Source organism: Mobula birostris, chromosome 10, assembly GCF_030028105.1.
Source record: "Mobula birostris isolate sMobBir1 chromosome 10, sMobBir1.hap1, whole genome shotgun sequence".
Classification (NCBI taxonomy): Eukaryota; Metazoa; Chordata; class Chondrichthyes; order Myliobatiformes; family Myliobatidae; genus Mobula; species Mobula birostris.
This window is the reverse complement of record NC_092379.1, coordinates 64,737,888-64,882,066: the sequence shown is the minus strand read 5'-3', so window position 1 is coordinate 64,882,066 and position 144,179 is coordinate 64,737,888. Positions and strand designations below refer to the sequence as shown.

The following is a 144,179-nucleotide window of genomic DNA, read 5'->3' as shown; positions in this document are numbered from 1 at the left end:
TGCAGGTGAACTGACTGTAAAAGTTGACAAAACCTAGAAACTACTGGAGTTGTTTCATGGAAGTGAGTTGCAGTCAATTCTGCATGGCCTGGGTCTTATCAGAGTCCATTTGTAAGTTGCCATGAGATATAATAAACCCAAGAAAAGAGACTGTGCATTCATGGAATTCACACTTTGAGCTTGACGAATAGTTGATTCTCAAGCAGCTGTGGTAGAGCCTACCAGGCATGCTGGACGTGCTCTTGGGTGCAGCAGGAGAAAATGAGTATACTGTGTAGGCAGACAAAGATGGAGTGGTGCAGCACTTCCTGGTGCATGTCATTCATAAAGGCTTGAAACACCACTGGAGCCTTTGCCAACCCAAAAGGCATGACCCAGTATTCGTACTGGCCCTTAGGTGTGTTGAATGGCATTTTCCATTTCTGTCCCTCACTAATGCGGATTAGGTTGTAGGCTCCATGGAGGTCCAATTTGGTAAATAGTATAGCTCCCTGGCGAACCTCAAAGGCTGTGTTCATGACAGGCAGAGGGAACCATTTTTTAACAGTGATCTTACTTAACCCACTGTAGCCTATGCAGGGCCTTAGTTCACCATCCTTGGTAACGCGGAAAACCTGGCCACAGTGGTAGGCATGGGCAGTTGAATAAACTCCAGACACCAGAGCTTCTTCAGTGTAGTGCTCCATTGCTTTTCTGTCTGGGGCTGACAGAGAGTAGAGTCGTCCCTGCAGAGGACAAGTATCAGTAGCAGATCGGTGGCACAGTCGTAGTCCCGGTGAGGTGGTAGAGTGGTGGCCTTTATCGTGCTGAAGATCTCCAGCAGGTCTCAGTAATCTGGAGATACTCTAGTCAAATCAGATGCACTAAGGTTAGAGGTGAAAGGTTCAAAAATTAATTCGGGATGTATGTCACAAGATGTCTCAGAAGTAAATTCAGGAGGTATTTCGGGAAGTAACTCTGAAGTTGTCTTGGGCCCCTTTTAGAGGCTTTTTGTTTGCACTGGCTTGGCCAGAAAAATGCCAGTTGACTGCTTGGGTGTGGGGTGACAGCCAAGAATGATTCAGAATGAGTGGTATTTCTGGGAAGTGAATGAGATGGAACTGGATTGATTCCATATGCTGGCCAAAGGGAGCACCACTCTGGAGAGAACTGAACCAGTAGTGGTCACAGCCCTCTCTATTCTGGACAGTCCCAGGAGTTCCGCAGCAGACTGGGGCTGGAACTCCAATAATTTGGCAAGAACTGTATGAATTAAGAATTTTGTATTTAGTATTCAGAAATAAAGTATTTCCATGAAAAAAATTTGTTTGTAAGCAAGAAATACATATATATAATTATCAATTAATTAATACGTATTCATCTTAAATTTAACTGACTCCTCAACATCTGAGAATTATCTTTACATACACTTAACAAAACCAAAATTTCAAAAATATGAATTTCCATATAACACACAAACTGTAGCAGGGACTACTGGTTCAGAAAAGTCAGACTCAGTCACTGTTTGCTGTATTGAAACATAGAAACATAGAAAACCTATAGCACAGTACAGGCCCTTTGGCCCACAAAATTGTGCCGAAAATATCCTTACCTTAGAACTACCTAAGCTTACCCATAGCCCTCTACACTCCATGTAGCCATCCAGAGTCTCTTAAAAGACCCTATCGTTTCCGCTTCCACCGCCACCGCCAGCAGCCCATTTCACGCACTCTGCATAAAAAACTTACCCCTGGCATCTCCTCTGTATCTACTTCCAAGCACCTTAAAACTGTGCCCTCTCGTGCTAGCCATTTCAGCCCTGGGATAAAGCTTCTGACATGATCAATGCCTTTCATTATCTTGTACACCTCTATCAGGTCACCTCTCATCCTCCGTCGTTCCAAGGAGAAAAGGCCGAGTTCACTCAACCTATTCTCATAAGGCATGCTCCCCAATCCAGACAACATCCTTGTAAATCTCCTCTGCACCCTTGCTATAGTTTCCACGTCCTTCCTGTAGTGAGACAACCAGAATTGAGTACAGTACTCCAAGTTGGGTCTAACTAGGGTCCTATATAGCTGCAACATTACCTATTGGCTCTTAAGCTCAAACCCATGAGTGAGAAACATTGGCATATCTAGGGATATGCCAATCAATATTTGGCAAATTAAAATCTCCCACCTCAACAACCCTGTTATTATTACTCCTTTCCAGAACCTGTCGGTGGTCTATAAAAAACACCCAGTAGAATTATTGACCCCTTCCTATTCCTAACTTCCACCCACAGAGACTCCGTAGACAACCCCTCCATGACTTCCTCCTTTTCTGCAGCTGTGACACTATCTCTGATCAACAGTGCCACGCCCCTACCTCTATTGCCTCCCTCCCTGTCCTTTCTGAAACACCTAAAGCCTAGCACTTGAAGTAGCCATTCCTGCCCCTGAGCCACCAAAGTCTCTGTAATGGCCACAACATCATAGCTCCAAGTGCTAATCCACGCTCTAAGCTCATCTGCTTTATTCATAATACTCCTTGCATTAAAATAGACACATCTCAAATCATCGGCCTGAGTGCATCCCTTCTCTATCACCAGCCTATCCTCCCTTTCGCTCTGTCTCCAAGTTTTCTCTATTTGTGAGCCAACCTCCGTCACTTCAGTTCGGTTCCCACCCCACAGCAATTCTAGGTTAAACTCTCCCCAATAGCCTTTGCAAATCTCCCCACCAGGATATTGGTCCCCCTCAGATTCAAGTGCAACCTGTCCTTTTTGTACAGGTCACACCTTCCCTAGAAGAAGTCCCAATGATCCACAAATCTGAATCCCTGCCCCCTGTTCCAATCCCTCAGCCACGCTTTTATCCTCCACCTCATTCTTTTCCTGTACTCATTGTCACGTGGCACAGACAGTAATCATGAGATTACTCCCTTTGAGGTCCTGCTTCTCAACTTCCATCCTAAATCCCTGTAGTCTGCTTTCAGGACCTCCTCCCTTTTCCTACCTATGTTGGTGGTACCAATATGTACCACGACCTCTTGGATGTTCTCCTTCCCACTTCAAGATATCGTGGACATGACTAGAAACATCCTAGACCCTGGCACGTGGGAGGCAAACTACCGTCCGCGTTTCTTTCCTGCATCCACAGAATCACCTGTCTGATCTCCTAACTATAGAGTCCCCTATCACTGCTGCCATCCTCTTCCTTTCCCTACCCTTCTGAGCCACAGGGCCAGACTCAGTGCCAGAGGCACAGCCGCTGTTGCTTCCCCCAGGTAAGCTGTCTCCCCCCCCCACCCCCAACAGTACTCAAGCAGGAATACTTATTGTTAAGGGGGACAGCCACTGGGGTACTCTCTAGTACCTGCTTCTTGCCTTTCCCTCTCTTGACTGTTACCCATTTCTCTGTCTCTCAAGGTCCCGGTGTGACCACCTGTTATAGCTCCACTCTATCATCTGCTCACTCTCCCTGACCAGATGAAGGTCATCGAGTTGCATCTCCAGTTCCCTAACGTGGTCTCTAAGGAGCTGCAGCTCGACGCACCTGGCGCAGATGTGGCCATCCAGGAGGCTGGGAGTCTCCTGAACCTCCCACGTCTGACACCAAGCACAGAAAACCGGCCTCACACACATACTTCCTGTCTGTATTCTAAACAGATAACCTAGCTTGCCTCGACCCATTATCACCGAAGTCCAGTTGAGCCCCACGCAACGCCCGCTCTGTAATCTGTCTTCTTTTAAACTCTTCCCACTGTTCTCACTGGCCGACCTCCACGCGCTTGCGCAGTCGTGCCCCGTTCAAGCCGCTGAAGAAAGCTCTTATGTTTGATTTATCATGCATGAGGTGTTGTTAATTTTCTTAGCTGAAATGACAACAACTTCCTGGGATTGCTGGTTATGCAGGGACTCTGTGATTCGCAATGTCTGCTAATATTATGTTTTATATCAGAAAGTAGAGAGTGAATAAGATCTCTTGATTATCTGATGTAAGTCACTCCTGTCATGTACCGTACACATACACTCACATGCACGCATGGCTTCCTTGCTGATAAGGTTGTTTATCACATGAATTATTACTGCAAATTAATTTTTAGAAATATAGAAGTTGTACATTTCACCATGTCTGCTATGGAATCAGATTGATTCTATTATTATGTGACTATTAGTTCCTCTACGAATTATTGACCTAGCTCTGTACTTTCTCTAAGAACTAGTGCTGAGGTTTCCCTGGTGGATAGCAGATCTGTGAAGAGGGAATACCGAGGTCAATTGGAGGTAAAAAGTAAATTGTAATGAAAAGGAAAATATATGTGTCACTTCTCACAGATATATAAACCAAATTTTCAGCTGAGACCATTGTTTGGGTAATGGATCCTGAGCCAGCAGATTGTTGACACCGTAAATCAAACACAAATAAACCACAGTGAAGGAAATCTGAAAGAGAAACAGAAATTTCTGGAAACCCTCAGCAGGTCACGCAGCATCTGCAGAAAGACAAACAGAATTAACATCAACTCTATCTCTCTTTCCAGGTGCAACGTGCCCTGCTGAGTATTTCCAGCATTTTCTGGTTTTTTTTACTGATGATGCTCCAAGTAACACAGGAAAGACGGCAAAACAACATACTGAAGACCAAGGTACAATACACGTGATTAGGTGGTGGCTACTCTGTAGTATTTCAAAATGCATGTCTCACTCAACCCTGATCAAAACTCCACCATAATAAGCTGTTCACTGAGCAAATGTTCCTGGAAATGATGCTCTTACTCCATCATCCTCTCTGTAGTGACTGCATCCTAACTTTTGAATGGAGTGCAGCTTTCTCATCCTCACCACACCAAGCCTGTCCCTTCTATGTGATTAAACAAATACTCAAATCTTATTGTGACTGGGACCTAGCTTGTTCCTTGAGTAGAGCTGTTCCCTAGTCAAGTATTATTAGTCTTTCTTGAGCCGACATCTTACCAAGTTGCCCCATCATCCACTTCTCCATATTTTTGATCTTCTCCCAATGTCCCTACTAACTTCCTCAACCTGCCTTTCACCATAGTTTTCCAGCCCCTTCATCTGTCTCTCTACTTCCACAACCCCCTCCAATTATCTGTCGCTGCCCTTATTTATGTCACCTTCTGCACCCTCTTATGGGTCAAATTCTGTTACTTCTACATTGCTTAACACTGCTTGCCTGAAACTATAGTGGATTTTCACTTTCAAGATAACAGGAGCTGCACTATTTAAAGATTTAGATTGTGTTTGGCTTGGAACAGTAGATTTCAATATTTTAATGTTAAGTTCTACCAAAAATAAGATAATTTTATAAAAACCAAGATATTTCTCTTCCCCTCCATGCATGCTGCCTGACTTGCTGAATTTCCCCAGCACTTTGTGTGATACCTAACTTCAGTAGCTGCAAAACTTATCAATATTAAAAAAAGGAATTCCAGAAGTAATTAGCCAGATACTAATATTATTGGTTGTTGTTGTTGTTTCATTCCTGGCTGTGTTCTGTGTTGTTTAGGCTGAGCATTACTGGCAACAAGAATGTGTGGCAATGCTTGCTGGCTGCCACAGCACATTATTTGATAGTGTTGATTGTTAATGCGAATGATGCAATTCACTGTAGGTTTTGATGTACTGTACATGTGATAAACAAATGCATCTGAATATTTCTAAATAGTCATTTTGGGCCCCATAGTGTTGTACGATATGGTCACAAGGAGGCAGCATTGACCAGCTTGTATTCAGACTCATGGGTAACGGAAAGCAGACAAACTGGAAAGTAAAAGAGGATGTCAGCAAACTTGGAAATAAATTAACCTTTCAAAAATATTCAAAGCTTATCATTTTTCACTTCTAATCCATTTTGTCAGCTTATGGTGGCACAGCACCAACCTTCTGGCAAATAACATACTTTCAGAATCAAAATCAGGTTTAATATCACCGGCATATGTCATGAAATGTGTTGACTTTGTGGAAGCATTACAATGCAATACATGATAACTATAGAAAAACTGTATCACAGTAAGTATAGATGTAGAAATATAGAAACATAGAAAACTTACAGCACAGTACAGGCCCTTCAGCCCACAAAGTTGTGCCGAACATGTCCCTACCTTAGAAATTACTAGGCTTACCCATAGCCCTCTATTTTTCTAAGCTCCATGTACCTATCCAAAAGTCTGTTAAAAGACTCTATCGTATCCACCTCCACCACTGTTGCCGGCAGCCCATTCCATGCACTCACCGCTCTCTGCGTAAAAAACTTACCCCTGACATCTTCTCTGTAACTACTCCCAAGCACCTTAAACCTGTGCCCTCTTGCAGCAGCCATTTCAGCCCTGGGGAAAAGCCTCTGACTATCCACACGATCAATGCCTCTCATCATCTTATACACTTCTATCAGGTCACCACTCATCCTCTGTCGCTCCAAGGAGAAAAGGCCAAGTTCACTCAACCTGTTTTCATAAGGCATGCTCCCCAATCCTTGTAAATCTTCTCTACACCCTTTTTATGATTTCCACATCCTTCCTGTAGTGAGGCGTCTAGAAATGAGCACAGCACTCCAGGTGGGGTCTGACCAGGGTCCTATATAGCTGCAACATTACCTCTCGGCTCGTAAATTCAATTCCATGATTGATGAAGGCCCATACACCGTATGCCTTCTTAACCACAGGGTCAACCTGCTCAGCTGCTTTGAGCATCCTATGGACTGGACCCCAAGAACCCTCTGATTCTCCACATTGCCAAGAGTCTTACCATTAATACTATATTCTGCCATCATATTTGACCTACCAAAATGAACCACTTCACACTTATCTGGGTTGAACTCCATCTGCCACTTCTCAGCCCAGTTTTGCATCCTATCAATGTCCTGCTGTAACCTCTGACAGCCCTCCACACTATCCACAACACCCCCAACCTTTGTGTCATCAGCAAACTTATTAACCCATCCCTCCACTTCCTCATCCAGGTCATTTATAAAAATCACAAAGAGTAAGGGTCCCAGAACAGATCCCTGAGGCACACATCTGGTCACCGATCTCCATGCAGAATGTGACCCGTCTGCAACTACTCTTTGTCTTCTGTGGACAAGCCAATTCTGGATCCACAAAGCAATGTCCCCTTGGATCCCATGCCTTCTTACTCTCTCAATCAGCCTTGCATGGGGTATCTTGTCAAATGCCTTGTTGAAATCCATATAAACTACATTTACTACTCTACCTTCATCAATGTCTTCAGTCACATCCTCAAAAAATTTAATCAGGCTTGTAAGGCACAACCTGCCCTTGACAAAGCCATGCTGACTATTCCTAATCATATTATACCTCTCCAAATGCTCATAAATCCTGCCTCTCAGGATCTTCTCCATCAACTTACCAACCACTGAAGTAAGACTCACTGGTCTGTAATTTCCTGGGCAATCTCTATTCCCTTTCCTGAATAAGGGAACAATATCCGCAACCCTCCAATCCTCCGGTACCTCTCCTGTCCCCACTGATGATGCAAAGATCATCACCAGAGGCTCAGCAATCTCCTCCCTCACCTTCCACAGTAGCCTGGGGTACATCTCATCCGGTCCTAGTGACTTATCCAACTTGATGATTTCCAAAAGCTCCAGCACATCCTCTTTCTTAATATCTACATGCTCAAGCTTTTCAATCAGCTGCAAGTCATCACTACAATCACCAAGATCTTTTTCTATTGTGAATACTGAAGTAAGGTATTCATTAAGTACCTCTGCTATCTCCTCTGGTTCCATACACACTTTCCCACTGTCACACTTGATAGGTCCTATTCTTTCACATCTTATCCTCTTGCTCTTCACATACTTGTAGAATGCCTTGGGGCTTTCCTAATCCTGCCCGCCAAGGCCTTCTCATGGCCCCTTCTGGCTCTCCTAATTTCCTTCTTAAACTCCTTCCTGTTAGCCTTATAATCTTCTAGATCTCTAACATTACCTAGCTCTCTGAATCTTTTCTAAGCTTTTCTTTTCTTCTTGATGAGATTTACTACAGCCTTTGTACACCACGGTTCCTGTACCCTACCATAATTTCCCTATCTCATTGGAACGTACCTATGCAGAACTCCACACAAATATCCCCTGAACATTTGCCACATTTCTTCCGTACCTTTCCCTGAGAATATCTGTTCCCAATTTAAGCTTCCAAGTTCCTGCCTGATAGCTTCATAATTCTCCTTACTCCAATTAAACACTTTTCTAATGTCTTTTCCTATCTCTCTCCATTGCTATTGTAAGGGAGATAGAATTATGATCACTATCTCCAAAATGCTCTCCCACTGAGAGATCTGACACCTGAGCGGGTTGATTTCCCAATACCAAATCAAGTACAGTCTCTCCTCTTGTAGGCTTATCTACATATTGTGTCAAGAAACCTCCTTGAACACACCTAACATACTCCACCCCATCTAAACCCCTTTCTCTAGGGAGATGCCAATCGATATTTGGGAAATTAAAATCTCCCATCACAACAACTCTGTTATTATTACACCTTTCCAGCATCTGTTTCCCTATCTGCTCCTCGATATCCCTGTTACTATTGGATGGCCTATAAGAAACACCCATTAAAGTTATTGACCCCTTCCTGTTCCTAACCTCCACCCACAGAGACTCCATAGACAATCCCTCCATGATGTCCACCTTTTCTGCAGCTGTGACACTACCTCTGATCAACAGTGCCACGCCCCCACCTCTTTTGCCTCCCTCCCTGTCCTTTCTGAAACATCTAAAACCCGGCACTCTCAGTAACCATTCCTGTCCCTGACCATCCAAGCCTCTGTGATGGCCACATTTAGTATATGTATACTAAATACATAAATTAAAATAAGTAGTGAGAAAACAGCAATAAAAACGTAGTGAGGTATCGTTCACGGGTTCAATGTTCATTTAGAAATCGGATGGCAGAGGGGAAGAAGCTCTTCATGAATCGCTGAGTGTGTTCCTTCAGGCTTCTGTACCTCCTACCCAATGGTAACAATAAGACGGCATAGGTGGTGGGGGTCTGTAATGACAGACGTCGCCTTTCTGAGGCACCACTCCTTGAAGGTGTCTTGGATACTACAGATGCTAGTACTCATGATGGAGCTGACTAATTTTACCACACTGCAGCTTACTTTGATCCTCTGCAGTACACACACCCCCCCACCCCATATCAGACGGTGATGCAGCCAGTCAGAAAGTAATTCACTGTACATATGTAGAAGTTTTCAAGTATTTTAGGTGATAAACCAAATCTCCTCAAACTCCTAATGAAATATAGCTGCTGTCTAGCCTTCTTTGTAGCTGCATCAATATGTTGAGACCAGGTTAGATCTTCAGAGGGGTTGACACCCAGGAACTTCAAATTGCTCATTCTCTCCACTTCTGATCCCTCTATGAGGGTTGTTTTGTGTTCCTGCGCCTTACCCTTTCTGAAGTCCACAATCAGCTCTTTGGTCTTATTGATGTTGAGTGCCAGGTTGTTGCTGCATCATCATTCAACTAGCTGGTATATCTCACTCCTGTACACCCTTTCATCTCCATCTGATATTCTGCCAACAATGGTTGTATTGCAAGCAAATTTATAGATGCCATTTGAGCTATGCCTAGACACACAGTCATGGGTGTAGAGAGAGTAGAGCAGTGGGCTAAGTACACATCCCTGTGCATCACCAGTGTTGATTGTCAGTGAGGTGGAGATGTCATTTCCAACCTGCACAGACTGCGCTCTTCCAGTTAGGAAGTCGAGGATCCAATTGCAGACAGAGAGGTACAGAGGCATAAATTCTGTAGCTTTTCAATCAGGACTGTAGAAATGTTGGTGTTAAATGCTGAGCTATAGTCAATGAACAGCATCCTGACATAGGTATTTATATTGTCCAGGTAATCCAAAACCGTGTGGAGAGCCATTGAGATCGTATCCACTGTAGACCTACTGTGGTGATAGGCCAATTGCAGTGGGTCCAGGTCTTTGCAGAGGCAGGAGTTGATTCTAGCCATGACCAACCTCTCAAACGTGAATACTACTGGACGATAGTCATTAAGGCAGATCACCCGGCTCTTCTTAGGCACTGGTATAATTATTGCCTTTTGAAGCAGGTCAGAACTTCTGACTGTAGCAGTGAGAGATGGAAAATGTCTTTATAATCTCCTACCAGTTGGCTGGCACAAGTTTTCAGAGCCTGACCAGGTACTCCATTGGGACCTGTCATCTTGCAAGGGTTCACCATTCTGAAAGGCAGCCCGACATCAACCTCTGAGACAGAGATCACAGGGTCACTGGGTGCAGCAGGGATCCTGACAGCTGTAGTTTTATTCTCTCTTTCAAAGCAAGCATAGAAGCTCGTCTGGTAGTGAAGCATTGCTGCCATTCATGGCATCGGGTTTCATTTTGTAGGAAGTAATGTCCTGCAAACCCTATCAGAGTTGCAGTACATCCAATGTTGCCTCTGATCTCACTCGGTATTGTTTCTTAGCTCTTGAAAGAGCCTACCACAAGTCATACCAGGCTCCCTTGTACAGATTGTACATAGATAATTGCTTTTATTGCTCAATGGCCTTAATTAACCACAACTTCCCTGCAGGTGGGCATCCAAAAGTGCTCTACAACTAAGGGAGCACCTACAAAGTGCAATTACTTCTAGAACACAGAAAACAGAACAGCCAGATGTAGCAAAATAATTTCATGTAAACACCAATGAGACAAATAGCCATTAGACAAAGGATCAAAATTAGGCTATTCAGCCCATTCAACCCTATTCTCTTGCCTTCAATCCATAATCATTGACACTCTTACGAAACACTAACCTATCAACCTCCACTTTAAAAAGATTCAATGATTTGGCCTCCACTGCCAACTGCGGCAACAAATCCACCACTCTCTGGCCAAAGAAATTCCTCCTCATCTTTTCTCTAAAGGGACATCCTTATATTCTGAGGTTGTGCATTCTGGTCCTGGATTCTCTTAAAATTTGAAAAATCCTCTCCATATCTGCTCTAGCTACGTCTTTCAACTTTTGGTAGGTACATCCTCAATCTTGAAAAATCAGCATGTGTAGGCCCAGAGGCATCAAATTCTCCTCATATTTTAACTCTTTCATTCCCAGGATCATTCCCTTAAACCTCCTCTAGACTGTCTCGAATATCAGCACATCCTTCCTTATATAAGGAACCCAAAACTGCTCACAATACTCCGTGCCATCTGAACAATGCCTTGTTTAGCAGCCTCATGGACAGCTTTTTGTCAAAGGCTTTCTGAAAATCCAAATAAGCAACATCTGCTTACTTTCCTTTGTTATTTCCTGAAAGAATCCCAACAGATTTGTTAGGTGAGATTTCCTCTTAAGGAGACTATGCTGACTTCAACCTATTTTATTGTGTGCCTCTAAGTACTGAAACCTCATCCTTAATCTAACATCTTGCCAAGTACTGAAGTCAACGCTTGTTCATTCATTATATGCCATGTTGTATGATGTGGGTGATCATGCTCTTTCCATGACTATAATTGCTCTTTGCATACTTTTCTACAGAAGTGGGTCTCCATTACTTTCTTCTGGGCAGTGTCTTTACAAAATGGCTGATCCCAGACATTTCCAGCATTTACAGTGTTTTTTTAACTTTTCTTTTTTTTTATTTTTTTTTTACTTTTCAAGTGAAGTGACCAGATTAAATGTCAGTTGATAAATGGTACTATCCAATACAATCATTTTTGTCCACTTGCTGACAGAGCCTCAATCCATTACTATTGCACCTTACCCTAGCCAAGGCTTTGGTACAGAGCTCAAACCTTCTGATTCAAAAGTAACAGTTCACAAGTGTACTGGACTGTCAACTACAGGTTTAAGGTCCCAACATTAGGTGGGTCTACTCACTTACCTATACATCTGGCTAATTGAAGATGGGTTGAAAATTCCCATGTGGACATTGGAAAGTTCTCTGATTGTATGGTACATAATTTTTGGACATAAGACATGGTACATGTGTTGGTACATGTGTTGGCACGTGGCCAAGTGGTTAAGGTGTTTGTCTAGTGATTTGAAGGTCACTAGTTCGAGCCTTGGCTGAGGCAACGTGTGTGTCCTTGAGCAAGACACTTTACCACACAATGCTCTGCGACGACACTGGTGCCAGGCTGTATGGGTCTTAATGCCCTTTCCTTGGACAACATCGGTGGTGTGGAGAGGGGAGGGAGACGCAGCATGGTCATCTGCCAGTCTTCCATACAACCTTGCCCAGGCCTGCGCCCTGGAAACCTTCCAAGGCACAAATCCATGGTCTCACGAGTCTAACAGATGCTTATAAATGTAAATTTTTGGAACATGAATTTCCAAGTTGCACAGCCAAAAGAAAGGAAGTCTAGTATGTAGAAGTCTGGAAGTGTGGATTGGATATTAATTCTATATGAGGTGGGAGTTCCATAAAGGTCTGAGAAAATCACTCGGTCTTACTCAGATAATATAGAGATTCAACTCTCTGAAGAGTGAAAGCTAGACTCTTATGATTCAGGGTGCATCATCTGAGGTATTGTGAGGATGAAAGAGATCTAATGGAACTTCAGAACATTGAAATTGCTACAAGTTCTGAGAGTAGAAAATCACTAGGGCGTGTAGTTAGAGATGTTACAATTTTACATGAATGTATCTTTGAATTGTTATTATTACCAGTATTCTTGACACTAGTACTGTTAAAGTGCTATCTCAGTTACGTTAAACACCATCCCTCACTGTACACAGGTAAGTCATTCTGATGTGCCAAATGCTGATATGAAGACAGAACCTTCCATGATTTCCCGAGGAAGGTTGAGAAATTGGTGTTATGTGAAATGCTTGGGTGAAGGTTGGGGATGTTGTGGATAGTGTGGAGGGCTGTCAGAGGTTACAACAGGACATTGATAGGATGCAAAACTGGGTTGAGAAGTGGCAGATGGAGTTCAACCCAGATAAATGTGAGGTAGTTCATTTTGGTAGGTCAATTATGATGGCAGAATATAGCATTAATGGTAAGACTCTTAGCAGTGTGGAGGATCAGAGTGATTTTTGGATCCGAGTCCATAGGACACTCAAAGCTGCTACACAGGTTGACTCTGTAGCTAAGAAGGCATACGGTGCATTGGCCTTCATCAATCGTGGGATTGAGTTTAAGAGCCAATAGGTAATGTTGCAGCTATATAGGACCCCGGTCAGACCCCACTTGGAGTACTGTGCTCAATTCTGGTCACCTCACTACAGGAAGGACGTGGAAACCATAGAAAGGGTGCAGAGGAGATTTACAGAGATGTTGTCTGGATTGGGGAGCATGTCTTATGACAATAGGTTGAGTGAACTTGGTCTTTTCTCCTTGGAGCGACGGAGGATGAGAGGTGACCTGATAGAGATGTATAAGGTGAGGAGAGGCATTGATCATGTGGATAGTCAGAGGCTTTTTCCCAGGGCTGAGATGGTTGCCACAAGAGGGCATTGATTTAAGGTGCTTGGAAGCAGGTACAGGGGAGATGTCCGGGGTAAGTTTTTTACGCGGAGAGTGGTGAGTGTGTGGAATGGACTGCCAGCAGCAGTGGTGGAGGCGGAAACGATAGGGTCTTTTATGAGGCTTCTGGATGGCTACATGGAGCTTAGAAAGATAGAGGGCTATGGGTAAAACCTAGGTAGTTCTAAGATAGGGACATGTTCAGCACAGCTTTGTGGGCCGAAGGGCCTGTATTGTGCTGTAGGTTTTCTATGTTTCTATGTCCTATGAAACTTTCAACTAAGGCAGTAAATGATCAATTTTCCTTCACTTCCAGATGAGCTTAATGCCTTCTATGCTTGCTTTGACCATCAAAACATGGAAGAACCATCATGAACTCCCGATGATCCTATATGATTTCAGTCTCTGAGGCCGACTGTGAGCAGCCTTCAGGAGGGTGACCCCACGAGAAGCATCTGGCATAGATGGGGTACCTGGCCAAGAACTAAAGACCTGTGTTGGTAAACTGGTTGCAGTGATCTCTAACCTCTCACTTCAGCGTCTGAGGTACCGACCTGTTTCTGGCAGGCTTAAATTATTGATGACCAAGAAGGGCATGGTGACCTGCCTCAATGACTATCATCTGGTAGCAGTAACATCAACAATACTGAAGTGTTTTCAGCAGTTGGTGATGAAACATATCAACTCCAGTCTGAGAAGCAACTTAGATCCATTCCAATTTGCCTATCAGGGTAACAGGTCCACAGCAGATACCATCTTATTGGCTCTTTACTCAACCCTGGGACCTCTGAAAAGCAAGGGTGCATACATCAGGATGCTCTTTATCGACTACAGCTCAGCATTCAATACCATTGTCCCCCCAAAACTAATCAATTAGCTGCAAAATCTTAAGCTCAATAACACCTTGTGCAATTGCATCCTCAATTTCGTCACTTGCAGACCCCTGTCAGTTCAAAATAGCAATAAAATCCCCTCCTCAATCTCCATCAGCATAGGGAACCACAATACTGTGTGCTTAGCTCCCTGCTCTATTCGCTTTACACTTATGGTTGTGTGGCTAAGCACAGCTCCTGTGCCATTTTCAGGTTTGCTGGTGTCAACATTGTCGTAGGTCAAACCAAAGGTGGTGATGAATCAGCATATAGGAGGGAGATTGCAAATCTGGCTGAGTGGTGCCACAACAACAACCTCTTACTCGATGTCTTTAAGACCAAGGAGCTGATTATTGACTTCAGGAGAAGGAAACTCGAGGTCCATGAGCCAGTCCTCATTGAGGACCAGAGGTGGAGAGGGTCAGCAACTTTAAATTCCTCAGTGTCATTATTTCAAAGGACCTGCCCTGGGCCCTGCATGTAAATGCAATTATGAAGAAAGCACAGCAGTGCCTCTACCTAGGACTTTACAGAGATTCGACATGACATCTAAAACTTTGTCAAACTTCAAAAGATGTAGTGGAGAGTATATTATCTGGCTGCATCACAGCCTGTTGTGGAAACACCTACAAAAGTAGTGGATACGGCCCAGTGCATCATGGGTAAAGCCCGCCCCACTTTTGAGTGCATCTACATGAAACCCTGTTGCAGGAAAGCAGCATCCATCATCAGGGACCCCCACCACCCAGGATATGCTCTCTTCTCACTGCTGCCATCAGGAAGAAGGACTCACACCACCAGGTTCAGGAACAGTTATTACCCCTCAACCATCAGGCTCTTGAACCAAAGGGGATAACTTCACTCAACTTCACTTGCCCCATCACTGAAATGTTCCCACAATGAATTGACTCACTCTCAAAGACCCTTCATTTCATATTCTCAATAATTATTGTTTATTTATATAGCTAATATTTCTTTCTTTTCGTATTTGCAGTTTGTTGTCTTCCATACGCTGGTTGAATACCTAAGTATGTGTGGGGGTCTTTCATTGATTCTGTTATGGTTATTATTCTATAGATTTATTGAGTGTGTCTGCAAGAAAATGAATCTCAGGGTTGTATATGGTGGCATATATGTACTTTAACAGTAAACTTAATTTGAAGAAAATACAGCCCCAAACAGATGATTATGAAGTTTTAAACACATACCAAAACAGCCACTTTGTTCTGGTATTCACCCATGCAAGTGGATTACAAACACAACTTCTGCCACTGTTTGTTCTGAAGTTAAAATAATTATCATGATCATCACTGACAGGGGTCATTCACTAAGGTGCATAGATACTTGAGGGAGGTTCTATGCTGAGTTAAAAAAAATCAACCTTTCAGTACATCTCCCTGATCATTAAGTGCCAATCTGATCAAATGTCAATCAAAAGTTGCTATGGTCACAATGCTCTCCAGCTACTATTGGACAGTGACAAGGAGCTATGTATCAAACAACCATTCATTGAAATGGCATGTTCACTGCAGGTGGACTAAACGGGTTTTCGACATTACTTGGGCCCTAATGACTGATTGTCAGTTCTTTATAGGTGCTAAGAACTGAGATGCGCTGGAAGTGAATTGGCTTGTCTTCCCAAGGCAGGTTCCCAATTTACATCGCCTCTGTCGCGGCATCCTGTGTATCTGGTCCTGTAAGAGATGAGGCTGTGAAAAATGAATGTGGCCATCCCACTGGCCATCTTCACTACCCCCACTGCTGTTCTTGTTTCTGTTGTTCTCTCCTTCCATGAAACCTCAAACTCCAACCTGATTTGCTCTCCCTTTTGGTGGGAAGAGTGAGAAGAGGGAAAATGAACTATAGGGCACAATTTGAAAAGGGCTATGTGTGCATGGTGCATCATAGTTCATCATATTCTATCATAGTGCATCATTCAAAGTGTCGCGATAAGGTGAAAAAGTGATTTAAAAAGGTGAAACCCTTGGTTTTTATAAAGAGCAAAACAATCATGATGAACCGTTAGAGAACATTGGTTTTACCAGTGTTGGGGTGCTGTATTTAGTTCTGTGCATCACATTTCAGGAAATATTTCTAGGTAAACTCGCAAATGGTAAGGCCAGGCCACGGCCTGGTAAAGGAACTTTGTGGCCTGTTTCCAAAATCAATAGCTCTGTAAATCAGCGGTCCCCAACCTCCAGGCCGCGGACTGATATATTGCCGTGAAGCATGCAGGGGTGCAGCAGTGGCCAGAATGCACCCAGCACCTCTTTAAGAAAAAAGCCAAAATAAACAAGCTAGTTAATTAGGTATCACCCGGCACGTAAATGTCGGCCCAGATCAGAGGCGATTGCAGATTACGTCACCTCTGATCTGGGCTGACATTTACGTGCCGGGCGGCACCTAATTAATTAGTTTGTTTATTTCGGCTTTTTTTCTTAAAGATGTGCTGGGTGCGTTCTGGCCATCGCTGCACCGCTGCATTCTTCGCGGCAATGTATCGGTCCGTGGCCTGGAGGTTGAGGACCACTGCTGTAAATGAACTAAAGTAAGGAACAGAGAGAGTGAGTGAGAGATTGATTCAGCTTAACCTTGAATTTTTTTGTCCATTATGGCTTGGAACTGTTTACAAGCCTGGACACCGTACCGCACCACCCTGGTGGAGCACACTGGCTCCCAGGCCTCTCCCCTGGCAGCTGTAAACAGGTGATACTGCAGCTTGTAAAGTTTAAAAATTGTATTGAACAGCGGAAACAAGAACCAGGCAGAAGTGGGGGCGGGAAGGAGGTAAACTTAAGGCTAATTTACTTAGACTATCCTTTGAGCAAATCATGTCCTACAAAATTGATGTGAGTTTTTCGAGGAGGTGACCAGGGTGATCAATGAGGGCAGAGCAATAGATGCTACCTACATGGATGTTATAAGAGCCTTCGACAAAGTCTTTTATAGAAGATTATGATGCATAATATCTATAGTGACTTCAAGCAACACACACAAAATGTTGAAGGAACTTAGCAGACCTGGCAGCATCAATGAAAAAGAGCACAGGTGACAATTTGGGCCGGAACCCTTCGGCAGGACGGAATATAAGGGGTTGTTCCTTCAACCTAAGTGTGGCCTCATCACAACAGTGGAGGAGGCCATGGAGAGACAAATCGGAAAGGGAATGGGAAGTGAATTAAAAAAGGGTGGCCACTAGGACGTCTCCCTTTTTCTGGGGGACAGAGCGTAGGTAACCGGTGAAGTGGTCTCCCATTCTGTCAGGTCTCACCAGTATACAGTAAGCCATACAGGGAGACCAGAAACAATATATGACCCCAACAGACTCACAGGAGATGTGTTGCCTCACCGGGAAGGACTGTTTGGGGCCCTGAATGGTCATGAGGGTGGAGGTGTAGGGGCAGGCGCAGCTTTTGCTCCATTTGCAAGATGGCAGGAGGAGAAGATGGTGGCACGACGCAGTGCGCACGGCATCTCCGGTGAAATGATATCGTATTTGTTAAATAGGGGCTGTGCACAATTCTGATTTGATGGAGACAGGCGTTAGAAGCACAGAGGAACATCTGGAGATACTTCTGAAATGTCCGGTTCGCTGCCACTGCTACTGTGCGATCAAGAATCTCCAGAGGGAAGGCCCCAAGTCCTCGGCTTTGCCTGCTGCTGGCGGCTGAGGTTGGGGTCGAAGCGCTCGGCAGAGATGGTGCTCGGTGCTCGGTCTTAGAGGGCTGGTTGGAGGCTCGAAGTTTTCGGACGACTCAGAGTCGGACTGTGGTCGGGTGCTTCCAGGATGCTGCATCAGCAAGTTTGCGGTGCTGGAAGCTCATGGCAGGAAGAGTTTTCTTCCTTCTCCCATCTGCGTGAGATGATGGGACTTTCGAGAGACTTTGAACTTTGTTTACCGTGCTTATGGTCTGTTCTTCATCAAGTTACGGTATTGCTTGCACTGTTGTAACTATATGTTATAATTATCTGTTTTTTGTCAGATTTTCAGTCTTGGTCTGCCTTGTGTTTCTGTGATATCACACCGGAGGAACATTTTATCATTTCTTAATGCATGCATTACTAAATGACAATAAAAGAGGACTGTGTGTCCTCATAATCTAAAATAAAGTGCCAGGAGGGGGATCAGTGGGGAGGGACGAAGGGACAAGGGAGTCGCGAAGGGAACGATCCCTGTGGAAAGCAGAAAGTGGGAGGGGGAAGTTGTTCTTGCTGGTGGGATCCTGTTGAAGGTGGCAGAGGTTGCGGAGGCGACACTTCACCTGTGAGCCTGCTGGGGTCTCATACTGCGTCTGGTGCTCTCGGTGTAGCCTCCTGTCTGTCAGTGAGACCCAACGTACATGGGGAGCCCGTTTCGCTGAGCACCTACACTCTGTCAGCCAGAGAAAGTAGGATGTCCCAGTGGCAACACATTTTAATTCCACCTCACATTCCCATTCTGATATGTCTATCCATGGCCTCTTCCACTGTCATGATTTGGCCACTCTGAGGTCGGAGGAACAACGCCTTATGCTCTGGGTAGCCTCCAACCTGATGGCATGAACATTGATTTCTCAAACTTCTAGTAATACCCCACCTCCTCCTTCATCGTTCCCCTTCCACTTTTCCCTCTCACCTTATATCCTTGTCTGCCCATCACTTCCCTTTGGTGCTCCTTCCACCTTTTCTTTCTTCCACGGCTTCCTGTCCTCTTCTATCAGACTCTCCCTTCACCAGTCCTGTATCTCTTTCACCAATCAACTTCCCAGGTCTTTACTTCACCCCCAACCCTCGCGGTTTCACCTATCACCTTGGTGATAGGTATCTCTCTCCCCTCCTACTCCTCAGCTTTTCTTCTCCAGCCTTGCCGAAGGGTCTCAGCCCAGAATGTCGAATGCACTCTTTTCCATAGATGTTGCCTGGCCTGCTGAGTTTCTCCAGCATTTTGTGTGTGTTGCTTGGATTTCCAGCATCTGCAGATTTTCTCTTGTCTGTGATTTATATTGACTTGGCTGTTTGGATTCAGAATTCAGGATAGTGGCTGAATGGTCTTATTGAGGCTGGAGATCTGTGACTAATGTGGTTCTGCAGAGAACCATGCTGGGACTTCAGCTATTTGTGATATCTATAAATGACTTGGATGAAAACACGGATGGATGAGTTGGTAAATCTGCAAAGGACTCAAGATTTGCTGATGGTGTGGATAATGTAGAAGATTGTCAATGATACAGTGGGATGTAGATCTGAGCAGGGAAATGGTGGATGGAATTTAATCCACCCTTATATGAGAAGTAGGGCAGGATGTTTTGAATAGTGTTTAAGCATATGTGCAGCCACATCCAAAGATGCCGGAAGAGTGTGCCTTTAAACAGAGAGATAACATGCTCATTTGCTTTGCTCCAAGTTCTATTAAAAGTATTTAACAACAAAAATAGCATTGAACTTTCTGTTACAGTTTAAGGTGGGGCATCTAGTGACATCGTTTGGTGTGTTCCCTGATTCAAGGAAAGGTCAGACAGACTGAAATCCATTGTTACCAATCCTGTTTTGTAACTGGCACAATTTTACTTCAAAATAATTTCAGTGCTTAGCACACTGTGTAAAATACAAACTAGATCACATGGGCCTAAAAATGTAATTGAATTTGTAATTTGCCATATCCTGATATTTTTGCCTCAGTACATAATGTTGCCAGTACTTTCTATATACTTATGACTTGCGACTTCAAATATGTTAGTCTTTAATAATACATAAAAAGTAGATTTGGCAAGCACACATGAATTCATTGTTTTCCACTGAATTAAACAAATGCTTGGGCTGCAATCTGCAAAGAAAGGAGATAGAAAAGAAATATTTTGAATGGAAATTGTTGTGAAAGTCTTTTAAGTGGGAGATAAAATTTCACAGGGTATGATGTAAGATTGTGAAATCAATGTTCTATTATGAAAACGATCACCTATTCTCTTCTTCTGTTTATATAATTAATAAAATTAATAGTAGATTATTTGTTTTACAGTCCTCATGCTTTGGTGTAGATCACAAGGAAAATCAGATATACAAGAGTTGTCTTTTTCCGAGGCAGGTTGAAGATGACTTGCTTCCAATATCTTACAAGGCTTTTAAAAAAACAGAAGCTTTGATAAAATAACAAAATTAAAGATAAAGCTGGAGCTATCAGCTCCTTGTGATTGTGCGACAACTCATAAAAATTCATAGGCATTTGTGTGAGTTTATAACTGTCTTTAAAAACTGTAGAACATAGAGCAGTACAGTATAGGAACAGGCCATTCGGCCCACTATGTTGTACTGAACGAGCAAAAGAGCAAATCAGAAACACCCAAACATATCCCTCCATTTTCCTCATATCCCCTTTGAGACTACCCTCTCTCACCTTCAATGCATGCCTTCTGGTATTAGACATTTCAACCCTGCGAAACAGATACTCCCTGTCTACTCTATCTATGCCTCTCATAATTTTATAAAATTCTTTCAGCTCTCCTCTAATGTCAGAAAATAAATACTTCTGTCAAACAAAATAAAATAAACAAAAAGTATTTTGTGGCAACCTATGTAAGGTTAAGAGGTTATATTGTTTCAATGCATCCTAAATCTGAACAACATAACTATTGGCAGTATTATTTAAGTTCATTGTGAAAGAGGAGTTAATTGGAAACAATGTGGAGGTCAAGTTTTTGTAAACAGGTTTGGAGAAAGTTGTACCTCACAATGAGAATTTGGGTAAAAAGAATGTCTTTCTTGAATGGTTTGTTTGCTCTCGATTTTTCTTTCCTTAAGTCTAAAATCAAGTCCTTGGTCTTGCAGACATTGAGTGGATATTGTTTTTTATGACACCACTCAACTGCAGATCGATCTCACTCCTTTTCGCCTCGTTTCATGTGAGATATTACCAACTGTTGTGATGTCATCTGCAAATTTATCAATGGCACTTCATCTGTGCTTAGTCACACAATCCTGGATGTAGCACAAGTAGAGCAGTGGGCTAAACATGCATTCTTCAGCTGTGCCTGTGTTGATTTTCAGTGAGGAGGGAATGCTATCACCAATCTGTGGTCTCATGATGAAAAAGTCAAGGATCCAGTTGCACAGGGGGGTACAGAGGCCCAGGTTTAGAAGCTTTGTGATTAATACTGAGGGGATGAAGGTATTGAATGCCAAGCTATTACCAATAAACAGCAAACTGATTATGTTTTGCTGCTATCTAAGTCCAGCAAAGCAGAGGGGAGAGCCAGTGAGATTGTGTCTGCTGTAGATCAGTTGTGGTGATAGGCAAATCCCAGAACCTTTCTCAGCAAGAGTTAATTCTAGCTGATAGAACTAACTGATAAAAAAGTATGAAATGTATGATAGGGGGTTGGCATCATTAAAAGCTAACTTTTCTCCTATAATACGTAAATGATATGCACACTAATTTGCTGAAGGAATCTGGATTGGAGGTGGGGAGGGTGAGTGGAGGAGAAGGTCACGCAAGCCTCTTGGAAAATAAGAGTGGTACCAAAAGATTGGAGTGTTAGAAATGTTCAAATGGTCATTAGAGGAAAACCTACTACCTAGGAACAGATCAATGTACATCATTGATGGGGAGACTGATGGGGTTCCAGTATTTATATGCAAGATGGCGGCAAAAAGCCCCTTCATTGTTAGGTGATCTCTGTACATCCACTCATTATTTCTATCGTCATTGTTAATTGTCAGAAATTACTGTCAAAGTCAAAATGATTTCTCACTTGGATGATCATTTATTAATGATAGACACAGCATTAAGTTGTTAAACAGGAATGTATTAATTTGAGCTCACTATTGGAGATGGTAAAGAAGACGCTACATCAAACGACCTTAAAATGTTAACAGTAATTTTGAGTTGAAAATCTAGTCTGGCACGCTGAGACCTGACTGATGCCATAAGACAGAAAATTTGGACCCCAGGAAAGTTCACTTTGTTCATTCTCTTTATAAAGGAAAAAGAAGTACGTTTATATAGTGTTTTACACAAATTTAAGATGTTACAATGGATATTCATTCAATGAGATGTCTTTGAAGTGCAGTTGTTGTTGCAAAGTAGGAAACCTAGTCCTGTGCCAAAAACGAAGCTATAAAAATGGATAAACTGAATTTTAATGGAACTGGGACAATCCCCTCATGGAGAGGTTAACAAATATTGCAGGGAAGGAGTCAAGCTAAATAGAAACGTATTAGAGAATCAAAATAAAACACGAAAGAGCAGGTGAAAGGTGCACAGAGAACTGGATGAGACAATAAAGCACAAGAGATTCTGCAGGTTCAGGAAATCTTGAGCAACTCACAAAATGCTGAAGGAACTCAGCAAGTTAGGCAGCACCTCTGGAGGGGAATAAACAACGCATGTAGCCAGAATGGAAAAAAAAATCCATATGCTGGTTGAAGATATAAGTGGTAGTGAATAAATCAAAGTTAACCGTAAAGAGAAATCAGAACCAAATTTATTATCACAGTCTTCTATGTATGTCATGAAGTTTGTTGTTTTGTGGCAGCTGTAGAGCACAAATATATAACATTGCTAAAAATTATACAATAAATAAATACAGCAAAGAAAAGGAATAATGAGGTAGTGTTCATGGGTTAATGAATCATTCAGGAACCTGATGACAAAGGGGAAGAGACATTTTTTGAGTTGATGACTATGAGGCTTCGGGCTCTTGTACTGCCTCAATGATGGTGCAAACAAAAAGGAACAATGAGGTAGTGTTCATGGGTCAATGAATCATTCAGAAACCTGATGATGGAGGGGAAGAAGTTTTTCCTGAATTGTTAAATATGATTCTTCAGGCTCCTGTACCTCCTAAATGAGGGTAGCAATGAGAAGAAAGGATGTCCTGGATGGTGAAGATCCTTAACAAAGGATGTTGCCTTCTCGAGGTTCTGCCCCTTGAAGATGTCATTGGTGGTAGGGAGGGCTGTGCTTGTGGTGGAGCTGGCAGCTCCTATAATGCACTACAGCCTCTTGTGATCCTGTCCTTTGGAGCCGCCTTACCAACCTGTGATGCCACCTGTCAGAATCTCCTCCATCATACATGTCTGGAAATTTGTATCAGTCTTTGGTGACATACCAATCTCCTCAAATTCCTAACAAAGTAGACCCACTGGTGGTCTTCATGGCTTTGTCTATGCCTTGGGCCCAGCCCAGATCCTCTAAGATACTGGCACCCATTAAGTTAAGGCAGCTCATATTTTCCACTGAGTTCCTGCAGTGAGTTCTGAGGCATGTTCCCCTGATTTCCCCTTTAAGTCTAAAATCAGGTCCTTATTCTTCCAGACATTGAGTGAGATGTTGTTGTTGTGACACCACTCAACAGCAGATCTATCTCACTCATATACACCTCCTCATTTCATTTGCAATATTACCAACAGCAGCGATGTCATCTGAAAAATCTACCAATGACATTTCAGCTGTGCTTAGTCACACAACCATGAGTGAAGAGACCGTAGAGCAGTGGGCTAAACAAGCATTCTTGAAGTGCACCTGCAATGATTTTCAGTGAGAAGATGTTATCTATTGTCTGTGGTCTCATAATGAGGAAGTCCAAGGATCCAGTTGCACAGGGAGGTACAGAGGCCCAAGTTTACAAGCTTTGTGATTAATACTGAGGGGATGATGGTATTGACCGCCAATCTATAATTAATAAACAGCAATCTGATTATATTTTGCTGATGTCTCCAAAGCAGAGTGGAGAGCCAGTGAGATTGTGTCTGCTGTAGTGGTAGGCAAGTTGCAGTGTGTCCAGAATCTTCCTTAGTAAGAGTTAATTCTAGCAAATCGGCTAATTGATAAAAGAGTATAAAGTGTAAGACAAGTTGGCATCATTAAAAGTTAACTTCTCCCCTATTCTAAATGATATGTACACTAATTTGCTGAAGGAATCTAGAATGGAGGTGGAGAGGGTGAGTGGGGGAGGAGGTCTGAAGACAATCATACAAACCTCTTGGAAAATGAGTAGTACCAAAAGATTGGAGTGTTGGAAGTGCTCAAATGGACAAAAGATTCGAGTGTCATCTATAACCCAAGATTTCTGGCAGTCAGATCCGCTGTTGACAGAGATTGAGAAAGCTGCATTGGTAGATTAAATATCTACAAATTGGTATAGACGTAGCCAATTTCAGATCTTAGTTAGAATGAGTTACTTCGTATACATATGTAAAACAGGCTCATATCATGGAAGTTGCCAGACCAGATTTTCAATCCGTTACTCGAAAATAAAAACTGGAATATTGAATAATTAGCTAAATAGTGGAGAAATATTACCTGTAAATCTAAGAAATTTATATCAAGATGGAAACATGCTCACTGTCTCTATTCTGTCATTGTTTTAAAGACCTCTACAGCATGGTCCTGAGCAACAAGCAGGTCCTATAAGTCGATTTTATCATGTGAGGAAATCCACAAAAATCACTTGAATTGGTAACCACACAGCCACAATATTGTAATGAATGGCATTACAACATGCAAGGATGAAAGGAATGAACAGTTATTAAGAGTGGGAAAAAGAGAAGAAGCTGCCATTCAGAGGAATACATATGTCTGTAAGTCAAACTTCGGTGTTTAATAATGTTATGAGATCATATTTGTGTGTAAGGGTGCCTGTAACTTGGATGTGGCTTGTATTGGATCAGTCCTTAGTCTTCTACCATTTAGCACAAAGGACTGATGAAGGATCTCAGTCCAAACTGTCGACTGTACTCTTCTCCATAGATGCAGCCTAGCCTGCCGAGTTCCTCTAGCCTTGTGTGTTTGTTACTCATTGGCTAAAGAAGGGTTCTACCCGCTTCCTTCCCCATACACTGTCATGGGAGGATGCACAGAGAAATAAGTGGCCTCAAGCTTGGTAAACATGTAGCCCTTTTCTACGTGCAGGCAAATTGAAGTACTGTTAAACAAAGTACTGGGATCTGGTTTTCTTAACAGAAGAAAGCATTATACAATCAAGGAAATTATTCAAAACCTACATAAAGTGCAGTTCGAGCCTTAACCTGGAGGACTATGCTCAATTCTGAGTATTCTGGAAAATGTGCAGAGGAGATATACTGGAACTGCAACATCATTGGAGGACCTTAGTTATTGCAGAACTTGGATAGGATGTTGTTGCTCCCCAATGAGTTTAGAGATTTGATAATTGTAAATCTTGAATAATTTTGTTTGAAACTACTTCTGACAGCAGAATTCAAAGAGCATGGATTTAAACTGACTGACAGAGGAAAGAGAGACAATTTGTTATGAGTTAGAATACACCACCCTGAAGGGCCGGTACGTCAGATTGAGCACTAATATTGAAAGGTGTTAAGTTAAATACAGGAAAAAGAAATATTGACAGTGCAGTACATTATGATTGATTAGGTCACTAAATTAAAGATCTGGCACTACCACTGGGGTCAGAAAGTCTATCAAACAAATCAGGCATTTAGGAGGGGATTAAATTTCCATGAATCTTCACATCCTCAAAAATAATCTGTACAGCAAGTGAAAAACTCAAGAATGATGGTTCAAATTCAGTTCCTTTTCTATCATTCAATTTCATTCACAGCTGAACCTTCTGGTTGATAACATGATCTTCTCCAGTATTTGTGCAGTTGTCGATATTTGATTTTTTTTCCGCTGCCCTCCCATTCATAAACAATACTGATTGCTTTCTCAGGATTGCCCCAACTTTTGCTCATTGTTCACTTGGCATCACCCTCATCTTTGCTCTCCAAGCCCAAATATCGCCAATTTGCCTAAATCTATTGTGTAATCATCGTCCCAAGCTGATTGATGTCAAATGTCAAGTCTCACTCTTTGTCAGAATTGAAGAACACGTTGTGATTATTCAGGGGACAACGTATTACCTTTGTTTCCTTTCACGATCACCTGGTGGAACAGTTAGGTACTCTTTTGGATCACAATCATAAAGCAAATGTGGAGGTGCATTCGCAATGGTCATAATTCCTCAACAAATGGTACGAGGGTTTGTCTTATACGTTTTTCATATGATTGCAAGACTCTGTTGGAAATTAACAACAGAAAATACTGTAAGTCCAGTTCATTAGTGAGACCAACAGCCCTTGAAAAGCACTGTAAAAAGCTGTTGAAAGTAAATTATATTGATGATCTCTCTGCACAAATGGCTGAGAGAAAAGGCTAAAGTGGTGACATGATGGAATCAAGTCCTCTGCACCAAAGAATGGGATATCAAAAATATACACAGATCAAATATAGAGGGAAGCTGGTACAAAGCAGCGATGAACTGAACATACAATGACCAATTAGAAGAAGCTTCGCCCATCAGTCTCTCTTCAAGCATTAACATATCGGGAGGTAGAAGGCAGGGAGCTGCCCTTAGGGAGAAGGTACAGGTGCCTCAGGACTCACACCAGCAGGTTCAAGAACAGTTACTACCCCCCAACCATCAGGCTCTTGAACAAAAGGGGATAGCTACACTCATTTAAGGACTCGGTTATATTGTCATTTCATGTTCATTATTTATTGCAATTTACTTATCTGCATTTGCACAGTTTGTTTATAGTTAACAGTTCCTGATGTTTAAAGTTTACAGTTACTGTTCTACAGATTTGCTAAGTACACCTGCAGAAAAAGAAAGGGTCTCAGGGTTGATTGTGGTGACATGTATGTACTCTGGTAATAAAGGTTACTTTGAACTTTGAGGAGTAAATAGTACAATGGAAGTGTGAGGCCAGGATTTCTGTAGGAAGGAGATGTGGATGGAATCACCAGGTTGATTGATCAGTGAGGACTATTGGAGAGTGCATGAACAGAGTGTCATAAAAACTATGAAATGATAGCGGTCAGAAAGAGAGAATACAAGCAAAGTAACATCAAAGCAACCAAATGCAGAGGTGGACAAAATGGCCAGCAGGTCTGCTGGCGGTAATGGAGAGAGAAAACTGAGCTAATGCTGCAAATGGATGTCCTCTCGCACAACATGTCTATCTGGATACAGAGATACCTGAAGTTGTAGAATTCAGTATTGAACACAGCAGCCTGTGAGATGCCCATATAGAAGATTAGATGCTATTCCTCATGTTGACTGTGGCCTCACAATAATGTTGCAGGAGGCTACAGGTATATATTGGGGTGGGATAGAGCATCAAAGTGGAAGAGCAGGGTTGCTGACTGAACAAAAATGGTTTTCAATCTAACATACACTTGAATTTTCCAGCGTAATGAAGACCACACTGTGAACACTAGATACATTACATTAGATTGGGAGAAATGCAAGTGAATTGACTTCATTTATGTACAAACTAGTCAGCTCTACTGTAAGCCATCTATGCCTTCATTTTTCTCTGTCCTATACCACTGTCTGACCCGCTAGACATTTCCAATAGCTCTCCTTCCCACTACTTGTGGCCTCCTTTGCTTGTATTCTCTTTTCTAATTAGCTTAGATTTCTAGTTTATATATTGGTTTCTTTCTCTGACAGCCTTAACCTATCAATTGGATGACTACAGTTGATCTCCATTGAAATCCTGGCCTCATCTAGCAAGTAATATTCCCTTTGTTCTATCCATCCTTATACACTGTCTCTGAAAAATAAAATTAACATTTTCTTTCTATCCCAGTTCTGATAAATGCTTTTTACTGTGAAATCTCAAACAGATTTCTCTTTCCACATCTACAGCCTGACTTGTTGAATGTTTCCCAGCAGTTTCTGATTTTATTTCATATCTGACATCTGATTTTATGACACCTGCAGTTCTTTGACTTTGAAAAAGTAGAGCAAGTTCTTTTTTTGAGTTGAGAACCCAGAGAACATTGCAGATCATTGTCATCATATCATTAGAAATCTTTCATCTCTCTTCATCAGAGGAAGGATATGTATGGATAGGAGGAAAAGCAGCAAAGATAGAAAGACTGCTGGAATGTAGAGGATTGTCTATGAAGAAATGTTAAGCAGGATGCATGTTTATTCTTTAGGGTTACCAAGAATGAAAATATGATGTTTCCCCAGCTAGAGAGTCCAGTAACTATCTCAGAGTTAGCAACTCAGTGCTAAGCTTAGAAGAAATTACTTCATCCAGATAGTAGAGGCTCCTTGAAATTATCTACTCAAGGAAGGCTGTGGAGGCTCAGTTACAGAGTATATTCAAGACAAAGATTAACAGATTTTCTGGTCTATTAAAGCACCTAAACATCAGTTAAAAAACACACATCAGGCTGTTTTTTTTTTATCAATTTTAGCTCAGTATTCAATATCATCATCCTCTCAGTATAAATTACCAAGTTTCTAAACCTGGACATCTGTACTTCCCTTTGCAACTGGATCATTGACTTTCTCATCAGGAGACCACAATAAATACAGATCGGTGATAACGTCTCCTACTCATTAACAGTAAACACAGGCAACCTCAAGAATGCAAGCTTAACTTATTGCTCCATATCCTTGTATGCTCATGACTGTTTGACTAAGCACACTTCAAACACCATCTGTAATTTTACAGATGACACAACCGTTTTGGTAATCTCACATGGCGGAAAGTGTACAGGCATGAGACATATCAACTGATAGAGTGGCGTTGCAGCAATTCAATTCCAGCAAGACCAAGGAATTGATTGTGGACTTCAGGAAGGGGAAGTCAGCAGAACATGCACCTGTTCTCATTGAGGGGTTGAGGGGTTACTGGTGTAAAAGTGAGCAGCCTTAAACTCCCAGGTGCCAATATCTTTCTTGAAGGATCTATCCTGGGCCCAAGCCACTGATGTAATCATGAAGAAGGCATACCAGTGACTCTATTTCAATAGGACCTTGAGAAGATTTAGAATGTTAACAAAGTCTCTTGCATGCTTTTATAGATGTATGGTGGGAAGCATTCTTACTGGTCACATCACCATCTGGTATGGAGTCCCCAATGTACAGGACCGCAAGAGACTGCAGAGGATGTAGACTAAGCCCTCCCCAATCATGACACAACCCTCCTCACCATCAAGGATATCTTTAAAAGTTGGGGCATCAAGAAGACAGCATCCATCATTATAATCCTCACCATCTGGGATATGCCCTGGTCTTGTTATTACCATCAAGGAGGAGATACAGGAGCCTGAAATCTCCCACTCAGTGATTCAGAAACAGCTTCTTCCTCTCTGCCATCAGATTTCGGAACATCCATCATTCCATGAACACTACCTCATTATTTCTTTATTTGTTTTGCAATTCTAGTGTGTTTATGTCTTTGCACTGCACTGCTGCCGCAGAACAACATATTTCATATTCACAAGTCTATAGATGTTGGGAACCCTAAGCAACACACACAAAATACTGGAGGAACTCAGCAGCACACATAAAAGTTGCTGGTGAACGCAGCGGGCCAGGCAGCATCTCTAGGAAGAGGGGCAGTCGACGTTTCAGGCCGAGACCCTTCGTCAAGACTAACTGAAGGAAGAGTGAGTAAGGGATTTGAAAGTTGGAAGGGGAGGGGGAGATCCAAAATGACAAGAGAAGACAGGCCGCACATTTTAATTCCACATCCCATTCCCATTCTGACATGTCTATCCACGGCCTCCTCTACTGTAAAGATGAAGCCACACTCAGGTTGGAGGAACAACACCTTACATTCCGTCTGGGTAGCCTCCAACCTGATGGCATGAACATCGACTTCTCTAACTTCCGCTAATGCCCCACCTCCCCCTCGTACCCCATCTGTTACTTATTTTTATACACACATTCTTTCTCTCACTCTCCTTTTTCTCCGTCTGTCCCTCTGAATATACCTCTTGTCCATCCTCTGGGTTCCCCCCCCCCACCCTTGTCTTTCTTCCCGGACCTCCTGTCCCATGATCCTCTCGTATCCCCTTTTGCCTATCACCTGTCCAGCTCTTGGCTCCATCCCTCCCCCTCCTGTCTTCTCCTATCATTTTGGATCTCCCCCTGCCCCTCCCACTTTCAAATCTCTTACTAACTCTTCCTTCAGTTAGTCCTGACGAAGGGTCTCGGCCTGAAACGTCGACTGTACCTCTTCCTAGAGATGCTGCCTGGCCTGCTGCATTCACCAGCAACTTTTATGTGTGTTGCTTGAATTTCCAGCATCTGCAGAATTCCTGTTGTTTAGGAACTCAGCAGGTCAGGTAGCATCTATGGAAAAGAATAAACAGTTCTCATTTCGGGTGGAAACCCTTCTTCAGAACATTTCATGTTCTGTAAGGTAGTGCCAATGAGCCTGTTACTGTTTGTACAGGGAAGTGGCACGGAGACAAAGCGTACCCATTATTATGTTGAATGGCAGGGCCGCAGCAGAGAACAAATGATCTACTCTTCTACTTAGTTCTTAAATCATCTCTCTGAAAATTCCCTGGTGATCAATTCTACCTGGGGTATCTATTCCACTTGCATGACCATCATGCAATTCCATCTCCTGCACAGTAGAACTACAACAGAAGCCTACAGTATGTTCGGTGATTCAACAGTTCCATTTAATATCACAGAACATATACAGTGTACAACCTGAAATTCTTGCTCTCCACAGTCATCCTTGAAACAGAAAACCCCCCCAAAGAATGAATTACAGAAAAAAGGTAAGAACCCCAAAGTCCCCTGCACCCCTCCCACACACAAGCAGCATCAACCCTCCCTCTTCCCCACTTATTCTAGCAGAAAGCATCAGCATTCCCACCACCCACCATGCCAGCAACAGCAAAGCCCCCAAAGAGAGACCATGGTCCATAGTCCATTGTTTACCTCAACAGTTCAATATCCCTCAGGCTGTCCTCTCACCAACAAGGGAGAGAGAGCTATCACTCCTTCCACTGCGAGAGAGGAGACAAGCAGTCGCTGTTTCGATGTTGCAGTCTCCTGTAGTGCTGCTTTTTATTTTGAGTTCCCCCCACTTGAGAATCGGCAGCAAACTCTCACTCACCATCGAGAGAGAGAGTAAGATAGTGATCCCCAAGTGCAGAAGCCTTCGACAGTTGTATTCACTGTCCGGATGTTCCAGCGCCTGCAGCACTTCAGTTGGCGCCACCGGAAAGAAATAGGGTCCACAGCGCTGGACTAGGCCGCACCCCAAAGGTGCCTGTCTTCCAGGACTCTCCTGGAGATATCAGAAACATGGTTGATTGAAGAGCCCCTAGAACGGGAACACGCTGACATGCAGGACTGCAGGCTGAGAGCAGCTGTAGATCACAGACTCCAACAGGATCCCAGCCACCTTGAGAAGGAAAACAGAGACATTAGAAAAATGAGAATTTAAACTGTTCCGCTGATGGTCTGGAAGAAGTACACCCTCTGTGGCCATCTTTAACAACCCCTCATCTTTAGCCATGTATAGAATGTGTTAAGGAATTGTAAATGTAGAATTGGTAATACATTTTAAAAAGTAACTGAGAGACACAGACAGATGAATCAGTGTTCAATACCCAACATGCGCAGTATAGAGTACAAAATGTAAATTACGTAGGTGGCTCTTTAAATGGCACAGTTGCAGTGAGTGAATCACTATGAATAATAAGACTCTTTGTTTGTCTTAAGGAGCACCTGCATTTTTGTAACTTATGCCAAAAGCAAACCTTCCAACATGTTCAACTGTAGAGGATAGAGAGGCATAGTCCAATCACTAGGCTAACAGAATTTTATTGATCATCCAATTTATAAAAAAATGACATGGTGAATAATTCTGTTCTGAAACTGATCAGGGAAATTCCTGTTTTGCTGACTGATAGACTTTACAGATTTTTCAAGACATACACTTGAACAATTAAAAGATGGTATACTTGTACGGATATTTACATAGAACTAATAATCTGATAAAGATCCAATATATAAGACATGATTAAACTAGAATAACTGAATTTTTCAGAGTTGGGGTAACTTTAAAACAAATCATCAAAAAAGTCAAAAATAGCCAAAAGAACAGTTTTCCTTTAGAATTGTTACCCTGTTAAATCTTCTTATTACGCACATAAACATGTACACTATCTGATTACAATTACTATGTATTAAAATAGTTTCTAACATTTACACCTTTCAAATTGTGGTAAACCATATATATGTTGTGACTGGGTTAACTGTCTGGACACGCCCCTCTGCTGACTGCCCCTGTAGCTCCTCCCACAGAGTCCTGTATAAAGGTGTTTCGCCTTGCCCTTCCCCCCTCAGTCCGGGGGCAGACACTCTCCGTGGAGGTCGTATCGTACAGTGAATAAAAGCCTTTCAGTATTTTACCAAACCTCAGTCTTTTGGAGTTATTGAAGGTGCTTCAATTTTATTCGCTGTATATTTTAAAGCATGGAGCACGCACTGAGACCAGACAAATTGGACCTCGATCCACAAACACCAGAAGCTGGAAACGCTTTTGAACTCTGGCTGGCCTGCTTCGAAGCGTACCTAGAGGAGATTAAAGCAACCGACCCCGTAGCGAAGCACAGAATTCTACTCTCCAGGGTCAGTCCACAGGACTATTCGCTGATCGGAGACCAGCCGAGCTACGACGGCGCGATGAGTGCACTCAAAAGACAATACCTGCGGCTGATAAACAGCATCTATGCTCGGACTGCTTAGCGACAAGGCAACAGCGGCCCGGGGAATTGAGTGCTGTGTTTGTCTGGGCACTACAGACGCTCGTGCGAGCCTGCAATTGCCAGGAGCTGATGGCAGCGCAGCATGCAGAACTCCTAATGAGAGACGCCTTCGTCACGGGCACCAGGTCAGTGTATGTGCGCCAGCGGCTGCTGGAAAAAGCCGATCTTACCCTAAGTTCGGCGATCGAGCTGGCTGATACATTGGAGGCTGCTCTGCATAACTCTGAGGCTGTCCAGGCACGTGATCCCCCAATGGCCTCGTGGGCGCCGCAGACCCCGCAACCCGCTGGCGAATCGACCTCAGCTGCCGCCAGTCGTCAGTCCGCGAAGTGCTACTTCTGTGGACTGGAGAAGCACCCCCGGAAACGCTGCCCGGCCCGACAAGCTACCTGCCAGCTGCGGAAAGAAGGGTTACTTCGCCAAGGTCTGTAAGTCAAAACTGTGAGCAGGATCGAGCAGCGCCGCGTGCGAGACATGGGGGCCGCCATCTTCCCTGCATGCCACCACCACATGCGAGACGTGGGGGCCACCATCTTGCCTGCCGCCATCTTCCTTGCACGCCGCCACCACATGCGAGACATGGGGGCGGCCATCTTGGTCGGCGCCATCTCCCACTGCCTACGACCAATGGGTGCTCACGGGGCACCCCACCGCACCGGACCAAGACAGCAACCCCACCCTGGCTTCCGCGACCCTCGACCAAGGCGCTCCCCACCAGCTCGCAAGGTCAATGATGGACATCCTGGTGGAGGGGCACAGGACAAGCTGCCTGTTTGACCCAGGCAGCACGAAGAGTTTTATCCACCCGGACATGGTGCAGCATTGCGGACTCGTGATATGGCCGGTAAGTCAGAGGGTCACCATGGCTTCCAGGTCGCATACAACAGACATCTGGGGGGGTTGTGTAGCGACACTAGTGGTGCAGGGCACAGAATATTGAGACTTTACGTTACTGGTCTTATCTCAACTGTGTGCCCTTGTGCTTTTGGGGCTCGACTTCCAGAGCCACCTGAAAAGCATGACAATGAAGTATGATGGGCCCCTCCCACCAATTACTGTCGTAAATCCCCAGTTTTGTAGGGATACGTCACATCCCCCGCTACTGACCACACACACACACCGACCCGCACATCCTACCCAACACCATGCCAACTAACGCACTACTGACACCACTTGCGTCCTCTCCACCCTCAGGATCCCTTCCCCACCGCTGTTCACCAACCTGACCCCTGACTGTAAACCCGTGGCAACTAAAAGCAGGAGGTACAGCGCGGGGGACAGAGCCTTCATTAAGTCGGAGGTGCAGCGGCTGCTCAGGGAGGGGGTTATTGAGGCAAGCACAAGTCCTTGGAGGGCGCAGGTGGTGGTTGTTCGGCACGGGGAGAAGAATAGGATGGTCGTGGACTATAGCCAGACCATCAATAGGTTCACGCAGCTCGACGCGTACCCTCTACCCCGCATCGCAGATATGGTCAATCAGATAGCACGGTACAAGGTGCACTCAACCATAGACCTAAAATCCGCTTACCATCAGCTCCCCATCCGCCGGGAGGACCGCCCTTACACTGCCTTCGAGGCGGGCGGCAGGCTTTATCAATTCCTGCGCGTCCCCTTCGGTGTCACGAATGGTGTATTTGTCTTCCAGAGGGCAATGGACCAGGTGGTGGACCAGTGCCAACTGAAGGCCACGTTCCCATATCTGGATAACATCACCATCTGCGGTCACGACCAGCAGGATTGCGACAACAACCTCCAAAAATTTCTCCAAGCGGCCGAAGCTCTCAATCTCACCTATAACAAGGACAAGTGTGTGATTGGGACCACCCGACTTGCTATCCTTGGGTGTGTCGTGGAGAATGGAGTCATTGGCCCTGACCCCGACCGTATGCGCCCCCTGTTGGAACTCCCTCTTCCCAACACCCTCAGAGCCCTCAAAAGGTGCCTGGGCTTCTTTTCATATTACGCCCAATGGGTCTCTAACTATGCAGACAGGGCCTGCCCCCGGTCGAGTCCACCACATTCCCCCTCTCTGCCGAGGCCCACGCGGCCTTCAGCCGCATTAAAGGGGACATTGCCAAAGCAGCAATGCATGCGATGGATGAGGCCATTCCCTTCCAAGTAGAGAGTGACGCCTCCGACTTTGTGTTGGCTGCTACCCTCAACCAGGCAGGAAGACCAGTGGCGTTCTTCTCCCATACCCTTCAAGGCCCTGAAATTCGGCACTCTGCGGTAGGGAAAGAGGTCCAGGCCATAGTGGAAGTTATAAGGCACTGGAGGCACTATCTCGCCGGCAAAAGGTTCACCCTGCTAACTGACCAGTGCTCAGTCCCATTCATGTTTAATAATCAGCAGCGGAGCAAAATCAAAAATGATAAAATTCTGAGGTGGAGAATCGAACTCTCCACCTACAACTATGACATCATGTACAGGCCTGGGAAGCTCAATGAACCCTCCGATGCCCTATCCCAGGGAACATGTGCCATTGCGCAGATCGACCGGCTATACGCCCTACATGTAGACCTTTGCCACCCGGGGGTCACCTGGCTTTTCCACTTCGTGAAAGCCCGGAACTTTCCCTACTCCCTTGAAGAGATCAGGATGATGACCAGGGACTGCCAAGTCTGCGCAGAGTGCAAACCGCACTTCTACCGACCCAAAAACGCACCACTAATCAAGGCCACCCACCCCTTTGAGCGACTGAGTGTTGACTTTAAGGGCCCCCTTCCCTCCACCGACAGCAATGTGTACTTTCTTAACGTTATCAACGAGTACTCGCGGTTCCCCTTCGCCATCCCCTGCCCCGACACCACTACCACTTCAGTTATAAAAGCCCTGCGCAAGCTCTTCACTCTGTTCGGATACCCATGCTATATCCACAGTGACAGAAGGTCCTTGTTTATGAGTGACGAGCTGCGCCAATATCTACTGGCTAGGGGAATTGCAACTAGTCGGTCCACGAGCTATAATCCCTGGGGGAATGGACAGGTGGAGAAGGAGAATGCCACGGTGTGGAAGGCCACACTCTTAGCCCTCAGGTCAAAGGGACTGCCGGTCTCCCGCTGGCAGGAGGTCCTTCCCAAGGCACTCCACTCCATCCGCTCCCTGTTATGCACGGCCACCAAAGCCACCCCTCATGAGTGGCTCTTTTCTTTTCCCAGAAAGTCGACCACTGGTACCACCCTACCAACCTGGCTGATGTCCCTGGGGCCAGTGCTGCTCTGAAAAATGCGAGGAGCAATAAATACTCCCCGATACCTGATGGGCGGGAGGACACCATCTCCATCCGTGACCTGGCGCCCTGAACACTCCGTGGTGACTATTAACCCCGTATCCACCGATGTATGTACCCACGAGACAACGCGCACCCCAAACCCTATACAGACACCACACCACACTCCCATATCGGGCGCGACGCACACGCACGAGGGATTACTGACACTTAACGTTCTGGCACCTCAAGTCAGGCCGGAGCCAGCACAACCGCCATCGTTGACGCAATCACCACTGGTGCTACGTAGATCACAGCGACGGACTCGACCGCCTGATAGGCTTAACCTGTAAATATACTTGTTGTAAATATTGTCAGTCACTTCACCCCGCGGGACTCTTTTTAAAAAAAGGAGGGGTGAATGTGGTAAACTATATATGTGTTGTGACTGGGTTAACTGTCTGGACACGGCCCTCTGCTGACTGCCGCTGTGGCTCCTCCCACAGTGTCCTGTATAAAGGTGTTTCGCCTTGCCCCTCCTCCTCAGATTTGGGGCAGACACTCACTGTGGAGGTCATATTGTACAGCGAATAAAAGGCTTTCAGTATTTTACCAAACCTCAGTCTTTTGGAGTTATTGAAGGTGCTTCACAAATGCCAGTCCTCTTCCCCCAAGTTAACAATTTTACAGTCTGGACAACATAAGAAATCCATTATTAATAGGCCAGTCATCTGTCTGTTAATATAGCAGACAGCAACATTAGCCACAAGTTTAAGAAAAATTAACTTCAAAATCTCCACTAGTAATTTGCACATCCTATGTGCCTTTGACACAGCATAAATACAGCCAATTCATGAAAGTAAACCAAAATCAGTTAATGTTGCATGTGATACCACTTGAAGGTAAAGGAAGTAATCTCAGAATACTTTGAAGAAACCAAATGCTCAAACTGTAATTTAAAAGTATAACTTTCATCATGTAAGTTACAGAGAAAGGTTGAACAATTTGGATCTTTATTCTTTGGAACGTAGAAGGTTAAGGGGGGACTTGATAGAGGTATTTAAAATTATGAGGGGGATAGATAGAGTTGACATGGATAGGCTTTTTCCATTGAGAGTGGGGGAGATTCAAACAAGAGGACAGGAGTTGAGAGTTAAAGGGCAAAAGTTTAGGGATAACCTGAGGGGGAACTTCTTTACTCAGAGAGTGGTAGCTGTGTGGAACGAGCTTCCAGCAGAAGTGGTTGAGGCAGGTTCGATGTTGTCGTTTAAAGTTAAACTGGACAGATATATGGACAGGAAACGAATGGAGGGTTATGGGCTGAATGCAGGTCGGTGGGACTAGGTGAGAGTAAGAGTTCGGCATGGACTAGAAGGGCCAAGATGGCCTGTTTCCGTGCTGTAATTGTTATATGGTTATATAGTTATAAAATGAACTCTGGCACTTTTAAATTCCTGCCATGTTATATAAAAAAATCTGACTTCTAATCAAGTGCAATGAGAGTTCTGCTTTGTCTGGGTTCTAAACTTATGCAGAAGTATTTGATAGTCTGTACTTCTAAATTCCAGATATTATCATATACATTTGTCCAATGAGCTGATGCAGATTAATTCACATTGCCACAAAGTGTTCTAAAACAAATAAAACAACCAGCAATCAAAAAATGTTGTTCTGACAGATCAAGCTATTAATGGTAGAAATAGTCTGAGAGTCTGAATGTCATGACCTGAGTAAACAGAGCTACACCCCTTTTCAGATTGCATAAAAGGCACTGGATTCCGAATGCCATTGAGTCTTTCATCAGGTGGAGCTCATTAATCCGTGAACAGAGTCCTGAAGCAGGAAAGAAAACAAAGGATTTTTTGATTAAGGTGCTGTCCAGAGGGTTTTCATCCACTATCTGCAAGTGGAACAATTATTGTTCAATAATGAACAAGGAGGAACTGACATTACCTGGCTTCTCACAGAGTGTTATCCAAACTCATATTCCAGAGAACATAGTGAGTATTTTTTATCAAAATGCGGCAGAAGGGTACTATTGATTTGGTATTTGTGAGTTGCAGAGGCTCTCTGTTGATTTTACGGTCAAAGCTAAGTAGACAGCAGCAGAATGTATTTGCAGTTTCTTAACATTCTACTTCTTGCGAGTGATATAGTTTGTTGAAGCCTGACATCAGATTCAGGTATTTCCTTTGCCTCCCCCAGGCTGTCACTGATGACAATGCGTCTCAAGGCGATGAGAATGTGGAGCGAGGAAACTGGTCTTCGAAGACTGACTACCTGCTCTCAATGATCGGCTATGCTGTGGGTCTGGGTAATGTTTGGCGATTCCCTTATCTGGCGTACAGGAATGGAGGAGGTAACGTAGAGAATCCAAAGAGCTGTGGTGGGAAAATAAGAAAACAAAAGAGAACTTGTCTGTGTTATACAGAATATTAAACTGACTGGACTGGAGATGCTATAACAGTAAAGGCTCTGTAGCTGAGCAGTCTAGGGATAAGGAAGAATTAAATGAATCCCTCAATTCTAAACTGTTGGATTAATTTAAATTTCACTTGTGGGACTACGAAATATTTTCATCTATAGATAGTAAAAATAAAATTAATATTAAAATTCTTCAATCAGTTCATTCCAGAAGAAAACTGACAATATCTGGGAATACTTAGAATGAGAATTTAAGTTTCTGAAAGACCGACTTTAATCACATCTCCACTTAAAGAGATTTGACTCCAGTTGGGACTAAGATACAGTATATCAAACAGATGGTATCTAAAACCAGAATGAATAGATCTTAGTAGGTGTGTAGAACATTTTATTTTTTACTTCTGAATATATTTTAAAGTATTGTTGCTAAAATGCGAAAACATATGTATCAGGCATGTTTATTATACAGCATCTGTATTTTTTTATCTGTCAGTTTCCTGAATCAGTCCCTGGGGCCCCTTGTATAGGTTGATGGGAAACACTCATAGCAACTTCACCAAATTAGAAACTAAGACACAAAACTACAAAAGTGTCACAACACAGTTGCTTGTTGTTTTGGGTCAGAGGAAGAGAATATTTACTTCCATCAGAGCATGTACTTTGCAAGGCAGGAATATGTATCGCTGGTTCTTTAAATGATTAGAATTGGAGTTGAGATGCAGTAATGTCCATTCATAGTATAATTTCTTTACCACTCAGCAGCAAACCAGCAAAGACTAAAGGCAAATTATTTAATGGAGAGATATATTAAATAAACTATATTTGTATATATCAACATAGAGGTACAAAAGATTATGAACTGCATGCAGTGATGGTTGCATAGCTCCTCAAATGATAAAATTGGGTATAAGCCCCACCTTTTGGAATCAGGTTACAGCACGTCCGTATGATTAATAAACAACCACTCAACTGAAAGCTTACAGGTTCACGTTCCTAAAGATCAAGTGTCCACATCCAAGTTGCTTTTGGATTAAATTTTTTGAAGAAATGGGAACAATTGGTAGATTCTCTAAATCAAGTTGAAAAAAAAATCACTTAAACCTTTCTTCTTACACAAACGTTCCTTGGATCACTAAGAAACTTTTCAAATGAATAAATCTTTGCATGTGATGTGTGATGTTCAACTTCAAATCAGGGTTTATGATGTGAAAACTTACAAGGTACAGGGATAGAATTGCTTCTGTTTGCTTCCCACAGTGAACGAAGCATGCATACAAGGGAGGGAACGTCGACTCAGATCATGGGAGGTCTGCGTCGGGCATTTTCATGCCTTACAAGGCGCAAACTGGAAGTCTGTGTGGGGCGCCACTCCTTGCACAGACTAGAGCAATGTGTGATTAAGTGCCTTGCTCAAGGGCACAAACACGGTGCCACAGCTGAGGCTCAAACTAGCAACCTTGAGGTAACTAGACGAATGCCTTAACCACTTGGCCACATACCCAACGTGCATACAAAGTACATTATATGTATGTCTAATCTGTCAAAGTCACAGTCTCTTGGTTTTCAAAAGATTTTGAGGCCCTGGTTAAGGTGCATAGCAGGTAGGAACAAATGAGTATAAGAAATGCAAGGGAACACCTTAAGGAAGAAATCAGGAGAACTCAAAGAAAGCATGAGGTTTCCCTAGCAAATGAGTTGAAGGAGAATCCGAGATTCTACAGATACGTTAAGAGCAAAAGGATTACAAGGGACAAAATTGATCCTCTGGAAGATCGGACTGGTAATCCATGCATGGAGCCAAAGGTGATGGGGAAATCTTAAGTGTACTTTTTACATTTATTTACTCGGGAGATGGACGCAGAGTCTTTAGAAGTGATGCATAGCAGAAGTGAGGTCATGGACTCTATACAGATTACAGAGGAGGAGATGTTTGCTGTCTTGAGACAAATTAAGGTGAATAAATCCTCAGGTAAGGATAGCTGAAGTTGTTACACTGTTTAAGAAAGGCTCTGAGAATTAACCAGGAAATTGTAGGCCAGAAGTGGGAAAGTTATTGGAAGGTATTCTAAGTGACCAGATTCATGAGTATTTGGATAGTCAGGGGCAGATTAGGGACAGTCAAAATGGGTTTCAGCATGGTAGGTCATGTCTAACCAATCTTATAGAGTTTTTTGAAGAAGTTACCAGGAAAGTTGATGAAGGCAAGGCAATTGATAAGGCCCCGTCTAGGAAGTTGGTCAGGAAGGTTCAGTTGCTTGGCATTTAAAATGAGGTAGTAAATTGGCTTAGACATTGGCTTTGTGGGAGAAGCCAGAGATAGTATTAGATGGCTGCCTTTCTGACTGGAGGCCTGTGACTAGTGGAGTGCTGCACGGATCAATTCTTGGTCCATTGTTGTTTGTCATCTATATCAATTATCTAGATGATAATGTGGTGAATGGGATCAGTAAATTTGTGGATGACAACAAGATTGGGGTTGTAGGGGGACAGCAAGGAGGAGCTTGCAGCAGGATTTAGACCAACTGAGAAAATGGGATGAACAAAGGGAGATGGAATTTAATGCAGACAAGTGCAAGGTGTTGTGCTTTGGGAGGACCCACCTAAACAGCAGTGAACAACAGGGCACTAAGGAGTGCGGTAGAACAAAGGGATCCGGAAATTCAGGTCTGTTATTTATTGAAAGTGGTGGCACAGATAGTTAGGGTCATAAAGAAAGCTTTTGACACATTGACCTTCATAAGTCAAGAATTGAGCGGGGGATGGGATGTTATGTTGAAATTGTATAAGACGTTGGTGAGGGCTAATTTGGAGTAGTGTGTACCGTTTTGGTCACCTACCTACAGGAAAGATGGAAATAAGGTTGAAAGAGAACAGAAAGAATTTACAAGGATGTTGCTGGGACTGGAGGAGCTGAATTATAAGGGAAGACTGTCATGGTCCGGATCGGGGTCTCTTTAAATTTACTTTGTTTATGTTAAGATCCGGACTGTTGACTCCCTGTTTCCCTTTGGTTCCCTGTTTTCCCGTGTCCCTCGGCCTTGGTGATTAGAGGCAATTTACTCTCGCTGAACCGGTAGTTTATAGTCTGTGGCTATCAGCTGTTCGGCGCGAGAGCATCTGCAAAGTCACCAAAGGTACGGTGTGCCCACATCATCTGGCCGGAGCAAGCCTAGTCTCCGCCCAAAGTGAGTGCCGGTAATTTGCCTTTCCTCACCGGAGTAACCCTGTCAAGTTACCTTGCCAAAGCGAGCCTGCAAAGTCTCCTCACCGAGGTGGGTCCATCAGTTAACCCGCCGGAGGGAATCAGGAACCGCTGTCTACTGTTCCCGGGCCAAGTCGAGAGCTCGCCACTACCCAGAGGCTCCAAGAAAAGTCCTGGTTCCGGGGGCATTCAAGTACCAAGTCAAGTCCTGGCCCTGGCGGCATCCAAGTTCCGAGTCGAGTCCCGTCCCTGGCGGCATCCAAGTTCCGAGTCGAGTCCTGTCCCTGGCGGCATCCGAGTTCCGAGTCGAGTCCTGGCCCTGGCGGCATCCACGTACCGTACCGAGTCGAGTCCCGTCCCTGGCGGCATCCAAGTTCCGAGTCAAGTCCTGGCCCTGGCGGTCTGTGATTCCTGTCCTACCCCCCTGTCTGAATCCCTTCTCTGCCCCACTCGCCTCTAGCCCTCATCTGCAGCCCTCGCCTGCACTTCGGTCTAGTTCTATTGCCGGGGCTAGATAGGTACTGTCTGGTGTGCTTTCGTGTTGGTCTTGTCTTGTCCTCGCCTCCCTGGGGTAAGTCAGGCCATCTTGCCGTTGCCCCACAGGAGGTCATGTCTTGTCTTGTCTGGTCCTTGCCTCCATGGGGTAAGTCAGGCCATCTTGCATTGCCCCGCGGGTGGTCATGTCTTGTCTTGTCTTGTTCTTGCCTCTGTGAGGTAAGTCAGGCCATCTTGCCGTTGCCTCACGGGGGGTCATGAGTCTCGGCCCTATGTCCTGTACCCAAGGAGAGGTCCCGGCTCTCTGTTCTGTGTGTGAGTCCCGGCCCTATGTCCTGTACTCAAGGAGGGATCCCGGCTCTGTGTTCTGTGTATGTGTCCATGGTTCCATGTACCTGCTCTCCTGAGACTGAGGGTCTGTTTTTCCATGTTTCTCCTCTCCCTAGCCCACGTCATGTCCATGCCTGGGGGTCCGAGCCCGAGGCAAGACCCAGGTACTGGGTCCTTGCCCAGTCCCTGGCTCGGAGTCCATACCGTAGCCTCTTCATGTCACCTCTAGTTCTGGGATCCTATTCCGAGTCCTAGCCCAGACCCTTGTCCCAGCCTAGTCGTAGTCCTGAGTCCTTGTCCTGTTCACTATTCCTGCTTCTGTCTTGCTCTCCTGGTATCAAACAATAAACTCCATTTAATTAACTCAGAAGATGTGTCTTGCATTTGGGTCCACCCTTGCTCCCAATGCCCCCCCATTGTGACAAAGACTGAATAGGTTAGGACTAATTCCTTAGAATGTAAAAGATTGGGGCAAAATTTGATAGAGATACAGTGTACAGAATTATGAGAGGTATAAATAAGGTAAATTCAAGCAGGCTTTTTCCACTGATGTTGGGTGGGTCATGGGCTAAGGGTGAAAGGTGAAATATCTAAGGAGAACATGAGAGGAATCCTCTTCACTCAGAGGGTCATGACAGTGTGGAACAAGCTGCAGCGCAAATGGTGTGACCTCAATTTCAACATATAAGAGAAGTTTGGACAGGTACATTGATGGGAGGGCATAGAGGACTAGGGTCTGGGTGCAGATTAAATGGTTGACCATGGACTAGATGGGCTGAGGAGTCTGTTTCTGTGCTGTACTTTTCTGTCCCTATGACTCTAATAAACAAACCTGCCTCTTAGGAAGTGTTGTAGAACAGAGGGACCTTGGAGTTCAAATCCATAGTTCCCTGAAAGTGAAGTTACAGGTAGACTGGGTAGTATAGAAGGCTTTAAAAAAAGAAGCTCTTGGCCCACTGGCCTTCAACAGCCATTGAGTATAAAAAGTGGGAAGTCGTGAGGTAGCTACACAATATATTGTTGAGACCACATCAGAGTAGTCACTCAATTTTAGCCACCTCTCTGTGGTTAGGCTATCAAGATTTATTGGACATAGGTTCAAGGTGAAAGGGGAAAGATTTAATAACAAATTGAGAAACAACATTTTCATACAAATGGATTGTACGTATGAGGAAATGGTTCAGCCAGGTACTACAACAAATTATAAAAGACAGTTGGACAGATACATAGACAGGAGACATTTAGAATGCTATGTGCCAAATGCTGGTAAATGGGATGGTTATAGATAAAAACAGGTTCGGAAAGAATTTAGGCAGAAGGAGCCAGGTGTTGGGAGGGGAGTGGAATGTAAAGTCAAGTGCTAGAAGGTGATACGTTGAATTATTTAAGGGAGGGATGGTTGGCAGATGGAAACAGCTAAGAGGGGGAATGGAAAAAGACACCCAGGTAGATAGATATAACAATGATGGGCAGATGAATCCAGGTGGGTGAGTGTAATGTACCTTGATAATGTGGAGAGGGAAAACGGGCACAGGGAATGGAAAAGGTGAACAAAATGAGAGAAAAAAACCTTGGTGGACCAGTAGGAGTGGGAAGCCAATGGGATGAACATGGATTCGCAAAACTTGGAATTTCAACCTAATTTTGTTAGGTCGCAGGATTTGCAATTGGGATGTGAAGTATTGTACTTGTAGTTTGCATTTGGCTGTGCTGTGGCTGTAGAGAAAGCCAAGAACAGACATGTCAGCATGGAAGTGGGAAGAAAAGTTGTGAAAACATGAAACTGGAAGCTCAAGATGGCAAGTCCTCCTCTAAACAGTAGCCTGGCCTAATCCTAGCCGGTGCGGGAGAGGCCTAATTTCTATCACAGTGAGTCACTGGATCAGATAATCAGAATTTCCATGAACACTGGCCAGTATGGCTTCTGTGCTCACTGACATAACTGCCAACATTCAGAGGATAAAGAATATGATTCCATTATAATTTCAATTTTCTACTGAATGTTTCTAAATCCTAGTTTTTTTCTGTGTTTACCATGTTATTTGCTCTGCCTTGTGATCTGAAATCACTGAACATACCAGAAGTAATCATTCATTTTAATGTTTAAATTCCTGCTCCTTTGACTTCAGTGATTTCAGCGAAATGTTCTGCACCTTGTGGTGAAAAATCTTCTATTGAGAGCAGAGTTTGAAGTCCCAGCTGCAGCCCTGACTCTGTAATAATATCCGTCAATATGAGTGTGTTGAAAGGGAAGCATTTTGTGCCAGATGTCATCTGAGGCTCTCAAGTAAACGCAAATGGGTTGTTGAGAGAAATGCAATGGCACAAAAGCACAACTGTACGCTGTGTCAGTTTTTTTGCTGTTCACTGCCCAAGTAAATTTGGAAGTGTCATTGGAAGTTAGTTCCTGAGGTAATAGGTGGTTTAAAATCTAATCTTCACTCCAAAACGTATGAATTAACATAGCTATACTAATATTCATTCAATCTTTTTCAACTTCTAGGAGCATTTCTTATTCCCTATTTTATCATGCTAATGCTCACTGGGATGCCACTGTTTTTCTTGGAGTGCTCCTTCGGACAATTTGCCAGCCTCGGACCAGTTGCAGTGTGGAAAGCAGTTCCAGTCTTGCAAGGTCAATGTTCACTTCACTGTATTGAATTTAACAGACGTTAAGATAATGCCTTCCTTTTTCACGTTTTCCTTACTAGCCCTTTGTTTTGGTGAATTTTGAAGCTCACCAACTGTGTGTGTTTTAGTGAGAGAGATGCAGACAGTGAAAAGACAAGCGAAATATTTTTCTCATTCTAATATCAAGATCCAACAATAGTGTTGTTTTTGCCACAGTTTATTATCGGTTAATTTAAATTACGTTAGCTTCAATTATTTAGATGGTGAATTTGGGATTCATTAGATCGCTGTATTGCATTTAAGATGTGCTAAATGTATTCCATTGAATGAGTAGTTCAATCATGTCCCAGCACATTTGTGTTTGTTGGGAATGAGAAGAACAGGGAAAGAAGAATATAAGTTCATCTACTTCTCAGGACCCTTTCTCTTTACCCTCAGCTGTATTCCCATCAAACTACTGACATCCCAGTTTGTCTTCCCGGCTCCCATATGTTCTTCTTCACAAGTGCATTTTACTACTTTTAAGCCTATTGTTACCAACCAGTTAAAATATACTTGTATCATTAACAAAACACAATTAGCTTCTACATTGTGGTGACATTCACTCTAACACACACCAGTATCTCCACTGACCCCCTGTCGTTCTATAAACTTCTCATCCAATGAAAACCATTGTCTTTGAACCTGGTGTAAACACCATTTCTTACTCACTAACCCCATCCCTCTCTATTCACAGCTTAAATCTGAACTTGGTATCACAGGTCGTCTGAGATCTCACATCTGCAACAGAACCAAGGCTGATTGCTTTTACCTTCATGATAGTTTGCCTTTGTTTGAACTCATCCATCTTTGTATGTAAATCCTCTATTTCAGTTCTTATCAGATTCTTATTTTCCATCTGCCATAAGGCTGAGCTCATCCAAAATACTGATTACATCCCAACTGTATCAAATCCCATCATCCGTGACCAACCTGCATTCCAATGTCCTTTACTCCATCATTTATCCCACTGTCTGCAACCACTAAACTACTTCCTCCCAACAACTCCCACTCTTTCTATCAATATTTTCTTTATTTTTGGTAATTACTTCTGCAAAGTACCATTTAAAAAATTGACGTGGCATTACAGAATGTGAGATAATTCTGAAAACTAATGTTAACATTAAAAAAAAGGCAACATACCCTACAATTCCATTCAACTCCCCACCATAACGTAGATAACTGCCTCCAACCATCTCAGTTCCCTGATTGCCAATTCAATCTCTCACACCTCACCTGCTCCCTCACTTCAGGGAGATACATGAAAGATGGCATGAATGCCCAGCAGCATACATGGTATGTCTACTTCTAATGAATAGTTTCTAATTAAAATTTTCTTTTTACAATTAATTTTAAGGTGTGGGCATTACTATGGTCCTGATATCAGCACTTGTGGCCATTTATTACAACTGCATCGTTGCCTACAGTTTGTTCTACCTGTTTGCCTCCTTCCAATCCCCTCTGCCGTGGGCAGACTGCTTCAGCTGGTGGGGAGCAGATGAAACCTGCAGCAGGACACCAAAAGGTACCCTGCTTACTTCTTTTTGCTGATGTGCGCAAACACAGATCAATCATTTTTTCAGTTTGTATGAGTGAATGAGTAAAAGCTGAATATAATCACCAGTTTAATTTTCATTTTGCTGGCAGTCAGATATGCAGGATATAAAACTGATAGCAGATGAGATCACATCAGTTAACAACCATGCACGTAGGTGAAAATCTGGTTCTTTAGACAGGCACAGACTCACTCCGAATGTACAGTGAAATGTGCAGCAGTCTACAAAGAGGTTATCATCATTTCCATCTATTTCTGAAACGGAAAAGAAGCAAAAAGAGAAACTCACACCCATTTCTTTGGAAACATCAACTACAAAAGCGATTACTAAAGCGATCTTTACCTGGTATAAAAACCTTCAACAGCCTCCAGGCCACTATCCAACCCCACCTGTTGGATAGTGGGGTGAAGATCTGCTACATTGGTCAACATTTGGAGAAACCCTTGAACAGAATATTCCATGCATATTAAAAAGCAAGAAACTAAAGATGCTGGAAAATACTGAAGTGATTTTGCAGATCAGGCATCATCTTCAATCTGTTTCCCTCATTAGGGATGTATTGTCTGCTGAGTATTTCCAGGAATTTCTGAGTTAGTTTTTTAATCCCATTGATATATGTCACACAATTGGAACCAGATGATCCACACAGTCATTCACTGTGTACTCCTCAGCATAAGTGTGGGAGTCAGAAGCAACAAAATTTCCACTGGATGAACTCAATGGGTCAATCAGCATCTGTGGGAGGAAAGGAATCGTTGATGGTTTGAGTCAAAACCCTGCAGCAGGACTCCAGTTACTGAAGGGAATCAAAAGCCCCCTATATATCTCCCTGCCCATATCAACCATTTTTGCCACATCCTTCAGGAATGAAATCATTACCTCAGGAATGAAATAGATCCTTCAGGAATGAAATCAAACATTCTTGCCACATCCTTCAGGAATGAAAGGGCAGTGACTAACTCAGATAGAGATGAAGTAAATTCTTCCTATCGAAAGTTGATACCACTATTTTGTTACTCTGATGAGTAGATGGCTCACAGGCTGTAAACATTTTCTGTTAGCTTCAAGAGTTACAGTGAACCAAAGAAAGAGTGCACTCATATTCTTTGGAAGGTGACAGGTCAATTCTTTGTTCCCTTCACTGTCAGATTTTACTGCCTGAAGATATCAGGAAGCTAGTTTGGGAGGCTGGCAGGATCCTAACTCTGCAGGAAAAGCTAACATGAATGACTCAACAAGTCAAAGAAACTCATTAGGTAGCTGGTATACTTCTCACCATATTCAGCAGAAACCTCATGACAAAACCACAGTCCTACTCTTAGGTTGAGTCTGTTAACCTTTGTCAATGTTTTTACAATCATTTGAGGAATCTTCCATTTTGTTTTTTTGCGTCAAAGTGGATCACAGGGCACAATGCATGTTACATACAAACATTAATAAATATTCCTAATAAGGGGGTTTCATAGCAAGTTACAGGATATGGTCTCATACCCAAGTGTGCAGAGCCATGTAGCAGGTCCATTGTGATACATCTGGTGCAAAATAAAATATGTGAATAGAATACACTGTAACTTATGAGCCTTCTGTAAAACTTGGGGTTGACAGCAAAGTGTCTCATACTTCTAAGGGATTTGGATTTAAATATAGATTTAAGAAGTTTACTAATGAAATCAAATCTGGCAGAGGTTAATAATGAGGAAGTTCTAGGCTATAGAAAGACATCAATAGGTTGTTCAGGTGGCACAAAAGTAACAAATGGAATTCAATCCAAAGAATCTGAGGCAGTGCATTTGGGGAGGGCAATACACATTAAATGGTTATTAAATGTACTGAGAACTGTAACGGATTTGAGTACGGGTCCACAACTCCCTGAAGACAAGCAGTGAAGTAGGTGAGGTACTTAAGGGGGTGTAGTATGCAGGGGTAATACAGATCTCTCCGCATCCAGAAAGATAGCGTTTCAGGTCTATGAGGAATTTGCCCTGGCTTAGTTTTCCCTGAAGCAAAGGAGATACGTGGGTTTGGGGAGGGGTCAGAAATATTTGGTTAGAAAAGCTGGCAGAGCCAGACATATCACCATATTTAATAAAAGCATCTGTATGATTATCTGAAGAACCATAGCCAGCAATATAAGTGCATATTGATGGGGTTTAATGCAATATGACCAGTACTCTGGAATGTGTGTAGTCTGGCACATTATTAAACATAATATACAGGGTGATTTGGGAGACGTACTGTCAACATAGAATACATGAAACACATAGGGGACTGTAATCCGTAGGTACACCTTGAAGTCTGTTTCTCTACAATATGTGTTTTGTAATGAATGTGATGTACTGTTATAATGGAGCCACTTATATTCTCTTTAGATTGCCATCTGAAATCAAATAACAGCCCATCAGAGATTTGCCGTAGTTGGACCCTGCATACTGTTCTGATTGCCACACTACAAAAAAGATGTGGAGGCTCAAAAGAGGGTTAGAAGAGGTTTATCAGGTTATTGCCTGGAATGGAGAGTATGGGTTACAGAAACTTTTAGAAAAACTTGGATTGTTTTCTCTGGAGGCTGGGGGGGGGGGGGGGTGAGGGGGAGAGGGGTTGACCTGATAGAAATATATAACATTAGGAAAGGCAGTGATAGGACAGGTAATCACAGTTTTCATCCCTACCTGGAAATGTCAAATACTAGAGGGCATTGGTTTCAGGTGAGAGGGGAAACGTTTACAGGAAATTTATGAGACAATTTTTGTTAATACAGACTAGTATTTCCCAGGAATGCGCTGCAGGGTAAGTGGTGAAAGCAGATATCATAACAATGATTCAGATACATTGAGTCAGACACATGAACAGGCAGCAAGTAGTGAGATGTACTCAGATGGGATTAGTACCGTGGCATTATGGTTCATGCAGATATGATGAGCAGAAGGGCTTGCTCCTCCGCTGTACAGCTCTGTATTCTATTTTTATGCTCTTACTCAGTGTCGTGTATGAGATCATACTGTTTAATCATCTTCTGTGTTTCCAACTTATGAGAGTGAAAAAAATGCCTGACTTCAGAGCACTTTGAGACATTCACACATTAGATGACAATGCGTTTAAATATCTTTATTTCACATTCCACATCTTCTAGGTCCACTCTGCAATATCACATTGGACAATGAATATTTTGAAATTGTTAATTCAACATGGCTGGAAGAAAACAATGTAACTTGCATAAACGGATCAAAAATTGATGTTTCTCACCAGGCTCCAAGTGAGCAATACTGGGAGTAAGTAATTCGCCGCAGAGTGCAGCACCGTTAGTTTACTCTGGGAAGCACGAATATCTTGTTTAATGAGTAGATACCTGATAGATTTAAATACAAATATGACTAACATTGGAAGATGCTTTATCCAACCCACTTTATTGTAACAGTGATTTGTAAGATAAGTCAATTATGTCAAGTCAGCTCTGTGGGGTCTCTGAACTCACTGCTTACACACACTTTGCACTGCCAGGTTTTCAGATATGTGACTTAATAATTTCATTCAATCATTGTGACAAAAACAATTCAGCATAAATATGAATAAGTCAAGACAGTACATGCCACAAATGCATTAAAATATTCTGTAACTTCAAGTTAATGGAAATGAATCTTGCTGGTAGGAGATCTTTTCTAGCCATGCTTTCTTGATTACCTCCACACTTTAAATATCTCTACTCCCCTCTAATGTTTTTACCATTTAACTGTTAACATTTCAGTTAGATTTAGAACTCCCCAGATTATCTGGCAATGATCGAAATCCAAGATTTACTGAGTGTGAAGTAACAGCATACCTGCTAATGTGCTTTACCAGGGACTTCACAGGGAGTCCAACAGTGAGGTCTAGTCCAGATGGGTTAACTTGTCTGATCTTGAGCTGGGTCAAACTTGGAAAAGAACTGGAGATCCTATCTAATTTCGCAGAGGTTTAGATCTGCAGATTAGTAAGCAAAGATGAAGCTTAACTTTTTCTCATCATTTGGAATAATATGTTAGTAGAACATAGAACATAGAACATAGAATAGTACAGCACAGTACAGGCCCTTCGGCCCACAATGTTGTGCCGACCCTCAAACCCTGCCTCCCATATAAGCCTCCCCCGAAACTTAAATTCCTCCATATACCTGTCTAGTAGTCTATTAAATTTCACTAGTGTATCTGCCTCCACCACTGATTCAGGCAGTGCATTCCGCGCACCAACCACTCTCTGAGTTAAAAACCTTCCTCTAATATCTCCCTTGAACTTCCCACCCCTTACCTTAAAGCCATGTCCTCTTGTATTGAACAGTGGTGCCCTGGGGAAGAGGCACTGGTTGTCCACTCTATCTATTCCTCTTAACATCTTGTATACCTCTATCATGTTTCCTCTCATCTTCCTTCTCTCCAAAGAGTAAAGCCCTAGCTCCCTTAATCTCTGATCATAATCCATACTCTCTAAACCAGACAGCATCCTGTTCAATCTCCTTTGTACCCTTTCCAATACTTCCACATCCTTCCAATAGTGAGGCGACCAGAACTGGACACAGTACTCCAAGTGTGGACTAACCAGAGTTTTATAGAGTGCATCATTACCTCACGACTCTTAAACTCTATCCCTCAACTTACGAAGGCTAACACCCCATAATCTTTCTTAACTACCCTATCTACCTGTGAGGCAACTTTCAGGGATCTGTGGACATGTACACCAGATCCCTCTGCTCCTCCACACTACCAAGTATCCTGCCATTTACTTTGTTCCCTGTCTTGGAGTTTGTCCTTCCAAAGTGTACCATCTCACACTTCTCCGGGTTGAACTCCATCTGCCACTTCTCAGCCCACTTCTGCATCCTATCAATGTCTCTCTGCAATCTTCGACAATCCTCTACACTATCCACAACACCACCAACCTTTGTGTCATCTGCAAACTTGCCAACTCACCCTTCTACCCCGACATCCAGGTCGTTCATAAAAATCATGAAAAGTAGAGGTCCCAGAACAGATCCTTGTTGGACATCACTTGTCACAACCCTCCAGTCCGAATGTACTCCCTCCACCACAACCCTCCGCCGTCTGCAGGCAAGCCAGTTCTGAATCCACCTGGCCAAACCTCCCTGGATCCCATGCCTTCTGACTTTCTGAATAAGCCTACTGTGTGGAACCTTGTCAAATGCCTTACTAAAATCCATGTAGATCACATCCACTGCACTACCCTCATCTATATGCCTGGTCACCTCCTCAAAGAACTCTATCAGGCTTGTTAGACACGATCTGCCCTGTACAAAGCCATGCTGACTGTTTCTCTAAATGCCCATAGATCCTATCTCTAAGAATCTTTTCCAACAGCTTTCCCACCACAGATGTAAGGCTCACTGGTCTATAAGTACCTGGACTACCCCTACTACCTTTTTGAAAAGGAGACAACATTCACCTCTCTCCAGTCCTCCAGTACCATTCCCGTGGACAACGAGGATATAAAGATCCTAGCCAGAGGCTCAGCAATCTCTTCCCTCGCCCCGTGGAGCAGCCTGGGGAATATTCCATCAGGCTGCAGGGACTTAAATGTCTTAATGTATTTTAATAACTCCAACACCTCCTCTCTCTTAATATCAACATGCTCCAGAACATCAACCTCACTCATATTGTCCTCACCGTCATCAAGTTCCCTCTCATCGGTGATTACCGAAGAGAAGTATTCATTGAGGGCCTCGCTCACTTCCACAGCCTCCAGGCGCATCTTCCCACCTTTATCCCTAATTAGTCCTACCTTCACTCCTGTCATCCTTTTGTTCTTCACATAATTGAAGAATGCCTTGGGGTTTTCCTTTACCCTACTCACCAAGGCCTTCTCATGCCCCCTTCTTGCTCTCCTCAGCCCCTTAAGCTCCGTTCTTGCTTCCCTATATTCCTCAATAGACCCATCTGATCCTTGCTTCCTAAACCTCATGTATGCTGCTTCTTCCACCTGACTAGATTTTCTACCTCACTTGTCACCCATGGTTCCTTCACCCTACCATTCTTTATCTTCCCCACCAGGACAAATTTATCCCTAACATCCTGCAAGAGATCTCTAAACATCGACCACATGTCCAGAGGACATTTCCCTGCAAAAACAACATCCCAATTCACACCCGCAGGTTCTAGCCTTATAGCCTCACAATTTGCCCTTCCCCAATTAAAAATTTTCCTGTTCTGTCTGATTCTATCCTTTTCCATGATAATGCTAAAGGCCAGGGAGCGGTGGTCACTGTCCCCCAGATGCTCACCCACTGAGAGATCTGTGACCTGACCCGGTTCGTTAACTAATACTAGATCTATTATGGCATTCCCCCTAGTTGGCCTGTCAACATACTGTGACAGGAATCCATCCTGGATACACTTAACAAACTCTGCCCCATCTAAATCCTTGGAACTAATCAGATGCCAATCAATATTAGGGAAGTTAAAGTCACCCATGATAACAACCCTGTTATTTTTGCACCTTTCCAAAATCTGACTCCTAGTCTGCTCCTCTGTTGCTACCAGGGGGCCTATAGAATACTCCCAATAGAGTGACTGCGCCCTTCCTTTTCCTGACTTCCAGCCATACTGACTCAAAAGAGGATCCTGATACATTACCCACCCTTTCTGTAGCTGTAATAGTATCCCTGACCAGTAATGACACCCCTCCTCCCCTTTTCCCCCCTCTCTATCCCTTTTCAAGCACTGAAATCCAGGAATATTGAGAATCTATTCCTGCCCTGGTGCCAGCCAAGTCTCTGTAATGGCCACTACACCTCAATTCCATGTATGTATCCAATCTCTCAGTTCATCACCTTTGTTCCTGATGCTTCTTGCATTGAGGTACACACACTTTAGCCCTTCTACCTTACCACCTTTATACCCTTTATTCTGCTTCTCTTTCCTCAATGCCTCTCTATACATTAGATCTGGCTTTACTCCATGCACTTCCTCCACTGCTCTATCGCTCCGGGTCCCATTCCCCTTGCAAATTAGTTTAAAACCTCCTGTACCATGCTAGCAAACCTACCTGCAAGGATACTGCTCCCCCTCGAGTTCAGGTGCAACCCATCCAATCTGTACAGGTCCCACCTTCCCCAGAAGAGATCCCAATGATCTAAAAATCTAAAACCCTGCCCCCTGCACCAACTCCTCAGCCACGCATTCAACTGCCATTTCCTCCAATTCTTACCATCACTATCATGTAGCACTGGCTGTGTGATAATTAAACAATTAATCATTTAATTGTTTTAATTATGTGAATATTTTAATTATTTCAATTTTTCTGAGCGCTAGCATGTTGATGTTTACAATAATCATAATCTTTTAAGGATTTGTTTCAATTTGACTGGAATTTAAATGACGGTAACATTTAAATAGAACATAAGCATGCTCTAAAATTCCCTTCAGTGGAGTTATGGGGACAAAGCCTCTGCATAATGTAACCTTATCACCCAACTCAAGTGAATAGAGGTCAATAAAAGTAATTCCTCCACCTCTTGAACAAGATGTTCCAGCTCTGCAGGGTCTGTGGACAAATTCTGGGTGGCAGGTTGAGTCAAACAAGACCCAGTTCATATTGAGAAAAGAGAGTGCAAATGCTGAAAAATAAACAGGATTGATGCAGGGTCTTGCCCGAAAACACTGAGTGGCCATTTCCCTTCACAGATGCTGCTTGACCTGCTGAATTCCTCCAGTAGTTTGGTTTTTTGATTCAGTTCATGTTTTCTGTAAAATTCCATCATTTGATATTCACATTAATATCGCATCATTAATAGAGATAAATTTCCATGATTAGTTTAACCACAAGTCATGCAAATCTAAGGACAATGACAGGAAAGCTGGAATGCTATTGATTTTATTTCACCTAATATTTCAGATCATCCTATGGACTTCCTTCTTCAATAGTAGTAGTAGAGAAATTGAAAATAGAAAGGAAACAATATTATTTCAAATTTAATATCCATCCTGTTAATAATTTATTTTGGAAATATTAATCTCCTCAATGGAAAATTATTTTGGCCTGTAAAACATATGCTAAAGTGACAATTCTGTGAGGATCGGTATCTGTCTGCACCATTGCTATCAATGCCTGCCTTGCACACCACACCTTGTGCAAAATCATGCATACAATTTGATATCAAACTCAGTAGTCTTCCCATTAGCATGCACTTGTATCTATATTTTTCTGTTGAGATCAGGGACCCTGCACATAAATCAAACTCAGTGTATCGGTATGGCTAAGCACAATCACTGATCATCAAGTCTTAGAAAAATAGAGAGCTATGGGTAACCCTAGGTAAATTCTAAGGTCAGGATATGTGCAGCACAGCTTTGTGGGCCAAAAGGGCTGTATTGTGCTGTAGGTTTTCTGTGTTTCTATGCTTCTAAATCAGGATGAATATTTGGTAGTGTACAAAATGCTGGAAGAACTCAGCAAGCCGGGCAGCATCTATGGACAAGAGTAAACAGTCGACATTTCGGACCGAGACCCTTCATCAGGACTTGTAAAAATGATGAGGTCAGAGTAAGAGGGTAGGGGAGGGGAGAAAGATGTACAAGATGGTAGGTGACAGGTAAAACCGGGAGAGGGGAGAGGGGAGGGGCGAAGCAACAAGCTGGGAAGTTGATTGATAAAAGAGATAAAGGGCTACAGAAGGGGGATCTGATAGGAGAGGATAGAAGACCATGAATGAAAAAGAAGGGAGAGGGGAGATTATAGGCAGGTAAGGAGATAAGGTGTGAGAGGGAAACAGGAATGAGGAATGGTAAAGGTGGGGGGCAATTATCGGAAGTTCAATAATTCAATGATCATGCCCTCAGGTTTGAAGTTACACAGACAGAGTATAAGGTGTTGCTCCTCCAATCTGAGTGTGGCCTCCTCTGTTGCCATAATATGGGACCAAGTACACAATGGAAAAAAATAATGTTTTTATTTGAGGATGCTGTGAGATTTAAATTCCAAGTTCAAGTAAGCTGTGTATCGTTTGGACACACTCGGAGCGACTTGATGGGCCAAATAGATTACTTCTGCTCCTATATCTTATGGTCTTATGGCAGCTAGCACCATATTAAAGATGGAATTATGGAATCTCCCATTTTTGATTATGAGCAAGAAGTTTACAAAGATTCCTAGAGTTTAAATGTACACTGGCACTCAGTCCAACCATATGGACTGCAGTCAATTATGGATTGAAGTTGTAGATCAGAATGGTGAGGCTACCACCACAGCAGCCATTGGGAATGAGATAGCTCTGCTGATATTTTTGGAAATGCTGCCCTTGAGATAAGCAGCTAACTTTAATCCCTGTTGTGGATAGTCCCAATCTTTAGAAATTGATCTGCTATATACAAATAGGGGAAGTAGGCAACTTCATTTCTTGTTACCAGCCCTTTCCTCGGTGCCCTTGGAATCATGTATCTTGAACTTCAACTTCAGTAATAGAACATTACCTATGCAAAGTAAGAAGGTCAGCCCATTACTCAGCCATCTTTAACATGCAGTCGCAGCTTCAGTCAAGCAACCCCTAGTGTGAATTCCTATAAAGCTAAGTAAATTACAAAAAGGACTGCAGATTCTGAAAACTGGAACTAAAAACAGAATATTGGAAGTCAGCAGGTGAAACAACAGGCAGTCAGCCTGAGCTACTAACATACGCATGTTCCCCCACAGATGCTGCTTGATTTCTTCTACCATTCTGTTTATTTTCTAAGTGACCTCCAGGAATCTGTCAAATACAGAATGGGCAAGGGTAGTTTTGACTGATTCTTAAGGAGAACTGAAGTGACTCTAATTTAACACATATAATTACTGTCACTAACATGCCCTCATAAACTACCATATGAAATTCCAAAACAATGAGGCAATAAGTACTGTCAATGTTGGGTAAGAATTGCCTCACTGCATTTGGAAAACAGTTCTCAAGAAAATCTCTGGGTTACTCATTACTCCTTGACAGACAGACAGACAGATAGAGTTTTGGACTTCAGTTAAATCAAGGATAGTCGGTGAAGCAGGGAAGTGACCTGGACCGAATGCAGTACTCCAGATGCAGCCTAACTAGAGTTTTACAAAGCTGCAACAAACTTCACGATTCTTATCCTCCCTCTCACCTTATCTCCTTACCTGCCCATCACTTCCCTCTGGTGCTCCTCCCCCCTCGCTTTCTTTCATGGTCTTCTACCCTCTCCCAACTCCTTCTCCAGCCCTTTATCTCTTTCACCAATCAGCTTCCCAGCTCTTTACTTCACCCCCTTTCCCTCTCCCGTTTCACCTACTGCCTACCACCTTGTACTTCTTCCTCCCCTCCCCCCCACCTTCTTGCTCTAGCTTGTCTTTTTTTTCCAGTCCTGAGGAAGGGTCTCGACCCGAAACGTCAACTGTTTACTCTTTGCCATAGACACTGCATGGCCTGCTGAATTCCTCCGGCATTTTGTGTGTGTTGCCTGGCAGTTAATGGTTATGCTATTAATAATATATTAATAGTTGTATTGTCCTTTTATGTTTGATCTCCCAAAGTGCAACACTTCACATTAGGCTGGTTTAAACTGCATCTGCCATATCTGCAACTAATCTATATTCTTCTGTAAAATTTGGTAATTGTACTCACCAGCTGTAACAACAGCAACCTTTGTATCATATGCAAACTTAATAACCCACCCATCTATATTTTCACCCAAGTCATCTATATATAACACAAGCATCCGAAATTCCTCAACGGATCTCTGCACAACAGCATTAGACTTGAACTAATGGTGTTTTGCAGGGAACAAGAGCCAGCTGGAATAAGTTCACTATCCTCTGTCTTCCGCGGGCAAGCCAATTCTGAATCCAAATGGCCAGTTCACCATGGATCCCATGCATTTAATCTTTTCGATGAGTCGCTTGTGAGGGACGTTGTCAAGTTCCTAGTAAACTGCACGGGAAGCCATACAGACTGTCCCTAATTTTGCCAAATGCTCATAAATGCTATGCTTAAGAATCCTCACCAGTAGCATCCCTACCACTGATGTGAGACTCACCAGTTTATGTTTCCAGAGATAACTCTATTTTCCTTCTTGAATAACAAATGACATTAGCTACTCATCAGTCTTTCAAGGCTTCACCCGTGGCAAGATAGGATATAAAGCTCTTCATCAAGGCCCCAGAAATTTCATGTCTTGTCTCTCTCAACAATCTGGGGTATTTTCCATCCAGAATGTAGAAAATCCATCTTTAAGAGACCCAATGCTGTTTCCTTCTTTATTTCAAAGCGCCATCGCATATTAACATACTTCACATTGATTTCCCTATTCTCCATATTCTTCCCCTTGGTAAGTACTGATGCAAAGTTCTCAGTTAGAACCTTTCCCACAGAAATGGGAAGAGAAGTAAACCGCTTACCCCCCTTGATTCTACTCTGTCAGTCATAATGTCATGACTGGATCAACATTCCTCAAGTCCACATTCCTACCCTTTACCCCATCGCTCTCAATAAGCAGACAGTATCCATACTATCTGTGTTGTCAACTGGGGAAAAAAATCATATAGATCAACAACTGAATCTGAAATTATCCTTCTTTCGACATGATCCTGAAAATAAATGGAACTACAGTCTTCTGACTCTTCAACTGAAGTCTAAGAATATGTAATTGACTCTTCCTAAGCTTAAAACTTATTGATCATCCCTTTAAGTAGCAAGGGGTCAGGGCCCCATGAAGGATGGATTTCCCCAGCCCACAATACAAGTTAAATATGTTTCTATGATACAACCTGTGACTATAGCAGTGGCCTTGAAATTACCCCAACACATTTTCTTGTGTTCCTTGCATTGACACATGTCCAAAACATTTAAGATAAACAATAACATTCATAATTCAAGAACAAGTTTGCAATACAAATCAGCCACATTGTGCAATAAAATGTGTACACTACACAGCAGTTTGTAGACTATTATCTTACTTATCCATAAATGTGCTAACAGTATCCTTATTTGAGATATTTTTGCATTCATTTTATTCAGTAAAGTGGCTTTACATCGTTCAAGTTCAATCGGTGAGACGGAGGGGATAGTCTGGTATTTAGCCCTCTGCCTGCTTTTGGCCTGGCTGATAATTGCAGTCACACTATCTAAAGGAATTAAATCTTCAGGAAAGGTAAAATAATTTGTGATGAGTAAAGTGCAAATTCTGGTAACAATCAACAATACAACTGCAATTTATGAATTATTTGAGAAGTGTGCTGGTTTATCTCAAATGTGATGTTAATAATTAGGCAACTGCGGATTCCATTATTCATGAGTTCTGCCCACCTAAATGAGATCTGAAGACCTCTCTCCTGAAAGAAACAGTCACAGTTCCCTGGACCTCCGAAAGCACTACTGGTCAGACTTCCCCTTTCTACTCTTCACTTCAGAATATGTTGACTTTATAACATGTGAGAAAGCATGTAAAAGATCTGAGCTAGAATAAACAGAAGGAACATCAGTATAACTGCTGAACAATGTTATTTTTAAAATATGTATCAAACCAGGGAAGTGGAGAGGTGAAAGGTGGGCTCTGGAAAGGACTTGGCATTTTCGTTAGCCATAAGCAAGGTGCCAAAATACTGGAGCGAACATTGTTCCTAGATAAGAATGGCAGCAGGTGTAAGCCAGGTAACAGGCCAATGCACCATACATAAATGCTAAGGAGAAAATCCTAAGGGATAGGATTTGTATACTTTGGAAAGACAGGTGCTGATCAAAAATAAGTCAAAATGGTTTTGTGCTTGTGAAATCCTGCTTCACTAATGTAATTGAATTTTTTGAGGACGTAATTAAGAAGAACAATGAAAGGAGGGTGACTGTCCATATAGGTTTCAGTAAAACATCTGACTTGCATGGTAGACTGGTCAAGAATGGTAAGGCACATGGGATCTGGGGCACACTGGCAAAACAGATCCAAAGTAGGAGACTGAGAGTAGTGGTGGAAGGGTTCCTTTCTGATTGGAAATCTATGACTACTGATATATCACAGGGGTCAGTGCTGGATCCCCTGAAGTTTATGATATTTACTAACAACTTGGATGTCTATGGAAGAGGTAGGATTAATAAATTTGCAAATTACATGAAAGGTAGGTGATGTTGCAGACAAAGACAAAGGTTGTCTAAAGCTACATAAGGTAGGAATCAGGTGAAATGTTGGACAGGGCATTGGGAGGTGAAATTATCCCTGATAATTATGAGGTAATGCATTTTCAAATAAGGTTAGAACATATCCACTAAGGAATGTTGATAAACAGAGGGGCATTGGGGTTCAAATCCATGGTTCCCTTGAAGTGTCAATACAGGAGTATAAGGACAAACAAGACATTTGACATACTTGCTTTTGTAGGTCAAGGCATAGAATATAAGAGTTGGGATGGTAAGTTGCAGTTTTACAAAACAGTGGACAGACTACATTTGGAGTATAGTGTATAGATCTGGTTGTTACACTATAGAAAGGATTTAATTGTATTGGAGAGTGCAGAGAAGTTTCTCCAGGACGTTGCCTGAATTGGAGATTTTAGTTATGAGAAGAGATTAAGAATACTGAGTACAGGCATGGAGTGAATATGGCAAAGGTATATTAGAGGTATATTAAATTATAAGAGGCATAGATATAGATTACATAAATTATTTTTCTTGTAGTAGGTATCATAAACAAGAAGGTATAGATTTAAGGTGAGAGAAAAGAATTGAAGTGAAAGATTCTTTAACGCAATGAATGGTTGATATCTGGATCTCACTCCCAGCAAAGGTAGGGAGTTGGTTACAATCATTGCATGAATGAAAAATTTAAAAAGGCAATTACATAAACAAGGCTTAGACAGACACAGACTTTAGGAAGGAAAGTAAGATTAGTGTGGATGAGCAAAGAGGTCAGCACGGGTCATTAATGTGGTAGGTCAAAGGCTGTACAACTCTGACTCAGTGACAACTGAAATGGAAATGTGGAAGTTGAATTAGAATCAGATCAGGTAGAGAAAGTAAATGTGAGGGAAAGTAATATTGCCTTAAGAAAAGGAGGGAAAAATAAGAAAACAATTTAAAACAATTAAATATTTGGCTTTTAAAATGTCTTGACGAAAACTTACAACTGAAGGAGGTGAGATACCATGTTTAAATCATTCCCTTCTTAGGACAGAGGAAGATGGAAGTTTGACTCAGGTGCATCAAAATTTATCATGCCATTCTAAAAGTCATAAGAACATAAGAAATAGGAGCAGGAGTGGGACATCTGGCCCATCGAGCCTGCCCTGCCATTCAATAAGATCATCTGTCAGTAAATTCAGCTCCATCTACCTGCCTTTTCCCCATAACCCTTAATTCCCTTACTATGTAAAAACCTATCTAACTGTATCTTAAATATACTTAGTGAAGAAGCCTCAACTGCTTCCCTGGGCAGAGAATTCCACAGATTCACCACTCTCTGGGAAAAACAGTTTCTCCTCATCTCCATCCTAAATCTTCTCCCCTGAATCTTGAGGCAATGTCCCCTAGTTCTAGTCTCACCTACCAATGGAAACAACTTTCCTACTTCTGTCTTATCTATCCCTTTCAAAAGTTTGTATGTTTCTATAAGATCCCCTCTCATTCTTCTGAACTCCAGAGGGTATAGTCTATCTGTATTCCATCTTGTATTCCATCTGCCAGACCTTGGCCCACTCACTTAACCTATCTATATCCCTCTACAGACTCTCCACATCCTCTGTACAATTTGCTTTTCCACTCAGTTTAGTGTCATCAGCAAATTTTGCTATTCTGCACTCAGTCTCCTCTTTCAAATCATCAATGTAAATGGTGATGTGGGCCTAGCACCAACCCCTGCGGCACCCCACTCACCACCAACTGCCAACCGGAGAATCACCCATTTATACCAACTCTCTGCCTTCTATTGGTTAACCAATCAACTATCTATGCTAATACACTTCCTCCGACTCCATGCATCTGTATCTTATTTATAAGTCTCTTGTGTGGCACTTTATTGAATGCCTTCTGGAAATCCAAGTATACAACATCCACCTGTTCCCTTCTAGCCACTGTGCTCATTATGTCCTCAAAGAACTCCAGTAAGTTTGTCAAACAGGACCTGCCATTTCTGAATCCATGCTGCATCTGTCTAATGGAACCACTCCTTTCTAAATATTTCACTATTTTTTACTTAATGACAGCTTCAAGCATTTTCCTGAATACAGATGTTAAGCTAACTGGCCTATAGTTGCCTGTCTTTTGCCTACATCTTTTTTTGAAAAGTGACGTGACATTTGCTGTCTTCCAATCTGCCGAGACCTGCCTAGAGCCTAGAGAGTTTTGATAAATGATTACCAACACATCTACTATAACCTCTGGCAATTCCCTCAGCACCCTGCGATGCATCCCATCCGGACCAGGGGACTTATCTACCTTCAAGCCCTCCAGTTGGCTCATCACTATCTCTTCAGTGACAGTGATTTTATCAAGGTCCTCACCTCCTACTTCGTCCATAACATCCTTCTTTGGCATATTAGACGTGTCCTCCACCATGAAGACTGACACAAAATAGTTGTTCAATGCCTCAGCCATTTCCTTATCACCCAATATCAATTTCCCCTTCTCATCTTCCAAGGGACCTACATTGACTTTAGCCACCCTCTTCCGCTTTATACATTTATAACAACTTTTGCTATCTGTTTTTATATTTTGTGCTAATTTACTTTATACGCTGTCTTCCCTTTCCTTATTTCTTGTTTAGTTGTTCTCTGTTGCTTTTTAAAGTTTTATCAATCCTCCAGTCTCCCATTACTCTTTGCAACTTTGTACAGATGAGCTTTTAATTTGATACTATCTTTTATTTCCTTAGTTATTCAAGGCTGGCTCTCCCCACACTTACTGTCCTTACTTTTGACTGGAATATACTTCTGTTGAGCACTGTCAAAAATCTCTTTAAAAGTATTCCACTGTTCCTCGAATGTCCTACCAAATAGCCGGTGCTCCCAATCTACATGAGGCAACTCCTCCCTCATCCTGTTGTAGTCTCCCTTGTTCAAGCATAGTACACTAGCTCATCCTCCATCTGAATGCGAAAGAAAGTCCTTTCTCAATAACAATTTATTTTTGCATGGTTAATTTAACAAGCATAGAAACATAGAAACATAGAAAACCTACAGCACAATACAGGCCCTTCAGCCCACAAAGTTGTGCCGAACATGCCCCTACCTTAGAAATTACTAGACTTCCCCATAGCCCTCTATTTTTCTAAGCTCCATGTACCTATCCAAAAGTCTCTTAAAAGACCCTATCATATCTGCCTCCACCACCGTTGCTGGCAGCCCATTCCATGCACTCACCACTCTCTGAGTAAAAAACTTACCCCTGACATCTCCTCTGTACCTACTCCCCAGCACCTTAAACCTGTGTCCTCTTGTAGCAACCATTTCAGCCCTGAGAAAAAGCCTCTGACTATCCACATGATCAATGCCTCTCATCATTTTATACACCTCATTCAGGTCACCTCTCATCCTCCGTTGCTCCAAGGAGAAAAGGCCGAGTTCACTCCACCTGTTTTCATAAGGCATGCTCCCCAATCTAGGCAACATACTTGTAAATCTCTGCATCCTTTCTATGGCTTCCACATCCTTCCTGTAGAGAGGCGACCAGAACTGAGCACAGTACTCCAAGTGGGGTCTGACCAGGGTCCTATATAGCTGCAACATTACCTCTCGGCTCCTAAATTCAATTCCATGACAAATGAAGGCCAATACACCGTATGCCTTCTTAACCACAGCATCAACCTGAACAGCTGCTTTGAGTATCCTATGGACTCGGACCCCAAGATCCCTCTGATCCTCCACACTGCCAAGAGTCTTACCATTAATACTATATTCTGCCATCATATTTGACCTACCAAAATGAACCACTTCACACTTATCTGGGATGAACTCCATCTGCCACTTCTCAGCCCAGTTTTGCAACCTATCAATATCCCACTGACAGCCCTCCACACTATCCACAACACCTTCAACCTTTGTGTCATCCGCAAACTTACTAACCCATCCCTCCACTTCCTCATCAAGGTCATTTATAAAAATCACGAAGAGTAAGGGTCCCAGAACAGTTCCCTGAGGCACACCATTGGTCACCGACCTCCATGCAGAATATGACCCGTCTACAACCACTCTTTGCCTTCTATGGGCAAGCCAGTTCTGGGTCCACAAGGCAATGTCCCCTTGGATCCCATGCCTCCTTACTTTCTCAATAAGCCTTGCATGAGGTAACTTATCAAATACCTTGCTGAAATCCATATACACTACATCTACTGCTCTTCCTTCATCAACGTGTTTAGTCACACCCTCAAAAAATTCAATCAGGCTCGTAAAGCACGACCTGCCCTTGACAAAGTCATGCTGACTGTTCCTAATCATATTATACCTCTCCAAATGTTCATAAATCCTGCCTCTCAGGATCTTCTCCATCAATTTACCAAGCCCTGAAGCAAGGATCACTGGTCTATAATTTCCTGGGCTATCTCTACTCCCGTTCTTGAGTAAAGGAACAACATCCGCAACCCTCCAATCATCCGGAACCTCTCCCGTCCTCATCGATGATTCAAAGATCATCGCCAAAGGCTCAGCAATCTCCTCCCTCGCCTCCCACAGTAGCCTGGGGTACATCTCATCAGGTCCCAGCGATTTATCCAACTTGATGCTTTCCAAATCCTCTTTCTTAATATCTACATGCTCAAGCTTTTCAGTCTGCTGCAAGTAAACACTACCATCACCAAGATCCTTTTCCATACTGAATACTGAAGTAAAGTATTCATTCAGTACCCCTACTATTTTCTTTGGTTCCATACACACTTTCCTACTGTCACACTTGATAGGTCCTAATCTTTCATGTATCATCCTCCTGCTCTTCACATACTCGTAGAATGCCTTGGGATTTTCCTTAATCCTGCCCGCCAAGGCCTTCTCATGGCCCTTTCTGGCTCTCCTAATTTCCTTTTTAAGCTCCTTCCTGTTAGACTTATAGTCTTCTAGATCCCTAACATTACCTAGTTCTCTGAACCTTTTGTAAGCTTTTCTTTTCTTCTTGACTAGATTTATTACAGCCTTTGTACACCACGGTTCCTGTACCCTACCATAACTTCCCAGTCTCATTGGAATGTACCTATGCAGAACTCCACACAAATATCCCCTGAATATTTGCCACAATTTTTCCGTACTTTTCCCTGAGAACATCTGTTCCCAATTTAAGCTTCCGATTTCCTGCCTGATAGCCTCATAATTCCCCTTACTCCAATTAAACGCTTTTCTAACTTGTCTGTTCCTAACTCTCTCCAAAGCTATTGTAAAGGAGGTAGAATTATGATCACTATCTCCAAGATGCTCTCCCACTGTGAGATCTGACACCTGACCAGGTTCATTTCCCAATACCAAATCAAGTACAGCCTCTCCTCTTGTTGGTTTATCTACTTAATGTGTCCAGAATCCTTCCTGCACACACCAAACAAACTCCACCCCACCTTAACCCCTTGCCCTAGGGAGATGCCAATCGATATTTGGGAAATTAAAATCTCCCATCACGACAAATCTGTTATAAGTAGTTACAATCAAATCCAACAAGCATTTAAAAATAATACTGCAGCTAAAGATAAGATCCCATTTCTGTCAAGAAAATTGTGGTATTTTACAAACAGTGCACTTGGTTCAATAAACTTATAATTAACAAATATTTTGTCTGTCCCTAAGCATTAGGCATTTAATTATTAAGTACGGGCTCTTTTGTTTTTGGAAGCAAAATCCATCCCAAATTTGCCCTACTTAAGTTCAGTAAAATAATATCCAAAGGAAATATGTTCTTATATAATTACAATTCATCAAATTAACTTTTAGTATTCTCTGCTTCTTTTATAATCCTTTGTTGTTTGTGAATCTACTGTCCATAATCAGGTGGTTTATTTCACTGCAACGTTCCCTTATGTGGTTCTCATTATACTCCTGATCCGAGGTGCGACCCTGGATGGAGCCTATAAAGGAATTCAATTCTACATTGGAAGCCAGTCAGATATCAGTAGACTAGCTGATGCTGAGGTAAGTGCACCAATAATCTATAAAAGCAGCTGTATTTCTTAGTCAAACCAAGTTTGTGTTTTACTTTCTTTATTTCACTGATTTATGAAAAATTAAAATTATAAACAACTGCCACTTTTTGGAATATTTATACATGAGGAAAATTACCTTGGTTACTGTATTTTAATTAATAGAGTTAGAAGAAAATTGCTACCAAATAATAAAGACTGAGAACTTTGATTTGTATTTTAATATTTAATTTTTACAGATAGGATATTACAGCAGACATGGAGAAGATTTTTTAAAATTTCAATCAGATGGAATAAGATATGATAGAATTGGGAGGGAGAGGATTGTAAAGAAATCCAATGCAATAACGACTATATTACATTCTTCATACCTTCATTTTAGTGTCTTGTAAACAATATACTAATAGGATTGGGGCAGGTTACATAAAAACAATAAAGTGGGATTCCAATATTATGAAATGACACTTACTGACATAAGATCTGATTATTAAATGGTGAATTTCTCATTGCATTTTTCTACTTACTGCTACTTTTAACAAAGATAAAAGTTAATACACATTCAACATGACGTGTTTAAAATATAACATTATCAATCTGCATCAAAAGAAAATATGCAGATACTGGAAATCCAAGCAACACACACAAAATTCTGGAGGAACTCAGCAGGCCAGGCAGCATCTATGGAAAAAAGTATAGTTGATGTTTCAGTCGGAGACCCTTCCTCGGGAATCAATCTAGTAGAATTCTGGAGGAAATTAGATAAAGTGAAAAGTTTATCCATCTTTTCTATTAATTACTGACAAAAGGATTTTCAGTTGTTCAGCTCATTATGAAGGTGTAATACAAAGTAGTAACTTCCAATGCAATTGTATGCAAAACTGATGTGCAATCTCCCGTGTTAATTAATTCTACCTTCCATTTATCAGGTCTGGAAAGATGCTGCAACTCAGATATTCTATTCATTATCAGTTGCTTGGGGAGGTTTAACAGCACTGTCATCCTACAATAGATTCCACAACAACTGTTACAAAGATGCCATCACTGTCTGTATTATTAACTGTGCTACGAGCATTTTTGCTGGATTTGCCATCTTCTCTGTCCTTGGACATATGGCTCACATACAAGACAAGCTTGTTTCAGAAGTTGCAAAATCAGGTACCTCACAAACAGACCTATTATCTTCAATACCCAATGAGGTAGAAGTGAACTTCTCAAGAAACATGGCATTTTCACCCTATTGGCAAAACTGTTTTAGTTTTAAGCTAATTGTGAAAGGCAGTCTTTCATCTGCACATGAAAGCAGATGTGCAACTCTCAACTTTTGTTCAGGCTATATAGCTTTGGCCATATAACCCAAACAAGCTGTGGCCATCATTGATTTAATTGATTTGATTTGGATGTATTACATGTGATTGGGTTAATATTAGTTTCACTTCTGGGATCTAGAATCAAATCCATTCCGGATTAACGGAGGGACTCATAACCACAACGACAGCTGTATGCAAGAGTCCTGCCTGGAAAGAGTTTATGCAGATTATATCTCGGTACTTGTGGCATGGACAACAGCAAAAAACTGGAAAGATTGATTTGGTGATACCCAGGATGGCTGTTATGGCTGTTTTGGGCAATGGAAAAATGGCATTATGGAACAAGATCGTCAAATCTGAAAGAGGGAAGAACATACATTGCTAGGGCAAAGTAGAAGGATACTTTCTTCTACAGATGGCTTTAATAAGAGCTTGAGACCGTAAATAGAAAATGTCAATTTCACCAGCACATAGCCTATTGTAGAATAGCTATCAGCGGCAGACTAAAATGCACAATTATACCACCAAAACTGATAGAACTCAGCTATGTATAATAATAAAAATAATAATCATTTCAAAGGTGACAACATTTACATTGTTTGGTTTGGAGTAAGATTAATTGCAGCGTTTAATTTGTTTCCCTGCTTAGGTTTTGGTTTGGCTTTCATTGCCTATCCAGAGGCTCTTGCACAGCTGCCAGCAGCACCATTTTGGTCAATTTTGTTTTTCTTCATGCTGGTCACACTCGGACTTGACAGTCAGTTTGCAAATATAGGTAAGAATTACATTACTTTATCAAATTATGGTATTGCTTTGCACTGTTGTAACTATATGTTATAGTTATGTGGTTTTGTAAGTTTTGGTCCTGGTTTGTCCTGTCTTTCTTGTGATATCATTCTGGAGGAACGTTGTATCATTTTTTAATGCATGCATTTCTAAATGACAATAAACAAGGACTGAGTGTCCTCATAATCTAATCTAATCTTTATATTATTATAAGCAATCTCTTAAGATGGAGCTGAATTTCTTTCTACTCTGTTGTGTGGCTTCCAAGATGACTGATATAGGAACCACAGATTGATGCTGCTGAGAAGGGAGGATTGTTTGTTTGTGAAGTGGTGCATTTCTTCCACTATTTATTGTACATGGATTTTTCTTGTGGTCTCAGTGCACAGACTCAACAAATAGTACTTACTTTTCTCCAAAGATTAATGCCTGAAGTATTACATTTATATTAATGCACAAGTGTTTGAGTATACAGTGGCATGCAAAAGTTTGGGCACCCCTCGTCAAAATTTCTGTTACTGTGAATAGTTAAGTGAGTAGAAGATGAACTGATCTCCAAAAATCATAAAGTTAAAGATGAAACATTCTTTTCAACATTTTAAGCAAGATTAATGTATTATTTTTGTTTTGTACAATGTTAGAGTGAAAAAAAGAAAGGAGAACCATGCAAAAGTTTGGGCACCCCAAGAGATTTGAGATCTCAGATAACTTTTACCAAGGTCTCAGACCTTAATTAGCTTGTTAGGGCTATGGCTTGTTCACAATCTCGTTAAGAAAGGCCAGGTGATGCAAATTCCAAAGCTTTATATATACCCTGACTCCTCAATTCTTGTCCCAACAATCGGCAGCCATGGGCTCCTCTAAGCAGCTGCCTAGCACTCTGAAAATTAAAATCAATGATGCCCACAAAGCAGGAGAGGGCTATAAGAAGATAGCAAAGCGTTTTCAGATAGCCGTTTCCTCCGTTCGTAATGTAATTAAGAAATTACAGTTAACAGGAACGGTGGAGGCCAAGTTGAGGTCTGTAAGGCCAAGAAAAATTTCCGAGAGAACTGCTCGTAGGATTGCTAGAAAGGCAAATGACTGCAAAAGACCTTCAGGAAGATTTAGCAGACTCTGGATTGGTGGTGCACTGTTCTACTGTGCAGCAACACCTCCGACTGTTAAGCACGGGGGTGGATAGATCATGCTTTAGGCTTGTGTTGCAGCCAGTGGCACGGGGAACATTTCACTGGTAGAGGGAAGAAGGAATTCAATTAAGTTCCAGCAAATTTTGGAAGCAGACATCACACTGTATGTAAAAAAGCTGAAGATGAAAAGAGGATGGCTTCTACAACAGGATCCTAAACACCTCAAAATCCACAATGGACTACCTCAAGAGGCACAAGCTGAAGGTTTTGCCATGGCCCTCTCAGTCCTCCAACCTAAACATCACCGAAAATCTGTGGATAGACCTCAAAAGAGGAGTGCATGTATGACGGCCCAAGAACCTCACAGAACTAGAAGCCTTTTTCAAGGAAGAATGGGTGAAAATCCCCCAAACAAGAATTGAAAGACTCTTACCCAGCTACAGAAAGCGTCTACAAGCTGTGATACTTGCCAAAGGGGGTGTTACTAAGTGCTGACCATGCAGGATGCCCAAACTTTTGCTTCAGCCCTTTTCCTTTTTTGTTATTTTGAAACTGTAAAAGATGGAAATAAAACAGTAAATTTGCTTAAAATATTAAAGAAATGTGTCATCTTTAACTTTTTGCTTTTTGGAAATCAGGTCATCTTTTACTCGCTTAGCTATTCACAGTAACAGAAATTTTGACCAGGGGTGCCGAACTTTTGCGTGCCACTGTCTGTGTTAGTTATCCACTTGGTAAGGTACTGAAGTCCACAGCTTACTAGAAATAGGTATTGAGTCTTGCCTGTACCTATTTTCACAATCAAACGTTATATCTAATTCTTTCAGAGACATTAGTGACTCCTGAGTCATTTGTGATGTTTGACAATTAATATCTCATTTATGATTTTCTATCCTTAAAACTTAATGATAAAATTTAATTGCAAAGTGCCAATTGAGAAGCATTCCATTCACAGCATAGAAAGGAAAAATCATGTTAACTCATCAGAACATTGCCATTCTTGTTTCTTTAATCTTTTGATGTACATGTGATAAATAAATCTTAATGTGATCACTGATAATCTGCTCAATCTTATTTCTTGGACCTTGTAGCCTTTCAAATCAATCCACAACTGTTCTGTAGATTCTTTCAGTCCAATGTGCTAGACTTACTTCTGCATCCTGTAAGGCGCTATTGTTTGTATATTACCAAATACAGGTAATCAAGTTTTATGAATTGCTAGCACCAGTCCAACTTAGCATACAATGCTTTGTATCTCGTAAAGAAGAGGAGGATTGCTGCATCATTGGGAAATGGTAGTCATTTTGGATTTGCTAGAAGGCATATGCCATGAACAAAAGATAAATCAGTTGCCAAAATTTACAGTCTTTCCATTGGAACTTTATTGAGGGTGGTGGAGGGAGCAAAAGCAATAACCTGAATCATCAAATGGTTAAAAAGACTCCAAGAAATGTGTTCATAAGGTAACATGAGGCTGCAACTATGTGGTTCCCTTGACTTGAAGCTCTGAACCACCACAAATCTTCAGACTGATGTTAATGAGTTCTATGAAAATTCTTCATAGGGATATATAAAGCAAAAGTATTGGTTAAGAGTGTCAATGGCCTCCTCTAGCAGTTTGAGTGCAGCAGAGTGGTTCTATGCATTTTGCCTTCTTGTGCAGGTGTTGCTCATTCGGCAACCTCTCCTGTGTGAAATGTTTCCTACTTTCCACTTATGTTTCCTACTGCTATGTTTGTTCTTATTAAAGACAGACTTGGCATAGGAAGCTGCTTGAACATTTTATTCTGAACTGCTGCAGCTCAACACTGCCCACATGCAACCAGGTCATCATCAAAATTTCCAGTTCCAGTTGAACCGCCCACATTGCCCACTGGGAACTGGAGTTCTTTATTATGTACACACATAATAACCATCATCCCCCTTGAAAGAAAACAAACACAATGCTATATCCTCATAAACCTGCAAGGAACAATAATGCTTTCCAACAAAGTATCTACATTCTGCAGCCAGTCTCTTTTTAACTCAAAACTTTCAATCAGTCTCTGAGGTGGTTTAATCATCCTTTTTGGTCTTACAATTGTTTATACAGGCGTATTGCTTGCATTTGTTACATAATAACAGACCTAATATGCCCTCATTAGTTTCCATACCTCTGGTCAATTTTCTTGCCGTTCTCCTCTGCTCCAAGGAAAATAAACACAGCCAATCCAGGCTCTGCATTGCACCAAAATGCTCCAACTCTCCCAACACCCTGCCGAGTTTCCTCTACACACATTCTGGTGTAATGTTGCCTTTTGTACATTGTATGTAAGTAACTATACACAAGCAAACCACACAGGTGCTAATGGCAATTGGTATGAATTTTACATTACCTGTGGTCCCATTGTATTCATAACAGAACCAAACCAACACCCATGGCAATCAACAATCACAACAAAATAAATTTTAGGAATTATCTTGTTCATGTCCTCTTGTTAGTAATTCACCAAGAATCATAAGTGACCATTCATAGTTTTCTTTTTATCATTTTGTACACCATTACTAGTTATTTTAAACTCATCAACCTCAATGAAGAAAGCTCAATTATTTAAATCATTATTTACAACAACAAATAGATAAAATACCACAATGCTATAAATATGACCCTGACATTTCCTCTGCAATAGGGTTTTTGCATTGGGTAAAACATTCCACATTTGTGTGCGATGTGTGTTTAAACTTTCATAAACAAAACATAACTAAAAGCTGTAAATTTAATATGTTCTACATAAGTTCCTTGTCATCACATACAGTTGAAGTCAGAAGTTTACATACACCTTAATCAAACACATTTAAACTCAGTTTTTCACAATTCCTGACATTTAATCCTATCAAACATTCCCTGTCTTAGCTCAGTTAGGATCACTACTTTAATTTAAGAATGTGAAATGTCAGAATAATAGTAGAGAGAATGATTTATTTCAGCTTTTATTTCTTTCATCACTTTCCAAGTGGGTCAGAAGTTTACATACACTTTGTTAGTATTTGGTCTTTAGATTGTTTAACTTGGGTCAAACGTTTTGGATAGCCTTCCACAAGCTTCTCACAGTAAGTTGCTGGAATTTTGTTCCATTCCTCCAGACAGAACGGGTGTAACTGAGTCAGGTTTGTAAGTTTCCTTGCTCGCACACGCTTTTTCAGTTCTGCCCACAAATTTTCTATCAGATTGAGGTCAGAAAATGATGTCAAATCTGGTTCATCCTTGGGAGCACTTTCCAAACGCCTGAAGGTACCACGTTCATCTGTACAAATAGTACGCAAGTATAAACACCATGGGACCATGCAGCCGTCACACCGCTCAGGAAGGAGACGCATTCTGTCTCCTAGAGATGAATGTACTTTGGTGTGAAAAGTGTAAATCAATCCCAGAACAACAGCGAAGGAGCTTGTGAAGATGCTGGAGGAAACAGGTAGACAAGTATCTCTATCCACAGTAAAACGAGTCCTATATCCACATAACCTGAAAAGCTGCTCAGCAAGGAAGAAGCCACTGCTCCAAAACCACCATAAAAAAGCCAGACTACAGTTTGCAAGTGCACATGGGGACAAAGATCTTACTTTTTGGAGAAATGCCCTCTGGTCTGATCAAACAAAAATTGAACTGTTTGGCCACAATGACCATCATTATGTTTGGAGGAAAAAGGGCGAGGCTTGCAAGCTGAAGAACACCATCCCAACCGTGAAGCATGGGGGTGGCAGCATCATGTTGTGGGGGTGCTTTGCTGCAGGAGGGACTGGTGCACTTTACAAAATTGATGGCATCATGAGGAAGGAAAATTATGAGGATATATTGAAGCAACACCTCAAGACATCAGCCAGGAAGTTAAAGCTCATTCGCAAATTGGTCTTCCAAATGGACAATGACCCCAAGCATACCTCCAAAGTTGTGGCAAAATTGCTTAAGGACAGTAAAGTCAAGGTACTGGAGCGGCCATCTCAAAGCCCTGACCTCAATCCAATGGAAAATTTGTGGGCAGAACTGAAAAAGTGTGTGCAAGCAAGGAGGCTTACAAACCTGACTCAGTTACACCAGTTTTGTCTGGAGGAATGGAACAAAATTCCAGCAACTTACTGTGAGAAACTTGTGGAAGGTTATCCAAAACGTTTGACCCAAGTTAAACAATTTAAAGACAATGCTACCAAATACTAACAAGTGTATGTAAACTTCTGACCTACTGGGAAAGTGATGAAAGAAATAAAAGCTGAAATAAATCATTCTCTCTACTATTATTCTGACATTTCACATTCTTAAAATAGTTATCCTAACTGACTTAAGACAGGGAATGCTTTCTAGGATTAAATGTCAGGAATTGTGAAAAACTGAGTTTAAATGTATTTGGCTAAGGTGCATGTAAAGTTCTGACTTCAACTGTATGTATCACATACCTGCTCATCACTTCTGGGAATTTATTGATAATTTTTCATCACTACCTCTGGGCCATCCATGCAAAAGCAGAACTTACAATGTGGTGAGACTTGCTTCAGACAGACTTAAAGAGAACCTATGTGAGAAAGTCTCAGTGAGTAGACCCTGCACTTAGAACCCATCACAGGTAAGTGCCCATTAAACTAATTACTTACATAGCCTGCTCTCAAGTCTGCTAAACCACCCCATAACAACCTCAATCAACCCAACTCACAGACATCATCCTAGAATCCAAACTACATGACTAACCTCATCTCTCAATCTAATAATCAACCACTACTGGCTATTATTACTCTCAGCATTTCACTTTCATCCTCTCCCCACCACAATTCTTACCTTGACTACAGATCCTCAGACAAGGAGTCTTAGTGTTCTTCAAAGGTTTCAAAGGTAAATTTAAAGTCACAAAAATGTATACAATATACATCCCAAAATTCTTTTACTTCGCAACCATCCACAAAAAAAGAGGAATGCCCCAAAGAATGAATGACAGTTAAGTGATAGAGCCCCAAAGCCCCCCAGCTTCACCTCCCACGCGTAAGCAGCAGCAAAGCAACAATCCCCCCTCCCCACCAGCAAAAAAAAAGCATCCGCGCCCTCCACCGAGCACTGAAGCATGCAGCAAAGCATTAATAAAGACACAGACTTGCAGTACCCCAAAGACTACTCGTTCACCCAGTATTCGACATACCACAGGCTCTCTCTAGCTCTCTCTCCCTAATAAGGGAAAAAGAGGTGTCTCTATTTCACAACGAGAGGGGAGACATAACAAACAACTCGCTGATTTACAAGTTGCACTCTAAACTTCCAGTAGTGCTTATCCAATCCCTTTGCCCGATTGTTTACTAACTGAATACAGAATCACTTCTGATACCTAATCCTACCTGCCTACTCTCTTACCTCAATCGCACATACACATAACCTATCCTCAAACATCTCGACTTTTGCAAGCACCACAAAGTTGAAGTACATGATGGAAAAGTCTTACATGTAAAAAACTATTTCTATAGCATACAATGCTTCATATAACCATATAATATATAACCATACAACCTCAAGTCTCTAACACCACAGACCATCCCTGTGGAGGGGCTTACAATAAAACAGATTCTGGCCCACTAAGAATGAACACAAGAGATTCTGCAGATGCTGGATATCTTGAGCAACAAGCTCAAAATATGAGAGAAATTCAGCAGATCAGACACCATTAACGGAGGAGGATAAACAGCCAATGCGTCAGGTCAAGACCCTTCATCAGAACTGGAAAAGAAGAGGACAAAAAGGAAAATAAGCTGAGAGAGGGGAAAGAGTACAAGCTGGCAGGTGATATGAGGGCAGGTGAGAAAAGTGGGTAGGTGGGGGAGAGGGAATGAAGTAAGAGGATAGGAGGAGTTAAGTGTAAGAGATAAAAAGCTGAAGGAGAAGGAATCCAATCAGAGAGGACAGTCATTACGGAAGAAAGAAAATGGCAAGATATACCTCCTCACTTCTCTCTCTTTGTTGCTGCATTCGGAGTCCTAGGATAGACACAGAATCATAAATCACAAAACAGTTGCAGCATGGAATAAGACGTTTTGACTTTTCAAATTCATTCATTCCAAGTAAGAGGAAATCAGTTAGTGACATGTCCTTACCCCTGCCCCAGAGCTCTGCCAATCAGACAATTTCGGAGTTATAAATGTACTATCTATTAGAATAGTCACTAACGATGAGATAAAATGTATGTTTTTCTTTGCCATCTTCTCAGTTTGCCCCAGCCACTGATTATTTCTCACAAACCGACCATCCCTCTACTATGATCATTAATATCCGAACGTGAACATCTAACGTACTGTTGAAGATCACCACGGTCAGTTACCAGCAGTTTGGTTGCAAAAGTCAATTGTCTGAGAAAAACAAAGCACCTGCTCAAACAGCCTCAAAATTCATGTTTATTTACCATGTGGACATTGCAATGTGAAGTGAAATGTGCCTTTTGTGTTAAAACCCAGTGCGACAGAGGATGTGCTGGGGAGGAGGGAGCAGTGTCACCACACATTCCAGAGTGAACACAGCCTGCCCACAAAGCTTAGCAGAGCAACACAGGATGCATCAAGAAAGAAGACAACAGCAAAGCAAGCCCCATTACACCCTCCCACCCAGCCACTCACTCCTGTGGAGGGAGGTTTTTAGTTTTGTTGGTCCCTTCACCTCAAGAAATCTGTATCAATAAATAAAATTATATATCCCATATAATTCCTTCTAACTCTGCAATCTCACCTTGCAATCAAAATTCAAGATGTACAAAAAGGTTTATTTTTTAGTCCAATGAATTTGGACATTCTCGTTCCCTGGTTAAGGGAAGAAACACAAAATTCTAGGCATAGCTTAACTGGGGATTCATTCCTCTGTAATTTACTGCAACTCACAACATCTTACCTTAAGGGGTCCAGATATATAGTAATTAGTTTCGAATTACACTAGAAAGTGTTTAGAAAGTTGAGGAAGTGTTGCTTCCTCAGAAATTTTCTATGGTTATGATATACCACTTGAGGCTGAATTCAAATATATTTTCAGAGCACTTGTATCATGTAGGAGTTTGGAAAAACAAGAAATTAACTTCTATTGTATATAATGTGCTTAATTGCATAACAATTAAACACTTTGTTGCCATAGTTCAACTAAGCTAAAAATATTTTGCAACACACACAAAACGCTGGAGGAACTCAGCAGGTCAGGCAGCATCTCTAGAAACGGTTACTGTCGACGTTTCGGGCCAACACCCTTCAGTATGACTGGCGACTGTACTCTTTTCCACAGATGTTGCCTGGCCTGCTGAGTTCCTCCAGCATTTTGTGTGTGTTGCTCAGATTTCCAGCGTCTGCAGATTTTCTCTTGTTTTTAAAAATGTCTTGTTGTTGATTTTCATTTGTACTCAGTGTCTGAAGCTTCTTCATTGTAATCAGCCAGCAACGATGGATTCCAGTTGCCCTGATACTGTTTCTCCTTGGCCACAATATCCTGGTGAAACCTTTCACCATGAAATGTCACTGATTTGCAGGGAAGAAGTCTAAGTGGGAATACAGACAATGAATCTTTAGTGACATGTTGCACTTCATGATTTTGTATGCTTGAAGCATGTTGTCAAACAGCTGCAGGTAGTTTGGTTCTCTGTAGTTGCCAAGAAAATTTTCAACCATGTTCTTGAATGCCATCCATGTAATTTTCTCTGGCCCCAGTAGAAGGTTTTCAAATTGCCTGTTATTGATGGACTGTTTGATTAATGGACCAACAAAAATACCTTCATTTATCTTGCCATCAGTTATTCTGGGGAACATCTGTCTCAAATATCAAAATGCTTCACCGTTCTTATTTATTATTTCACAAAAGTTTTCATAAGCCCCAGTTTTATATGAAGAGGAGGCAAAAATATCATTGTTCGATCTACAAGTGGCTTATGTGCCACATTTTTCTGCTTTGGAATCAACTGCTTATGGAGTTTTTGTGCTGGTGACAGCAGATTGCATCCTTGCAATCTTGAACCCAGTAATTCTGCCTTTACCTTTGACAAACCCAAGTCTTTGATCAGGTCATTGAACTCAGACTGAGTTATCAGACGAAGCGCACTTGACATTAAGTGTTCAAAGTCTGTATCAGTATCAGTGTAATTATCCATTCCTGGCTCATGCATCATGACATCTTCGTCTGCTCCTCTGGACTCCATGTCTATGCTGCCTTTGATACTGGAAGACTATTGTCATGCGGTGCAGATCTCATGGCTGAAGGGAGATTGGGGTATTCAATAGATTCTTGTTTTTAGGAGAGAAACCAAACACACTGGTCAGACAGGAGTTGCAGCCTGTCACATGATCCTTCCACTCTCACCATATCATCGGGATAGTGAACGGCATTGACTTCCAAGTACCTCTGAGCCAGCTCGAAGATTGACAGCGTATGTTGTTCAACAAATGTGAGGAGCTCAGGTTTTGTCCTGGTCACCAATTTAACACCCAAAGTAGAGCTCTTAAGAGGATTAATGCTCTGTCTTTGTGATTTAAGTGTATACTTGCCACAAATATAACAGAAAGTATCGCATCCGTTGCATCATTGATGCGCCATTTTGCCATCCCAAATACTCCTGAAAATACAATTACTTTATTATAATGAGTACACACAATATGCTATGCGTGTAGAGCATGTGCATCTACATGATAGCAATCCGATATACATGTAAACACCACGCATAGAATGGTGTGTGTGTGATGCTTTTATAGCTCTGCTAAAACCTGTCCTGCTGTGTAGCATCTCCCTTGCCTGAGCACTCCCAGGCATGCCTGGTCAAGATAGAAAACTTATCAGCTTACATTGTGGGCAACATTTCAATCGACTTGAATTATGAATTGAAATTAGGAATATAGCCGATTGCAGAAAAAAATGGAGCATGATAGGGAATTGTCATGGTGATTTTCATGATCAGCAGCCCAAAATCCATAAGATACACCTGTATTCAGGAAGCAAAGTCTTAAATGTTCAGTGGTTAGTAATTAATCTAAGGGAATCTAATCAATGAAATAGCCAGGCGAGACTGTGGCAATAAAATTCCACCTTCATTTCAAAAGGGAAGGGGAGGGAGAAGAACTCTGCAGTAGTGATCAGAGATCCCTACTTAGAGGAGTAGACACACGATTCTGTGGGTGTGAGAGAGACACCCAGATGATATGTTCCCTCACAGGTACCAAGGTCAGAGACATCTCAGATTGGGTCTATGGTATGTGAAGGGGGAGGGTGAGCCCCCAGGCATCTTGGTGCAAATTGGCACCAATGACATGGGTAGGAAAAGGGAGAAGGTCCTAAAAAGAGAATTTAGGGAGCAAGGTAGAGAGCTAAAAAGCAGGACCTCAAGGGTAGGAATCTCTGGATTACTGCCTGTGGCACGCACTATTGAGGGTAAGAATAGGATGTTTTGGCAGATGAATGCATGGCTGAGGGCCTGGTGCAGGCAGGGGGCAGGGATTCAGATTTCTGGATCATTGGGATCTCTTACGGGGAAGCCACAACTTATAAAAAAGGGACGGGTTACACCTGAACCCAAGAGGGTCCAGTATCCTTACAGACAGGTTTACTGCAACTGTTGGGGAGGCGTTAAACTAATTTGGCATAGGGATAGAAAACTGAGTGATAGGGCTGAGAATGAGGCAGTTGCTATCCAAGCAGAGGCAGTGTATAGGGAGACTGTCAGGAAGGACAGGCAGATGATAAGGCAAAATTGCAGTCAGAGCGATGATTTGCAGTGTTACAGGGGAGGATTACATGAATGAAGGTGTTATATTTGAATGCACTCAGTATATGGAATAAGGTAGATGATTTTGTTCTACAGTTAGAAATCGGCAGGTATGACATTGTGGGCATCACTGAGCTGTGGCTGAAAGAAGATTATAGTTGGGTACTTAACATCCAAGGATACATATTGTATTGAAAAGATAGCCAGGTAGGCAGAGGGGATGGTGTGGCTCTGTCGGTAAAAATAAAATCAAATCCTCGGAAACAGGTGATATAGGATGAGAAGATGTAGAATCCTTGCAGATAGAGTTAAGAAACTGCATGGATAAAAACACCCTGATGGAAGTTATATACAGGGCAGGATGTAGGCTACATATTACAACAGGAGATAGAAAATACATGTCAAAAGAGCAATATTATGATTGCCATGGGGGAATTTCAATACCCAGGTAGATTGTGACAATCAGGTTGGTGCTGATTTTAGATCCCAAAAAAGAGAATGCATACAAGATAGCATTTTAGAGCAGGTTGCAGTTGAGGCTACTAAGGGATCAGCTATTCAGGATTGGGTGTTGTGTAATGAACCAGATTTGATTAGCGAGCTTAAGGTAAAGGAACCCCTAGGACACAGTACTCATAAGATGATAGAATTCACCATGCAATTTGTGAGGGAGAACCTAAAGTCAGATGTATCAGTATTGCAGTGGAGTAAAAGCATAAGAGAGGAGCTGGCCAATGTTGATTGGAAGGGGACAGCAGTAGGGATGGTGCCACAGCGGCAATAGTTGGAGTTTCTGGGAGCAATTCGGAAGGTGCAAAACAGATACATCCCAAAGCAGAAGTATTCTAAAAGGAGGATGATGCAACTGTGGACCACAAGGGAAGTCAAAGCCAACATGAAAGAAAAAGAGAGAGCATATAATATAGCTAAAATTAGTGGGAGGTTAGAGGATTAGGAAGCTTTTAAAAACCAAAAGAAACCAACTAAAAAGCCATACGGAGAAAAGGATGAAATATGAAGGTAAGCTAGACAATAATATAAAAGAAGATACAAGAAGTTTCTTCAGATATATAAAGAGCAAAAGAGAAATTAGAGTAGATATTGGATCACTGAAAAATGATGCTGAACAAGTATTAAAGAGGAAGAGGAAATGGTGGACAAACTGAATAAGTATTTTGCATCAGTCTTCATTATGGAAGATATTAACAATATGTAGGAAGTTTCAGAATGTCGGGGGCAGATGTGCTTGGGAACCTGAAAGGTCGGAAGGTAGGTAAGTCACCTGGACCAGATGGACTATACCCCAGGGTTCACAGAGTGGTAGCTGAACAGATTGAGGAGGCATTAGTAATCATTAAATTCTGGCACGGTTCCAGAGGACTGGAAAATTGCAAATGCCACTCCACTCTACAAGAAGGGAGGGTGGCAAAATAAAGGAAATTATAGGCCACTGGTTGGGAACATTTTGGAGTTGACTCTTAAGGATGAGGTTTTGGAGTGCATGATAAAATGGGCCAAGTCAGCATGGTTTCCTTAAGAGAAAATCTTGCCTGGCAAATCTGTTGGAACTCTTTGAGGAAATAACAAATGGGATAGAAAAAGACAAATCAATCGATGTTTTCTACTTGGATTTTCAGAAGGCTTTTGACAAGGTACATCTTATCTAAGCAGCAAGATAAGAGCCCATGGAATTACAGGAAATATACCTGCATGGACAGAGCATTAGCTGATTTGCAGGAGGCAAACAGTGGGAATAAAAGGAGCCCTTTCTGCCAGTGACTAGTGGTGTTCCGCAGGGGTCTCTGTTGGGACCATTTCTTCTTACGTTTCTTTCTTATATGTCAATGATTTGGATGATGGAGTCCTTACTTCAACACGCTGACTCTTGCTGAGTTCCCCTGCTTAGGTTTTCTAGTAAGGTAGTGATGCACGCAGTCACAGCAGTTTTTACGAGGCCAAACAAAGGTGTTATTGTTTTTTGAAACATATTTTTTGCAATCACAAGACCCCGCTGATCATTAAGAACTTGAAGTACTACAAGTCTTCCCCATCACTGGGGTGCTTGTTGGTGGAGAGACTGAAGGAGCTGGACTTGATGTGGGTCACGCTGTGATCTGCATCAGAAGGGCATCGGTGTGTGAAGGCAATGTGTGCTGTCCAACAATGAGTGATCATGTTAGTCGCTTTTCTCATGATTGCAAGACCCTGTTGGAGATTGTTAATGTGGACTGCTGTAAGTCCGATTCACTGATTTATTGGCAGACGGCGGGGGAGCTGCGTGGCCTCGGTCCTAACAAGAACAAGGCCTCAAGCAACCGTGTTGCCTGTTTACAGCCACCCAGGAGACAGGCGGTGGAGTCGGGCCACTCCACCAGAGATCCCTGGCTGGTGTTGCACGGCATCCACTGCCTGCCAGTGCTCACTCGGCAGAAGGCAAGCCATATTGTGTTCAACTGCAGACTGCTGCAACATGCATAGACTCAGCGTCTTGGACCGTATATTTTTTTTGTGACCGTATATCTATCTTATATGTGCTGTATGTGCCTTGTGCTGTGTGTGGTTGTTGGTAGTGTGTTTTGCACCTTGGCCCTGGACTGATACTGTTTGTTTGGCTGTATTCATGGGCAAAGAAGCGGCAGATGGAATATAATGTCTGAAGTGTATGGCCATACACTTTGGTAGAAGGAATATAAGCATACACCATTTTCTAAACAGGGGTAGAATTCAAAAATCGGAGCTGCAAGGGACTTGGGAGATCTTGTGTAGGATTCTCTAAAGATTAAGTTACAGGTTGAGTCAGCAGTGAGGAAAGCAAATGCAATGTTAGCATTCATTTTGAGAGGATTAGAACTTAAAAACAAGAATATAATATTGAGGCTTTATAAAGCACTGGTGAGGCCTCACTTGGAGTATGTTGAGTATTGTGGGTCCCTTAACTAAGAAAGGATGTGCTAACATGGAGGAGGATTCAAAGGAGGTTCCTGAAAATGATTCCAGGGATGAAAGGCTTATCAAATGAGGAAAGTAGGATGGCTCTGTGTCTGTTCTCTCGCTGAAATTTGGAAGAACGAGGGGTAGCTCATTGAAACCTATCAAATGTAGAAAGGCTTACGTAGAGTGGATGTGGAGAGGATATTTCCTTTAGTGGGAGAGTCTGGGACCCGAGAGCATATCCTCAGAATAGGGTGACGTCCACTTAGAACAGGGAATAGAGGAATTGCTTTAGCCAGAGGGGGTTGATTCCATGGAATTCATTGCCAAAGGTGGCTGTGCAGGCTAAATCTTTGGGTGTATTTAAGGCATCAGTTGAATGGTCCTTGATTACTCAGGGCATGAAAGGTTACGGGGAGATGACAGAGGAATGGGGTTGAGAGGAAAATGGATCATCCGTGATCAAATGGTGGAGCAGATTTGATGGGCACAATTGCCAAATTCTGTTTCTGTATGGTCTTGATTCTGTAAAAGTTGGTGTACTTTCTAAAGGCATAAGAACTAGAAACAGAATTTGAAATTACGTAGGGGTACAAGTATATTGATTTGCAGAATATCACCATAAACTTGTAACACACATGACAGTTGCTGGTGAACGCAGCAGGCCAGGCAGCATCTCTAGGAAGAAGTGCAGTCGACGTTTCAGGCCGAGACCCTTTGTCAGGGCTAACTGAAAGAAGAGTGAGTAAGGGATTTGAAAGTTGCAGGGGGAGGGGGAGATCCAAAATGATAGGAGAAAACAGGAGGGGGAGGGATGGGGCCAAGAGCTGGACAGGTGATTGGCAAAAGGGGATACGAGAGGATCATGGGACTGGAGGTGCGGGAAGAAAGACGGGGGGGGGGGGACCCAGAGGATGGGCAAGGGGTATATTCAGAGGGACAGAGGGAGAAAAAGGAGAGTGAGAGAAAAAATGTGTGTATAAAAATAAGTAACAAATGGGGTAAGAGGGGGAGGTGGGGCATTAGCGGAAGTTAGAGAAGTTGATGTTCATGCCATCAGGTTGGAGGCTACCCAGACGGAATATAAGGTGTTGTTCCTCCAACCTGAGTGTGGCTTCATCTTTGCAGTAGAGGAGGCTGTGGATAGACATGTCAGAATGGGAATGGGATGTGGAATTAAAATGTGTGGCCACTGGGAGATCCTGCTTTTTCTGGCGGACAGAGTGTAGGTGTTCAGCAAAGCGGTCTCCCAGTCTGCGTTGGGTCTCGCCAATATATAAAAGGCCACATCGGGAGCACCAGACGCAGTATATCACCCCAGCCGACTCACAGGTGAAGTGTTGCCTCACCTGGAAGGACTGTTTGGGGCCCTGAATGGTGGTAAGGGAGGAAGTGTAAGGGCATGTGTAGCACTTGTTCCGCTTACACGGATAAGTGCCAGGAGGGAGATCAGTGGGGAGGGATGGGTGGGGGACGAATGGACAAGGGAGTCTCGTAGGGAGCGATCCCTGCGGAATGCAGGGAGAGGGGGGGAGGGAAAAATGTGTTTAGTGGTGGGATCCGGTTGGAGGTGGCGGAAGTTACGAAGAATAATATGTTGGACCCGGAGGCTGGTGGGGTGGTAGGTGAGGACCAGGGGAACCCTATTCCTAGTGGAGTGGCGGGAGGATGGAGTGAGAGCAGATGTACATGAAATGGGGGAGATGCATTTAAGAGTAGAGTTGATAGTGGAGGAAGGGAAGCCCCTTTCTTTAAAAAAGGAAGACATCTCCCTCGTCCTAGAATGAAAAGCCTCATCCTGAGAGCAGATGCGGTGGAGACGGAGGAATTGCGAGAAGGGGATGGCGATTTTGCAAGAGACAGGGTGAGAAGAGGAATAGTCCAGATAGCTGTGAGAGTCAGTAGGCTTATAGTAGACATCAGTGGATAAGCTGTCTCCAGAGACAGAGACAGAAAGATCTAGAAAGGGGAGGGAGGTGTCGGAAATGGACCAGGTAAACTTGAGGGCAGGGTGAAAGTTGGAGGCAAAGTTAATAAAGTCAACGAGCTCTGCATGCGTGCAGGAAGCAGCGCCAACGCAGTCGTCGATGTAGCGAAGGAAAAGTGGGGGACAGATACCAGAATAGGCACGGAGCATAGGAACACAGAACCATAAACTTGTATTTTTGTCTCTACCTGGAAAATTGGACTCTAATCCCTTTCCACAGAGAATGGTGGGTGCGTGGAATGCCCTCCAGTAGATAGAAGCAGATACCTTAGGGGCTTTTAAGAAACTCTGCTAGGCACATGGATGATTGCAAAATGGAAAGGGTTAGAGTAGGTTTAAAGGTTTGAACAGCATGTTGGACTGAAGGGTCTGTCTGTACTGTAATGTTCTATTCTACAGAATGTTTTGTTCTTTATGCCATGAAAAGAGGTCATGCAAGCTTTTAAGTCCAAAAATAATGACATCAAACCCATTATCCCACTTATTTCCCTGCAACCTAGTCTCTCACAGATGCTTATTAATAATACATCCCTGATTCTCCTACCACCCACCTACACTGAGGAAAATTTATTGAATCCAATCAACCCAACAAGCAGGTCTTTGGCATATGGGAAGAAACTGGACTACCCAAGGGAAAACTGCTCAGAAACAAAAAAACCATGTAAACTTGACAGACAGCACCAGTGATAGGAGCTGTATCACTGGGACTACTTACAGCACCCATGGCCTTCCCTTATCACCACTTTAGAGGTGACTTCCTATAGATAAATGTTTAAAAGGCTTGAATTCGTCCCTCTAATGGCTCACAGGTAGACTAATAACTTAATAACAAAACTTACGCTGAAATATACGGCTTTAATTAATTGTCATTATTGATTTCACTGTGGCCATGAAAATTATTTAATAATTACTAGACTCTGAGCATTTTCTTTCTCTAGAAACTATTCTGACAACCATGATAGACAAGTTCCCCAAGCAACTACAATCAAAACGTCTTATAATGACAATAGGCCTTTGTTTGATGTTCTTTTTCCTTGGCCTCTTATGTGTAACACAGGTAGGTACCCTTCTCAAATTACTGTCATAGAAATTATTGCTTGCATGCCAATGACCATTTCAGTTATTTGTCCACCATGGCAAAGTTTAGATGCATCGATTGCTATTAATGAACTATCACAATACTTCCTTTTCCATGATGCAGAGCACCCAAAAGAAGTTATCCACGTCTGAAGTCGAGACCAGATCCATGACAGAGTAAGGGGCCAGGTGCCAGAAAGTAGATGGAAAGGGCTATTGCAGAGTACTTACATTGCTTGATGAGGACCAGACGCTGATGTGCCTGCAAGACTCAGGCCATGAAATGCCCAGTCAAATATCGAGAAGCAGATTGAAATAAACAAGGGACTCTAAATAAATTGAAATGCAGCAATAAAATAAATAATACAACTTGACCAGTTACCTAGAGTACAAATTTTGCCACATCTGGTACTGGTTATACACCCATCAAGACAGAGGTTTTGCAAAATTAGATATTTAAAAAGGATCCCCTATTTTTCTGGAGAGATGCTGACTAATTTTAAACAGCCAAAACATCTAGGTTATCAAAGTGAATAAAAAGTACATGGTTTACATTTTAAACAGGACAATCATTTTAAATACTTTCCTGTTGTTTAAGGAAGATCACTGATGATCCTGATTCAGAAACATTCTTAACAGAATTCTGTGGTTTCAAACATCAACAAAAATTTGAGCACCACTGATTAAATATTATATTTTGCAGAGGAAATACATTACGCACTGTTGGGAATATGAGAGATCATATGCTTTATTCCTAATATAATATGAGAGAAATGATAAAAAAAATTGGACTTAAAATTGGAAACAAATATGGTGCCAGTAGTGGTTATAATAAAGAATAAACAGTGTACTGGTTGTTTTCTAGCTGAGAAAGATATTAGATTAGATTCAACTTTATTGTCATTGTGCCGAGTACAGATACAAAGCCAATGAAATGCAATTAGCATCTAACCAGAAATGCAAAGAATAGTGTTATTTACAAAATAACTGCGAATAAAAAGTAAGTGCTACAGCACACAAATATGAAAGTACTAACACAGTACACTATGGGTGCAATACTGCTTAGCGCTGTGATGTGAGGTTCAGCAGGGTCACAGCCTCAGGCAAGAAGTTCTTCCTGTGCCTGCTGGTGCGGGAGCGGAGGCTCCTGTAGCGCCTACTGGAAGGGAGGAGAGTAAAAAGTCCATGGTTAGGGTGAGATGCATCCTTGATAATGCTTTTCATCCTCCCTAGGCAGTGTTTATGGTAGATGTTCTCAATGGTGGGCAACTGGGTGCCGATAATCCCTGGGCAGTTTTCACCACACACTGGAGTGCTTTGCGGTCTGATACAGGACAATTGCCATACCACACTGAGATGCAGTTAGTGAGTATGCTCTCAATGGTACAGCGGTAAAAGTCCGTCAGTATCCTGGGACAGAGGAGAGTTTTTTTGATGCTCCGCAGGAAATAAAGGCACTGTTGCGCCTTTTTGACCAGGATGGAGGAGTTCAGGGACCAGGTGAGATCCTCAGACGTGTGGACACCAAGGAATTTGAAGCTTGATACTTGCTCTACTACAGCTCTGTTGATGTAGATGGGGTCGTGAGTGTAGCATGCCTGAAGTCCACAATGATCTGCAACACACATCAAAGTTGCTGGTGAATGCAGCAGGCCAGGCAGCATCTCTAGGAAGAGGTACAGTCGACGTTTCGGGCCGAGACCCTTCGTCTGGCCTGCTGCATTCACCAGCAACTTTGACGTGTGTTGCTTGAATTTCCAACATCTGCAGAATTCCTGTTGTCCATAATGATCTCCCTGGTCTTCTGGGTGTTAAGGGCCAGGTTGCTGCACGCGGCCAGGTGCTGGACCTCGTCCCTGTAGGCTGTCTCGTCATCCCCTCTAATCAGGCCAACCACCATGGTGTCGTCTGCGAACTTGATTATGGAGTTAGAACCATGTACAGGTACGCAGTCATAGGTGAAAAGGAAGTACAGAAGAGGGCTCAGCACACAGCCTTGAGGCACGCTGGTGTTCAGGGTGAGAGTGGAGGAGGAGAGGTTGTCTAACTTAACTGATTGGGGTCTGTTAGTCAGAAAGTCCAAGGTCCAATTGCAGAGGGGCGAGCTGATACCAAGCTGGCGAAGTTTGGCGATCAGCTTGGAGGGGATCACAGTATTGAATGCCGAACTAAAGTCAATGAACAGCATTCTGACGTAAGAGTTGGGGCTGTCCAGATGGGTCAGGGCAGAGTGAAGTGCCATGGAGATGGTGTCCTCTGTTGACCTGTTGGTGTGATAGGCAAATTGATGGGGGTCCGGGGTAGTGGGCAGACAGGATTTCAGATGTGATAGGACCAGTCTCTCTTTGTAATGATGGGGGTGAATGCCACTGGGTGGAAGTCATTCAGGCCCGTAGCAGTGGAATGCTTCGGCACTGGCACGATGGTGGCGATCTTGAAGCTTGTGGGGACAACTGCCTGTGCAGTTTGAAAATGTCCGTGAAGACCACGGCCAACTGCCCTGCACAGACTCTGAGCACACGGCCAGGTATTCCATCTGGACCAGCTGCCTTCTGTACATTCGCCCTGCTCAGGGTGGCATAAACATCGGAGGTGGAAAGTGAGAGAGGCCGTTCACCAGGTGGGAGATCTGCTTTGAGGGTGATCTCCTTGTTCTCTCGGTCAAAGCAAGCGTAGAAGTAATTGAGCTCATCAGGGAGGGAAGCAGAGCTGGAAGGAGGCACAGTACTAGGTGGTTTGAAGTCTGTAGTGACCTGTATGCCATGCCACATGCACCTGGGGTCCGAGGAGTTGAAATGCTCCTCGATTCCCTGTTTGTATATGTATTTAGCCTGAGAGATTCCCCTCCTCAGGTTGGCCCTGGCTGAGCTGTAAGCCTCCCGGTCTCCAGACCTGAAGGCTGAATCTTTGGCTTTGAGCGGGAGGCGAACTTCCCTGTTCATCCATGGTTTCTGATTGGGGAAAACTTTTAATTGTGTTTGTGATGTCACTCTATCTACACACTTGTTGATGTGCTGAAGGGCAGAGTTGGTATATAAATCAATGTTAATCTGAAAGTCTGTGGTGGCAGCGAACGCACTCCAGTCTATGTACTGGAATTGGTGCTGAAGAGCAGAGTCAGCACCCTCCAGCCAGATCTTAATAGTCTTTATTGTGGGTTTCACACGTTTAATGACCGGGCTATACTTGGGAAGCAGAAACAATGAAAGCAATTTTAATTATTAAATTATTTAATTAGATATTTATTTCTTATTTTAATTATTGGTGCATTGTAATTTTCTCATCCTAGAAGTTTGTTTTAATACTTAATTTCTGTTCAGGCTGGGATTTATTGGATCAATCTCCTGGATCATTTCTGTGGTGGATGGGGAATTCTTGTAGCAGCTGTGGTGGAACTTGTTGGTGTAAGCTGGATCTATGGTAAGTAGAATAGGCAAAAAGTAGAAACAAAATTATATTGCTAAATTTTCAAAGCCATTTGTGTCAATCTTTGTCTCCTCAGAAGAATTAAGAAAAATGGTAATGATGATGCCATTTAAACAGTCCTTCACCTTGAATGAAGGCCAATGTGGGAGAATATTTTGCATTCATAAATGAGATATAGAAACATAGAAACATAGAAAATAGGTGCAGGAGTAGGCCATTCGGCCCTTCGAGCCTGAACCTCCATTTATTATGATCATGGCTGATCATCCAACTCAGAACACCGCCCCAGCCTTCCCTCCACACCCCCTGACCCCCGTAGCCACAAGGGCCATATCTAACTCCCTCTTAAATATAGCCAATGAACTGGCCTCAACTGTTTCCTGTGGCAGAGAATTCCACAGATTCACCACTCTCTGTGTGAAGAAGTTTTTCCTAATCTCGGTCCTAAAAGGCTTCCCCTCTATCCTCAAACTGTGGCCCCTCGTTCTGGACTTCCCCAACATCGGGAACAATCTTCCTGCATCTAGCATGTCCAATCCCTTTAGGATCTTATACGTTCCAATCAGATCCCCCCTCAATCTTCTAAATTCCAACGAGTACAAGCCCAGTTCATCCAGTCTTTCTTCATATGAAAGTCCTGCCATCCCAGGAATCAATCTGGTGAACCTTCTTTGTACTCCCTCTATGGCAAGGATGCCTTTCCTCAGATTAGGGGACCAAAACTGCACACAATACTCCAGGTGTGGTCTCACCAAGGCCTTGTACAACTGCAGTAGTACCTCCCTGCTCCTGTACTCAAATCCTCTCGCTATAAATGCCAGCATACCATTCGCCTTTTTCACCGCCTGCCGTACCTGCATGCCCACTTTCAATGACTGGTGTATAATGACACCCAGGTCTCGTTGCACCTCCCCTTTTCCTAATCGGCCACCATTCAGATAATAATCTGTTTTCCTATTTTTGCCACCAAAGTGGATAACTTCACATTTATCCACATTAAATTGCATCTGCCATGAATTTGCCCACTCACCCAACCTATCCAAGTCACCCTGCATCCTCTTAGCATCCTCCTCACAGCTAACACTGCCACCCAGCTTCGTGTCATCCGCAAACTTGGAGATGCTGCATTTAATTTCCTCATCCAAGTCATTAATATATATTGTAAACAACTGGGGTCCCAGCACTGAGCCTTGCGGTACCCCACTAGTCACCGCCTGCCATTCTGAAAAGGTCCGTTTATTCCCACTCTTTGCTTCCTGTCTGCTAACCAATTCTCCACCCACACCAATACCTTACCCCCAATACCGTGTGCTTTAAGTTTGCACACTAATCTCCTGTGTGGGACCTTGTCAAAAGCCTTTTGAAAATCCAAATATACCACATCCACTGGTTCTCCCCTATCCACTCTACTAGTTACATCCTCAAAAAATTCTATGAGATTCGTCAGACATGATTTTCCTTTCACAAATCCATGCTGACTTTGTCCGTTCATTTCACCGCTTTCCAAATGTGCTGTTATCACATCCTTGATAACTGACTCCAGCAGTTTCCCCACCACCGACGTTAGGCTAACCGGTCTATAATTCCCCAGTTTCTCTCTCCCTCCTTTTTTAAAAAGTGGAGTTACATTAGCCACCCTCCAATCCTCAGGAACTAGTCCAGAATCTAACGAGTTTTGAAAAATTATCACTAATGCATCCACTATTTCTTGGGCTACTTCCTTAAGCACTCTAGGATGCAGACCATCTGGCCTTTCAATTTACCTAACACCACTTCCCTACTAACATGTATTTCACTCAGTTCCTCCATCTCACTGGACCCTCTGTCCCCTACTATTTCTGGAAGATTATTTATGTCCTCCTTAGTGAAGACACAACCAAAGTAATTATTCAATTGGTCTGCCATGTCCTTGCTCTCCATAATCAATTCACCTGTTTCTGTCTGCAGGGGACCTACATTTGTCTTTACCAGTCTTTTCCTTTTTACATATCTATAAAAGCTTTTACAGTCCGTTTTTATGTTCCCTGCCAGTTTTCTCTCATAATCTTTTTTCCCCTTCCTAATTAAGCCCTTTGTCCTCCTCTGCTGAACTCTGAATTTCTCCCAGTCCTCAGGTGAGCCACTTTCTCTGGCTAATTTGTATGCTTCTTCTTTGGAATTGATACTATCCCTAATTTCTCTTGTCAGCCACGGGTGCACTACCTTCCTTGATTTATTCTTTTGCCGAACTGGGATGAACAATTGTTGTAGTTCATCCATGCAACCTTTAAATGCTTGCCATTGCATATCCACCGTCAATCCTTTAAGTGTCATTTGCCAGTCTATCTTAGCTAATTCACGTCTCATACCTTCAAAGTTACTCCTCTTTAAGTTCAGAACCTTTGTTTCTGAATTAACTCTGTCACTCTCCATCTTAATGAAGAATTCCACCATATTATGGTCACTCTTACCCAAGGGGCCTCTCACGACAAGATTGCTAATTAACCCTTCCTCATTGCTCAAAACCCAGTCCAGAATAGCCTGCTCCCTAGTTGGTTCCTCGACATGTTGGTTCAAAAAACCATCCCGCATACATTCCAAGAAATCCTCTTCCTCAGCACCTTTACCAATTTGGTTCACCCAATCTACATGTAGATTGAAGTCACCCATTATAACTGCTGTTCCTTTATTGCACACATTTCTAATTTCCTGTTTAATACCATCTCCGACCTCACTACTACTGTTAGGTGGCCTGTACACAACTCCCACCAGCGTCTTCTGCCCCTTAGTGTTACGCAGCTCTACCCATATCGATTCCACATCTTCCCGGCTTATGTCCTTCCTTTCTATTGCGTTAATCTCTTCCTTAACCAGCAACGCCACCCCACCTCCCCTTCCTTCATGTCTATCCCTCCTGAATATTGAATATCCCTGAACGTTGAGCTCCCATCCTTGGTCACCCTGGAGCCATGTCTCTGTGATCCCAACTATATCATAATCATTAATAACAATCTGCACTTTCAATTCATCCACCTTATTACGAATGCTCCTTGCATTGACACACAAAGCCTTCAGGCGCTCTCTTACAACTCTCTTAGCCCTCAAATGTTACCATAAGCCATGTTCTAACAAGACACTGGAGGCAAAGTTTTCACAAACATTCTAATACTATTTGGATACATGATAAGTGCCACTTCCCTTCACCCTGTCCACAGATTCACTTGGACCATTTCTGATACTTCTCCCCCTGTGTGGATCTCTCTGTTTCCAGCTCAGGAGACAAATCATCCATCCTTATCTACCATAAATCCTCTGACTCTTAATTATACATTGACTACATCTTCTTTTAGCTTCTTTGTCTCTGCTGCATCAGTTCTCAAGAAGGGGCTTTCTGTTCCAAGATTTCTAAAGTGTCCCCCTTTTGCAGGAAACACGGCTCTCCCACTACCATAGTTAATGGAGCCCTTCTTGTATTTCCCTCTATCCCAGATGCATGCCCCTGTTCCCCCCAGATAGAACAGAAGTAGAGCTTCCTTGGTTCACTCCTTTCATGGATACATAGTTATATAGTATAGATACAGGTTCTTTGGTCCAACTCATACATGCTTTATACACCTGATAGAGGTGTATAAGATGATGAGAGGCATTGATCGTGTGGATTGTCAGAGGCTTTTCCCCAGGGCTGAAATGGCTGCCACAAGAGGGCACAGGTTTAAGGTGCTTGGGAGTAGGTACAGAGGAAATGTCAGAGGTGAGTTCTTTTACGCAGAGAGTGGTGAGTGTGTGGAACGGGCTGCCGGCAATGGTGGTGGAGGTGGATGTGATAGGGTTTTTTAAGAGACTTTTGGATAGGTACATGGAGCTTAGAAAAACAGAGGGCTATGTGTAACCCTAGTGATTTCTAAGGTAGGGACATGTTCAGCCCAACTTTGTGGGCCGAAGGGCCTGTACTGTGCTGTAGGTTTTCTATGTTTCTATGTTTCTAAAATCCTTGTCAAAGCTAATCCCATTTGACCAAAATCCCTCCAAATCTTTCCCATCTATGAACCCGTCCAATTTCTTTAAAATGTTTTTTTATTGTACCTGCTTTTACCACCTCATCTGGCAGCTCATTTCATATACCCACCACTATCTGAGTGAACAACAGCCCTCAAATCCCCTTTAAATATTTCCCTTCTCACCTTAGACCTCTGCCCTATAATATTGACCCCACTGCCCTCCATTAGCGTACTAGTATGTACCACTTCCTCTGGTTGCAACAGGTTCGCATCACAAGATATATCTTTTCTCCACACCCCCTGCCCATTCTGATTTCTGCAGGGCCCACTCAGCCTGTGACTGTCTGGTGTGAATATCCCTCCCCATCAACCCCGCTCTAAAGCTGGTACTTTCCCATCCGACCATGAGAGCCACCTGAATGACCCTACAGTTCAGGGCTCTTCCAACCTTGTCCATTGTATTTGGTGCACTCCTCTCCATCAGCGGGATCAAGCATGGACTAAAGCATCTTCTCTGCCCAGCCCCTGCTCCCTGCCTGCAACAGCCATCTTGACCTTCTGGCTGCATGTACATTCAAATCCCCTTGCATTTCCCACACCGACCTGTCTGTCCTCAGGCATCTTGACTACCATGGTGAGGCTAATCACAAGTAGGACAGCAACACCACATATTCTGCTTGAGTAGCCTATCATCCAATATTGTGAACATTAAATTTTCCAGTTTCAGATAGCCCACACCACTGTGTTGCTTTCCAACTCCTTACATGTCACCAAGGTTTTCGCTCTCTTCTTTTCCATTCCTCCCTGCTCCTGTTACCTGGATTCTTGCAATCCCAATCCTGGTTTCATCCACCCACGACCCACATACGTATCCACCTGTGTTCGTTTTCTCTCAGCCTACTTTCCTATCCTCTCCCCAATCTGTTTATCCCTTACTGACTTTCACTTATTCACTTCTAGCTTCTGTCTCTGTCATTCCACTCACCTGGCTCCGCTGCCCAATTTTATTTTTCTAAACTGTTTCCTCCTATTAATCACCAATTTCTCTCCCCTCTCTTTTCCCACATCTTCTTCCATCTGCCCATCCATCACACCCAACCTTAGTTCCAACCTAGTAGCCCCCACCTCACCCCATACCTCTCTATCGTCACTGTACAGTCTCAGACCCAATGCTGCATGCCAACACAAAATATCCACCATCCTTTTCCCTCCACTGATTTGGCTTGGCCCTCCAGCAGTTTGACAATTATTTCCTTCTGGCACAGTCCGATGTCAGTTTGTCTCTCTAATCACATATAAAAGAGAATAGCAGCTGTTACATTTATTTTCAAGATGTTAGTGGAATTCATCTGCTGTTAAGACAAAGTACTCACATCCTTCTCTCTTTGGATACACGGACTCTGTCCTTTTAAGAGCAGATCCAATAGGTTAATGGAAAAGCAAATTGTTGCAGAAAAACAAAGGCATTCAGCACATCGGGCAACATTTGTGGAGAACAGAAGAGAACCAACAATTCTGTTCACTGTTTCTCAGTCCATAAACACTGCCCCATCTTCTGAGCATTGCCAATATTTCCTGCTTTTCTTCAACTTTCAAATCTGAAATTAAGCTTTTCCTAGGATGATCTCCAAAACTCAAGAACTTCAAAGTAAATTTATTACCAAAGTACTATTATATTACCATATACTACCTTGAGATTCACTTTCTTGCAGGTATTTACAGAACAAAAAAAAGAAATACAATAGAGTTGTATTTATTTAACAGGAGCCAAGGTCAGGGGTATCTCGGACCAGGTTCTATAAAGGCAGGGTGAACAGCCGGAAGACGTGGAACATACTGGTACCAATGACGAACAGTAGGTAGGAACAGGCTGGAGGTCCTAAAGAGAGAATATAGGGAGTTAGGCAGAAAGCTGAAAAACAAGGCCTCTGGGATAGTAATCGCTGGATTGCTGTCCGTGCCAAGTGCCACTGAGGATAAGAGTAGGATTATTTAGCAGATGAATTTGTGGCTGAAGAATTGGTGCAGGGAGCAGGATTTCAGATTTTCAGGTCTTTGGAATCTCTTCTGGGAAAGGTGTGACCTAAAAAGGACAGATTACACCTGATCCCAAGGGGACCAATATCCTTGTGAACTGCTGGAGCAGTTGAGGAGCAGTTCACAAGGATATTGGTCCCCCTTGGGTTCAGGTGTAATCTGTCCTTTTAAACTACTTTGGCAGGGGGCTGGGAACCAGAGTGATAGGACTGAGGATGGGCCAGTTGGTATACAACTAGATACAGTGAGTCGTGACACTACGAGGAAGGACAGGCAGATGACAGGGAAAAATTGAAGTCAGTGGGATGAGTTAAAGTGTAACAGGTAGGCAGAGGGGTGGGGTGGCTGTATTGGTAAAAAAATTAGATCAAATCCTTGGGAAGAGATGACATACGTTCAGAAGCTGTAGAATCCTTGTGGGCAGAGTTAAAAAACTACAGGGATTAAAAAGACCCTGATTGGAGTTATATACAGGCCTCAACAGTAGCCAAAATGTGGGCTACAAATTACAAATGGAAATAGAAAAGGCATGTAAAAGGAGTAATGTTGCGAAAATCATAGGGGATTTCAATATGCAGATAGATTGGGAAAATCTGGTTGGTGCTGTATCCCAGGAGAGGGAATTTGTAGAATGCCTATGAGATGGCTTTTCAGAGTGACTTGAGGTTTAGCCAACCAGGGGAATGGCAATTCTGGATTGGATGTTATGTAATGATCCAGATTTGATTAGGGAGTTTACAGTAAAGGAGCCCTTAGGAGGCAGTGATCATAATATGATAGAATGCAGTTTGAGAAGGAGAAGCTAAATCAGATGTACCGCTATTTCAGTGGAGCAAAGGAAATTACATAGGCATGAGAGAGGAGCTGACAAATGTTAATTGGAAGGGGACATTAGCAAGGATGATAGCAGGACAGCAATGGTTAATGTCTCTGAGGGAAATTTGGAAGGTGTATTCTAAAGGGAGGATGAGGCAACCGTGTGTGACAATGGAAGCTGAAGACAGGCTAAAAATTGAAGAGAGGCCATATAATATAGCAAAACTTATAATGGAAGATAGAGAATTGGGAAACTTTTTTAAAAACCAACAAAAGACAACTAAAAAGCCAACAAAAAAGTAAACTATAAAGGCAACTAAAAAGAAAAGATGAAATATGAAGGTAAGCGATCTAATAATATAAAAGAGGGGACAAAAAGATTTTTCAGATATATCAACAGTAAAAGAGAGACAAGAGTGGATGTTGGATGCTGGAAAATGACTCTGGAGAGGTGGTAACGAAGAGCAAAGAGATGGTGAACGAACTAAATAAGTATTTTTAATCAATCTTCACTGTGGAAGACACTGGCAGAATGGTAGTAAGTCAAGAGTGTCAGGGAGCAGAAATGAGTATCGTTGTTATTACTAAGAGGAGGGTGAAAAATCTGAAGGTAGACATGTCACCTGGACCAAATTCACAACATCGCAAGGTTCTGAAAAGCGTAGCTGATGAGATTGTGGAGGTATTGGTAATGATCTTTCAAGAATCACTAGATTCTGGCAGGATTCCAGAAGACTGGAAAATTGCAATTGTCATTCCATTCTTTAAGAAGGGAGGGAGGCAGAAGAAAAGAAATTATACATCAGTTAGCCTGATTTCAGTGGTTGGGAAGATGTCAGAGTCTATTATTGAGGGTGAAGTTTCAGAGTACTTAGGGGCACATGATAAAATATGCATGGTTTTCTAAAGGGGAAATCTTGCCTGACAAATCTCTTGGAATTTTGAAGGACATAACAGGCAAGATAGACAAAGACGAGTCAGTGGATGTTATTTATTTGGATTTTCACAAGGCCTTTGACAAGTTGCCAGGCATGAGGCTGCTTAACGACACAAGAGCCCATGATATTACAGGAAAGATACTGGCATGGATAGAAGATCAGCTGACTGGCAGGAGGCAAAGAATGAGAATAAGGGGGGCCTTTTCTGGTTGGGTGCTGGTGACTACTGGGGTGCTGCAGTGGTCAGTATTGGGACTGTTTCTTTTCATGTTATATGTTAATTATTTCGTTGAAGGAATTGATGACTGTGGCCAAGTTTGTGAATGATATGAAGATAGTTGGAGGGGCGGACAGTGTTGAGGAAGCAGAGTATCTGCAGGTAGACCTAGACAGATTGGGGAAATGGGCAAAAAGGTAGCAGATGGAATATAGTGTAGGGAAGTGCGTGGTCATGCACTTTGGCAAATGAATAAAGGTGTAGACTATTTTCTAAATGGAAAGAGAATTCAAAGATCAGAGATGCAAAGGGACTAGGAAGCCATCATGCAGGATTCCTTGAAGGTTAACTAGCAGGCTGAGTAGGTGGTAAAAGTCAAGTGCAATATTAGCACATATTTCAAGAGGAATAGAATACAAAAGCAAGGATGTAATGCTGAGATTAAGGGATTAGTCAGACTGCATTTGGAGTATTGTGAACAGTCTGGGGCCCCTTATCCAAGAAAAGATGTGCTGGCATTGGAAAGGTTCCAGAGGAGGTTCATGAGAATGTCCCAATGAATGAAAGGGTTAATGTATAAGGAGCATTTGATGTCTCTAGGCCCGTACTTACCTGTAGTAAGTAATAGAACATAGAAAACCTACAGCACAATACAGGTCCTTCGGCCCACAATGCAGTGCCAAGCATGTACTTACTTTGGAAATTACTAGGGTTACCCACAGCCCTCTGTTTTTCTAAGCCCCATGTACCTATCCAGGAGTCTCTTAAAAGACCCTATTGTATCCTCCTCTACTGCTGTCACCAGCAGACCATTCCACGCACTCACCACTCTGTATGTAAAAAAATTTACCCCTGACATCCCCTCTGTACTTACTTCTAAGCACCTTAAAACTTTGCCCTCTCATGTGAGCCATTTCAGCCCTAGGAAAAAGCCTCTGACTATCCACACAATCAATACAAAATTTTGAAAGGGATAGATAAGATAGAAGTAGTAAAGTTGTTTCCATTGGTAGGTGAGACTAGAACTAGGGGACATTGCCTCAAGATTCAGGGGAGAACATTTAGGATGGAGATGAGGAGAAACTGTAATTCCCAGAGAGTGGTGAATCTGTGGAATTCTCTGCCCAGGGAGGCAGTTGAGGCTTCCTCACTAAATATATTTAAGATACAGTTAGATAGGTTTTTACATAGTAAGGGAATTAAGGGTTATGGGGAAAAGGCAGATAGATGGAGCTGAGTTTACGAACAGATCAACCATGATCTCATTGAATGGTGGGGCAGGCTCGATGGGCTGGATGGCCTACTCATGCTCTTATTCCTTATGTTCTTACGTACTCACTGGAGTTAAAAGGGGGGATCTCATTGAAACCTATTGAATATTGAAAGGTCTAGGTAGAGTGGATGCGGAGAGGATGTTTCCTATCATGGGGGAGCGGAAGGAGCTCTAGTACCAGAGGGCACAGACTCAGAATTGAGGGACACGCATTTAGAACAGAGACGAGGAAAACTTTCTGTCACCAGAGGGTGGTGAATTTGTGGAATTCATTGCCACAGATAGTTGTGCAGGCCAAGTTATTGGGTATATTTAAGGTGGGGGTATCATACAGGAGCGCAGAAGGCAGACCCAAATGCAAGACAAAGACACTGAAGAACAAGGAACAGGACTAGGTGTGTCAAGAAAGCAAGGGAAGTGGGGAAGAAATGACGCTGGACATTGACACAGGCCCTGGACGAGACTAGGATACAGGGCCTGGGCTAGGACTTGACTAGGAAAGCGGAACCAGGACAAGGAACTAGGGACTAGGAGCCTGGGCTAGGACTCCGAGTCAGAGACTGGACAAAGACCCAGAACCTGGGTCATGGCTCGGGCTCAGACCCCAGAACTAGGAGAGGATATGACGTGGCTACAGGACTGGGCGTGGCTTGGGTTCTTTGAGGCTTGGCTGCAGGACTAGATGAGGCTTGGGTTCTTCAAGGCTTAGGTATGGACTCTGAGCCAGAGACTGGGCAAGGACCCAGAACCTAGGTCTTGACTCAGGCTCGGACCCCAGAACCAGGCGAAGACATGATGTGGCTATGGGACTGGATGTAAGACTCCAGGGCAGGACGAGGGAACCCCAGCACCGTGCTGGGCGAGGCACATGGACAGGACAAGAACCCAAAGCCTTGACTTGGTCTTGGCAGGACAGGAACACAGGGACTTGGTCTTGGGAGAACAGGAACACAGAGACTTGGTCTTGGCAGGACAGGAACACAGGGACTTGGTCTTGGGAGAACAGGAACACAGAGACTTGGTCTTGGCAGGACAGGAACACAGAGACTTGGTCTTGGGATAGACAGGAACGCAGAGTGTGGTCTTGGCAGAACAGGAACACAGGGACTCTACTATGGAGAGGCTGCGGAAACATAAAAAAGAATTTTCTGAGGAGTTCCAGCAGAAGTTCCAGCAACTCAGTGCTGAAAGCAAACAAATTGATGTAAAATTGGACTCTATTCAAAAAACCATAATGCATTGCAATTACATTGATAACCAGTTGGTCAATGGGATGGGATTTACTCATCTGAAATCTTCAGTAATCTTCTCTAATTTAGCCTGTTCAACAGGGTCACACAGAACTGTCATACGAGGGGGCGCTGGGAACAGACCCAATGCAAGACACAGACACTGAAATACTAGGAACAGGACTTGACTAGATAGCTGGGACAAGAACACAGATTTCGGCTAGGACATTGGCTAGGCAAGCAGGACCTGAACGAGGAACTGTGAACTAGGAGCCTGGGCTTGGACTCCGAGCCAGAGACTGGACAAGGACCCAGAACCTGGGTCTAGGCTGGGACTCAGGACTAGGATCTTGGCAAGGACAGGACGTGGTTACAGAACAGTACGTGGAACTCCTGAACAGGATGAGGCACATGGACAGGACAAGAACACAAAACCTTGACTTGGACAGGACGAGGTTCTTGGGCGTGGATTGGACAGGACGAGGTTCTTGGATGTGGCTTGGACAGGACAAGAGACTCCTGGACAGGACAAGGGAACCCCAGCACAGGATGAGGGAACTCAGCACTGGGCTGGGCAAGGTACTCCTGGGCTGGATGAGGCACATAGTCAGGACGAGAACACGAAGCCTTGACTTGATCGAGGGAGAACAGGAACGCAGAGCCTTGGTTGAGGGAGAACAGGAACGCAGAGCCTTCGTCGAGGGAGAAGACAGGAACATGGAACACAGAGCCAGGACTCATGCACAGAACACTGAGAGACAGATCTCCACTCAAGGTAGTGGCAAATGACCAGACCTACCCAGCATAGGCGATGGCACAAAGAGACGGTTCTCAAGACAAGGTAGCAGCAAACAGCCGGACCTACCTAGCGAAGGTGTGGACACAGAGACTGTTCCCAACTCAAGGTAGCAGGAAACGGCCAGACCAACCTAGCGAAGGCGTGGACACAGAAACAGTTCCTTATCTAGACACAGAAACAGTTCCTTATCTAGACACAGCAAGGCTCTGGTCTTGCTCCGGCGGTAGAACTTGACAGGGGTTACAGGCGAGGTTGCAGACAAGTCTTCAGGCTAAGGCTTCAGGCAGAGGTTTCAGGCAAGGCTTCAGGCAGAAGGTGAAGGGAAGGGAAGGGACAGATCCAACCGCAGGGTAACGGCAAAGACGGCCTGACTTACCCCACGGAGGCGGGGATGGGATACTGACGAGACAAACCAGCAACCACACTTGAACCCAAGGCCATTTACATTCCCAGCCCCAAGACGAGCATCAGGTGCCTATGATTAAGCCCAACCTGAAACAAAGGATAGCCAAAAGACCCGGAGTCCATGGACTAGACCGTGAACCGGAACACGGACTTCACAGACCGGAACATGACAAGAGCAAGAACTACAGCAGAGAAGTTGCTTTCTAAAATGATGAACGAGTTTATTGTAATTCCCTATTTTTATTCTTCACAGGGGTAAACAGATTCATCAAGGACATTGAGATGATGATCGGGGAAAAGAGTTGGATATTCTGGCTGTGGTGGAGAGTCTGTTGGTTTTTTATCTCCCCATGCCTGCTGGCAGTAAGCAAATATTTTATTTCATAGCAATTTCTCTTGTTCAAAATCAAGTGGCAGATTGTATTTCTGAACTTTCTTTGTGTTGTAATTTTATTCAGGCAGTTTTAATTTGGTCTTTCGTGACATTTGTTCCACCAATGTATGGCAATTTTCAGTATCCTTCCTGGGCAACAGCACTTGGCTGGTGTATGATTATTTTTTGTATAATATGGATCCCTATTATGGCCATTGTGAAAATTATCCAGACTGAGGGCTCCAGTTTACTTCAGGTAAGAAAATACTTCATGTCCTTTAAACTTTACACCTATGGAGATTCAAATGTCAGAACATAACGTGAATTGAGATGTTTGTCTACTATTGTTCCGCTGTAACTTTTTGCCTTAGAACTAAAACACATGAAAATAGATGCAGCTTACCTGACCCATTTAGTCTGCACCATCATTCCATATAATCGTGACTGATCTGCCCAGACCTCAGCTTCACTTTCATAACAGTTGCCCCCTGCCTCTCTATTCCCCGATCTTTCAAATTTAACCACCTCCTCCTCAAAGTCATCCAATGATCTATCCTACACAATCGTCTTGGTAGACAATTCCTGATTCAGCATCCTCTGCCATAAGAAGTTCCTGTACACCATGGTTTTAAGTTTCGGCCCCTTACATTGTAACTATATCCCCTCATTCAGGACATCCCCACCATTTCAGCTACCCCTTGGAAACATACCTGCTTCAATTAGATCACCCCCCATTCTTCTAAACATCAAAAATATAAATTTAACTTCTTTAGCCACCACTCATGATGGTGTAACCCTCTCATCCAATAATTATCCTGGGTGATCTCTTTGAACTGCTGGACTGTGCCCAATGCTACTATATTCTTCCTTAAATCATCTGACCGGAACTGTGCACAGTAGCCCAGGGTACAATTGTAAAAATACCTCTAAATGCTAACCCTCTTGTAATAAAAGCCAACCAGCCATTGTCTTCTCAACTTCTTGCTGCACCTGCCTGCTACCTTATTGAGATTGGTGCACAAGACCACCTGAATCTTACAGAACTCTATTTATTTGCAGTTTCTCTGTTCAGATAATAGACTGCTATTTGATTTCTGTCTCCTCAAATCCAACAGATATGCACAGAATATATGGTTATTTCATCTGCAGTTGCATATTAAATTATACATAAAGGGTTCTCTTGCCACTCCAAAGCCCCATCCCCAGGTTTACTCCCCCCCATGATCTCCTACTCTTTGCTCCTTCAGAGAAAAGGAACAGAATTTGTAAGTTGAGTTGTCAAAACAGAATGTACACACAAGCTGTAAATTAAATCTGACACAGTATTCAATTGCTGTTATAACTAGCTAGCCTCACGTTCCCCCTGAGGGACAAGATGGCACCGATAACTAGCGACTGTTTGCATACAGCTCTGATGGGAATCATCAAATATTCCCGTTTAGGACTACTACAGCTGAAATTTGAAATCCACAGTCACAGCCAAGGGTACTTCTGTAAGCAACATCGTTTAACACTTTAAAAATCTATCGATACTCAAAATTGGTGGATCTTGGACTGCAGACTCCACTCATGGATGCAATTTCCCTTTAAGAAAACGGAAGCATGGAAAACGAGCGGTCTCCTGGTATGATTAAAGCGTCGAGGTCTTAGACCCCTACTGGTGAATGTACAATCTCTGGAACATAAAATTGAAGACTTTAGGCCAAAATTGCAGTACCAGAGGGAGATCAGGGACTGCTGTGTACTTTGGTCATGGGAACATGGCTCATTCAGCGAATGGTATGCTGGCATTTATAGCGAGAGGATTTGAGTACAGGAGCAGTGAGGTACTACTGCAGTTGTACAAGGCCTTGGTGAGACCACCCCTGGAGTATTGTGTGCAGTTTTGGTCCCCTAATCTGAGGAAAGACATCCTTGCCATAGAGGGAGTACAGAGAAGGTTCACCAGATTGATTCCTGGGATGGCAGGACTTTCATATGAAGAAAGACTGGATGAACTGGGTTTGTACTCGTGGAATTTAGAAGATTGAGGGGGGGATCTGATTGAAACGTATAAGATCCTAAAGGGATTGGACAGGCTAGATGCAGGAAGATTGTTCCCGATGTTGGGGAAGTCCAGAACGAGGGGTCACAGTTTGAGGATAGAGGGGAAGCCTTTTAGGACCGAGATTAGGAAAAACTTCTTCACACAGAGAGTGGTGAATCTGTGGAATTCTCTGCCACAGGAAACAGTTGAGGCCAGTTCATTGGCTATATTTAAGAGGGAGTTAGATATGGCCCTTGTGGCTACGGGGGTCAGGGGGTATGGAGGGAAGGCTGGGGCGGTGTTCTGAGTTGGATGATCAGCCATGATCATAATAAATGGCGGTGCAGGCTCGAAGGGCTGAATGGCCTACTCCTGCACCTATTTTCTATGTTTCTATGTTTCTATTCCCACCACTTTGAACGCAGCGTGGTGGCCCAATGGCTTCACTATTCTCCACAAAGACAGCACTGCTCAGTCTTTTAATGGTAGAGGAGGTGGAGTTTGCTTTACGATTGACTCATCATAGTGCACAGACGTGGTGATTCAGTCTCAGACCTGCTCACCTGACCTGGATGTATGGCGGTCAAATGTTGTCCATACTTTCTGCCCAGGATGTTTTCCACCAGAATCCTGTTAAACGTGTACACTCCACCTCAGGCCAATGTCGGGTAGGCACTGGAGGAGCTGAGCAGCATGATCAGCGGTCACAATACTGTGCATCTAGATGCCTTCCTATCATTACAGGGGATTTCAAACAGGCCAGCTTGAAGTCTCTGAACAACTACCACCAACATATTTCCTGTGGAACCAACGCAGCCAACGCACTTGCCTGCTGTTACATCACCATCAAGAATGCTCACCATACTACCCCACGCCCACACTTTGGAAAGTCCTATCACCTAGCAATACTTCTACACTTAGTCTATATGCAGAAAGTAAAGACTGCAGCACAGGTGGTGAGAACCAAGAAGGTATGGTCAAGGAGAGGCAGAAGACTGCTTTAAGTTGGTGGTCTGGACAATATTCAGGAATCATCTTTGACTCTGAAAGAATACGCCACAGTTGTCACCACCTTTATCAAGACCTACGTGGATGTGTGTGTGCCTTTGGGAACGTACCGGACATACCCGAACCAAAAGCCATGGATGAGCCAGGAGGTTCAAAGTCTGCTGAGGGCTAGATCTGTGGCATTCAAGGCTGATGATCAAACTATGCACGGAGTCCAGGTACAACCTACAGAATGCTATATTATAAGTAAAACAAAATTCTGATTGAGGTTAGAGTCAGAATCAGATGCACATTAGCTCTGGCAGCGTTTGCAGACCATTACTTACTACAAAGTGAAACATAACATCATACGTGGCAGTGATGCTTCACTCCCAGATGAGCTCAATGCCTTTCAGGCACACTTTGAAAGGGAGAATAAAACTACACCTGGGTAAATCCCTGAGCAGCTGGTGACCCTGTGATCTCTGTCTCAGAGGCCGATTCCGGAACATTTTTCAAGAGGGTGAACACTCTCAAGGCATCAGGCCCTGATGGTGTACCTGTTAGGGCTCTGAAAACCTGTGTCAACCAACTGTCAGGAACGTTCAAGGACATTTTCAATCTTTCACAGCTGCAGTCAGAGGTTCCCAGTTGTTTCAAAATGCTGACAATTATACCGAAGAAGAGCAGGATGAGCTTCCTCAATGACTATCACCCAGTTGCACTCACACCTACGGTGATGAAGTGCTTTGAGGGGCTAGTCATGGCCATACCTCCCTCTGCAACTGGATCCTTGACATCCTCACCAGGAGACCAGTCAGTGCGGATCAGAAATAACATCTCCTTTTCACTGACAATCAAAACTAGCACTCCATAAAGAAGTGTTCTTAGCCCTTTGCTCTACTCTCTCTACACCCATGATTTTGTGGCTAGGCACAGCTCGAACACTATCTATAAATTTGCCGATGCTGTTGACGGAATTTCAGATGGTGATGAGGAGGCGTACAGGAGTGAGACAGATCAGCTGATTGAGTGCTGTCGCAACAACAACCTTACACTCAACATCAGTAAGACCGAAAGAATGATCGTGGACTTTAGATGCCTAGGAAACACGCAGCACTTCTGATCTAGGGATCGGCAGTGGAAAGGTGAGCAGTTTCAAGTTCCTGGGTGTCTCTGAAGATCTATCCTGGGCTCAACATATTGATGCAGTACAGAGAAGGCATGACAGCAGCAACACTTCACTAGCAATTTGAGGAGAATTGATATGTCAACAAAGACTCTTACAAGTTCCTTCAGATGTACAGTGGAGAGAATTCTAGCTGGTTGTATCACCATATGGTATGGAGCGGCCACTGCTCGGGATTGTAAATAGCTGCAGAAAGTTGAAAGCTCAGTCAGCTGCATCAAGACCCCCATCATGGAGGACACCTTCAACAGGGGATGCCTCAAAAAGGTGGCATCCATCATCACTCAGGACATGCCCTCTCCTCATTGCTACCATCAAGGAGGAGGTACAGGAGCCTGAAGACACACCTTCAACCTTTCAGGAACAACTTCCTCCCCTCCACCATCAGATTTATGAATGGACAATGAACCCATGAATGCTACCTGACCTTTTTTGCTCATTTTTTTCACCACTTATTTATTTATAATTGTTCACATATACTTAATACTGTAATATATTATTTTATTATTGTTACTATGTATTGCAATATACTGCTGCCTCAAAACAACGAATTTCACAACATATGCCAGTGATATTCAAAGTTCAAAGTAAATTTATTATCAAAGTACATATCTGTCACCATTTGTGACCCTAAGATTCGTTTTCTTGTGGGCATACTCCGTAACTCCAATAACTATAATAATAAAATCAATGAAAGACAGCACCCAGCAGGGTGGACAACCAGTGTGCAAACGACCATAAACTGTGCAGATGCAAAAGAAAATAAAAATAATAAATAAGTAAGCAATTAATACTGAAAATATGAAATGAAGAGTCCTTGAAAGTGAGACCACAGTTTGTGGGAACAGTCCAGTGAATGGGCGAGTGAAGCTGAGTGAAGTTATCCCCACAGGTTGGAGAGCCTGATGGTTGAGGGATATTAGCTGTTCCAGAAGCTGGTGATGTGAGTCCTGAGGCTCTTGTACCTTCTTCCTGATGACAGCAGCAAGAAGAGAGCATGATTCTGATTCTGAAGAATGAAACTGAAAATGCAATTTTCCTTTGATTCTGCTAAATGTCTCTGTCATTAGCTCTTAATTGGTACACCAGTTTTGTGTCTAATAGTTTTTCCCCCACAGGAAAGAGATAAATTTAATTGTCTTTTCTATTATTAAGACATGAAACAATTTTCTGAATACAAGTATAGAGTCAGAGTCAAAGTTCAAAGTAAGTTTTATTATCAGAGTACATACATGTCACCATACAACCCTGAGGTTCTTTTTCCTGTGGGGATACTTAACAAATCTATAGAATAGTAACTGTAAACAGGATCAATAAACTATGCAAATGCAAATATAAATAAAGAGCATAAAACATAGAACATTATAGCACAGGAGGACGTTCTTCAACCTGTGATGCTGTAGGAAACTAATTAAAATTGAATTAAAAGCCTATTAAACTGGTCTTTTCTGCATACAAAGTCTATATCCCTTAATTCTCTACATATTTGTGTGCCTATCTAAGAGTGCCTTAAAGATCTCTGTGGTATTTGCCTCCATTCCTGACAGTACATTCCAAGCACCCTCTACTCACCCACTGTTGTAATGCCTTCCTGGCAGCCTGAACCAGTCTGCCCATTCTCCTCTGACCTCTCTCATTAACAGGGCATTTTCACCCACAGAACTGGCACTCACTGAATGTTTTCTTTTTGTTTCTGCACCATTTTCAGTAAACTCTAGAGACTGTTGTACTTGAAAATCCCAGGATATCAGCAGTTTCTGAGATACTCAAACCACCCCATCTGGCACCACAGTCAAAGTCACTTAGATCACATTTGTTCACCATTCTGATGTTTGGTCTGAACAACAACTGAATATCTTAACCATGCCTGCATGCTTTTATGCATTGAGTTGCTGCCACATGATTGGCTGATTAGATATTTGCATTAAAGAGCTAATACCAAGTGTATAATACATTTGAAATATCTTGAGATGAATGGAGAATCAATTATGTGGCGGCCTCTAGAAGGGGCTATAGGGAAAGCTACTATTGGCGTGACATAATACTACCCAGGATGAATTTCACCAATAACCTAGAGAGTTGTTGCATAGAGAACTGGATTTGCAAATTATTGTTGTATATCTACAGCAGTAAATTGCTTATCCAGTCTTTAGTACATCAACCAAAGCCAGCTTGGTATAACTCTTGTTTACATGCATTGACATACAGCACGAGTAGGCACTTCCATCCCTTCAAGCCACGCAGTCCAGCAGTCCCCCAGTTTAACCCTAGCCCAGTCACAGGACGATTTACAATGACCAATTAACCTACCAACTGGTACATCTTTGGACTGTGAGAGGAAACCTGATCACCCAGAGGGAACCTACACGGTCAGAATCAGAATCAGAATCAGGCATGTGACGTGAAGTTTGTTAACTTAACAGCAGCAGTTCAATGCAATACATAACCTAGCAGAGAAAAAATAATAATAAATAAAATAAAAATAATAATAATAAAAAAGTATTACGTATATTGAATAGATTTTAAAAAGCGCAAAAATAGAAATACTGTATATTAAAAACAAATGAGGTAGTGTCCAAAGATTCAATGTCCATTTAGGAATAGGATGGTGGAGGGGAAGAAGCTGTTCCTGAATCACTGAGTGTGTGCCTTCATTCACAAGGGGAGAACGTACAAACTCCTTACAGGCAGTGGCAGGAATTTATATATAATCTATACACCTAGTACAGATCATTTATCAATACAAACTCATGTTGTTATACGTTTACGTGAACCCTTTTCTATTATAAATCCCTATTTCTGCATTCTAGCGACCAGTTCTGCTGTCTATCTGCACAACTTTGCATTCTGCTTCTTTTTGCTTTGTATTGCAAAGGAATTTCACTGCCAATTTTTTCTTCCAATGTTATTAGCAGTTTTATTAAATCAAATTTTAAACAAGTTGTGAAATCCAACTCAAGACAATGGCAAGCAACATCACATCACTATTGACGGGGAAATTTAGGCCAATATCTATGATGCCTGAAGAAGTGTCCCGATCTCTGAGCAAGCTCAAAATGGGAAATAAAACAGAGAACAAATATAATACAATGACGTAATGTTATCACTGGAACAAAAACAAAGTAAATCACAGAAAATATGGTCCAATGATAAGCAAAACTATGTTAATTGTAATATAAAAATATGGATAAAATGTACATCTAAACTAAAGCTGCTTGGTCTCAATAGTGATGCTGACTTAACTCTGTTTTGTACAGATTTAAACACTTGTCTGCTCGCAAGTTATAACTTGGGATTCTGGTCACTGCCTAGTGAACTAAAGTTTATTACACTTCATTTTTTTTCCTCAACTACCTGTTATTATAAGAAAGCAGACACTAATTATTGAAACTTGGTACTCAAAACAGACATACCCTCAGTGATCACCTTATTAGTTGCCTCCTGTACCTCATAAACTCCTGTGGCAAATAAAGAGGCCACTAAGTGTACATTTGTGGTCTTCTGCTTTTGTAGCCCATCCACATCAAGGTTCAACATGTTATGCATTCAAAGAGGCTTGTCTGCACACCATTGGAGTAACAAGTAGACATTTAAGTTATCGTCACCTTCCTGTCAGCTTGAACTGGTCTGGCCATTCTCCTCTGACCTCTCTCATTAACACGGCATTTTCAGTGAACTGCTGATCACTGGATGCTTTTTTAAGAAGTTTTTTTGCACCATTTTCTCTAAAGTCTGGAGACTGTTGTGCATGAAAATCGCAGGATTGAAAGTACATTCCTGTTAGAATAAAAAAAACAAGTCTAACAGGTTCAGGGGACCTTGGTTATCGAGGGATATGAAGGCCTTGGTAAAGTAAACAGGTACATATCAGGCATAGGGAGTTAGGATCAAATGAGGTGATTGAGGAGTATAAGAAATATTGGATAACACTCGAGAGAAATCAGAAGGGCTAAAAGAAACATTCAAGTTCAAAGTAAATTTATCAAAGTACGTATATGTTACCATATATTACTTTGAGATACATTTTCTTGCAGGCATTCAGAGGAAAAAAGAGAATGGTAGGGCACTGAGGTGTGCAGTTGAACAAAGGAACCTGGGAAAACAGATCCACAATAACTTGCAAGTGATGTCACAGCTAGATAGGGTCATAAAGAGAGCTTTTGGCTCATTGGCCTTCATAAATCAGGGTACTGTACTGAATACAGCCGCTGAAATTGTTTAGAATGTTGGTGAGACCGAGTGTGGAGTATTTTGTGCAGTTTGGTCACCTACTTACAGGAAAGATCAATAAGCTTGGAAGAGCGCAGAGAAGTTTTACACAGATGTTGCCAGGGCACGAGGGCCTGAGTTATGAGAATGAGGGGAGATCTTATCGAGGTTTACAAAATTCGAAGGGGTAAGGTAGGGAGAATCATGTAGGTTTCTCTCCCCTCAGATTGTGTGAAAACAGAACTAGAGATGATAAGGGATAGGGTGAAAGGTGATGTACGTAAGGGGACTACTTCACTCAGAGGGTGGTGTGAGTGTGGGATGAGCTGCTGGAGGAAGTGTGGATATGCGTTCAACTGTAATTTTTAAGAGAAGTTTAGATAGGTACATGAATGAGAGATGTCTGGAGGGACGTGGTCCAGGTACAGATTGATGGGACTAGGCAAAAAAAAACCAGGCTGGCATGGACTAGATGGGTCAAAGGGCCTACTTATGTGCTTTAGTGCTCTCCGACTGTTTGCCTCCAAGTCTGCAGACAGAAGTTTTCCTTTCACACACTCTAAATGACACTGATAGCTGCAACGTAAATGAAGCCTCATTGTTAAGACAGGTATCACAGGGCTGCTTGATCCATTTTCACAACACCATGTTTGTTAACAACCTCTCCACTGCTGAAACCTTCAAACTTATTTTTTAATTAACTCATATTTTAACTCCCATATCACCCTCACTGAAATCTCTTTTACCCTCGATAAATTTCTAATGTTCATAACCTTTGTTGCCTATACTGTATATTGCAGTAGTTTTGTTGCCAATATTCTGAATTTTAATTTTTTAGACTTGCACAAATCATTCAGTTGTTCTCATCATCATTAGCAAAGTGATCACCAGCAATTCTACATGTCTGAACTTTTAACCTAGACTCCACTCTTTCAATAACTCCAACTTTCCTTTGCTTAACGGTGCTGACAGAATTGTCAGCCACTTTGATACTGCTCTCTTTCATTCTGTCTCTAAACAGAATTCTTTTGAAAAAAATGCTTCTCAAAGTTCTCTTTGACTAAGATTTCAAGCACCTTTTCAAAACTCTCCTTTCCTGGCTCAATGCCCTCTGTCCTTTTGAAATTTCATTTGCTACATTGAAAGAATGATCCAGATAGTAGAAAACAGAGAGCTAAAGGAGTTAATCAGTAGCAGTTTAACAGTTACAGCCTTTGGGAATGACATGCTAAAATAAATTGTAGTCTAATCTCAGAACATAGCTACAGTAGCAGGCTATTCTGCCTCTCACACTTATTCTATAGTTCAATTGTATCATGGTTGCATCAATATTTTGGTTTTATTTACTTGTCTTTGTTTCATGTACCTTATCTAACAAAAGTCTATCAAACCCGACTTTAAGTCAGTTGACTCATCCTCAGATGAAGTAAAAATCAGAACATCCCCATGTTCTTCATCTTCCACAATGAGTCTGTGCAGTCCATCCTCACTATTTAATCCTTTTAACTTGCTTGCAGATCATGTAGGATCAGGAATTTTCTGTGTTTATGGTAAGTTTAAATCAAACAGAAATTATTAAGGAACTATTTTTCTTTTTGCAGAAAATCACCAAATCTTTCAAGCCAGCTCCAGACTGGGGTCCATATTTAAAGCAACACCGAGGGGAAAGATACAGCAATAAGCACGATTCTAAACAAACTACTTTGTCTGAGATGGCAAAACTTTAGACAATTCTTACAATTCAATTTGTAAATATTATTTCAAATGTTGAAGAATATTTGTAAAAGTTGGTTTTAAAAGAATAGGTAACATATTTCCCTTAATGAATCTGTCAAAATACAGGAACAATTTTAAGGACACAAGTTTGTCATGTATAGTTTTGTCAGTGAAAAGCATTTATTGGAAATTCATAATTGTAATTCCAATGTGGACACCAAATGGCATACACCATGCCTGAAAGTACACATTCATTAAATTATCCTCTCCATTTTCACTTCTTAAAAAGTCATATTCTGAAATATTTAAACAGTGATATTGGCAAGCATCTTTACTCTCAAAAAGTGGATAAACTAAAATTAAGAATGGAACTGGAACCAAACCCATCTTAAGACCAACCACTTTAATTTTTAATGAAAATAGGACAAGGAGTGACAGTACAAAGTGCTCCTGAGAAGGAGATTGGACATTTAACTAATATATTACGTGCCTTTATTTTAATAAACATTCTATTTTTAATCATTGACAACTGGGTTTCCCAGGTCTCAGGGAAAGGTGTGAAGGACAGAATCCATGTGCAATAGACTTATGGACCATAGGAGCAAGAATATTTCCTCCTGGACCAACAAGCTACCGATTAAACACCATCCTTGTTCCCAGCTGACTAATGTTAGGCCTGTTCATCTCCATCAGAATACTCATCCATGATCTGCTTCCCATTAACTGTACCAAAACAAGCCCTACTTCAGTCAGGAACCCCAGCTCCACCCTTCAGACCAACTGCATAGTGCTTTGCCAACAATCATGATTCCAGATCTAACACTGGCAAGCCACTTGCCCAAAATCTCAATATACCATAAACTGACCACAACTGACAAGTCATCATAATCTAGCACTTTGGCCATTATCTCTGCTCTGAAATCTAAATACACCACCCCACTATGATCTTACTCATTCTTAATGACCTGTTCTGGTAGTGTTGGGCCGTGAGAAGTCAGGTATCCCAGCTCATTAAACACTAGTCTGTTATTCAAGCATAGGAATTTAAAGAAGCCCTGTAACTAAAGTCTGCAGGGCATTTAGAAATGCTTATCAACCACATAGCTACAGCCCCTTCCCGCTCCCCTCAGCCTTTATAGAACAGTCCTAAGAATATAATCTACACTAAAGGCTTCCTAGCTTTTCAGGTACACCAACCACCTGGATACCCTCCTGGCATTCATTGGTGGAGACAGCCAATGGTAACAGTAACAATTATAGCTAAGAGCTCACCTTATCAGACCTGAAGAGTGCAGATGGGGGGGACCCTGGGGAGTTAAGTGTAACACTCAAACTATACAGGCAACCCATTAGCAACATCTTTCAGTCACTGAGGCAAAATAACTTGTAAAACCTTCTGGCAATTGGCTTGCTACCTTGAGAGATGGCTCTTCAGGTCATCGTGACCCCCCCTTACCAGACTCTGAGCAAGACACCCCTGCTGCCATTGGCTCACTGGTTCTTCCCCCACCCCCACCATTCAACCTCTTGACAACCAGAGAGGAGATGTATGTCAAGCCCAAGCTGAAAACCTTGGTACACGATCTCTGGCCCCTGCCATTCTACAGATGATCATATTGCAAATTGTAAATAAATTCTTTTGATAATTGGTACATAACAATTGATATTTTATGAGTGGAAGCTAACCACTCCCAGACTTAGAGCACTTATAAACATAAATGGACTTGTATAATGGACTTCAAATAATTCCTAAACTTATTGTTTGTATCTATTATGAAGATGACCAAGTGACTGTCTGGTTGGCAAAGCACCCCCATTTGCCTCCAATCCAGTGAGGATGTTGCTCCTCTCACAATATGATTCAGTGAGAGCCACCTCCTCTCAACTTTACAGATTACATGGTGCCTACCATGTAGGTTCACAAACAAAGGTTAATTAAGTGGAGTGGAGGATTCAGAAGCACAATACTCAAATGCATTTTAAACAGATTTATTCCTTTCTTGAAAATTTACTATAAGTGAATTCATGTCCAGAAATGCATATTGAAAACTTCAGGGTGTAGATCAGAATATGGACACTAATCCCTGATCTATTTTTTTCTATAGGAAAAAGATTTTCAGAATCTGTACAGATTGTCCTTGAGCTGAAGCATATTTGTTTTATTGACTGCTTTTTGCTCCTATCATGTCACTTTATATCATAAATTATCCAAAGACCTCTTGTATACTCACAGTTATTCTCTTCCAACTTATTTCAAGTTCTGGGTAGTTGCTAATTAAAAGTGGCAGGGTAGCTTTGAATTGCCCAACTAATATATACAGATTACATCATTGACAGGACTGTTTGGACTATCTGTCCATAATCAGAATTTGTTTCCTTAAGTTAGGTGGTGAATTAAGTCATTTTACTTTTCTTTCAGGTTAAATTGATCCACGGGTGAATGATAATATAGATTCTAGAGGATTTTTTTAAGTGTAGGTTTTTCATGATTACTTAATATTACCCCTTCCTGGTTCATCTGAAGCTGATGTATTTCAATTTCTTTAACTTTAAATTACAATCTCTTATATTTGGTCTTTCACCAATGTGTCTGAACTCATATCACGATTGCATGTGGTTGCTTATAAATTTCATAGCTACAAATTTACAAGTTGGACTAAAGATTGAACGAAAGCAGAACATCAAATAAAAATGGTCTAGGAAAATCTCCAAAATTTTCATGTAATAAAGAAAGAATTTCACTTCCTCCAGTAGCCATTTGGGAAAATCATTGAACCAGAAAATATTCCAGAGTTTTTGCTGTAGAGATTTGATAAGAATGCTGTCCTACACATTGCCTTTGTTACACAAGTGTAATTTAACCTTTAAAGCTGCTGTTGTACTTGCTTTGTAATGATGCAACTAAAGCACAGTTACAATTCAACTGAGTGAATCAAATTCAGTAAATGTCCGAAGACAAAACGCAACACCATTTAGGCATGCTGTTTTGGACAAGAACACCAACCTTGTATATTTATTTAATATTAAGTAAAATAGATACTGAGCTATGGAGAAATACAAGGAATAGTTTGCATTGCTTTCACATGATGGTATGAAAATCCAAGTAGCATTATATGCTGGAAACTTCTACAAAGGTGAGATGAAACTGGTAAAATAAGACTAGTAAAAGTAAATGTATTTAATAGGATTTTGTTTAAATGAAGAATAAATATTAAACTAACTCGGTTTCACAGACTAGCCAGCTTCTGTGTATTCAATATAATTATGTTTTAATAAAATCCAAATTAGATTTAGGAATTTTGTTTTTCTATGTTCATTTTTGTGCATTAAAGTTTTTGTTTCCTAAAATCCCTGTCCTATATTTTTTTCTTTAAACTAAAAAGCAGATGGTTAGACATCGTCAGTATGCTTAACAACAGGATTCTGAAGATAATGATTTGAACAAATTCTAACTGGTGAGGGCATTTGTAGAAAGTCACTGCAGTTCGTCTGTGTATATACATTGCCAATACTGGTACATCATGGGCCCTGCAATAATTTTAGCATACAGTTCAGGTAACCGTGAGAAGAGGAAACATCAATCTTGTCAGGAAAGGGAAAGGGCCACTAAAGATAATCTCTCTTTTCTGGAACTGCATATTTCTGCAGTCACTACAGAAAAATCTCAAGCCTTAATTTTAATGCAGCGATGAACACACCCCAATATCCAAACGGCTCAATTTAAGATAGAGGCTGTCAACTTCACTATTTGAACTGAAGCATTACCAGCTAATTCAACTAGTGTATATCAGTTAAACACTCAATTAATCCTTTATAGTCATCCAACATCACCTCAGGTTCTGCTGCGATTTTGAAGATTTTCTGTAATTTCCAATTTGGGCCAATAAAAGTGATCATTTGTTGGTACAGTTACACAACATCTTCTCAATAGTTGTATCCAAAAATTTCCTTCTAAACAAGTCCATGAGAGAGTTGGGGGTGGGGTGAGTGCAGAGTGCAGAAATGTTGAAAACATTGACAGAGCTGGTTTAGGTCACCAGGCACCTGTATCTGCCCTTGCAAGAACTACCGGCACATTAACAATGAGCCTATTGAGCCAAAACAGTTCATTTCTCTTGCACAATATTTCAAAGGATTAAGAAATACTGCAGCAAGAATTTAATATTTAATTTGTAAATATCAGAAAAAATGAGTTCTCAGTAGGCTATACCTAACTGACAGTTGTTCAAATGAAGAGAGACTATCTCCAACAAACAAATCATGAAAACATTTAATACTCAATCTATTCCACTCTTTAAAAACTACATCAAACATAGAAGGTTTAAAAAAAGTTAGAAAAAATGGGACTTGAAAGTGAAAAATTCAATAAATCAATATATTTTCTAAATTGTACCCAAATCCTCAAAGTGTGCTTAACTACAAAATTATCAGTTAAATTACTTAAAGATTTGAGGATCTGAAAAGAGAAATGATAGAAAATTTATTAACAGAGTTAGCTTCTAAAAAAGCCCAAACCGGACAGTCCTGTCGATTAACATAATATAACCAAAACGTAAGATTCCATATATGATATGACTGCCCAGTAATAAATCCTAAAATTGGGTAAGACTAAACCTCCATTCTTTTTAGGTTTTTGAAGATGAACTTCACTTAATCGGAAAATTTTATTTTTCTATATATAAGAAGAAATAGTAGAATCCAAAGAATCAAAACAGGATTTAGGATTAAAAACAGGTATGGCCTGAAATAAATATAAAAATTTAGGCAAAATATTCATTTTAATAGAAATGATTTGGCCAATCAACGATAAAGAGAGGGGTGACCAATTTCTTAACATAATTCAGAAGTGTAAAAAATTTTTCTTTAAAAAGGAATTTATAATTCCTAGTAATTGTTACGCCCAAATAAGTAAATTGATTCCTTACAATTTTAAAAGGAAGGCTAGTATTGGCTAATACCAAATTATTCAAAGGAAAAAGTTCACTCTTATGAAAGTTAAGTTTATATCCTGAAAACTGACTAAAGCAGGAGAGAAAAGAAAGTAGAGAAGGTAAAGAAGACTCCACATTAGAATTGTAGAGCAAAAGGTCATCAGCATAAAGTGAAACTTTGTGGGTAATACCCCTCTTAAGATACCAGTGATATCGTTAGATTCCTGGAAAGTGATAGCTAAAGGTTCTAAGACCAAATCAAAAAGCAAAGGACTCAAAGGACAACCTTGCCTAGTTCCACGATGAAGTTTAAATAGTTTAGAGTACTGACAGTTAGTAAGAACCTGAGTGGAGGGAGAAAAATAAAGTAATTCAATCTATTGATTAAAATTGGGCCCAAAGTTAAATTTTTCTAAAGTTTTAAATAAGTAATTCCATTCAACTCAATCAAAGGCTTTCTCAGCATCTAAGGATATCACATATTCTGAAATCTCTTTAGAAGGAGAATAAAAAACATGCAATAAATGACAAATATTAAAGTGGGAGTATCGATTTTTGGTAAATCCAGTCCAATCATCAGAGATAATAGATGGCAAAATATTTTCAATCCTATGAGTCAAAAGTTTACATAAAATTTTAGTATCAACATTAAGTAAGGAAATAGGTCTCTAAGAAGAGCATTCAATTGGGTCCTTATTCCTTTTAAGAAGAGAAATGGAGGCTTCATACAAAAGATTGTTGCAACTTACCTAATTTAAAAGAGTCAGAAAGGACTGAATATAAACAAGGTATAAGCAAAGAGGGAAAAAGCCTTATAAAACTCTTCAGAAAATCCATCAGGACCCAGAGCCTTTCCCGAGTGCAAAGAGTGAATAACCTCGGCAATTTCCTCATAAGAAATAGGTTGATCCAACAATTTTCAAATATCATCAGAAAGTGTAGGAATGGTTAATCGATCTAAAAAATTATTCATTAGAGTATTATCTTTAGGAGGATCAGAACTATAAAGTTTAGAGTAGAATTCTCTAAAAGCATCATTTATTTCCAAATGATCAGATGTTTTATCACCATTAACTTTACAAATTTCTTTAATTTGACATTTAACTATAAAGGTCTTTAATTGGTTAGCTAGTAGTTTACCCGTTTTATCTCCATGAACATAATACTGGCTTTTATCTTTTAAAAGTTGCATTTCAATTGGTAAGTTAAGATCAGATCGTATTTAGTTCTAATTTCAACACACCTTTTATATAAAACAGGATCTGGAGCCAAAGCATATTTTTGGTCTAATTGTTTCAACTGATTGGCTAGCTCAATTCTCTCCTTATTAGCTTTTATCTTAACACTTGCGGTAAAAGCAATAATTTGACCTCTAATATAAGCCTTAAAAGCATCCCATAAAATAAGCCTAGAAGTCTCTTCTAGCATATTCTCTTCAAAAAAAAATAATAATTTGTCTCTCTAAAAATTTTTAAAAATCTTACTCTGATAACAAAATTGGATTAAAACGCCAGAATCTGTTTATTTGGGAGACACCCAGAAGATTTAAAGATAAAAGCACAGGAGCCTGATCTGAAACAGCAATTTCTTTATATTCACAGGATTGAACTAATGGAATCAATTGCCTATCAACAACAAAAAAAAAATCAATCCTGGAATATGTATTATGAACATGAGAAACAATGAGTACTCTTTATCTGTTGGATGCAAAAAACACCAAACATCAACAATATCACATTTCATTAGAAAGATTGGATAACAGTGGAAGATCTACTACAAGTCAATTGTTCAGAAGAAGAACGATCTAAAACAGGATCTAAACAACAGTTGAAGTCTCCTCCTAAAACCAAAGAATATAAACTTAAATCTGGTAAAAGTGGAAAAAAAATTCAAAAAAGCCTGGGTCATCTATATTCGGAGCATACAAATTAGCAAAAACCATTAATTTATTATCTAATTTCCCTGTGACTATAACAAAACGCCCATTGGTATCAGACACTACATTAAGTTGAACAAAAGAAACTGAATTGTCTATAAGAATCAAAACTCTTCTTGCCTTAGTCTAAAAGGAGGAATGGCAAGATAAACCCTTCCAATGGCTGAAAAGACGTAAATTATCACATTTACGAACATGTGTTTCTTGTAAAAAAATAATTGAGACATTCAATTTCTTATTATAATAAAATAGTTTATTACGTTTCATGGGATGGTTTAATCCTTTCACATTAAAACATTTGTTGCCACGGGCAGCAGTGGAGGCCAAGTCATTGGGTGTATTTAAGGCAGAGATTGATAGGTATCTGAGTAGCCAGGGCATCAAAGTTATGGTGAGAAGGCAGGGGAGTGGGACTAAATAGGAGAAAATGGATCAGCTCATGATAAAATGGCGGAGCAGACTCGATGGGCCGAATGGCCTACTTCTGCTCCTTTATCTTATGGTCTTATGGTCTTAAAACTAAGTAAATTAAAAATATGGTCCATTATAAATATTGCTTAAAAGAGATGTTTGAATAAAAACTGTTGGAATATATATTAAATCCAAACAATGAGCTTTAAGAAAAAGTAACCAAGCAACAAATGAAGCTAAGAGAACCAAACAGCTGATCGATAAAAAGAAAACCACCCCCCACCCCCGCCCAAAGAGAGAAAATCAACCAAAGGGCAGTCAACAGATAAACCTACCATTCCCTCCCAAAACAATCTACTGGCTGAGCTCCAAAAAAAAAATTTCAAGGCAAAACTGTGTTCCAACAAGACATAACAAAAAAAGAGCAAAATTAAACATATCAAGACAACCTCATAAAAATTATAGTATAAAAATATTAGAAAGAAATATGAAAGTTCAAAACATTAACATAGAAAGTATTAACTCAGAGTAAACTTACTAATATTAAATCCTTATTTTCTAAACAAGGAAATAAAAGTATGTAAAAATTAGATATAAAGGTATACCAAGAAGAAAAAAAACAATTGTTCATAAAAGAAAGTAATGAACAGTTAGACTGCTGATTCTGAAAAAAAGGATCCATCAGACAGATGCAACATAAATTTGTGTAAAAAGTTATTAAACAGTTAAACTTCTGAAATTGATTCGGCACTCAAGAAATCCCGCACCTCTTAAGTCGACTGCAACCATCTCTGAGAGCCATTTTTCAAAATGATTCTAAGACGAGCAGGGTAATGAAGAGAGGGCTTAAAACCTTTATTATACAGCTCAGACATGACTTTTTTAAACTTCAACACCTCGGGTGAAAAATCTTCCACAATTCTGAACTTCTGGTCTTCATAATCAATCATACCTTTCCGACAAGATTCACGAATTAAAAATCCCTTTGCTTGAAAGTCGTGAAGACAAATTATCACTGAACGGGATCATCCTCCTGGAGGAGGTCTTTTTTTTTCCTAATTGAATTTTATTGAATTTCATCATCAAACAAACATTTCCATAAGATGTATTTCAGATACTGCACATATATATCATATAATCATATTTGTCACAAATCTCCATATAATATTTATCTGAGGTATACACTTATAGAAAGGAGAGGAAAGAAAGAACAATCGAAAGAAGAAAACTATGTACAGAATAGGGAGTGATTTTTTTACAACATATTCATTGACTTGTGAGAATAAAATCAGGCCTATGAGGTATTATGTGGTTAAATGACTTTTTCCAGTATGAATAAAATTGTTCCAACTTATGATTAACAGATGCTGTTATCTTCTCCATTTTGTAAATGTCCATTGTAATTTCCATCCATACATTTAAAGTTGGGCACTCCTGTGATAACCATTTCCTGGTAAGGGTCTCTTTACCAGCCACCAGCAGTACATTCATTAAATATTTATCTCTTTTCAACCATTCTTGAGGTATATACCCAAGATATATGGTCTTACTCTCTAAGGCTATTACACATTTAAAGATGTCTTGCAGGGTATTATGTATCCCACTCCAATAGTCTTTGATAACGGGGCATCTCCAGAAAATAAGATAATGGTTTGCATTTTGACTTCCACCATTTCTCCAGCAAGCAGGGGAGTTACTATTATAATGGGATTTCTGAGAGGGTGTAATAAAATATCTTATAAAGTTTTTCCACCCAAACTCCCTCCATTTCTGTGAACTGGTACACTTCCATTGATACCTCCATATTATTTTCCAGTCTTTCTCAGATATTATTATCCCTCCTTCCTTCTCCCATTTTTTTAATGTACTGGAGGAGGTCTTGGTACAGGCGATCTGTGAACTATTTTAAGTGGAGATTTTAAAATATTTGGTAATAAATTAGCCAAAAGGTTTGCAAAAAATTCGGAAGGCTGGTTGCCTTCCAATTACTCTTTAAAACTCAGAATACATAGATTATTTCTTGTATTTCTATTTTCTAAGTCAATAATCTTCTGTCTTAATGTTTCATTAACCTTTAACTGTTTATCACAGATCTGTTCCAGGTCATCAATCTTCACGTCGAACGTCGTCAAAGTGTCTTCGTTCTCTTTTATCCATTTATCGTGTTCACTTAAAGTTTTTTGAAAGGAATCCAATTTTCCATCCATCCGTTTAAATTCAGCGTTGAGTTTCTGGAACTCCTCCAAAAGTTCATTTTTATGCTTCCGAAGTGTCTCCATAATAGATTCCAAAGTTACAGGAGGGTCCTCTTCTTTTTCAGAAGCTTTAGGATGACTCATCATAAAGCAATATTGCATTTTTCTAAACAAGTTGGAAGCAGTAAATTAAAAAGAGTAGGACCACCTATAAAAGCGCTGCTTCTCCATCAACAGCCAGTAGGATCTTCGAGGGATTGGATTTAAGAACCTCAATAAAGCATTATGAATCATGTCTTATCATCAGGACATGATCCTTCACTCCACCACAATTGCTAGCCCAGAACCTAAATCTCAGATAGTCAACTACCATTTCAAGCTAGAATATTTAAAAAACACTTCAATATTCAATATGCAGAAGGGTCTCTATTAAATATTGACAGGAATCAATATCTGGAAAGTATCACAGTTGGATGACTTTATATTCAAAGAATCAAACTCTTGTACAATAAAAGGGCTGAAGTGAACTTTGCACATTGGATTACTTGCTCACAATTAACTGAAGAAAAGGTATTAAAAATTAAACCAATTATGATTAACAGTACAATTGTAAAATAATAATTTCAAATTGCATTAGTAAATTATAATAGAAGATCAATATCCATGGAAGACATTTCACCTTTCCTACTCTAAAGATGTTGTCTAAAATACCTTCTGTGCTCAAGTCACTTTGTCTCTGTTACCTTCAGATTTCTGTGTCCCTCCAAATCCAACCGCTTGGTACCCCAACATTAGTTATCCAATACCTCGTTATCAAATAAACTGGTGAAGTGAATTGGAGGGGATACCGCTGGGAATAGGGAAAGGGGTCTGGGGGAAGCTTTGACCAGGTCTGCTGTCTAACTACTCTGAGTGCTGACTAATCTAAACTTAGCTGAACTGTAGTCAGTTTCCATGCAAAGCAAGGGATATGGGATCAGAGGAGATCAGAGCCATATCTGGGCAAAGCTGTAAACTCAGAGTGAGGGCAGAATTCAACAGTTCTGATGAAAGGCTATTGACCCAAATCTGGCTTTATCTGAAGCTGGTGGCTGGAGGAGAAACTGTAATAGGACTGTATGGAAAGAAATAAGGGGAGGGGAAGCAAAAAGGTAGGATTCGAAAAAGGAAGTCTGAGAGTCGGAGCGGGAGTGCGGAGGAAGACATTTTTGAAATTTTCGGGTTTTTTTCTCCAACAGTGTTCAGAGAGGCAGGACTGCGTAGGCATGTGACGTCGGGCAGTGCAGCACGGCAGATTTAAAAGCAACAGAGCCTCATACAGCGGGCAGCGGAGTGAGCCGGGAGCAGAGTGAAGACTTAAGGGCTTCGGCTCAACAGGCTTAGGTGGAAACGGGCGAGGCGAGGAAGGTTTGGTATTCATTTTCTGTTGTTATTTGAGGAGAGGGGCAGTATGAGTGTGAGAGCAGTTTGTTGTTCTCGGTGTCGGATGTGGGAGGCCCTGGAGTCTCCAAGCCTCCCGGACGTCTACATCTGCGCCAAGTGCATCGAGATGCAGCTCCTAAGGGACCGCATTACGGAACTGGAGCTGCAGCTCGATGACCTTCGTCTGGTCAGGGAGAGTGAGGATTTGATAAAGAGGAGTTACAGAAAGGCGGTCACACCGGGGCCACGGGAGGCAGACAAGTGGGTCACGGTTAGGAGGGGGAAGGGGAAGAGTCAGGTAATAGAGAGTACCCCGGTGGCTGTGCCCCTTAACAATAGGTACTCCTGTTTGAGTACTGTTGGGGGGGACAGCTTACCTGGGGGAAGCGACAGTGGCCGTGCCTCCGGCACAGAGTCTGGCCCTGTAGCTCAGAAGGGTAGGGCAAGGAAGAGGAGGGCAGTTGTGATAGGGGACTCGATAGTAAGGGGGTCAGATAGGCGATTCTGTGGACACAGTCCAGAGACCTGGATGGTAGCTTGCCTCCCTGGTGCCAGGGTCCGGGATATTTCTGATCGTGTCCAAGATATCCTGAAGTGGGAGGGTGAGGAGCCAGAGGTCGTGGTACATATAGGTACCAATGACATAGGTAGGAAAAGGGAAGAGGTCCTGAAAGGAGAATATAGGGAGCTAGGAAGGGAGTTGAGAAAAAGGACTGCAAAGGTAGTAATCTCGGGATTACTGCCTGTGCCACGCGACAGTGAGAGTAGGAATGCGATGAGGTGGAGGATAAATGCGTGGCTGAGGGATTGGAGCAGGAGGCAGGGATTCAAGTTTTTGGATCATTGGGACCTCTTTTGGCGCAGGCGTGACCTGTACAAAAAGGACGGGTTACACTTGAATCCTAGGGGGACCAATATCCTGGCAGGGGGATTAGCGAGGGCTACTGAGGCGACTTTAAACTAGAATTGTTGGAGGATGGGAATCAAATTAAAGAGGCTAGGCGTGAGGAGGTTAGTTCACAACAGGGGGATGGGAACCAGTGCAGAGAGACAGAGGGGTGTAAAGTGAGGGTAGAAGCAAAAAGTAGTAAGGAGAAAAGTAAAAGTGGCAGGCCGACAAATCCAGGGCAAGCATCAAAATGGGCCACTTTTCAACATAATTGTATAAGGGCTAAGAGAGTTGTAAAAGAGCGCCTGAAGGCTTTGTGTGTCAATGCAAGGAGCATTCGTAACAAGGTGGATGAATTGAAAGTGCAGATTGTTATTAATGATTATGATATAGTTGGGATCACAGAGACATGGCTCCAGGGTGACCAAGGATGGGAGCTCAGCGTTCAGGGATATTCAATATTCAGGAGGGATAGACATGAAAGAAAAGGAGGTGGGGTGGCATTGCTGGTTAAAGATGAGATTAACGCAATAGAAAGGAAGGACATAAGCCGGGAAGATGTGGTATCGATATGGATAGAGCTGCCTAACACTAAGGGGCAGAAAACGCTGGTGGGAGTTGTGTACAGGCCACCTAACAGTAGTAGTGAGGTCGGAGATGGTATTAAACAGGAAATTAGAAATGTGTGCAATAAAGGAACAGCAGTTATAATGGGTGACTTCAATCTACATGTAGATTGGGTGAACCAAATTGGTAAAGGTGCTGAGGAAGAGGATTTCTTGGAATGTATGCGGGATGGTTTTTTGAACCAACATGTCGAGGAACCAACTAGAGAGCAGGCTATTCTGGACTGGGTTTTGAGCAATGAGGGAGAGTTAATTAGCAATCTTGTCGTGAGAGGCCCCTTGGGTAAGAGTGACCATAATATGGTGGAATTCTTCATTAAGATGGAGAGTGACATAGTTAATTCAGAAACAAAGGTTCTGAACTTAAAGAGGGGTAACTTTGAAGGTATGAGACGTGAATTAGCTAAGATAGACTGGCAAATGACACTTAAAGGATTGACGGTGGATATGCAATGGCAAGCATTTAAAGGTTGCATGGATGAACTACAACAATTGTTCATCCCAGTTCTGCAAAAGAATAAATCAAGGAAGGTAGTGCACCCGTGGCTGACAAGAGAAATTAGGGATAGTATCAATTCCAAAGAAGAAGCAGACAAATTAGCCAGAGAAAGTGGCTCACCTGAGGACTGGGAGAAATTCAGAGTTCAGCAGAGGAGGACAAAGGGCTTAATTAGGAAGGGGGAAAAAGATTATGAGAGAAAACTGGCAGGGAATATAAAAACTGACTGTAAAAGCTTTCACAGATATGTGAAAAGGAAAAGACTGGTAAAGACAAATGTAGGTCCCCTACAGACAGAAACAGGTGAATTGATTATGGGGAGCAAGGACATGGCAGACCAATTGAATAATTACTTTGGTTGTGTCTTCACTAAGGAGGACATAAATAATCTTCCAGAAATAGTAGGGGACAGAGGGTCCAGTGAGATGGAGGAACTGAGGGAAATACATGTTAGTAGGGAAGTGTTGTTAGGTAAATTGAAGGGATTGAAGGCAGATAAATCCCTAGGGCCAGATGGTCTGCATCCTAGAGTGCTTAAGGAAGTAGCCCAAGAAATAGTGGATGCAGTAGTGATAATTTTTCAAAACTCGTTAGATTCTGGACTAGTTCCTGAGGATTGGAGGGTGGCTAATGTAACCCCACTTTTTAAAAAAGGAGGGAGAGAGAAACCAGGGAATTATAGACTGGTTAGCCTAACGTCGGTGGTGGGGAAACTGCTGGAGTCAGTTATCAAAGATGTGATAACAGCACATTTGGAAAGCGGTGAAATGATCGGACAAAGTCAGCATGGATTTGTGAAAGGAAAATCATGTCTGACGAATCTCATAGAATTTTTTGAGGATGTAACTAGTAGAGTGGATAGGGGAGAACCAGTGGATGTGGTATATTTGGATTTTCAAAAGGCTTTTGACAAGGTCCCACACAGGAGATTAGTGTGCAAACTTAAAGCACACAGTATTTGGGGTAAGGTATTGATGTGGATAGAGAATTGGTTAGCAGACAGGAAGCAAAGAGTGGGAATAAACGGGACCTTTTCAGAATGGCAGGCAGTGACTAGTAGGGTACCGCAAGGCTCAGTGCTGGGACCCCAGTTGTTTACAATATATATTAATGACTTGGATGAGGGAATTAAATGCAGCATGTCCAAGTTTGCGGATGACACGAAGCAGGGTGGCAGTGTTAGCTGTGAGGAGGATGCTAAGAGGATGCAGGGTGACTTGGATAGGTTGGGTGAGTGGGCAAATTCATGGCAGATGCAATTTAATGTGGATAAATGTGAAGTTATCCACTTTGGTGGCAAAAACAGGAAAACAGATTATTATCTGAATGGTGGCCGATTAGGAAAAGGGGAGGTGCAACGAGACTTGGGTGTCATTATACACCAGTCATTGAAAGTGGGCATGCAGGTACAGCAGGCGGTGAAAAAGGCGAATGGTATGCTGGCATTTATAGCGAGAGGATTCGAGTACAGGAGCAGGGAGGTACTACTGCAGTTGTACAAGTCCTCGGTGAGACCACACCTGGAGTATTGTGTGCAGTTTTGGTCCCCTAATCTGAGGAAAGACATCCTTGCCATAGAGGGAGTACAAAGAAGGTTCACCAGATTGATTCCTGGGATGGCAGGACTTTCATATGAAGAAAGACTGGATGAACTAGGGTTGTACTCGTTGGAATTTAGAAGATTGAGGGGGGATCTGATTGAAACGTATAAAATACTAAAGGGATTGGACAGGCTGGATGCAGGAAGTTTGTTCCCGATGTTGGGGAAGTCCAGAATGAGGGGTCACAGTTTGAGGATAAAGGGGAAGCCTTTTAGGACTGAGATTAGGAAAAACTTCTTCACACAGAGAGTGGTGAATCTGTGGAATTCTCTGCCACAGGAAACAGTTGAGGCCAGTTCATTGGCTATATTTAAGAGGGAGTTAGATATGGCCCTTGTGGCTACGGGGATCAGGGGGTATGGAGGGAAGGCTGGAGCAGGGTTCTGAGTTGGATGATCAGCCATGATCATAATAAATGGCGGTGCAGGCTCGAAGGGCCAAATGGCCTACTTCTGCACCTATTTTCTATGTTTCTATGTTTCTATGTTTCTATTACAGTGAAAGAAATAGATTAAAGGGGAGAGAATAGGAGAAAAAAGAGCAAAGATATTGAGGGACAGAAAGTGGGAAAAATGTTGAGAAAGAGATGAGGAGCAGAGGAGAATGAAAGTTATATAGAAAAAGTAGAGATGCAGCAAAGGCCCAACTTCTTCTGAGAATGGTCCAGGTCAGAAACTAAAAAAATGCCTTATTTAATTGAAAGTGTGATAAATCAATCAAACCTTACATTTCAATCAAAGGAACCAAGTACTTTTGTATTCTCTCTTCTCTCAACACCCCTTCCTCTTTCTCTTGTGTCTTTCAGCTTCTCCTCTTCCTCTCCCTCCAACTTACTCTCACTCTAGTCCTTAAATATCCTTTCTCTTCCTAACCACACTCTCTCATTTCTCCTCCAGTCCATTCTCTTTCTCTATACTTTGGTCATCTCTCTTGCTGCTCCCAATCTTTTTCACTCCATCTATGTCTCTTCTCTTTCTCACTTCCCTGCTCTCTATCCTCTCTTTCCCTTTTATCCTTGCTCCTCCCTCGCACACTTCTCCACCTCTCACTACCACACTGTTCTTTCCCCTTCCACAGGAGCTCCTGCAGCCTAGCAAACCCTACAATACATCATGTGAATGAACGCATAAGTATCTAAACACTCCGGGCTGTAAGAAAACTCTCAGACACAAAGAGCATGATGAAAAAAAAAGCAATCCTCAAAGCTGTAGTAAGGCAGCTCACATGATACAAAACTAGAGTGATGGTAGATGGATGTTTATCTTCCTGGAACCTGTGTACTACAGGGATTTAATGGTGTCTTGCGTAATAACTAAGATTCACTTAAGACTACAGCAGGATAGGGATCACATAGTACAGTAAGTTGGGCAGAGCATTTGAACACAGAATTGAATTCTGACAAGTGCAAACTAATGCATTTGGGGAAGTCAGATGGGGTAGGGCGTATACAATAAAAGGCAGGGCACTAAGGAATGTTGGCGAACAGAGAAATCATAGATCCATATCCATATTTCCCTGAAAGATGTTCAGAGGATAGTGAACAAGGCTCTCTGTTGGCTGATTTACAAGCTAATGTGGTAGTACAGTACAGAGTAATAACAATCTCCTACCATAGCTACTGAAACATTATACAGCCCTTTTAACAAAAAACAAGCTGACAGACACTGCAAGATCATTGCTTGTGTCTTCTTCATCAGAATTTGGCTATGTAGGTGAAATCTAGGGTTTTGGCAGAAAACCAGTAGGTCGTGTCCACTTAAAGGGCAGGAAATACTTTCCTCGACCAAGTGAAATTCTGGAAGTATCGAAGACTGACTGGTCACAGAGAGTGAAGAAGCAGAAGTGAACACTGCAGCAGCAAAAAGGTTATGAAAAGCCCGGAGAAACATGCAAAAGAAAATAGTGAATGTTCTTTTTCATAAGCAATTGTAGCATGAATCAAAAGGCCTGCAGGTGCTCAAAGGAGAATATGCATGAGGGTGAGGGATTACGGGAACGTCTGATGCTATTCAATATCAGTAGGTTGAAAATGAATGTCTTCAGAACCTGATCCATTTAAAATCGGAGGAAGTAGTGAATCTGAAACCATTGGCCCAATAACTGGAACTGCTGGAATAAGAAAGGAGAGAGCTGGTAAATTTCTGTCAGGAAACTTAGTAAAATAGCATTCTTATGGGAAAACTATACAGTATAATAAATTTAAAGAGACTGTTAATATAGATGGTCTGAACAGGGAACTCAATTAGAAAATAATTACCATAGATTTCCACGGCTAACTTAACTATACAGTACTAGCACTCCAGATTTCTGTTCTGGGGTCTCACCTGTGACTAGGGAGGTGTCTCTGAGAAGCTACTGTCATGCCTCTCTCAATCATCTGGGGGGATCCCATCAAGATCTGGAGACCTGTCTACCTGAACATTCTTCAAGAGACCTAACACCTCCTTCCCTCATGATATCGATATATCCTAGAATAACAGCATACACAATCCCGCTCCAGTGCATGCACGTACACACACACACACACACACACCTCCTGGTCTCTCTGTTGTTCTCCTTGGTGAACACTAATACAAAATACTCATTTAGTTCCTTGTCCACTGCCTTTAGCTCCAGACACAATTTCCCTCTTTTGTCCTTAATGGGTGCTACCTGCTCCCAAGTTAACCTCATTTTTAATGAATACCTTGGGAATCTCTTTCATCATTTCATGGACCCTATTAAGTTTTCTGATTGCCTATTTAACTCTTCTCCAGCTTCCTTTATATTCCTCCAAGGCCTTGTCCAGATTTAGCTCCTTAAACCTTACATATGTTTTCTTTTTATTTTTGACTACATTTGCAACATTTTTCATTATCCAAAGTTCCAAAACTTTGCCCTCTTGCGTTTCTTACCCACAGGAACATATTGATCCTGAATTCTGACCAGCTGGCCTTTAAACAACTTACATATGTGCAAGAAAGTCTTGCCAAATTACAGCAACATCCAATACATTTTCTCCAGCTCCTACATGATATTGTTGTAATTAGCCTTTCCCCAATTTAATATTTTCCACCAAGATCTAGTCTCATCTTTATGCATAAACATTTGAAAACTTATGGAATTGTGATTCCTGCTCCAGAAATGGTTTCCCACTGAAACACTGATTGCCTGACCAGGCTTCTTTCCGAAATTGTTGTCTTGTATGGCTTCTGGATGGTTTTATCGTCTGCCAATGATGCCAAGAAACCTTCCTTGATGCAGCTTAAAATTCTGTCCATACAAGCTTCTGGCACTAAGGGAGTCACAGTTAATTGGGGAAATTAAAGTCATCCATTACAATTACACTGCTGCTTTTACATCTTTCCATAATCTCCTCCTGGCTATTGGGCAGCTTATAGTATAATGCTATCATAAAGATCACACCTTTCTAACTCACAAGCACTACCCATATGGACTCAATTAATGAAGTCTCTCAGTGCCCCTGTGACATTCTGCCTGGTCATTAGTGCAACTGTCCCATGGTTTTTGTACCCTTCTCTATTAGTCCTGCCATTCTCTCAACCTAGTCTCTGTAATGACTACATCATCATTGTTCAATGTACCTATCCTGGACTTTCAGCTCATCTGCCTTACGCATAATAGTCCTTGCATTCAATTAAATCCGCTTTAGCCCATCAGTACCAGAAAGTTCAACCTTAGGGATCCTGCTTTTTAACTTTCTGCCTAACTTTCTAAATTCTCCTTGCACGATCTCATCTGTCTTCCTGTCTGTGACATTCGTATCAACATGGACCATCAGTTGCAGCAGCTCATCCTTCTCTTTCAGATTGTCCTGGAGTCTCAGTCACAGTCACAGAACACTTATATGTACCCCCATCACTACTTTAGACTAGCCTTTGCCCGACCCTGCTATACCAGTGGTGCCACTGATCTGGCTGATGCTCCGAGAGGTTATTTTCCCCAACAGTATCCACAGCAGTATATTTATTTGAGAGGGGATGGCCACGGGTGCATCCTGCACTACCTCTCTGCCCTACCTGGCAAAGACACACATTTCTAACTGAACCTTTGGCGTCACCACTTCATAGAAGCCCTTGTCTATAAGAATCTACCTCTTGTAGGCTCCTCTCCAGGTCTGGTAGCTGTTCCAGTTGATCCACACAACCTGAGAGGAGCTGCAGTTAGATACACTTACGACAGACATAGTCACCAGGGAACTCTCCGTCATCACCACATCTCATGGGAATAACATGACACTCCCATGACTGCCCATTACAGCCTTTTTCATGACTTAAGAAAAACAGAAAACCATTACCTTGCCTTAGTCATCCTCCTCACTTAAGCTCAGTCACTAAACCCACACTTTAACATCCCAGCAGAACTTTCACCTCAAAGCAAGAATTCTCAAAATGGAGACCATCTCCTTTTTGTTTGTTGCTCTGCCTATCATGAGTAAAGCCAACAGTTAACCCTTGCAACAAATTAATACTGTTCCTCCTCCTCACTACTAATCTTGTCATGAAAAAAACTAACAATATTGAAGAAAGCAGACTAGAGCATAAGATATAGGGGCACAATTAGGCCGTTTGGCTCACTCAGACTGATCCACAATTTCATCATGGCTGATCCGATTTTCCTCTCAGCCCCAATCTCCGCCTTTTCCCCATATCTCTTCATGCCCTGACCAAACAAGAATTTATCAACTTCTGTCTTAAATATACATAAAAACTAGGCCTCCAGATATGCTTGTGGCAAAGAATTCCACATATTTGTCACTCCCTGGCTAAAGAAATTCCTCCTCATCTCCATTCTAAAAGGACACCCCTCGATTCTGAATGTGTGTCCTCTGGTCTTGGACTCTCCCACCACAGGAAACATCCTCTCCACATCCACTCTATCGAGGCCTTTCATCATTCGATAGATTTCAATGAGGCCACCCCTCATTCTTCTGAATTCCAGTGAATACAGACCCAAAATCATCAAACACTCTTCATATGACAAGCCATTCAATCCTGTAAACATTTTTGTGAACATCTCAGCATGTGCTTTCTTAAATAAGAGACACAAAACTGCACCTCAGATTTGTGAATTTTCTCTCCATTTAGAAAATAGCCTATGCTTTTATTCCTTCTACCAAAGTACATGACCACACACTTCCTGACACTGTATTCCATCTGTCATTTCTTTGCCCATTCTCCTAATCTAAGTTCTTATAGCCTCTCTGCTTTCTTAAAACTACCTTCCCCTCCACCTATCTTCATATTGTCTGCAAACTTTATAACAAAGCCATCAATTCCATCATCCAAATCATTAACATATAACGTAAAAAGAATCGGTCCCAACACAGACCCCTGTGGAACACCACTAGTCACCAGCAAAAGGCTCCTTTTATTCCCATTCTTTGCCTTCTGCCAATCTACCAATGCTTTATCCATGCTAGAATCTTTCCTGTAATACCATGGGCTCATAGCTTGTTAAGCAGCCTCAGTGTGGTATTTGTCAAAGGCCTTCTGAAAATCCACGTACACAATATCAACTGATTCTCCTTTGTCTAAATTGCTTCTTATTTCTTCAAAGAATTCCAACAGATTTGTCAGGCAAAATTTTCTCTTGAGGAAACTATGCTGACTACAGTCTATTCTATCACATGCCTCTGAGTACCCTGAGACCTCATCCTTAGTAATAGATTCCAACATCTTCCCAACTACAGAGGTCAGACTAACTGGCCTATAGTTTCCTTTTTTCTGCCTCTCTTCTTTCTTGAAGAGTGGAGTGATATTTGCAATTTTCCAGTCTTCTGAAACTATTCCAGAATCTAGTAATACTTGAAAGATCATTGCTAATGCCTCCACAATCTCTTCAGCCACCTCTTTCAGAAGCCCGGGGTGTACACCAGCTGATCCAGGTGACTTACTTATCTTCAGACTGTTCAGTGTCTCAAGCCCATTCTCCTGATTTTTCCCCATACCTTTGACACCCTTATTCTCATATGTTTCATAGTGATTGAAGTAAGCTGCAAAGAGTTGTAAAATTAGTCGGCTCCATCATGGGCTGGCTGGTGGGGTAGTGGCATCAGCACTGGACTTCAAGGCAAATGGTCCTGAGATCCAACCCAGCCGGGTCCCAACCCGGGCAGCAGCAGCATCTGTGCAGAAGAAAGGCCTGGCAACCTACTTCCATATCTTGCCATGGAGACCCTATGGACCCGATGGTCCATGAGGTCACGAAGAGATGGACACAACTAAACATCTGCCTCTATAGTATCCAAGTCTCCTTCAAGGAACAGGGTGAAACAGCTGAACAACAACACCTCAAAAAGGTGTTGTCTATTGTTACCAGTCCCCAGAAGTTGTGCCTCATTTGATTGTCCCTTGACAGTGATGGGTATGCCCAATTCTGCTCATAGTATAGAGGGATAGAGTGAGTTAGTGTCATGGTGTCAATCCTCACATAATGGTTCCGTAACCTCAAAAAACTTCAACTACAGGCTACGACACTCAATTTAAGAACACCACTACATACAACCTCTAAAGCTGATGTACATACATATATTTGTTCTACAAATAGTGTAACTAGATACCCCTTTCCCCCATGTTCAGTAATTTTTTTTATCAAGCGTGCTTTTGATGCCATTCATTACAATACTGTGGAGGTATGGTTGCAAAAATCAACTGATTTTTCAAGTGTATTGGTCTACTGAAGCCATCGTGTCGTAAGGCACTACAGAACATAAACAGGCCCTTTGCTCCACTTAGTCCATGTTGCTCTGCCTAATCCCATCGACCTGCACTTGCACCATAGCCCTCCATACCCTTCCCATCCATGTACGCATCCAAATTTCTCTTAAATTTAGAAATTCACCATTTCCACTGGAGCTTGTTCAACACTCACCTCACCCTCTGAGTGAAGGTGTTCCACTTCAATATTTCAGCTTTCACCCTTCAGCTATGATCTCTAGTTCCAGTTTCACCCAACCTCACTGAAAAAGACAGCTTGCACTTATCATTCATATCCCTCAAAACTTTGGATCCCTCTATCAAATCTCCCCTCATTGTCCTCTGCTCCAGGGAATAAAGTTCTTTCCTATTCAACCTTTCCTTATAATTCAGGTCTTCAAATCCCAGCAACATCCTTGTGAATTATACTGTAGTGTTCTCATGCAGTGTGTTGAAACTCTGACTAAACACCAAGTTAAACCGGAGCCAATGAAGACAGAGTCGTAGTAAGGTTAAACATTTACTGTGCACTCTTCCACATTAACATTGTATGGTGAAGACTGTTGATAAAAAAATACAAACATATACAGTGTCTGTTTCATTCTGGAGACCATGCGCGCTCTCTTCTTTTAGCAGGTGTCTCCAGTCGCCCAAGTAGCGGGTGAGGGGGTCTCGTCAAACCACCACCGGGTTCAAGCCCACCCCGCATTTGAAATTAAAAAGCCGACATGCGCACCACCCGAACCACTGCTTCCTTAACAGAAACCGCTTATTTTCACTTCAAATACTTTCTTATGAACTTACGGCGTTGCTTCTATAATGTTTCTTTGTGGGTAGAAACGGTCTCTTCACGATCATGCTGCACGCATAGCACCCACCTTTACGCCTTCTCCGAACTAGAGGTTACACACAAGATGCGGCGAAACCGGAAGTGACGTCATCACATGCCGCGATATACCATAAACAATGGATTTACCTTCGTTATACTGCAACATAATTATCAACCTTTAACTAGAAAATAGTTACAAACAAATCATTTAAAACGTAGACCCAACAAAGTCAAATCAATGCCTTAAGGGCAACGCATATACCATTCACAGCAAGAACCAGTTCACAAAATGGTGACTTCAAGAACAGTCTCACAAAATGGCAGTCTCCACTCCTTCAACAACATGGCAAGAACAAGGACATTTGGTTTGTCTGCTTCCACTGTTTTTGGCTCATTCCTATTTTCTGATTGGTAGAAATACAGGGAGAGAACATTGGAATTGGGAAAAGGGCAGGAGGAGCAGGCAGAAAGGTATTGAGAGAAAGCAGCAGCAACAATGGTCGACATGATTTAAGCACAGCAGCAGAGGAACTGTAGAGAAAATGTTGCAGTGAGGTAGACAGCAAAATGGAAAGGGAATGAGAGAACAAGGGAGGAAAAATTAGCTGGTGTGTGTTAGTGAAAGTGTGAATGTGCTGTGCAGAAATGTGTTAGCAGTGTCCCTACCACCACCCCAGCTCTTCAAGAGTTCATTCTGTCAACTCTGTAAAAAAATATATCTCACCTCTGACATCCCCCTATCCTTTCCTCTAATTTTTTTGAATATTTTTGAATCCTTTTTTATCACCAAGTATGTGGACATGTACAGGGAATTCGATGCTGGTTTCCCTGAGCTCTCGTTGTACAGAATCAAAAAGCAAACAAAACAATAGTGCAAATAATCGTGAAGTATATACAGTGAGGTATACCTGTGTATGTACAGGTGGACTTGGTTTATAATAGACTAACATTCAAGTGTTCATAAGCCTGATGGCATACGGAAAGAAACTGTCGTTGTACCTATTTGTCCTGGCATACAGTGATCTAAAGCGCCTACCAGAAGGAAGGAGTTGGAACAGGTGATGTCCAGGGTGTGATGGGTCTACAATGATGCTGCTTGCTCGCTTCCTGACTCTAGATGCATATAAGTCCTGGATCGAGGGCAGCTTCACACCAATGATCCCTTCCGCAGCCCTGACGGTTCTTTGGAGTCTATCTTGTCTTGTTTGCTAGCTGATCCAAACCAGACAGTGATGGACAAGCAGAGAACAGACTGAATTATTCCTGAATAGAACTGAATCAGCAGCTCCTGAGGCAGGTTGTACTTCCTCAGTACAACCTCTGCTGAGCCTTTTTGATAAGAGTGTCTGCGTTGGGTGTCCACTTCAGGTCCTGGGAAATTGTGACACCCAGAAACCTGAAGGTCTCCACAGCAAACACAATACTGTTGAGTATAGTGAGTGGGGGGAGTACTGGGGGGGCTCCTCCTGAAGTCCACTGTCATCTCCACAGTCTTGAGCGTATTTAGCTCCAGATTGTTCTGACCACACCAGAGGGTCAGCCGTTCCACCACCCGTCTGTATGCAGACTCATCACCATCTCGGATAAGGCCAATGACAGTTGTGTCGTCTGCAAACTTCAGGAGTTTTAATCTTAAAATTATGCCCCCTGCTATTAGACATTTCAACCCTGGAAAAATGTCTCTGGCTATCCATTCGATCTATGCCTCTTATTATATTGTACACCTCTATCAACTTTCATCCTCCTTCACTGCAAAGAAAAAGAGTCTACTGAACTTATCCTCACAGACATGCTCTCTAATCCAGGCAGTATCCTGGTAAGTCTTTTCTGTACCCTTTCTAAAGCTTCTATAGAGTCATAGAGTGGTACAGCACAGAAACAGGCCTATCAGCCCATCTAATCCATGTTGAAAACATTTACACTGCTTACCTCCATCAACGGGCACTGGGACCATAGCCCTACCACCCATGTACGTAACCAAATTTTGAAATCGAGCTCACGTGCATCACTTGTGCTGACGGCTCATTCCACAGTCCCACAACCCTCTGAGTGAAGAAGTTCCCCTCGTGTTCTCCTTAAACTTTACACCTTTCACCCTTAACCCATGACCTCTGCTTTTGTCCCATCCAATCTCAGTGGAAAAAGCCTGGTTCCATTTACTCTGTCTATAGCCCTCATAATTGTGTATATCTCTATCAAATCTCCTTTCAATCTTCTACGTTCTAAATAATTAAGTCCTAACCTATTCAATCTTTCTTTATAACACAGGTTATCCAGTTCTGGCAACATCCTTGTAAATCTTCTTTGTACATGTTCAACCTTATACACACCTTTCCTGTTGGTAGGTAACCAAAACTGCACCCAATACTCCAAATTAGGCCTCACCAATATCTTATAGAACTTCAACATAACATCCCATCTTCTGTACTCAGTACATTGATTTAGGAAGGCCAACGTGCCAAAAGCTTTCTTTATGACCATATCTACCTGTGACACCACTTTCAACAAATTATGTACCTGTATTCCCAGATCGCTTTGTTCTACCACACTCCTCAGTGCCTTACTGTGTAAGATCTACCCTGGTAGGTCCTACTGAAGTGCAACACCTCACACTTCCCCGCATTGAATTCTACCTGATATTTTTCAGCCCATTTTTCCAGCTGATGCCGATCCCTCTGCAACGCCATGATGGTCTTCCTCACTGTCCTCTACATCCCCCATTCTTGGTTTCATCCACAAATTTGCTGATCCAGTTCACCACATTATCATCCAGATCACTGATATAGATGACAAACAACAATGGACCCAGCACCGATCCCTGCGGCACTCCACCAGTCACAGGCCTCCATTCAGAGAGGCAACCATCTACAACCACCCTCTGGCTTCTCCCACAGAGCCAAAGCTATTCTTATTGATATCCTTCTGGTAGGTAGGTGACCAAAATTGCACATATCCTGACGAAGGGTCTCGGCCCCAAAATGTCGACTGTGCTTCTTCCTATAGATGCAGTCTGGCCTGCTGTGTCCCACCAGCATTTTGTGTGTGTTGCTTTAATTTCCAGCATCTGCAGATTTTCTCCTGTTTGCACATAATACTCCAAGTTTGGTCTCAGCAACACCTTATAAAACTTCAGCATCCCAACTCCTGATATCAATACATAATTTATGAAGCCCAATATGCCAAAATCTCCCTTTACAAACTTACTTCCCTGTGAAGCCATGTTCAAGGAATTTGGATCTGTACTCCCATATCCCTCTGTTCCACTACACTTTTCAGTGCCCTGTCATTCACTTTGTATTCCAGCCCTTACATCATCTGCATTAAATTCCATCTGCCATTCTTCAGCCCATTTTTCCAAATCATGCTGCAAGCTTTGATGGCTTTCCTCATTGTCCACTACACCCCGTATCTGGGTGTCATCTGCAATTGCGCTGATCCCATCTTCCACATTATCATCCAGATTGTTGATATAGATAAGAGACAACAATGGATCCAGCACCAATCCTTGCACACACAGCTAGTCACAGTCCTCCAGCCTACCACCACTCTGTGGCTTCTGAATCCAATTTACTAACCCATCCTGAATGTCAAGCGACTCAACCTTCTTGACAAACCTCCCATGTGAGACTTTGTCAAGGCCTTGCTGAGGTCCATGTGGACAACATTTCCTAATTTTCCTTCATCAACTTTCCTGGAAAACTCCTCAAAAGACTCTAGAAGATTGGTTAGACACAACCTACCATGCATTAAACCATGTTGACAATCCCTAATCAGGCCCTGTCTATCCAAAGACTTAAATATCCAGTCCCTTAATAATTTTACCACTACTGATATCAAGACTCATTGCCTATAATTTCCCAGCTTATTAATAGAGGCTTTCTTGAACAATAGAACAACTTTAGATGTCCTCCACCTTACTTACGGTTAAGGATGTTTTAAATAATTCTGCGAGGGCAATTTCTGGACTAGCCTCCCAGAAGGACTGAGGGATACCTTGTCAGACCCTGGGGACTTATCCACCCTATTTTTCAGCAAGACAGCAAGCTCCTTCTCTTCTGTCATCCCTAACTGGTCCATAACCTCATTGCTGTTTTGCCTCAGTTTAACAGATTCTATGACAGTCTCCCAATGCAAATACAGATGCAAGAAAAAATCAATTTGAGACCTCTCCCACTTTTTTGGCTCCAAATTTAAGACCATAAGATATAGGAGCAGAAGTAGGCCATTCGACCCATCGAGTCTGCTCTGCCATTCAATCATGGGCTGATCCAATTCTTCCAGTCATCCCTGCTCCCCTGCTTTCTCCCCATACCCTCTGAGCCCCAGGCTAATCAAGAACCTATCTATCTCTGCCTTAAATACACCCAATGACTTGGCCTCCACAGCTGCTCATGGCAACAAATTCCATAGATTTACCACCCTCCAACTAAAGTAATTTCTCCACACTTCAGTTCTTAAAAAGCTGTCCTTCAATCCTGAAATCGTGCCCTTTTGTCTGAGAATCCACTACCATGGGAAATAACTTTGCCATATCTAATCTGTTCAGGCATTTTAACATTCGGAATGTTTCTATGAGATCCCCCCTCATTCTCCTGAACTCTAAGGAATACAGCCCAAGAGCTGCCAGATGATCCTCATATCCTCATTCTCGTGAATCTTCTCTGAACTCTCTCCAATGTCAGTATATCCTTTCTAAAATAAGGAACCCAAAACTGCACACAATACTCCAAGTGTGGTCTCATAAGTGCCTTATAGACCCTCAACATCACATCCCTGCTCTTATATTCTATACCTCTAGAAAGGAATGTCAACATTACATTTACCTTCTTTGTAACCGATTCAGCCTGGAGGTTAACCCTTAGGGTATCTTGCACAAGGACTCCCAGGTCCCTTTGCATCTCTGCATTTTGAATTCTCTCCCCATCTAAATAATAGTCTGCCAGTTTATTTCTTCCACCAAAGTGCATGACTATACACTTTCCAAAGTAGATTTATTATCAAAGTGATACTTCAAAGTAGATTTATTATCAAAATACGTATATGTCACCACTATACAATCCTAAGGATCATTTTCATTCTGGCATTCGCAGTAGAATAAAGATATACAATAGAATCAGTGAAAAACTACACACAAAGACTGACAAGCAACCAATGTGCAAAAAACAATATGTGTAAATACAACAAAAGCAAACAAATAAATAATAAGTAAGGGAATAAGTAAATAAAAAAATAATGGTGAGCACACTGGGTAGCAGTGTGAAATGTGAGGAAGATGTTATGAGAATGCAGGGTGACTTGGACAGGCTGGGTGAGTGGGCAGATGCATGGCAGATACAGTTTAATGTGGATAAATGTGAGGTTATCCACTTTGGTGGGAAGAACGGGAAGGCAGATTATTATCTAAATGGAGTCAAGTTAGGAAAAGGGGAAGCACAATGAGATCTAGGTGTTCTTGTACATCAGTCACTGAAAGCAAGCATGCAAGTACAGCAGGCAGTGAAGAAAGCTAATGGCATGAGGGCCTTCATAACAAGGGGAATTGAGTATAAGAGCAAAGAGGTCCTTCTGCAGCTGTACAGGGCACTGGTGAGACCACACTTGGAGTACTGTGTGCAGTTTTGGTCTCCAAATTTGAGGAAGGACATTCTTGTTATTGAGGGAGTGCAGCGTAGGTTCACAAGGTTAATTCCCGGGATGGCAGGACTGTCATATGTTGAAAGATTGGAGTGACTGGGGTTGTATACCCTGGAATTTAGAAGGCTGAGAGGGGTCTTATTGAAACACATAAGATTATTAAGGGATTGGACACGCTGGAGGCAGGAAGCATGTTCCCGCCGATGGGTGAGTCCAGAACCAGAGGCCACAGTTTAAGAATAAGGGGTAGGCCATTTAGAACGGAGTTGAGGAAAAACTTTTTCACCCAGAGGGTGGTGGATGTATGGAATGCTCTGCCCCAGAAGGCTGTGGAGGCCAAGTTTCTGGATGCTTTCAAAAAAGAGATGGATAGAGCTCTTAAAGATAGCAGAATCAAATGTTATGGAGAAAAGGCAGGAACTGGATATTGATTGTGGATGATCAGCCATGATCACACTGAATGGCAGTGCTGGCTCAAAGGGCCGAATGGCCTACTCCTGCACCTATTGTCTATTGTCAGTCACTAAAATTGAGTCCATGGGTTGTGCTTGGTGATCAGTTCAGTGTTGAGGGGGGTGAAGATATCCATGCTAGTTCAGGAGCCTGATGGTTAAAGGGTAATAACTGCTCCTGAACCTGGTGCTATGGGACCCAAGGCTCCTGGACTGGATGGTGGGGGTCCTGGATGGTAGATGCTGCTTTCTTGTGACAACACTCTTTAGGGGTGCGCTCAGTGGTGGGCTGGGGCTTAGATGTGATGGACTTGGCTGCATTTTTTTGTAGGATTTTGAATTATTGTTCATTGGTGTTTAAAAAACAGGCCATAATGCAACCAGTTAGGATCATCTCCACTGTGCCTCTATAGAACTTTGTGTACGTTTTAGATGACGTGCAAATTTCTAAGTAAAGGTGCTGCTATGCCTTCTCTGAAACGGCACTACATGCTGGTCTTCAGGTAGATCCTCTAATATGATAGTGCCCAGCTATTCAAAGTTACTGACCCTCTCCACCTCCGAACCCCAGTGAACACTGGCTCATTAACCCCCAATTTCATCCTCCTGCCGTCAATAACCCGTTTGTTGGTTTTACTGACATTGAATGAGAGGCTGTTGTGGCATCACTCAACCAGATTTTCAACCTCCCTCCGAAATTCCAATTCGCCAGCACCTTTGATTCAGTGGACAATAGTGCTGTTGGAGCTGTACTTAGCCTCACAGTCATAAGCATAAAGTGAGTAGATCAGGGTATCCACAAGAATACCTCGTGGTGTACTTGTGGTAATAGGGATTATGGAGGAGATGTTGCTGCCAATCTGTTCTGATTGGGGTCTGCAAGTGAGGAAATCGAAGATACAATTGCACAAGGAGGTATCAAGGTCAAGGTTTTGGAGTGTATTGATTAGTTTTGAGGAGATAATAGTGTTGAGTGCTGAGCTGTATTCAGTGAAGTGCACCCTGATTTATGCATCGAGACAGCGCATCGATTAACAAACTGAACCTCAAGCAGACCATATCTATCCATTGCTATCTTTTTGCTCTTAATGTATTTGTAGAAGCCTATGGGATTCTCCTTCACCATGTCTGCTAGTGCAATTTCATGCCTTCTTTTAGTTTTTTCTTGCTTTTCTTATACCCTCAAGCACTTCATTAGTTCCTTGCTGCCTATACCTGTCAAGCACCTCCTTCTTAACCAGGGCCTCAATAACCCTCAAACCAAGGTTCCATAAATCCATTAACCTTACCTTTTATTCTAACAGGAACATACAAACTCTGTACTCTTTCACTTTTAAAAGCATCCCTTTGCCAGGAAACAACCTATCCCAGTCCACACTTGCCAGATCCTTTCTGATGCCAATCAAAGTTAGCCTTTCTCCAACTGAGAATCTCTACTGGAGGATCAGTCCTATCCTTCTCCACAATTAGATACAAAGTGTTCCCCTGCACGCACACCTGTCACCTGCCCTGCCTCATTCCCTGATAGGAGATCCAGGGTCACACTCTCATTAGTTGGGGCTGTTATATATTAAGGAAACTTTCTTGAACTCACTTGACAAACTCTATCACTTTAATTCTCTGTACCACAGCCAATGTGGTCTGTTAGTGGTTTCCAGCACTTTTATAATAGGGTCCGAGGCAAGCTTGAGGAACAGAGCTTCATCTTCCTTGTGGGAACATTGCACCCTTCCAAACATCAGATCAAATTCTCTATCATCCTATATATAGTTTTCTTCCATGGAGGAATCTCTTAAAAAAAAAGGAGGCTATGTAGATTGAGATTAGAAGAAATTTTTTCACCCAGTGGGCTGTAAATCCAGAAGAGTGTGAAGGCTGAGGTAGTGAATTCACTCAACAGAGAGCAATAGACTTAAGGATATTAATAGAATCAAGCACCAAAAGGGTAATACAGAAAATGGCACTCAGGTAGAAGATCAACTGTCATCTTGAATGGAGTACAAAGGCAACAAAGGAAATCTGATAAGAGAGGAAGGTGAGGAGTGAAACCAAATGGAGGGATAAAGAGCAGTGGAGAGCCGTAGACAGAGGGGTAGGAGACTGAGTGGGTGGAATGTGCATGTGATAAGCAGATGGAACCAGGTGGGGTAGAAGCAAGAAACTGGATAACAGAGGGCTCGTGTTCGGTTGAACGAAGGGGGTGTGCAAGAATATCTGTGTGGATCAGAAGGAGAGAGAAAGGGTAGGATAGGGGTTACCTGTAGTTCAAGAATGAAATGTTCATGCCACCAAGTAGAAGACTACCCAGGTGAAATACAAGGTCCTGTTCCTCTAATTTGTAGTTAGTTTCATGCTGGCTGTGGAGGAGGCATCTAATGACAATAATAAATAATAATAATAATAAATATTTTATTGATCCTGTGCAAATTATTTCATTACAGCAGCAACATTTAAAAACACGCTTAGTGATAATAAATAATAAATAATATTAACTAATAAGTACATAATAATAATATACACAATAATGCACCAATATGCAATAATGTGTAACGAAAATGTACAAAATAATAAAACAGAGACTATTGTACAAGGGGTGATTGATAAGTTCATGGCCTAAGGTAGAAGGAGTCAATTTTAGAAACCCTAGCACATTTATTACTCAACATAGTCCCCTTCTACATGTATACACTTAGTCCAGCAGTCGTGGAGCATACGGATCCCTTCTTTGTAAAAGTCGGTGTCTTGGGCCTCCAGAAAGTGGTCCACAGCAGGGGTGATTGATAAGTTCGTGGCCTAGGGTAGAAGGAGATGAGTTATTAACTTCAAATTTTCTGCATAATCACTCAAAGAGTTGAACTGCACATGCAGAGAATCCTGGATTTGAATCCCTGGGTCTCTCAGTTCATCAATAGTCCTCAGTTCCTTATCATTTGCTATAGTATAGTATAGTATAGTATAGTCATACTTTATTGATCCCGGGGAAAATTGGTTTTCGTTACAGTTGCATCATAAATAATAAATAGTAATAAAACCATAAATAGTTAAATAGTAATATGTAAATTATGCCAGTAAATAAGTCCAGGACCAGCCTATTGGTTCAGGGTGTCTGACCGTCCAAGGGAGGAGTTGTAAAGTTTGATGGCCACAGACAGGAATGACTTCCTATGACGCTCTGTGTTGCATCTCAGTGGAATGAGTCTCTGGCTGAATGTACTCCTGTGCCCATCCAGTACATTATGTAGTGGATGGGAGACATTGACCAAGATGGCATGCAACTTGGACAGCATCCTCTTTTCAGACACCACTGTCAGAGAGTCCAGTTCCATCCCCACAACATCACTGGCCTTACGAATGAGTTTGTTGATTCTGTTGGTGTCTGCTACCCTCAGCCTGCTGCCCCAGCACACAACAGCAGACATGATAGCACTGGCCGCCACAGACTCGTAGAACATCCTCAGCATCGTCTAGCAGATGTTCAAGGACCTCAGTCTCCTCAGGAAATAGAGACGGCTCTGACCCTTCTTGTAGACAGCCTCAGTGTTCTTTGACCAGTCCAGTTTATTGTCAATTTGTATCCCCAGGTATTTGTAATCCTCCACCATGTCCACACTGACCCCCTGGATGGAAACAGGGGTCACCGGTACCTTAGCTCTCCTCAGGTCTACCACCAGCTCCTTAGTCTTTTTCACATTAAGCTGCAGATAATTCTGCTCACACCATGCGACAAAGTTTCCTACAGTAGCCCTGTACTCGACCTCATCTCCCTTGCTGATGCACCCAACTATGGCAGAGACATCCGAAAATTTCTGAAGATGACAAGACTCCGTGCAGTAGTTGAAGTCCGCGGTGTAAATGGTGAAGAGAAAGGGAGACAAGACAGTCCCCTGTGGAGCCCCAGTGCTGCTGACCACTCTGTCGGACACACAGTGTTGCAAGCACACGTACTGTGGTCTGCCAGTCAGGTAATCAAGGATCCATGATACCAGGAAAGCACCCACCTGCATCGCTGTCAGCTTCTCCCCCAGCAGAGCAGGGCGGATGGTGTTGAACGCACTGGAGAAGTCAAAAAACAATCAATGAAACCCCATCTCCAACCTGCATTCATGAACCTCAGTGAATGCCCACCATATCGTCACATTAATAGGACAACATGCATTTTATTCCATAGGTTGATATTGGATTAATGACCTAGTTCTCAGATGCAGCTATTATTCTAAATGTAAGTCTATAATCTTATATGTTGCTCTTTAAGCAAATTTTTTGTAGAGGTATAGCTCGGAACAGGCCCTTCCGACCCAAAGAGCCCACTGCCTGGCAATGCACTTATTAAAAGGACAATTTCACAGAACAAATTACAAAGACCAATTAACATACCAACCCGTCCATCTTTGGACTATGAGAGGAAACAGGAGCACCCGGAGGAAAGCCACGTCGTTTATGGGGAGAACGTGCAAACTCCTTATGTGCAGTGCCAGAGATGAAGTCTGAACTCCCCTGTAATAGCTTGGCTGAGGTCATTGATCAGACTGTCATATAAATGTGAAAAGGCAGGTAGATCACACTGTTTGTGTCAAGAAGATGTGGCCAGTTTTAAACAATATTGCTTTCTCATTTAGGAGGGGTCGAGGACTGCTTCAGAGCTGTTCAGTGGATCATGAGACATTGCCTGGGCTACTTATATCTAAACTTACTTTTTGTAGGGTTATCTAAATTAAGTGCAGTGATAGTAATCGGAGTGTTAATTTTATTTCAGCTCAGGAAATTATTTCCACAAAATCCCGGGAGGTTGAATGGATCTGATGCAAACTCAGGGTAGTTCCTCCTCGTTGCTCCCCACAGCTGGTTGGCTTTAAAACAATGGAAACTTGCCATTGGGAAATCTAAGGACAAATTATCTTTTGGAGAAAAGTATTAATCTTTTGTATTTACACATACAGGAACTGTGATATTGCAGATAAAATTGCTTTGATTTTAAACATCAAAATTCAATTATACTTGTCAATTTTTAATCAGCTTCATTAAAGCAGGTAGCAGTTACCTAGATTAATAAATTTGATTTTGACTTAAAAAAATTGGTTGTGCTGTAGATTTTCTAAGGCTGCAGCGGGATATAGATCAGATGGGAAGTTGGTGGGACCACCAGCTGGTGGAATTTAAACCTGACAAATGCAAAGTGATACATTTTGGGAAGTCAAATGGGGACAGGATTTGTATAGCTGAACAGGTGAGAAGACAGCTGAAAGGTCTCAACCCAAGCAAGGCTGCAGGACCAGATGGTGTCAGTACCAGAGTGCTCAAAGCCTGTGCCCCTCAGCTATGTGGAGTACTTCGCCATGTATTCAACCTGAGCCTGAGGCTCCAGAGAGTTCCCGTGCTGTGGAAGATATCCTGCCTCATCCCTGTGCCGAAGACGCCGTGCCCCAGCGGCCTCAATGACTACAGACCGGTGGTATTGACCTCCCACATCATGAAGACCCTGGAGAGACTTGTTCTGGAGTTGCTCCGGCCTATGGTCAGGCCACACTTAGATCTCCTCCAGTTCACCTACCAGCCCCGACTAGGAGTTGAGGATGCTATCGTCTACCTGCTGAACCCTGTCTACGCCCACCTGGACAAGCCAGCGAGCACTGTAAGGGTCATGCTTTTTGACTTCTCCAGTGCATTCAACACCATCCGCCCTGCTCTGCTG

General features: G+C 42.2%; 1 protein-coding gene across 1 annotated transcript; it reads left to right on the top strand.

Moving 5' to 3' along the window:
- The first annotated feature begins 37,949 nt into the window (after positions 1-37,949).
- LOC140204074 (sodium- and chloride-dependent neutral and basic amino acid transporter B(0+)-like) lies at positions 37,950-113,587 on the top strand. Its single transcript, XM_072270371.1, has 14 exons — positions 37,950-38,051; positions 38,257-38,410; positions 45,006-45,137; positions 46,530-46,697; positions 49,859-49,997; positions 58,730-58,862; positions 65,656-65,796; positions 66,731-66,959; positions 67,761-67,886; positions 84,612-84,730; positions 88,071-88,170; positions 100,121-100,230; positions 100,326-100,496; positions 110,253-113,587. The coding sequence occupies exons 1-14, from the start codon at positions 37,980-37,982 to the stop codon at positions 110,376-110,378; spliced, it is 1,920 nt and encodes a 639-aa protein (XP_072126472.1). The 5' UTR covers positions 37,950-37,979; the 3' UTR covers positions 110,379-113,587.
- The last annotated feature ends 30,592 nt before the right edge of the window (positions 113,588-144,179 follow it).

Excerpts from the sequence above, each read along its gene's own strand:
- LOC140204074 (XM_072270371.1), top strand. The coding sequence starts at position 37,980 with ATGAACAAGGAGGAACTGACATTACCTGGCTTCTCACAGAGTGTTATC. Across the intron at positions 58,863-65,655 it reads GAATTAAATCTTCAGGAAAG|GTGGTTTATTTCACTGCAAC; the intron begins GTAAAATAATTT and ends GTCCATAATCAG. Across the intron at positions 66,960-67,760 it reads TTCAGAAGTTGCAAAATCAG|GTTTTGGTTTGGCTTTCATT; the intron begins GTACCTCACAAA and ends TTCCCTGCTTAG.